Raw genomic sequence first — 127,472 nt, forward strand, 5'->3', positions numbered from 1 at the left:
AGTAACATGGAGACATTCAGAGACCTCCCTCCCTCCCTCCCTCCCTCCCTCCCTCCCTCCCTCCCTCCCTCCCTCCCTCCCTCCCTCCCTCCCTCCCTCCCTCCCTCCCTCCCTCCCTCCCTCCCTCCCTCCCTCCCTCCTCTCTCTCTCTCTCTCTCTCTCTCTCTCTCTCTCTCTCTCTCTCCCCTACCTCCCTCTCCCTCCTCCTCCCTCCTCCCTCTCCCTCCCTCCCTCCCTCCCTCCTCTTCTCCCTCCCTCCCTCTCCCTCCCTCCCCTCCCTCCCCCTCCCTCCCTCCCTCCCTCCCTCCCTCCCTCCCTCCCTCCCTCCTCCTCCCTCCCTCCCTCTCTCCTCTCTCTCCCTCCCCCTCCCTCCCTCCCTCCCTCCCTCCCTCCCTCCCTCCCTCCCTCCCCCTCTCCCTCCCTCCCTCCCTCCCTCCTCCCTCCCCTCCCTCCCTCCCTCTCCCTCCTCCCTCCCTCCCTCCCTCCCTCCCCCTCCCTCCCTCCCCTCCCTCCCTTCCTCCATCCCTCCCTCCCTCCCCTCTCCCTCCTCTCCCTCCCTCCCTCCCTCCCTCCCTCCCTCCCTCCCCCTCCCCTTCTCTCTCGCTCTTTCTCCATCCCTCCCTTCCTTCCTCTCCTCTCTTCCAGACATCTACAAGCCAGCCATATCTCACAGGGACCTAAACAGCAGGAATGTTCTAGTAAAGAAGGATGGGACATGTGTGATCAGTGACTTTGGTCTGTCCATGAAGCTGACAGGGAACCGCCTGGTCAGGCCTGGAGAGGAGGAGAACGCTGCCATCAGCGAGGTGAGTCCCTAACCTCTGACCTCTAACCCTAAGCCTGGAGAGGAGGAGAACGCTGCCATCAGCGAGGTGAGTCCCTAACCTCTGACCTCTAACCCTAAGCCTGGAGAGGAGGAGAACGCTGCCATCAGCGAGGTGAGTCCCTGACCTCTGACCTCTAACCCAGAGAGGTGGAGAATGCTGCCATCAGTGAGGTGAGTCCCTAACCTCTGACCTCTAACCCAGAGAGGAGGAGAACGCTGCCATCAGCGAGGTGAGTCCCTAACCTCTGACCTCTAACCCAGAGAGGTAGAGAATGCTGCCATCAGTGAGGTTAGTCAGAAGAGGTCCCAGCGGTTCTGGAGGGTTAGTGTAGTGTTATAACACTGGTTCTGTCTTTCTCCAGGTGGGTACAATCCGCTACATGGCCCCAGAGGTTCTGGAAGGGGCGGTGAACCTGAGGGACTGTGAGTCGGCTCTGAAGCAGGTGGACATGTACGCCCTGGGCCTCGTCTACTGGGAGACCTTCATGAGGTGTACTGACCTCTTCCCAGGTAATAACCCCTGACCTCTAACCCTGGGCCTCGTCTACTGGGAGACCTTTATGAGGTGTACTGACCTCTAACCCTGAGCCTCATCTACTGGGAGACCTTCATGAGGTGTACTGACCTCTAACCCTGAGCCTCATCTATTGGGAGACCTTCATGAGGTGTACTGACCTCTTCCCAGGTAATAACCCTGACCTCTAACCCTGAGCCTCATCTACTGGGAGACCTTCATGAGGTGTACTGACCTCTTCCCAGGTAATAACCCTGACCTCTAACCCTGGGCCTGGTCTACTGGGAGACCTTCATGAGGTGTTCTGACCTCTAACCCTGGGCCTGGTCTACTGGGAGACCTTCATTAGGTGTACTGACCTCTAACCCTGGGCCTGGTCTACTAGGAGACCTTCATGAGGTGTACTGACCTCTAACCCTGGGCCTGGTCTACTGGGAGACCTTCATGAGGTGTACTGACCTCTAACCCTGGGCCTGGTCTACTGGGAGACCTTCATGAGGTGTACTGACCTCTAACCCTGGGCCTGGTCTACTGGGAGACCTTCATGAGGTGTACTGACCTCTAACCCTGGGCCCTGTCTACTGGGAGACCTTCATGAGGTGTACTGACCTCTTCCCTGGTAATAACCCTGACCTCTAACCCTGAGCCTCGTCTACTGTGAGACCTTCATGAGGTGTATCAAAAAGGATCTATTATATTGACAAGATGGTCGACTGACTCCTCCTCTAACAATGGAAATACATGTCCGCAAAGGTGAAAGACTGGAACGAGGATATCAGGTGCGAACGTTCTAGAGAGGGCAGATACTCGTTTGAACAACAGGCACAACTCCGATATACGGTGCCTTCAGAAAGTATTCATACCCCTTGACTTATTCCACATTTTGTTGTTACAGCCTGAATTCAAAATGGATTAAATATATTTAACACAACAACATGTGGAACAAGTCAAGGGGTGTGAATACTTTCTGAAGGCTCTGTACGTACACAGTGAGTAAAGAATGTTCTAGAAACAGAATATGAGGTGATCAGCATTTCATGTCTGTTTCTCAATATGCACACTACCATGCTCTCCTGAGTCACTGTCTGTTTCTCAATATGCACACTACCATGCTCTCCTGAGTCACTGTCTGTTTCTCAATATGCACACTACCGTGCTCTCCTGAGTCACTGTCTGTTTCTCAATATGCACACTACCGTGCTCTCCTGAGTCACTGTCTGTTTCTCAATATGCACACTACTACCGTGCTCTCCTGAGTCACTGTCTGTTTCTCAATATGCACACTACCGTGCTCTCCTGAGTCACTGTCTGTTTCTCAATATGCACACTACCGTGCTCTCCTGAGTCACTGTCTGTTTCTCAATATGCACACTACCGTGCTCTCCTGAGTCTGTCATGTTTGTCATTTATTGTCATGTCTTGTCCCTGTGCTCCCCATGAGTCACTGTCTGTTTCTCAATATGCACACTACCGCTCTCTCTGCTCTCTGAGTCACTGTCTGTTTCTAATCAATATGCACACTACCGTGCTCTCCTGAGTCACTGTCGGTTCTTGTATTGTATTCAATGCTGTGATTGCGCCCTGTCCTGTCGTGTTTTTGCCTGATTGTGTATCACCCTGTCCTGTCGTGTTTTGTGCCTTCATCAGAATGAGCAGGTGTCTCACACTACGGCCTGCTCTCCTGAGTCACTGTTATTCGTTTCTCAATACCTGCATGACAGAGTCACTGTCTGTTTCTCAATATGCACACTACCGTGCTCTCCTGAGTCACTGTCTGTTTCTCAATATGCACACTACCGTGCTCTCCTGAGTCACTGTTTGTTTCTCAATATGCACACTACCGTGCTCTCCTGAGTCACTGTCTGTTTCTCAATATGCACACTACCGTGCTCTCCTGAGTCACTGTCTGTTTCTCAATATGCACACTACCGTGCTCTCCTGAGTCACTGTCTGTTTCTCAATATGCACACTACCGTGCTCTCCTGAGTCACTGTCTGTTTCTCAATATGCACACTACCATGCTCTCCTGAGTCACTGTCTGTTTCTCAATATGCACACTACCGTGCTCTCCTGGGACACTGGCTGGTTCTCAATGAAACTGTGTCCTCCAGGAGAGATGGTAATGATGATATTGTGTCCTCCAGGAGAGATGGTAATGATGATATTGTGTCCTCCAGGAGAGATGGTAATGATGATATTGTGTCCTCTAGGAGAGATGGTAATGATGATATTGTGTCCTCCAGGAGAGATGGTAATGATGATATTGTGTCCTCCAGGAGAGATGGTAATGATGATATTGTGTCCTCCAGGAGAGATGGTAATGATGATATTGTGTCCTCCAGGAGAGATGGTAATGATGATATTGTGTCCTCCAGGAGAGATGGTAATGATGATATTGTGTCCTCCAGGAGAGATGGTAATGATGATATTGTGTCCTCCAGGAGAGATGGTAATGATGATATTGTGTCCTCCAGGAGAGATGGTAATGATGATATTGTGTCCTCTAGGAGAGATGGTAATGATGATATTGTGTCCTCTAGGAGAGATGGTAATGATGATATTGTGTCCTCCAGGAGAGATGGTAATGATGATATTGTGTCCTCCAGGAGAGATGGTAATGATGATATTGTGTCCTCCAGGAGAGATGGTAATGATGATATTGTGTCCTCCAGGAGAGATGGTAATGATGATATTGTGTCCTCCAGGAGAGATGGTAATGATGATATTGTGTCCTCCAGGAGAGATGGTAATGATGATATTGTGTCCTCCAGGAGAGATGGTAATGATGATATTGTGTCCTCCAGGAGAGATGGTAATGATGATATTGTGTCCTCCAGGAGAGATGGTAATGATGATATTGTGTCCTCCAGGAGAGATGGTAATGATGATATTGTGTCCTCCAGGAGAGATGGTAATGATGATATTGTGTCCTCCAGGAGAGATGGTAATGATGATATTGTGTCCTCCAGGAGAGATGGTAATGATGATATTGTGTCCTCCAGGAGAGATGGTAATGATGATATTGTGTCCTCCAGGAGAGATGGTAATGATGATATTGTGTCCTCCAGGAGAGATGGTAATGATGATATTGTGTCCTCCAGGAGAGATGGTAATGATGATATTGTGTCCTCCAGGAGAGATGGTAATGATGATATTGTGTCCTCCAGGAGAGATGGTAATGATGATATTGTGTCCTCAGGAGAGATGGTAATGATGATATTGTGTCCTCCAGGAGAGATGGTAATGATGATGTGTCCTCCAGGAGAGATGGTAATGATGATATTGTGTCCTCCAGGAGAGATGGTAATGATGATATTGTGTCCTCCAGGAGAGATGGTAATGATGATATTGTGTCCTCCAGGAGAGATGGTAATGATGATATTGTGTCCTCCAGGAGAGATGGTAATGATGATATTGTGTCCTCCAGGAGAGATGGTAATGATGATATTGTGTCCTCCAGGAGAGATGGTAATGATGATATTGTGTCCTCCAGGAGAGATGGTAATGATGATATTGTGTCCTCCAGGAGAGATGGTAATGATGATAGGAGAGATGGTAATGATGATATTGTGTCCTCCAGGAGAGATGGTAATGATGATATTGTGTCCTCCAGGAGAGATGGTAATGATGATATTGTGTCCTCTAGGAGAGATGGTAATGATGATATTGTGTCCTCCAGGAGAGATGGTAATGATGATATTGTGTCCTCCAGGAGAGATGGTAATGATGATATTGTGTCCTCCAGGAGAGATGGTAATGATGATATTGTGTCCTCCAGGAGAGATGGTAATGATGATATTGTGTCCTCCAGGAGAGATGGTAATGATGATATTGTGTCCTCCAGGAGAGATGGTAATGATGATATTGTGTCCTCCAGGAGAGATGGTAATGATGATATTGTGTCCTCCAGGAGAGATGGTAATGATGATATTGTGTCCTCCAGGAGAGATGGTAATGATGATATTGTGTCCTCCAGGAGAGATGGTAATGATGATATTGTGTCCTCCAGGAGAGATGGTAATGATGATATTGTGTCCTCCAGGAGAGATGGTAATGATGATGATATTGTGTCCTCCAGGAGAGATGGTAATGATGATATTGTGTCCTCCAGGAGAGATGGTAATGATGATATTGTGTCCTCCAGGAGAGATGGCCTAATGATGATATTGTGTCCTCCAGGAGAGATGGTAATGATGATATTGTGTCCTCCAGGAGAGATGGTAATGATGATATTGTGTCCTCCAGGAGAGATGGTAATGATGATATTGTGTCCTCCAGGAGAGATGGTAATGATGATATTGTGTCCTCCAGGAGAGATGGTAATGATGATATTGTGTCCTCCAGGAGAGATGGTAATGATGATATTGTGTCCTCCAGGAGAGATGGTAATGATGATATTGTGTCCTCCAGGAGAGACGGTGCCCGACTACCAGATGGCGTTCCAGGCCGAGGCAGGGAACCACCCCTCCTTTGAGGACATGCAGGTCCTGGTCTCCAGAGAGAAAGAGAGACCCAAGTTCCCTGAGGCCTGGAAGGAGAACAGCCTGGTGAGCCTGAGTACTATTGTCCTGCCCTTACATGTGTGTTTGGCCTCGCTCCTAACCTCGCTCCGAGCCTCGCTACGAGCCTCTCTCCTAACCTCGCTCCTAACCTCGCTCCGAGCCTCGCTACGAGCCTTTCTCCTAACCTCGCTCCTAACCTCGCTCCTAACCTCGCTCCTAACCTCGCTCCGAGCCTCGCTACGAGCCTCTCTCCTAACCTCGCTCCTAACCTCGCTCCTAACCTCTCTCCTAACCTCGCTACGAGCCTCTCTCCTAACCTTGCTCCTAACCTTGCTCCTAACCTTGCTCCTAACCTCTCTCCTAACCTCGCTCCTAACCTCGCTCCTAACCTCGCTCCGAGCCTCGTTACGAGCCTCTCTCCTAACCTCGCTCCGAGCCTCGTTACGAGCCTCTCTCCTAACCTCGCTCCTAACCTCGCTCCGAGCCTCGCTCCTAGCCTCGTTCCTAACCTCTCTCCTAGCCTTGCTACGAGCCTCGCTCCTAACCTCGCTCCTTACCTCTCTCCTAACCTCGCTCCGAGCCTCGCTACGAGTCTCTCTCCTAACCTCGCTCCTAACCTCTCTCCTAACTTCGCTCCGGGCCTCGCTACGAGCCTCTCTCCTAACCTCGCTCCGAGCCTCGCTCCGAGCCTCGCTCCTTACCTCGCTCCTAACCTCGCTCCTAACCTCTCTCCTAATCTCTCTCCTAACCTCTCTCCTAACCTCGCTACGAGCCTCTCTCCTAACCTCACTCCGAGCCTCTCTCCTTACCTCTCTCCTAACCTCTCTCCTAACCTCTCTCCTAACCTCGCTCCTCTCCCTCATTGAACTCATCAGAAAGGGGAAGCTGAAGGTGAAACCTAATGCTGATCTTCCACCATTCTGGTCTCACCTAGCAAGACCCCTGTAAGGGGAGGAGAGCATTGAGATGTAGAGTAATTGAGAATAGAATTGAGATGTGTGACTACGGTCCTCCCCCCCAGGCGGTACGTTCCCTAAAGGAGACCATGGAGGACTGTTGGGACCAGGATGCTGAGGCCAGGCTGACCGCTCAATGTTCAGAGGAACGCATGGCTGAACTACTGCTGATCTGGGACAGGACCAAGTCTGTCAGCCCCACGGTTAACCCTATGACCACCACACTGCAGAACGAGAGGTGAACACACACACACACACACACACACACACACACACACACACACACACACACACACACACACACACACACACACACACACACACACACACACACACACACACACACACACACACAGGACCAAGTCTGTCAGCCCCACGGTTAACCCTATGACCACCACACTGCAGAACGAGAGGTCACACACACACACACACACACACACACACACACACACACACACACACACACACACACACACACACACACACACACACACACACACACACACACACACACACACACACACACACACACACACACAGGACCAAGTCTGTCAGCCCCATGGTTAACCCTATGACCACCACACTGCAGAACGAGAGGCACACACACACACACACACACACACACACACACACACACACACACACACACACACACACACACACACACACACACACACACACACACACACACACACACACACACACACACACAGGACCAAGTCTGTCAGCCCCACGGTTAACCCTATGACCACCACACTGCAGAACGAGAGGTCAACACACACACACACACACACACACACACACACACACACACACACACACACACACACACACACACACACACACACACACACACACACACACACACACACACACACACACACACACACACAGGACCAAGTCTGTCAGCCCCATGGTTAACCCTATGACCACCACACTGCAGAGAGGTCAACAGGTCACACACACACACACACACACACACACACACACACACACACACACACACACACACACACACACACACACACACACACACACACACACACACACACACACACAGGGCCAAGTCTGTCAGCCCCACGGTTAACCCTATGACCACCACACTGCAGAACGAGAGGTCAACACACACACACACACACACACACACACACACACACACACACACACACACACACACACACACACACACACACACACACACACACACACACACACACACACACACACACACACACACACACACACACACACACACAAGTCTGTCAGCCCCATGGTTAACCCTATGACCACCACACTGCAGAACGAGAGGTCAACACACACACACACACACACACACACACACACACACACACACACACACACACACACACACACACACACACACACACACACACACACACACACACACACACACACACAGGACCAAGTCTGTCAGTCCTACAGTTAACCCCATGAGCACCGTACTGCAGAACGAAAGGTGTGTCGCAGCATGTAGGGCCTTACTGTATAATCACATCTCTCAGCTAGTTGTCTCTACTCAGCATGTAGGGCCTTACTGTATAATCACATCTCATATAATCACATCTCTCAGCTAGTTGTCTCTACTCAGCATGTAGGGCCTTACTGTATAATCACATCTCATATAATCACATCTCTCAGCTAGTTGTCTCTACTCAGCATGTAGGGCCTTACTGTATAATCACATCTCTCAGCTAGTTGTCTCTACTCAGCATGTAGGGCCTTACTGTATAATCACATCTCTCAGCTAGTTAAAGGGATAGGTCGGGTTTTTGGGATATGCCCTTTATCTTCATACTGGACCCAGAGACATAAAACTGGTTTAAAACTTTGATTTGATTTGATCTGACTCTGGGGAAGCAGAAAAAGAAAGGGCTTTATTTCCAGAATCCCGAACTATCCCTTTAATACACTTCAACATAAAGCTGCTTATATGACTCTTCCATCTGCGTCAGGAACCTGTCCCACAGCCGCAGGGGTCCTAAAGTCAGTCCCTACCCCGACTACTCCTCGTCCTCCTACATCGAGGACCACAGGGTGAAGAACCTCCCCGGTGGAGACACCTCTATGTCGTGGACCTCCTCCATCGGCATCCTAGGGGGAACCAACAGTGCCCCCGCTGGCCCAGAGAAGAACCGGAACTCCATCAACGCGGAGCGTCAGCAGGCGCAGGCCCGTCTGCCCAGCCCGGAGAGCGCCAGCGTCTCCTCCACCACGGGGTTCACTCCTAACACCATCATGACCTCCATCTCTGAGTCAGGACACGTCTCCTCCAGCACACTAGGTAATATTATTACTAGATTATATGACTATTTTTTATATATTATATTGTTAATTATGTACTGGAAGTAGTGTTTCACATTTTAGTCCATTTGGCTGCCGATTAACCGACTCTCATTACTGGTCACGTTTTTTTTCCCAAATGGTAAAATGGCGCGACCGAAAGAAAACACAATGCATGAATACAAGGAACAGGATGTTTTTCATTAAGAGTTTAGTGGACAATACCAAACCTGTCATCTTCCTGTCAAAAGGCTATAACCTATTATTCAACATGGAACTCCTGAAGCTGCGAATAAAACCTTTCAAACATCTGGAGGGAAAACACAGTTCAAACCAGCACACATGATGCTAGCAGTTCTATATGATACAGAGATGATAACACAGTTCAAACTAGTCTCTGTCTGACAGGTGGTATTCCTCTAACTAGTCTCTGTCTGACAGGTGATATTCCTCTAACTAGTCTCTGTCTGACAGGTGGTATTCCTCTCCTCTAACTAGTCTCTGTCTGACAGGTGATATTCCTCTAACTAGTCTCTGTCTGACAGGTGATATTCCTCTAACTAGTCTCTGTCTGACAGGTGGTATTCCTCTCCTCTAACTAGTCTCTGTCTGACAGGTGGTATTCCTCTCCTCTAACTAGTCTCTGTCTGACAGGTGATATTCCTCTAACTAGTCTCTGTCTGACAGGTGGTATTCCTCTAACTAGTCTCTGTCTGACAGGTGGTATTCCTCTAACTAGTCTCTATCTGACAGGTGGTATTCCTCTAACTAGTCTCTGTCTGACAGGTGGTATTCCTCTAACTAGTCTCTGTCTGACAGGTGGTATTCCTCTAACTAGTCTCTGTCTGACAGGTGATATTCCTCTAACTAGTCTCTGTCTGACAGGTGGTATTCCTCTCCTCTAACTAGTCTCTGTCTGACAGGTGGTATTCCTCTAACTAGTCTCTGTCTGACAGGTGGTATTCCTCTAACTAGTCTCTGTCTGACAGGTGATATTCCTCTAACTAGTCTCTGTCTGACAGGTGATATTCCTCTAACTAGTCTCTGTCTGACAGGTGGTATTCCTCTCCTCTAACTAGTCTCTGTCTGACAGGTGGTATTCCTCTAACTAGTCTCTGTCTGACAGGCGGTATTCCTCTAACTAGTCTCTGTCTGACAGGTGATATTCCTCTAACTAGTCTCTGTCTGACAGGTGGTATTCTCTCCTCTAACTAGTCTCTGTCTGACAGGTGGTATTCCTCTAACTAGTCTCTGTCTGACAGGTGATATTCCTCTAACTAGTCTCTGTCTGACAGGTGGTATTCCTCTAACTAGTCTCTGTCTGACAGGTGATATTCCTCTAACTAGTCTCTGTCTGACAGGTGGTATTCCTCTCCTCTAACTAGTCTCTGTCTGACAGGTGGTATTCCTCTAACTAGTCTCTGTCTGACAGGTGATATTCCTCTAACTAGTCTCTGTCTGACAGGTGGTATTCCTCTCCACTAACTAGTCTCTGTCTGACAGGTGGTATTCCTCTAACTAGTCTCTGTCTGACAGGTGGTATTCCTCTCCTCTAACTAGTCTCTGTCTGACAGGTGGTATTCCTCTAACTAGTCTCTGTCTGACAGGCGGTATTCCTCTAACTAGTCTCTGTCTGACAGGTGATATTCCTCTAACTAGTCTCTGTCTGACAGGTGGTATTCCTCTCCTCTAACTAGTCTCTGTCTGACAGGTGGTATTCCTCTAACTAGTCTCTATCTGACAGGTGGTATTCCTCTAACTAGTCTCTGTCTGACAGGTGGTATTCCTCTAACTAGTCTCTGTCTGACAGGTGGTATTCCTCTAACTAGTCTCTGTCTGACAGGTGATATTCCTCTAACTAGTCTCTGTCTGACAGGTGGTATTCCTCTCCTCTAACTAGTCTCTGTCTGACAGGTGGTATTCCTCTAACTAGTCTCTGTCTGACAGGTGGTATTCCTCTAACTAGTCTCTGTCTGACAGGTGATATTCCTCTAACTAGTCTCTGTCTGACAGGTGATATTCCTCTAACTAGTCTCTGTCTGACAGGTGGTATTCCTCTCCTCTAACTAGTCTCTGTCTGACAGGTGGTATTCCTCTAACTAGTCTCTGTCTGACAGGCGGTATTCCTCTAACTAGTCTCTGTCTGACAGGTGATATTCCTCTAACTAGTCTCTGTCTGACAGGTGGTATTCCTCTCCTCTAACTAGTCTCTGTCTGACAGGTGGTATTCCTCTAACTAGTCTCTGTCTGACAGGTGATATTCCTCTAACTAGTCTCTGTCTGACAGGTGGTATTCCTCTAACTAGTCTCTGTCTGACAGGTGATATTCCTCTAACTAGTCTCTGTCTGACAGGTGGTATTCCTCTCCTCTAACTAGTCTCTGTCTGACAGGTGGTATTCCTCTAACTAGTCTCTGTCTGACAGGTGATATTCCTCTAACTAGTCTCTGTCTGACAGGTGGTATTCCTCTCCTCTAACTAGTCTCTGTCTGACAGGTGGTATTCCTCTAACTAGTCTCTGTCTGACAGGTGATATTCCTCTAACTAGTCTCTGTCTGACAGGTGGTATTCCTCTCCTCTAACTAGTCTCTGTCTGACAGGTGGTATTCCTCTAACTAGTCTCTGTCTGACAGGTGGTATTCCTCTAACTAGTCTCTGTCTGACAGGTGGTATTCCTCTAACTAGTCTCTGTCTGACAGGTGGTATTCCTCTAACTAGTCTCTATCTGACAGGTGGTATTCCTCTAACTAGTCTCTGTCTGACAGGTGGTATTCCTCTAACTAGTCTCTGTCTGACAGGTGGTATTCCTCTAGTCTCTGTCTGACAGGTGGTATTCCTCTAACTAGTCTCTGTCTGACAGGTGGTATTCCTCTAGTCTCTGTCTGACAGGTGGTATTCCTCTAGTCTCTGTCTGACAGGTGGTATTCCTCTAGTCTCTATCTGACAGGTGGTATTCCTCTAACTAGTCTCTGTCTGACAGGTGATATTCCTCTAACTAGTCTCTGTCTGACAGGTGGTATTCCTCTCCTCTAACTAGTCTCTGTCTGACAGGTGGTATTCCTCTAACTAGTCTCTGTCTGACAGGTGGTATTCCTCTAACTAGTCTCTGTCTGACAGGTGATATTCCTCTAACTAGTCTCTGTCTGACAGGTGATATTCCTCTAACTAGTCTCTGTCTGACAGGTGATATTCCTCTAACTAGTCTCTGTCTGACAGGTGGTATTCCTCTCCTCTAACTAGTCTCTGTCTGACAGGTGGTATTCCTCTAACTAGTCTCTGTCTGACAGGTGGTATTCCTCTAACTAGTCTCTGTCTGACAGGTGATATTCCTCTAACTAGTCTCTGTCTGACAGGTGATATTCCTCTAACTAGTCTCTGTCTGACAGGTGGTATTCCTCTCCTCTAACTAGTCTCTGTCTGACAGGTGGTATTCCTCTAACTAGTCTCTGTCTGACAGGTGGTATTCCTCTAACTAGTCTCTGTCTGACAGGTGATATTCCTCTAACTAGTCTCTGTCTGACAGGTGATATTCCTCTAACTAGTCTCTGTCTGACAGGTGGTATTCCTCTCCTCTAACTAGTCTCTGTATCCTGTCTGACAGGTGGTATTCCTCTCCTCTAACTAGTCTCTGTCTGACAGGTGGTATTCCTCTCCTCTAACTAGTCTCTGTCTGACAGGTGATATTCCTCTAACTAGTCTCTGTCTGACAGGTGGTATTCCTCTAACTAGTCTCTGTCTGACAGGTGGTATTCCTCTAACTAGTCTCTATCTGACAGGTGGTATTCCTCTAACTAGTCTCTGTCTGACAGGTGGTATTCCTCTAACTAGTCTCTGTCTGACAGGTGGTATTCCTCTAACTAGTCTCTGTCTGACAGGTGATATTCCTCTAACTAGTCTCTGTCTGACAGGTGGTATTCCTCTCCTCTAACTAGTCTCTGTCTGACAGGTGGTATTCCTCTAACTAGTCTCTGTCTGACAGGTGGTATTCCTCTAACTAGTCTCTGTCTGACAGGTGATATTCCTCTAACTAGTCTCTGTCTGACAGGTGATATTCCTCTAACTAGTCTCTGTCTGACAGGTGGTATTCCTCTCCTCTAACTAGTCTCTGTCTGACAGGTGGTATTCCTCTAACTAGTCTCTGTCTGACAGGCGGTATTCCTCTAACTAGTCTCTGTCTGACAGGTGATATTCCTCTAACTAGTCTCTGTCTGACAGGTGGTATTCCTCTCCTCTAACTAGTCTCTGTCTGACAGGTGGTATTCCTCTAACTAGTCTCTGTCTGACAGGTGATATTCCTCTAACTAGTCTCTGTCTGACAGGTGGTATTCCTCTAACTAGTCTCTGTCTGACAGGTGATATTCCTCTAACTAGTCTCTGTCTGACAGGTGGTATTCCTCTCCTCTAACTAGTCTCTGTCTGACAGGTGGTATTCCTCTAACTAGTCTCTGTCTGACAGGTGATATTCCTCTAACTAGTCTCTGTCTGACAGGTGGTATTCCTCTCCTCTAACTAGTCTCTGTCTGACAGGTGGTATTCCTCTAACTAGTCTCTGTCTGACAGGTGATATTCCTCTAACTAGTCTCTGTCTGACAGGTGGTATTCCTCTCCTCTAACTAGTCTCTGTCTGACAGGTGGTATTCCTCTAACTAGTCTCTGTCTGACAGGTGGTATTCCTCTAACTAGTCTCTGTCTGACAGGTGGTATTCCCCTCTAACTAGTCTCTGTCTGACAGGTGGTATTCCTCTAACTAGTCTCTATCTGACAGGTGGTATTCCTCTAACTAGTCTCTGTCTGACAGGTGGTATTCCTCTAACTAGTCTCTGTCTGACAGGTGGTATTCCTCTAGTCTCTGTCTGACAGGTGGTATTCCTCTAACTAGTCTCTGTCTGACAGGTGGTATTCCTCTAGTCTCTGTCTGACAGGTGGTATTCCTCTAGTCTCTGTCTGACAGGTGGTATTCCTCTAGTCTCTATCTGACAGGTGGTATTCCTCTAACTAGTCTCTGTCTGACAGGTGATATTCCTCTAACTAGTCTCTGTCTGACAGGTGGTATTCCTCTCCTCTAACTAGTCTCTGTCTGACAGGTGGTATTCCTCTAACTAGTCTCTGTCTGACAGGTGGTATTCCTCTAACTAGTCTCTGTCTGACAGGTGATATTCCTCTAACTAGTCTCTGTCTGACAGGTGATATTCCTCTAACTAGTCTCTGTCTGACAGGTGATATTCCTCTAACTAGTCTCTGTCTGACAGGTGGTATTCCTCTCCTCTAACTAGTCTCTGTCTGACAGGTGGTATTCCTCTAACTAGTCTCTGTCTGACAGGTGGTATTCCTCTAACTAGTCTCTGTCTGACAGGTGATATTCCTCTAACTAGTCTCTGTCTGACAGGTGATATTCCTCTAACTAGTCTCTGTCTGACAGGTGGTATTCCTCTCCTCTAACTAGTCTCTGTCTGACAGGTGGTATTCCTCTAACTAGTCTCTGTCTGACAGGTGGTATTCCTCTAACTAGTCTCTGTCTGACAGGTGATATTCCTCTAACTAGTCTCTGTCTGACAGGTGATATTCCTCTAACTAGTCTCTGTCTGACAGGTGGTATTCCTCTCCTCTAACTAGTCTCTGTCTGACAGGTGGTATTCCTCTAACTAGTCTCTGTCTGACAGGTGGTATTCCTCTAACTAGTCTCTGTCTGACAGGTGATATTCCTCTAACTAGTCTCTGTCTGACAGGTGGTATTCCTCTAACTAGTCTCTGTCTGACAGGTGATATTCCTCTAACTAGTCTCTGTCTGACAGGTGGTATTCCTCTCCTCTAACTAGTCTCTGTCTGACAGGTGGTATTCCTCTAACTAGTCTCTGTCTGACAGGTGATATTCCTCCCTCTAACTAGTCTCTGTCTGACAGGTGGTATTCCTCTCCTCTAACTAGTCTCTGTCTGACAGGTGGTATTCCTCTAACTAGTCTCTGTCTGACAGGTGATATTCCTCTAACTAGTCTCTGTCTGACAGGTGGTATTCCTCTCCTCTAACTAGTCTCTGTCTGACAGGTGGTATTCCTCTAACTAGTCTCTGTCTGACAGGTGGTATTCCTCTAACTAGTCTCTGTCTGACAGGTGGTATTCCTCTAACTAGTCTCTGTCTGACAGGTGGTATTCCTCTAACTAGTCTCTATCTGACAGGTGGTATTCCTCTAACTAGTCTCTGTCTGACAGGTGGTATTCCTCTAACTAGTCTCTGTCTGACAGGTGGTATTCCTCTAGTCTCTGTCTGACAGGTGGTATTCCTCTAACTAGTCTCTGTCTGACAGGTGGTATTCCTCTAGTCTCTGTCTGACAGGTGGTATTCCTCTAGTCTCTGTCTGACAGGTGGTATTCCTCTAGTCTCTATCTGACAGGTGGTATTCCTCTAACTAGTCTCTGTCTGACAGGTGATATTCCTCTAACTAGTCTCTGTCTGACAGGTGGTATTCCTCTCCTCTAACTAGTCTCTGTCTGACAGGTGGTATTCCTCTAACTAGTCTCTGTCTGACAGGTGGTATTCCTCTAACTAGTCTCTGTCTGACAGGTGATATTCCTCTAACTAGTCTCTGTCTGACAGGTGATATTCCTCTAACTAGTCTCTGTCTGACAGGTGGTATTCCTCTCCTCTAACTAGTCTCTGTCTGACAGGTGGTATTCCTCTAACTAGTCTCTGTCTGACAGGTGGTATTCCTCTAACTAGTCTCTGTCTGACAGGTGGTATTCCTCTAACTAGTCTCTGTCTGACAGGTGATATTCCTCTAACTAGTCTCTGTCTGACAGGTGGTATTCCTCTAACTAGTCTCTGTCTGACAGGTGGTATTCCTCTAACTAGTCTCTGTCTGACAGGTGATATTCCTCTAAGTCCCCTCAGTCTCCTCTAGTCTCTGTCTGACAGGTGGTATTCCTCTCCTCTAACTAGTCTCTGTCTGACAGGTGGTATTCCTCTAACTAGTCTCTGTCTGACAGGTGATATTCCTCTAACTAGTCTCTGTCTGACAGGTGGTATTCCTCTCCTCTAACTAGTCTCTGTCTGACAGGTGGTATTCCTCTAACTAGTCTCTGTCTGACAGGTGATATTCCTCTAACTAGTCTCTGTCTGACAGGTGGTATTCCTCTCCTCTAACTAGTCTCTGTCTGACAGGTGGTATTCCTCTAACTAGTCTCTGTCTGACAGGTGATATTCCTCTAACTAGTCTCTGTCTGACAGGTGGTATTCCTCTCCTCTAACTAGTCTCTGTCTGACAGGTGGTATTCCTCTAACTAGTCTCTGTCTGACAGGTGATATTCCTCTAACTAGTCTCTGTCTGACAGGTGGTATTCCTCTAGTCAGGGAATGAATTCCATGTCATCTGGTAACTGTACATCTAGCATGGTGATCATATACGTTGACTATAAGCATAATGACAGAAGTTTTATCATATGGAAATGTGAAGTGGTGTGTTTGGACTCACGGGTGTGTGGCTTGCTTGTATGACATCAAAGCGGTATTTATTATAATCCAATACGTCTCATCTTTCGAAATATGTTATAAATAAAATTTGTGGATTCGGCTATTTCAGCCACACCCGTTGCTGACAGGTGTATAGAATCGAGCACACAGTCATGCAATCTCCATAGACAAACATTGACAGTAGAATGGCCTTACTGAAGAGCTCAGTGACTTTCAACATGGCACAGTCAGAGGATGCCACCTTTCCAATCAGTCAGTTTGTCAAATTCCCCTCAGTCTCCTCACTCCCCTCAGTCCCCTGAGTCTCCTCACTCCCCTCACTCCCATCAGTCTCCTCAGTGTCCTCAGTCTCCTCAGTGTCCTCACTCCCCTCAGTCTCCTCACTCCCCTGTCTCCTCACTCCCCTCAATCCCCTCAGTCTCCTCAGTCTCCCCAGTCCCCTCAGTCCCCTCAGTCTCCTCACTCCCCTCAGTCTCCTCAGTCCCCTCACTCCCCTGTCTTCTCAGTCTCCTCACTCCCCTCAGTCTCCTCAGTCCCCTCAGTCTCCTCAGTCTCCTCAGTCCCCTCACTCCCCTGTCTCCTCACTCCCCTCAGTCTCCTCACTCCCCTCAGTCCCCTGTCTCCTCACTCCCCTCAGTCTCCTCAGTCCCCTCACTCCCCAGTCTCCTCAGTCTCCTCCTCCCCTCACTCCCTCAGTCTCCTCAGTCTCCTCACTCCCCTCAGTCTCCTCAGTCCCCTCACTCCCCTCAGTCTCCTCAGTCTCCTCAGTCCCCTCAGTCCCCTCACTCCCCTGTCTCCTCACTCCCCTCAGTCTCCTCAGTCCCCTCAATCCCCTGTCTCCTCAGTCTCCTCAGTCCCCTCAGTCCCCTCACTCCCCTGTCTCCTCAGTCTCCTCAGTCTCCTCAGTCTCCTCACTCCCCTCAGTCCCCTCAGTCCCCTCAGTCTCCTCACTCCCCTGTCTCCTCAGTCTCCTCAGTCTCCTCAGTCTCCTCAGTGTCCTCACTCCCCTCAGTCCCCTCAGTCTCCTCAGTCTCCTCAGTCCTCTCAGTCTCCTCAGTCTCAGTCCCCTCACTCCCCTCAGTCTCCTCAGTCTCCTCAGTCTCCTCAGTCTCCTCACTCCCCTCAGTCCCCTCAGTCCCCTCAGTCTCCTCACTCCCCTGTCTCCTCAGTCTCCTCAGTCTCCTCAGTCTCCTCAGTGTCCTCACTCCCCTCAGTCCCCTCAGTCTCCTCAGTCTCCTCAGTCCTCTCAGTCTCCTCAGTCTCAGTCCCCTCACTCCCCTCAGTCCCCTTAGTCTCCTCACTCCCCTCACCCCCTCAGTCCCCTCAGTCTCCTCACTCCCCTCACCCCCTCAGTCTCCTCACTCCCCTCAGTCTCCTCCTCCCCTCACTCCCCTCAGTCTCCTCAGTCCCCTCAGTCCCCTTAGTCTCCTCACTCCCCTCACCCCCTCACTCCCCCAGTCTCCTCACTCCCCTCAGTCCCCTCAGTCTCCTCAGTCCCCTCAGTCTCCTCACTCCCCTCACTCCCCTCAGTCCCCTCAGTCTCCTCACTCCCCTCAGTCTCCTCAGTCCCCTCAGTCTCCTCAGTCTCCTCAGTCCCCTCAGTCTCCTCAGTCCCCTCAGTCCCCTCAGTCTCCTCAGTCCCCTCAGTCTCCTCAGTCCCCTCAGTCTCCTCACTCCCCTCAGTCCCCTCAGTCTCCTCACTCCCCTCACCCCCTCACTCCCCTCAGTCTCCTCACTCCCCTCAGTCCCCTCAGTCTCCTCAGTCCCCTCAGTCTCCTCACTCCCCTCAGTCTCCTCAGTCCCCTCAGTCTCCTCAGTCCCCTCACTCCCCTCAGTCTCCTCACTCCCCTCAGTCTCCTCACTCCCCTCCTCCCCTCAGTCTCCTCAGTCCCCTTAGTCTCTCCTCACTCCCCTCACCCCCTCACTCCCCTCAGTCTCCTCACTCCCCTCAGTCTCCTCACTCCCCTCAGTCCCCTCAGTCTCCTCACTCCCCTCAGTCTCCTCACTCCCCTCTGTCCCCTCAGTCTCCTCACTCCCCTCAGTCCCCTCCTCCCCTCAGTCCCCTCACTCCCCTCAGTCTCCTCACTCCCCTCAGTCTCCTCACTCCCCTCTGTCTCCTCAGTCTCCTCAGTCCCCTCAGTCTCCTCAGTCCCCTCCCCTCACTCCCCTCACTCCCCTCAGTCCCCTCAGTCTCCTCACTCCCCTCAGTCTCCTCAGTCCCCTCAGTCTCCTCAGTCTCCTCAGTCCCCTCAGTCTCCTCAGTCCCCTCAGTCTCCTCAGTCTCCTCAGTCCCCTCAGTCTCCTCAGTCTCCTCAGTCCCCTCAGTCCCCTCAGTCTCCTCACTCCCCTCAGTCTCCTCACTCCCCTCAGTCTCCTCACTCCCCTCAGTCCCCTCACTCCCCTCAGTCCCCTCACTTCCCTCAGTCTCCTCACTCCCCTCAGTCTCCTCACTCCCCTCAGTCTCCTCACTCCCCTCAGTCTCCTCACTCCCTCTGTCTCCTCAGTCTCCTCAGTCCCCTCAGTCTCCTCACTCCCCTCACTCCCCCAGTCCCCTCAGTCTCCTCACTCCCCTCAGTCTCCTCAGTCCCCTCAGTCTCCTCAGTCTCCTCAGTCCCCTCAGTCTCCTCAGTCCCCTCAGTCTCCTCAGTCTCCTCAGTCCCCTCAGTCTCCTCACTCCCCTCAGTCCCCTCAGTCTCCTCACTCCCCTCAGTCTCCTCACTCCCCTCAGTCCCCTCACTCCCCTCAGTCCCCTCACTCCCCTCAGTCTCCTCAGTCTCCTCACTCCCCTCTGTCTCCTCAGTCTCCTCAGTCCCCTCAGTCTCCTCACTCCCCTCAGTCCCCTCAGTCTCCTCACTCCCCTCAGTCCCCTCAGTCTCCTCACTCCCCTCAGTCTCCTCAGTCTCCTCAGTCTCCTCAGTCCCCTCAGTCTCCTCAGTCTCCTCAGTCTCCTCAGTCCCCTCAGTCCCCTCAGTCTCCTCAGTCTCCTGTGCAGAAGTTGCCCCATTCGGGAGGGATGGGGGCATTTTCTTGTCACGCGTGGTGCTCAAGTTCAGTTCGGCTGTCAGTCAAAACCCATTCAGAGCTGTGAAGCACAGAACCAGACCTCTGATGTCATGTAAAGCATGTTACTGTACAGCCAGGGGTTTATTAGTTCCCAATTCTGAATGTTCAACCCATATACAGGTACTGTTCAACCCATATACAGGTATATACAGGTACTGTTCAACCCATATACAGGTACTGTTCAACCCATATACAGGTATATACAGGTACTGTTCAACACATATACAGGTATATACAGGTACTGTTCAACACATACAGGTATATACAGGTACTGTTCAACCCATATACAGGTATATACAGGTACTGTTCAACACATATACAGGTATATACAGGTACTGTTCAACACATACAGGTATATACAGGTACTGTTCAACCCATATACAGGTATATACAGGTACTGTTCAACCCATATACAGGTACTGTTCAACCCATATACATATACAGGTACTGTTCAACTGTTCAACCCATATACAGGTATATACAGGTACTGTTCAACCCATATGTTCAGGTATATACAGGTACTGTTCAACCCATATACAGGTACTGTTCAACCCATATACAGGTATATACAGGTACTGTTCAACCCATATACAGGTACTGTTCAACCCATATACAGGTATATACAGGTACTTGTAGGGCTACTAAAGTATTTATTTATCTTGTTTTTGTAATTAATACATTATTTATTTGTTATGTTGTTACAACTAGGTGGTGCTGTGTTGGTGCCGGTGTGTCTGCAGCTGACCCAGGAGGACTTGGAGAGCACCAAGCTGGACCCTAGAGAGGTTGACAAGAACCTGAAAGAATCTTCTGATGAGAACCTTATGGAGCACAGCCAGAAACAGTTCTCTGCTCCAGACCCGCTCAGCTCTGGGTCTTCCTCCCTGCTCTACCCCCTCATCAAGCTGGCTGCGGAGGTGACTGGGGCCGGGCCTGGGGCCCAGGGAGGGTCTGGGACCGGGGCCAGTGGGATGGGGGACCCACCAGCTACTATGTTTCCCCTGCCCAAACAGCAGAACCTCCCCAAGCGGCCTAGCAGTCTCAGCACCACTCAGGGCCCTGGTTCCTCCAGGCTGAAGCAGGGCCTGGTTCCTCCAGGCTGAAGCAGGGCTCTGGTTCCTCCAGGCTGAAGCAGGGCTCTGGTTCCTCCAGGCTGAAGCAGGTAGAAACGGGCATGGCCAAGATGAACACTGTCGCCCCGGAAGCAGAGTCACACCTGGTTACCTTCACCAACAATGGAACAACCGGGGTTGGGGTGGATGGGGTGTGGAGCGGGGTGGGTGTGTTGGTCGTCAATGGCTATCTGAACGGAGGTGTGGCCTCTTCATCTGGAGGCGGGGCTCCGTACGGGATGACAAATCTAGCGGGCTTCCAGAGTGAGGTGGGCGGAGTAGCCCCGCTGTTACAGACCCAACTCAGCGGAGAGGACAGTCGACTCAACATCAACTCCAGTCCTGATGAACATGAACCTCTGTTAAAGAGAGAGCAGCCCGCCCCATGTGACCAGAGACCAACCAATCACCTGGCGGGACGCACCAACACCAACAACAACAACAACAGTCTGGTGGTGAACCTGGCTAGCAGAGGGATCACATGTCCACCTGTAGAGGCACAGCCTGAGCCCTTTGCTTCTGCCCCCACCCCTAAACCTGTCTCTGTCCCTACCCCTAAACCTGTCTCTGTCCCTACCCCTAAACCTGTCTCTGTCCCTACCCCTAAACCTGTCTCTGTCCCTACCTGTCTCCCCACCCCTAAACCTGTCTCTGTCCCTACCCCTAAACCTGTCTCTGTCCCTACCTGTCTCTGTCCCTAAACCTGTCTCTGTCCCTACCTGTCCTGTCCCCCCTAAACCTGTCTCTGTCCCTACCCCTAAACCTGTCTCTGTCCCTACCCCTAAACCTGTCTCTGTCCCTACCCCCACCCCTAAACCTGTCTCTGTCCCTACCCCTAAACCTGTCCCTACCCCCACCCCTAAACCTGCCTCTGTACCCCCACCCCTAAACCTGTCTCTGTCCCTACCCCCACCCCCCCACCCCTAAACCTGTCTCTGTACCCCTAAACCCCCACCCCTAAACCTATCTCTGTCCCTGTCCCTACCCCTAAACCTGTCTCTGTCTCTACCCCCACCCCTGTCCCAGCCTCTGTCCCTACCCCCACCCCTGTCCCTGTCTCTGCCCCTACCCCCACCCCTAAATCTGTCTCTGTCACTCCCCCTGCCCCTGTCCCTGTCACTGCCATTCCCCCTGTCCCTGCCCCTGTCACTCCCCCTATCTCTGTCCATCTCCCTGTCTTTGCCTCTATACCAGCAACAACAGTCCCAGAGCCCCAGCAGGAGGCCCCTGTACACCAGGAGGCTGCCCAGCTCCGACAGCCCAAACCCAGACGACCTGAGAGACCCTGCTCCCTGGAGCTCTCTGCTTCTTTCTCTTCACACCACAGCTCCTCAGGTGAAAAGAGAACACACCACACATCTCTCACTGACCTGTTTCACCCTCTATAACCACTGTGATCATTATTATTTGACCCTGCTGGTCATCTATGAACATTTGAACACCTTGGTCATGTTCTGTTATAATCTCCACCCGGCACAGCCAGAAGAGGACTGCCCCCCCCCCCCAGAGCCTGGTTCCTCTCTAGGTTTCTTCCTAGGTTTTGGCCTTTCTAGAGAGTTTTTCCTAGCCTCCGTGCTTCTACACGGTGGCATCGCTTGCTGTTTGGGGTTTTAGGCTGGGTTTCTGTACAGCACTTTGAGATATCAGCTGATGTAAGAAGGGCTATATAAATGAATTTGATTGATTGATTGCACTACATAGGGAATAGGGTGCCATTTGCAACACAACCGAAGTGTTTCGATTGGATGTGGGAAGGGAAGGAAATTTCATAGAGTTGATAAGGATTCAGTAGGAGACGAACAACATGAGGGGAGATGAACGGGAGGAGATCCCAGCCAGATGTCTCTATAGCTGTGAGGAGGTTTTAGCCAGATGACTCTATAGTTGTGTCTCAGTAGGAGACCAACAGCCGCTGGGGAGCCAGGCCCAGCCGCTTTGGATACAGGCCCAGCCGCTTTGGAGCCAGGTCCCAGGTCCAGCCACTGGGGAGCCAGGTCTCAGGTCCAGCCGCTGGGGAGCCAGGTCCCAGGTCCCAGGTCCAGTCCAGCCGCTGGGGAGCCAGGTCCCAGGTCCCAGCCGCTGGGGAGCCAGGTCCCAGGTCCAGCCGCTGGGGGAGCCAGGTCCCAGGTCCAGCCGCTGGGGGCCAGGTCCCAGGTCCAGCCTCAGTCCCAGGTCCAGCCGCTGGGAGCCAGGTCCCAGGTCCAGGGGAGCCAGGTCCCAGGTCCAGCCGCTGGGGAGCCAGGTCCCAGGTCCAGCCTATCAGAATGATTTTTTCCCCACAAAAAGGGCTTTAATACTCAGCACTCCCCTCTTCAGACAATCCTACAGTCGAAGAAGCCGGATGTGAAGGTCCTGGGCTGGCATGGTAACTCGTAGTCTGCAGTTTTGAGGGCAGTTGGATGTACTGCCAAATTCTTGAAATCGACTTTGGTGGCGGCTTATGGTAGAGAAATTAACATTCAATCCTCTGGCAACAGCTCCGTTGGGCAGTCAGCATTCCAACTACACGCTCCCTCAATTTGAGACATCTGTGGCATTATGTTGTATGACAAAGCTGCACATTTTAGAGCGGCCTTCTATTGTCCCCAGCACAAGGTGCACCTGTGTGATTATCCTGCTGTTTAATCAGCTTCTTGATATGCCACACCTGTCAGGTGGATAGATTATCTTGGCAAAGGAGAAATGCTCACTAAGAGGGATGTAAACAAATTTGTGCAAAACATTTGAGACGAGTGATATGGAAAATTTCTGGGATCTTTTATTTCAGCTCATGAAACATGGGATTAATCATTTACATTTTTGTTCATTATAGGTCTCTACTTATGTCCAGGGTCCATAGAGCTGAGCTTTAGTCAAAAGTAGTGCACTCTGCTGCCTTGTATGGATGTCATTCTCCACTCTGCTGCCTTGTATGGACGTCATTCTCCACTCTGCTGCCTTGTATGGATGTCATTCTCCACTCTGCTGCCTTGTATGGATGTCATTCTCCACTCTGCTGCCTTGTATGGATGTCATTCTCCACTCTGCTGCCTTGTATGGATGTCATTCTCCACTCTGCTGCCTTGTATGGATGTCATTCTCCACTCTGCTGCCTTGTATGGATGTCATTCTCCACTCTGCTGCTTGTATGGATGCCTTGTATGGATGTCATTCTCCACTCTGCTGCCTTGTATGGATGTCATTCTCCACTCTGCTGCCTTGTATGGATGTCATTCTCCACTCTGCTGCCTTGTATGGATGTCATTCTCCACTCTGCTGCCTTGTATGGATGTCATTCTCCACTCTGCTGCCTTGTATGGATGTCATTCTCCACTCTGCTGCCTTGTATGGATGTCATTCTCCACTCTGCTGCCTTGTATGGATGTCATTCTCCACTCTGCTGCCTTGTATGGATGTCATTCTCCACTCTGCTGCCTTGTATGGATGTCATTCTCCACTCTGCTGCCTTGTATGGATGACTCTGCTGCCTTGTATGGATGTGCTGCCTTGTATGGATGTCTCTCTGCTGCCACTCTGCTGCCTTGTATGGATGTCATTCTCCACTCTGCTGCCTTGTATGGATGTTATTCTCCACTCTGCTGCCTTGTATGGATGTCATTCTCCACTCTGCTGCCTTGTATGGACGTCATTCTCCACTCTGCTGCCTTGTATGGACGTGTCATTCTCCACTCTGCTGCCTTGTATGGACGTGTCATTCTCCACTCTGCTGCCTTGTATGGACGTGTCATTCTCCACTCTGCTGCCTTGTATGGACGTCATTCTCCACTCTGCTGCCTTGTATGGACGTCATAGAGACTAAACATAAATTACATTCTCAGTGTACTACACGTCTCTATCCCTAGTAACACCTGTCTGTCTGTCTGTCTGTCTGTCTGTCTGTCTGTCTGTCTGTCTGTCTGTCTGTCTGTCTGTCTGTCTGTCTGTCTGTCTGTCTGTCTGTCTGTCTGTCTGTCTGTCTGTCTGTCTGTCTGTCTGTCTGTCTGTCTGTCTGTCTGTCTGTCTGTCTGTCTGTCTGTCTGTCTGTCTGTCTGTCTGTCTGTCTGTCTGTCTGTCTGTCTGTCTGTCTGTCTGTCCTCCCAGGTGATTGCTCGTCACTGGGTGACCGTGGAGGGTCAGGTGAGAAGATCAAGCGCCGCGTCAAAACACCGTACTCCCTGAAGGGGTGGTGTCCCACCACCTGGGTGGTCTCCACGGATACGCAGGTGGACGAGGTGATCAGCAACAACAACAAGGATGCTGCCAAGGCTCCTCGCTCCAAGTCCTCCACTGCTGTCTACTTGGTGGGGGGTGGGACTACCACCGCTACCATGTCTTCTGACCCCTGTGACCCTGGCATTACCTGCCTGTGAACCCTGACCCCTGGGTGTGCGGCTAGAGGGAGTGGCCAGATGATAGGAAAGTGTGTTCATAAGCGCCAGCTGATAGCCAAATAGCCGACAACTCAGTGACTTTCGTGCGGCCAGCTACTTCAGTGACTTTAACAAATTAGGGTGCATCAGATGCCCTTCCCCCGCACCCCCCTGGGTACTTTATTAATTATGCTGGCTACTTCCGATTTTAAGAAACCCACCGAGGAGGGTGTGGCCAGAGAAGGACTGTGCCTACAGAAGGCTACATTGAGGAGGGTGTGGCCAGAGAAGGACTGTGCCTACAGAAGGCTACATTGAGGAGGGTGTGGCCAGAGAAGGACTGTGCCTACAGAAGGCTACATTGAGGAGGGTGTGGCCAGAGAAGGACTGTGCCTACAGAAGGCTACATTGAGGAGGGTGTGGCCAGAGAAGGACTGTGCCTACAGAAGGCTACATTGAGGAGGGTGTGGCCAGAGAAGGACTGTGCCTACAGAAGGCTACATTGAGGAGGGTGTGGCCAGAGAAGGACTGTGCCTACAGAAGGCTACATTGAGGAGGGTGTGGTCAGAGAAGGACTGTGCCTACAGAAAGCTACATTGAGGTGGGTGTGGCCAGAGAAGGACTGTGCCTACAGAAGGCTACATTGAGGAGGGTGTGGCCAGAGAAGGACTGTGCCTACAGAAGGCTACATTGAGGAGGGTGTGGCCAGAGAAGGACTGTGCCTACAGAAGGCTACATTGAGGAGGGTGTGGCCAGAGAAGGACTGTGCCTATAGAAGGCTACATTGAGGAGGGTGTGGCCAGAGAAGGACTGTGCCTACAGAAGGCTACATTGAGGAGGGTGTGGCCAGAGAAGGACTGTGCCTTCAGAAGGCTACATTGAGGAGGGTGTGGCCAGAGAAGGACTGTGCCTATAGAAGACTACATTGAGGAGGGTGTGGCCAGAGAAGGACTGTGCCTACAGAAGGCTACATTGAGGAGGGTGTGGCCAGAGAAGGACTGTGCCTTCAGAAGGCTACAGCTGTGTCTCAAATGGACCCTATTCCCTATATAGTGCACTACCTTGGCCCAGAGCCCCATGGCAGCCTATTCCCTATATAGTGCACTACCTTGGCCCAGAGCCCCATGGCACCCTATTCCCTATATAGTGCACTACTTTGGCCCAGAGCCCCATGACAGCCTATTACCTATATAGTGCACTACCTTGGCCCAGAGCCCCATGGCAGCATGCTCTAGTAGTCTGAGTTTTCTGGTTAGCATTCTGTCAGGAGAAGAAATTATCGGAAATGAAACAAAGAAAGATAATCAATTAGCAAGAAAGAAGCATTTCTAAAACGTTTCTTTAAAGAACTTGCTTTAAACAGAACCTAGCTATTCTAGAGCAACATTGGCTGCAAGCTGCTTGCCTATTGTCCTGTAGCCCATCCCAGCCTTGTGCAGGTCTACAATTTTAGCCCTGATGTCCTTACACAGCTCTCTGGTCTTGGCCATTGTGGAGAAGTTGGAGTCTGTTTGATTGAGTGTGTGGACAGGTGTCTTTTATACAGGTAACGAGTTCAAACAGGTGCAGTCAATACAGGTAATGAGTGGAGAACAGGAGGGCTTCTTAAAGAAAAACTAACAGGTCTGTGAGAGCCGGAATTCTTACTGGTCGGTAGGTGATCAAATACTTATGTCATGCAATAAAATGCAAACTAATTACTTAAAAATCATACAGTGTGATGTTCTGGATTTTTGTTTAAGATTCCGTCTCTCACAGTTGAAGTGTACCTATGATCAAAATTACAGGCCTCTACATGCTTTGTAAGTAGGAAAACCTGCAAAATCGGCAGTGTATCAAATGTTCTCCCCACTGTATATGCTGTTCCATTATAAATGCTGTTCCATTATATATGCTGTTCCATTATAAATGCTGTTCCATTATAAATGCTGTTCCATTATAAATGCTGTTCCATTATATATGCTTATAAATGCTGTTCCATTATAAATGCTGTTCCATTATAAATGCTGTTCCATTATATATGCTGTTCCATTATCCAAATGCTGTTCCATTATAAATGCTGTTCCATTATATGCTGTTCCATTATATATGCTGTTCCATTATAAATGCTGTTCCATTATAAATGCTGTTCCATTATAAATGCTGTTCCATTATAATGCTGTTCCATTATAAATGCTGTTCCATTATAAATGCTGTTCCATTATAAATGCTGTTCCATTATAAATGCTGTTCCATTATAAATGCTGTTCCATTATAAATGCAGTTCCATTATAAATGCTGTTCCATATGCTGTTCCATTATATATGCTGTTCCATTATAAATGCTGTTCCATTATAAATGCTGTTCCATTATATATGCTGTTCCATTATAAATGCTGTTCCATTATAAATGCTGTTCCATTATAAATGCTGTTCCATTATAAATGCTGTTCCATTATAAATGCTGTTCCATTATAAATGCTGTTCCATTATAAATGCTGTTCCATTATAAATCTGTTCCATTATATATGCTGTTCCATTATAAATGCTGTTCCATTATAAATGCTGTTCCATTATAAATGCTGTTCCATTATAAATGCTGTTCCATTATAAATGCTGTTCCATTATATATGCTGTTCCATTATATATGCTGTTCCATTATAAATGCTGTTCCATTATATATGCTGTTCCATTATATATGCTGTTCCATTATAAATGCTGTTCCATTATAAATGCTGTTCCATTATAAATGCTGTTCCATTATAAATGCTGTTCCATTATTATGCTGTTCCATTATAAATGCTGTTCCATTATATATGCTGTTCCATTATGCTGTTCCATTATGCTGTTCCATTACATTATGTATATATATTTTACAGTGCCTTGCAAAAGTATTCACCCCCTTGGCATTTTTCCTATTTTGTTGCATTACAACCTGGAATTAAAATGTATTTTTATTTGGATTTCATGTAATGGACAGACACAAAATATCAGAAACTTTGAACATTCCACGGAGCACGATTAAATCCATTATTAAAAAAATTAAAGAATATAGCACCACAACAAACCTGCCAAGAGAGGGCCGCCCACCAAAACTCACCGACCAGGCAAGGAGGGCATTAATCAGAGAGGCAACAAAGAGACCAAAGCTAACGCTGAAGCCATTGCTTAAAGAAGAAAACAACAAACACATTTGGTTTTTGCCAAAAGGCATGTGGGAAACTCCCCAAACATATGGAAGAAGGTACTCTGGTTAGATGAGACTAAAATGTAGCTTTTTGGCCATCAAGGAAAACACTATGTCTGGTGCAAACCCAACACCTCTCATCACCCCGAGAATACCTTCCCCACAGTGAAGCAGTGAAGCATGGTGGTGGCCGCATCATGCTGTGGGTATGTTTTTCATCGGCAAGGACCGGGAAACTGGTCTGAATTGAAGGATGGCACTAAATACAGGGACATTGTTGAGGGAAACCTGTTTGTCTTCCAGAGATCTGAGACTGGGACGGAGGTTCACCTTCCAGCAGGACAATGACCCTATGCATACTGCTACATCAACACTCAACTGGTTTAAGGGGAAACATTTGAATGTCTTGGAATGGCCTTGTCAAAGCCCAGACGTCAATCCAATTGAGAATCTTTGTTATGACTTGCTGTACAGAAAGATTGCTGTACACCAGCGGGACTCATCCAACTTGAAGGAGCTGGAGCAGTTTTGTCTTGAAGAATGGGCAAAAATCCCAGTGGCTAGATGTGCCAAGCTTATAGAGACATCATACCCCAAGAGACTTGCAGCTGTAATTGCTGCAAAAGGTGGTTCTACAAAGTATTGACTTTGGAGGGTGAATAGTTATGAACGCTCAAGTTTTCAGTTTTTTTTGTCTGATTTTTTTGTGTGTTTCAAAATAAAAAATATTTTGCATCTTCAAAGTGGTAGGCACGTTGTGTAAATCAAATGATACAAACCCCCCCAAAAATCTAATTTAAAATTCCAGGTTGTAAGGCAAAAAAATAGGAAAAATGCCAAGGGGGTGAATACGTTCGTAAGCCACTGTTTGCTGTTCCATTATAGCGAGCATTCGGGAAAGTATTCAGACCCCTTCACTTTTTCCACATTTTGTAACCTTACAGCCTTGTTCTAAAATGTATTAAAATAAAACATTTTCCTCATCAATATACACACAGTACCCCATAATGACAAAGCAAAAACAGGTTTTTAGAAGTTTTTGCACATTTATTTCAAATATACCTTATTAGACCTTATTTACATAAGTATTCAGACCCTTTGCTTTGAGACTCGAAATTGAGCTCAGGCGCATCCTGTTTACATTGATCATCCTTTAAGATGTTTCTACTACTTGATTGGTCCTGTGGTAAATTCAATTGATTGACACCTGTTTATAGACAGGATTGTGTCAAGGCAAATGTCTGGGGAAGGGTTCTAAAAATGTCTGGAGAAGGGTTCTAAACACATGTCTGGGGAAGGCTTCTAAAAAATGTCTGGAGAAGGGTTCTAAAAAATGTCTGGGGAAGGGTTCTAAAAAATGTCTGGGGAAGGGTTCTAAAAAATGTCTGGAGAAGGGTTCTAAAATGTCATAAGGTGAATGCACCAATTTGTAAGTCGCTCTGGATAAGAGCGTCTGCTAAATGACTTAAATGTAAATGTAAAAAATGTCTGGGGAAGAGTTCTAAAAAATGTCTGGGGAAGGGTTCTAAAATATCTGCAGCATCGAAGGTTTCCATCATCATTGTTATTAATATTTTGCAAAGGTGCTTCAAAAAAGTACTGAGTAAAAGGTCTGAATATTTATGTAAATGGGATATTTCAGTTGTATTTATTTTTTGCAAACATTTCTGAAAAACCTTTTTTTGCTTTGTCATTATGGGATATTGTGTGTAGATTGATGAGGGGGAAAAAACGATTGAATTAATTTTAGCGTAAGACTGTAACGTAACAAAATGTGGAAGTGGTTTGGAAACGTTCAGAATGCACTGTATATGCTGGTCCGTTATATTTGTTGAGGCACTTTTTTACAAGGTTATACAATAATCACCTAGTGAAGTCGATGTGAGATCAGGTTAAAGAGAGGTCTTAAAACTGTAAGAGAAGAGAGAAGAAGAAAATGGATTGATCTAACGATCAGTAATAACATGCATCCAAAATGGAACCCTATTCCCTATATAGTGCCGTAAGGCTCTGGCCAAAAGTAGTGCACTATGTAGGGAATCGGATGCCATTTGGGAAGCATATATAGACTGCTCCTGTGGACTTCTATGGATACTGTATAAAACAGCAGATTGACAATAGAGAATGTCTTTGTCACTGGGTTGGTTGCACATTGTTTTTCAACACGTTTATAGTACATTTATAATGTTTATGTATTTGTTTCAACTAATCTGTATATTCTACATTTTTGTATTAAATAAAAACATGTGCAATAGGCTTTTTCAACTTCATTTTTATTGTGTTTTTTTTTTAAATTGCTGCGTTTTTTTGTTGTTATGATATTGTATTACTATGATATTGTTATTACTATCAGTAGGGGTCCTACTTCCTGTCACATGTCCTTGAATGAGACGTTTCATTGAACGACAATCCTTTACTTTCTCACCAACCCCATCAAACCTGAGAAGGAAAAGCAACCAATCAAATCAAGAAGAAGTGGGTGGACAGAAAGGACAGTGCTGTGTTAGTATGTCCAATCAGAGTAAAGCAGGAAGTGTTTTAGCAGGAAGTGGTGCCAACTAGTCAATATATCTAATCTAATGTTATTAGTCACATGCTTCATAAACGACAGCTGTATTCAAACAGTGAAATGGTTACTTACAGGTCCTTTTCCAACAATGCAGAGTTAAAAATAAAAAATACAATTGAAATAGTGACAATACAGTGAATAAGGAATAAAAAGAACATGAATACAGGGAGTACCAGTATCAAGTCAATGTGCAGAGGGGGTACTTCAGGAAGATAGATCATACAGTATACTGTAGGTAGAGGTAAAGGATAGATAATAGACAGCAGTATACTGTAGGTAGGGGTAAAGGATAGATAATAGACAGTAGTATACTGTAGGTAGAGGTAGAGGATAGTCATACTGTAGGTAGGGTAAAGGATAGTAGCAGTATACTGTAGGTAGAGGTAGAGGATAGATAATAGACAGTAACAGCAGTATACTGTAGGTAGGATAGATAATAGACAGTAACAGCAGTATACTGTAGGTAGGGATAAAGGATAGATAATAGACAGCAGTATACTGTAGGTAGAGGTAAAGGATAGATAATAGACAGCAGTATACTGTAGGTAGAGGTAAAGGATAGATAATAGACAGCAGTATACTGTAGGTAGGTAGAGGATAGATAATAGACAGATAGATAATAACAGCAGTATACTGTAGGTAGGGGTAAAGGATAGATAATAGACAGTAACAGCAGTATACTGTAGGTAGGGGTAAAGGATAGATAATAGACAGTAACAGCAGTATACTGTAGGTAGGGGTAAAGGATAGATAATAGTAACAGCAGTATACTGTAGGTAGGGGTAAAGGATAGATAATAGACAGTAACAGCAGTATACTGTAAAGGTAGACAGGTATACTGTAGGTAAGAGGATAGATAATAGATACTGTAGGTAGGGGTAAAGGATAGTGACTGACAGGGACTGAAGGGAAGTGACTGAAGGGGTAAAGGATAGATAATAGTAACAGCAGTATACTGTAGGTAGGGGTAAAGGATAGATAATAGACAGTAACAGCAGTATACTGTAGGTAGGGGTAAAGGATAGATAATAGACAGTGACTGAAGGGACTGAAGGGAAGTGACTGAATGGAAGTGACTAAAGGGACTGAAGGACGTGACTGAAGCGACGTGACTGACTAGCATCCCATTGACAGCCCGACCTAAACGTACCCTTTCCTTAAACATAACCTCATTTTAACCCATTTGGAAATTCAACACTGGTTTGCTGGTCAGCCACATCCCCTCGTTTTCCCCTTACATTCTCGGACATGTCTTTGGGTGAGTCTTCCTGTGCTGTGGGGACCTCAGCCAGCCCCAGTAGTTGTATGAGCTGAAAGTAAGAGTAGACCCAAGCTCGAGAGATGTCCTGAGTCTGTCCCAAAGCCCCGGCCTCCGTCAGCAGGCCTCGCCTGAACTGCAGCTGCTGCTCGAGTAAAGCCCTCTGCCTGTGGACGGGAGAGAGGGATGAAGAGATGGGACAAAAAATATATGCTTTTCTAGGGGACAATCTCCATTGCCTTGATTCATCACATCCTCTCGCCTCCTTCTCAAAACCCAATTTGGATGAGGTCAGAGGGGCGGGACCTCTGACCTTCTCATCCAATGGGTTTTGAGGAGAGAGGCGAGAGGATGTGATGAATCAAGGCAATGGAGATTGCACTTAATGCAACAGAATAGGCGTAATGAATACACTCCTGTCCACTTCCTCTTACTGACACACCTTCATGTTATGGACCTCTTAGCCAGGCCTACCACCCTGGACCCTGTTAGCCTAGCCAGGCCTACCACCCTGGACCCTGTTAGCCAGGCCTACCACCCTGGACCCTGTTAGCCAGGCCTACCACCCTGGACCCTGTTAGCCTAGCCAGGCCTACCACCCTGGACCCTGTTAGCCAGGCCTACCACCCTGGACCCTGTTAGCTTAGCCAGGCCTACCACCCTGGACCCTGTTAGCCAGGCCTACCACCCTGGACCGTGGTAGCCTAGCCAGGCCTACCACCCTGGACCCTGTTAGCCAGGCCTACCACCCTGGACCCTGTTAGCTTAGCCAGGCCTACCACCCTGGACCCTGTTAGCCTAGCCAAGCCTACCACCCTGGACCCTGTTAGCCAGGCCTACCACCCTGGTCCTGATGTAAATCCACCATTGTAGTTTTAAAAACCCAATAAAACAATTAAAACCCAAGGTATCATGTCATAGATGAAACCCACTTCTTTCTGAAGACATCTTTGAATCTTAGTTCGAAGCAGACATTTAAGAGTTTCTGGAAAATGTAAAATACTGAGGGAGATGTTATTGTAATTATTTTAACAAAGTTTACATCTGCACAGTTCTTTCAGTAAATGCGGTTTTGTGAAATGTTCTGTGTAAATTGTTCAAAGTAGTCCTTGTGTATAGAGTTGGTTTCTTAAAACTTTTAAGTTTTGTTTGGCATACATTTTAAAGTGAAAATCTGAGTCAAATAGTAATTCTGTTACAGTGGAACTGTCCATTTTGAAGATAGAAAATGGGTGACAATGTATCTATGCCTTCATTTCCCAAAAATGTTAGCTTTCATTTGACACCCAATTTGACATGCTCCTATGCACTTCACATGTTGATGCTCATGGGTCATGTTTTCAGGGAACTACTGGCACTACATGTCCCTTCTGCTTTAAAGGATTGGACAGCAACGAAGAAGAGATTGAGATACCTGGCAAACAGTTCAGCTTGTAGTCGTGCCTCTTCTTTTGCCCACTGCGCTGCCTCCTCCTCTCTGCTTTTTCTCTCCTCCACTGCCTTCCTCCTCTCCTCTTCCTCCTCCTTCTGTTTCTGCAGGTACTCCCTCTTCTCATGGTCCTCCATCGCTGCCAGCCTCCTCCTCTCCTCTTCCTTACTCATAGCCTCCTCTAGTCGCTGCAGCTCCAACTCAGCTGTAGTAGAGTGGAGGGGACACACTTGTTATATTCAGGTCTGTGTGTGTGTGTGTTTGCAGGGCTGGCCCTAGCCTTTTGGGGGCCCTAAGCGAGATTTGTTTGGGGGGCCCCGTACCTCGTGGCAAAATGTTTTAGTGGCCCCACTCTTGATGGCGGAGAGAACAATGATAGTTTTTATGTTCATTTCCTGCAACTCGACTCATTTTGCCATGGGTCTACAGGGACGTGACTGAAGGGGCGTGACTGAAGGGGCGTGACTGAAGGGGCGTGGCTGAAGGGGCGTGGCTGAAGGGGCGTGAATGAAGGGGCGTGACTGAAGGGGCGTCCCTTCCCTTAAGGTCTACAGCCACATACCTGCAATTCTACAAGACTTATGCTGTGTTACTATGATATCTGAGTTAATGGCTAAGAAAATCAATGGGGGGCCCCCTGGTGCCCCTGGGCACGTCCCCGGTCGGTATACGACCATGATTACTACAAGTTTAGATAGCTGGCTAGACTAACTACCAATCTAAAAATTGTTAGCTGACGTGGCTATTTGAGTGAGTGTCAGTGAGTGACATACCAAGAAAAAAACTGCAGATGCACAACCAGATTTAGCACCTGTTGTATTCTACTGTTCTTACTATCAGTAATAAGTTGAGACCCCAACTGAGTTCCTAAAAAAGCTTAGCAGCCGGGGGCCGTAAGCTACCGCCCTTTATACCTGGGACAGGTGTGTGTGGAGTCATTCACCTGCCCTGCGTTCCTCCTCCTCCTGTCTGATCTTCTGAATCATCTCCAACTGTCGTCTCTTCTGCTCCTTCTTCCTCCACTCCCTCTCTTTCTCCGCCTGCTCCCTTCTTCTCCTCTCAGTCTCCTTCTCCTCTAACCTTTGTCTCTCTTCCTCCTCAGCCAGTCTCCTCAGCCTGCAGGAAGAGATCATTACTATAGAAAAACATTTACATTTATATTTTAATAATTTAGCAGACGCTCTTATCCAGAGCGACTTACAGGAGCAACTAGAGTTAAGTGCCTTGCTCAAAGGCACATTGACAAATCTGTCAACAAGTTGGCTCGGGGATTCAAATCGGCAAACTTTCGGTTAGTGATCCAGTGCTCTTAATAACAGCTAGGCTACCTGCCCAGGCCCGGCGTCACAAGGAGGGACCCTTAGTTGGAATAGTGTCCTCCATCAGTTTTGTAACCCTATTCTGTCCGACAATCTACCTACTCCGTCATGCCCAGCCAATTTGTTGCTTCATTCATGAAACTCCCTTGCATGCATCATATGTACGTCATACACAATTTACCAGTTGAAAACAAAAAGTGGGTTAGTTTTAATAGTTACGTACTACCGGAAAATAAAATTACCGTGCAGCTGGATGGAATTTAGCTAATGTTAACAGTTAGGTAGGTAGCATGATGGATATTAGAAAGTGGCTTCGCCAGGGCACAATGGCAGCATCGGATCAAAGTGGCGGGGAGAAGTCTGCCACAGAGGCCAAAGCCGCTGAGCCGACCCTAATCACCTAGTCCAAGGCCGCTGAGACGACCCTAATCACCTAGTCCAAAGCCGCTGAGACGACCCTAATCACCTAGTCCAAAGCCGCTGAGCCCAGTAGCAGAGGCACCTGCACAACCGTCTTGCAGCCTGGTGGCCAACCCAATGAGGGGCCTGCAGCCTCCAAGATACCCAACCCGCCTGTACTGTGGGAGAAAACTGGTCTAAAGGCAGAGAGTGGCTGGAATATTCCTGGAAGGAAATACATGCACACGGACACCCCCGCTCCAAGCACAAGGCAAAGAGTAGTGAGTCGTAATCTGATAGAATATGTGGTGAAACAACAAGGGGTTAGCAAGAAGAGGATAATGAAAGGGATAAAACTGTTTTTCAGCACTCTGGATGCTGTACTGGGAGAAAGGTCAGCACGATTTAACCAACCAAACAGCCAACTTGTTGAGGCCCTGTGTGCCTTGCACCCAGAGAAGGAATCCTTAATGGAAAAGGTGAAACCACTGCTGGACTTAACCTCAGGAGACTTTGTGGAAGCTGAGTTTACTGTTGCACGCCAGTTTCTACAGACTGAAATGGCCCGATCTGGAGAAAAAAAATGGACTAAAGTTATGCAGAGCATTTTGGATAAATACTCCAGGCCTCTAACAGCTAAGCCTACTGTGAGCCTAACATTTTGGATCATCCAAGGCAACTTGCAAGAACTCTTTTTCAACATTGAAAATATGTGTTCAGTGAGCGTAGACGGAGCACAGGAGGAAAGCTGATTCAACTGGCATTTGCAGAGGGATCTTACAAGCAAGTTCCGTGAGGAAGGAGAGACGAGGAGGTTCAGCACAGCGTCAAGGAGGCTGCAAATCTTCTGAATCTGGGTACGAACAGGCAGCCTAACTTGCAATTTCTCCAGACGGTTATGAATTGTCCATGTTTGTAAAGCGGTGCAGTAGCCTGTATTCTTGTGGCAAGACAGCCGTGCTGCAAACACATTGTGTGTTATTGTACTATTATCCATCCTGTATGATCAGCAAGCCAATATAGTTGTACCCCCCCGTAGTCATTTCTAATGCCCCCTTGCATAGTTAATCCTGCCGCCTAGGTAGTCATTTTGTTACACTCTTTTACAAAAAGATTGGTAGGAACAGCCTTGATGACATTCTCTTTCTCTGTGTCTCATTAATAGTGCCAGAAGTTTTCCCCGACCAGGTGACCAGAAAAAGCTCTGCGTCCTAGACCAAGTGACCAGGAAAAGCTCTGCGTCCTAGACCAAGTGACCAGGAAAAGCTCTGGGTCCTCGACCAAGTGACCAGGAAAAGCCCTGAGTCCTCGACCGAGGACAAGTGACCAGGAAAAGCCCTGAGTCCTCGACCAAGTGACCAGGAAAAGCCCTGAGTCCTCGACCAAGTGACCAGGAAAAGCTCTGGGTCCTCGACCAAGTGACCAGGAAAAGCTCTGAGTCCTCGACCAAGTGACCAGGAAAAGCCCTGAGTCCTCGACCAAGTGACCAGGAAAAGCCCTGGGTCCTCGACCAAGTGACCAGGAAAAGCCCTGGGTCCTCGACCAAGTGACCAGGAAAAGCCCTGGGTCCTCGACCAAGTGACCAGGAAAAGCTCTGAGTCCTCGACCCAGTGACCAGGAAAAGCCCTGGGTCCTCGACCAAGTGACCAGGAAAAGCTCTGGGTCCCCGACCAAGTGACCAGGAAAAGCTCTGGGTCCTCGTCCAAGTGACCAGGAAAAGCTCTGAGAAATTCTTATCCTATCCACTAGAGGGCGGTGCTGAGCCCCACCACATATTTCAGAGGTAATTCATATCATATCCACTAGAGGGCGGTGCTGAGCCCCATCACATATTTCAGAGGTAATTTATATCATATCCACTAGAAGGCGGTGCTGAGGCCCCATCCCAGCCCATATCAGGGAGTTAGAATAGACAGTGTACCTGAGTTCCTCGGCTCTCTGATTCTGCTCCTCTTCCAGCTCCAGCCTCATGCACTCCTCTCTTTCCTCCCGCTCCTGCAGCCTTCTCCTCTCCTCCTCTCTCTCCTTCCTCTTCCTCTCCACCTCTAGTCGGCGACGCTCTGCCTTCTCAGCCAACACATTCTTCTGTTGCTCCATATGGGCTGCTGCCTCTCCTCTGTTCTTGTCCTTATTACCCACAGATCATGTATAATGTAGTGAATTCAAGGGTAGCACCGACCAGGACTCAAAACCGGGTCCCTGCACCCATCAGTCCAACAACTTAACCGTTACGCCCAGAGGTCTGAACCTCTGTACGAAGTCGCTAGGTGTTGTACTGAGGTCACTACTATATCAAAATAACATTGGGTATAAACAATGTTGAGAATGTGTTTGTCCGAAGTGATGTCATATTCCCTACATAGTGCACTACTTCTGACTAGAGTCATTTTACTAGGGGCCCTAGTCAATAGTGGTGCACTATATAGTGAATAAGGGGCCATTTCCAATGCAGACTATGTCCTCCATACTCACAGTACTGATGCTGGCGTCAGATATGACCAGATTTAAAGGTTGTGTTTCTGCTGTCATGACAACCGAGCAGGATGACAGTTGGTCATGAGAGGACCGTCGTTGTCCGCACGGTAAAACCTCGTCCGCACAGGAGTTAGATCTGTGTGAACTCTGACCTGACTGCCCATTGGATGAGGAGCTCCTGAAGACAAAAGGGAATTCAGCAACTCTTGGAAGACAGTGGAAGTGTTTACAGAGCTATGATTGGATAAAACCAACCCACCTGTTTACAGAGCTATGATTGGATAAAACCAACCCACCTGTTTACAGTGCTGTGATTGGATAAAACCAACCCATCTGTTTACAGTGCTGTGATTGGATAAAACCAACCCATCTGTTTATAGAGCTATGATTGGATAAAACCAACCCACCTGTTTACAGTGCTGTGATTGGATAAAACCAACCCATCTGTTTATAGAGCTATGATTGGATAAAACCAACCCACCTGTTTATAGAGCTGTGATTGGATAAAACCAACCCACCTGTTTATAGAGCTATGATTGGATAAAACCAACCCATCTGTTTATAGAGCTATGATTGGATAAAACCAACCCACCTGTTTACAGTGCTGTGATTGGATAAAACCAACCCACCTGTTTACAGTGCTGTGATTGGATAAAACCAACCCACCTGTTTATAGAGCTATGATTGGATAAAACCAACCCACCTGTTAATAGAGCTGTGATTGGATAAAACCAAACCATCTGTTTATAGAGCTGTGATTGGATAAAACCAACCCACCTGTTTACAGTGCTGTGATTGGATAAAACCAACCCATCTGTTTATAGAGCTGTGATTGGATAAAACCAACCCACCTGTTTATAGAGCTGTGATGGGATCTCGGGGATTGGACGAGGTCACTATGTTCCTCTTCATGTGTGTTTAGTGCAGCACTATCGTCTTCGGTGTCCTTCACATCTCCATCAGGACTCAGAGCAGATGTAGACGTCTCAGATAAGCCTTTAGTCTCTTTGGTCTTCTTCGTCCTCTCCACGTCCATGTGGCCTTTAGTCTCTTTGGTCTTCTTCGTCCTCTCCACGTCCACGTGGCCTTTAGGTTTTCCTATAAGACAGGGAGGGAATCAGTGGAGATGGGTCTCAAACACCATGGGTCCCAAATGGCTCCCTATTCCCTATTATAGTGCACTACACTAGACCAGGACCTATAGGGAATAGGGTGTTTGGGATGTAATTCATATCAGATATCAGCTCCATTCAACAGGTCATCCTGACAGAGACAGATACTCACCGACAACAAACTCAGCTTGATCTTTGACCCGGTCCTTTTTCTTCTTCCTCAAGACCTTCCCCGCCTCCTTGGAGAGGACTTCCTGCTCCTGCCCTTCATTCACTTTTCTCTTTTTCTGGAAAACAGGATTGACAGCAATGAAGCTGCACCTCGGGTTTTTAATAAACTACAGTATGTGTTGATACAGGGGGGGTTGTTAAACTACAGTATTATGTGTTGATGGGGGGGGTATTAAACTACAGTATTATGTGTTGATACAGGGGGGTATTAAACTACAGTATTATGTGTTGATACGGGGGGGGGTATTAAACTACAGTATTATGTGTTGATACAGGGGGTATTAAACTACAGTATTATGTGTTGATACATGGGGGGGGGGGGGTATTAAACTACAGTATTATGTGTTGATACAGGGGGTATTAAACTACAGTATTATGTGTTGATACATGGGGGGGGGGTATTAAACTACAGTATTATGTGTTGATACAGGGGGGGTATTAAACTACAGTATTATGTGTTGATACATGGGGGGGGGTATTAAACTACAGTATTATGTGTTGATACAGGGGGGGTATTAAACTACAGTATTATGTGTTGATACAGGGGGGGGGTATTAAACTACAGTATTATGTGTTGATACAGGGGTATTAAACTACAGTATTATGTGTTGATACAGGGGGGGGGGGTATTAAACTACAGTATTATGTGTTGATACAGGGGGGGTATTAAACTACAGTATTATGTGTTGATACAGGGGGGGGTATTAAACTACAGTATCATGTGTTGATACAGGGGGGGGGGGGGGTATTAAACTACAGTATTATGTGTTGATACAGGGGGGTATTAAACTACAGTATTATGTGTTGATACAGGGGGGGTATTAAACTACAGTATTATGTGTTGATACAGGGGGGGTATTAAACTACAGTATTATGTGTTGATACAGGGGGGGTATTAAACTACAGTATTATGTGTTGATACAGGGGGGGGTATTAAACTACAGTATTATGTGTTGATACAGGGGGGGGTATTAAACTACAGTATTATGTGTTGGATACAGGGGGGGGGTATTAAACTACAGTATTATGTGTTGATACAGGGGGGGGGGTATTAAACTACAGTATTATGTGTTGATACAGGGGGGGGTATTAAACTACAGTATTATGTGTTGATACAGGGGGGTATTAAACTACAGTATTATGTGTTGATACAGGGGGGGGGGTATTAAACTACAGTATTATGTGTTGATACAGGGGGGGGGGGTATTAAACTACAGTATTATGTGTTGGATACAGGGGGGTATTAAACTACAGTATTATGTGTTGATACAGGGGGGGGTATTAAACTACAGTATTATGTGTTGATACAGGGGGGTTGTTAAACTACAGTATTATGTGTTGATACAGGGGGGGGTATTAAACTACAGTATTATGTGTTGATACAGGGGGGTATTAAACTACAGTATTATGTGTTGATACAGGGGGGTATTAAACTACAGTATTATGTGTTTATACGGGGGGGGTATTAAACTACAGTATTATGTGTTGATACAGGGGGGTATTAAACTACAGTATTATGTGTTGATACAGGGGGGGTATTAAACTACAGTATTATGTGTTGATACAGGGGGGGGTATTAAACTACAGTATTATGTGTTGATACAGGGGGGGGTATTAAACTACAGTATTATGTGTTGATACAGGGGGTATTAAACTACAGTATTATGTGTTGATACAGGGGGGGGGGGTATTAAACTACAGTATTATGTGTTGATACAGGGAGGGGTTTTAAACTACAGTATTATGTGTTGATACAGGGGGGGGGTATTAAACTACAGTATTATGTGTTGATACAGGGGGGTATTAAACTACAGTATTATGTGTTGATACAGGGGGGGGGTATTAAACTACAGTATTATGTGTTGATACATGGGGGGGGGGGTATTAAACTACAGTATTATGTGTTTATACAGGGGGGTATTAAACTACAGTATTATGTGTTTATACAGGGGGGGTATTAAACTACAGTATTATGTGTTGATACATGGGGGTATTAAACTACAGTATTATGTGTTGATACAGGGGGGGGTGTTAAACTACAGTATTATGTGTTGATACAGGGGGGTATTAAACTACAGTATTATGTGTTGATACAGGGGGTGGGGGGGGTATTAAACTACAGTATTATGTGTTGATACAGGGGGGGGGGGGTATTAAACTACAGTATTATGTGTTGATACATGGGGGGGGGTATTAAACTACAGTATTATGTGTTGATACAGTATTATGTGTTGGGGGGGGGTATTAAACTACAGTATTATGTGTTGATAGGGGGGGGGGTATTAAACTACAGTATTATGTGTTGATACAGGGGGGTATTAAACTACAGTATTATGTGTTGATACAGGGGGGGGGTATTAAACTACAGTATTATGTGTTGATACAGGGGGGGTATTAAACTACAGTATTATGTGTTGATACAGGGGGGGGTATTAAACTACAGTATTATGTGTTGATACAGGGGGGGGTATTAAACTACAGTATTATGTGTTGATACAGGGGGGGTATTAAACTACAGTATTATGTGTTGATACAGGGGGGGGGGTATTAAACTACAGTATTATGTGTTGATACAGGGGGGGGGTATTAAACTACAGTATTATGTGTTGATACAGGGGGGGTATTAAACTACAGTATTATGTTACAACATCTACTGTATCTTAGTCTATGCATTACTCATCTCATATGTATATACTGTATTCTATACTATTCTACTGTATCTTAGTCTATACATTACTCATCTCATATGTATATACTCTATTCTATACTATCCTACTGTATCTTAGTCTATGCATTACTCATCTCATATGTATATACTGTATTCTATACTATCCTACTGTATCTTAGTCTATGCATTACTCATCTCATATGTATATACTGTATTCTATACTATTCTACTGTATCTTAGTCTATGCATTACTCATCTCATATGTATATACTGTATTCTATACTATTCTACTGTATCTTAGTCTATACATTACTCATCTCATATGTATATACTGTATTATATACTATTCTACTGTATCTTAGTCTATGCATTACTCATCTCATATGTATATACTGTATTCTATACTATCCTACTGTATCTTAGTCTATGCATTACTCATCTCATATGTATATACTGTATTCTATACTATCCTACTGTATCTTGGTCTATGCCGCTCTGTCATTGCTCGTCCATATATTTATATTTATATATTCTTATTCCATTCCTTTACTTAGATTTGTGTGTATTGGGTAGTTGTTGTGTAATTGTTAGATATTACTTGTTAGATATTATTGTGATATTATCGGAACTAGAAGCATTTCACTTGTATATAATCTTACTTAACTAGGCAAGTCAGTTCAAGAACAAATTCTTATTTGCGTGTATGTGACCAATGAAATTAGATTTGAACACCATGACGTACCATTTTCTGTACAGTAGGAGAGTCCTGGGATCCCACCTCTTTATTCAATGTGTCCTTCTCTCTGCTGGCTTGTTCCCCTGTTTCCTGTGTCTGTCCCTCTGCCTGCTGTGGATTCTGCTCATCTACTGTCACGTTTGTTTTCTTAGAATGGCCTCTTTTCCTGCTAAAAAAGAGAGATGAAGCAGGATAAAAGTTAATGATCGATAAAGATGGAGATACTCGAGGCAGGCACTGATGAGAAGGGAGAGGAGGGAGAGACAGAGGGAGAGAGAAGGAGAGACAGAGGGAGGGAGAGATGGGGTGGACAGGGGAGAGGGGCTGAGGGAGGGAGGGAGAGAGAAGGAGGGGAGAAGGAGAAGGAGAAGGAATGCAAACAGCAATTAGACAGGATATGAATGAGGACTAGAACTCTGTGGAGCTTTACACTGTGACCTATGACCTATAACTGCTATGCAGGACCCTGTCAACCTGCAGCCCAGATAGTAGATCTGAGATAGAATGGACAGGACCCGATTAAGGTCTGTCCCAAATGGGTCAACAGCAGTACACTATGTAGGGCGTAGGATGCTATGTGGGATACAGTCTCTTTCACTCACCCACTGGGTGTAAGGGGTCCCTCTGAGTGTTTGGGACTTCTGTTCTGAGAGAAGGCCCATTCTGTAGAGTGGCCTGTGGGGATGGGCTGTGAAGGTTTGTGGGGGTTGATGTTTTGGGTCTCTTCTTCTTCTGTGGTAGGTAAGGAGGATACCCCACTCCTCTGTGGACCTGGCTTTTCCCGATCCTGGCTCCTCTTCCTTGTTGTAGACTTCTCCTCAGCTTCCTCCCTCCTCACCTCCTTCCCTTCCTCCTGTCTTGGTATCTCCACTGGTGCAACAAGCAGAGTGTGTATAGTTGAGGTCCTTGCAGATCCAGATACTGACCTAGCAGAAGGTTAACAGCTGCTGGGGCTTTCTTTACCTGTCCTGCTGTTGTAGCTGACAGCAGCCATGTGTTTATCGCTTCCTCCAGGTCTCTGAGTGTCTGGGTGCAGCTGGCCAGGGGAGGGACACACCACAGGGTCAGATGAGACGACATCAGCCATTAGATCAGACTCAATTATCAGATCAGACTAAGTGCATTAGATCAGACTAAGTGTATTAGATCAGACTAAGTGCATTAGACCAGTGTATTAGATCAGACTAAGTGCATTAGACCAGTGTATTAGATCAGACTAAGTGTATTAGACCAGTGTATCAGATCAGACTAAGTGTATTAGACCAGACTCAGTGTATCAGATCAGACTAAGTGTATTAGACCAGTGTATTAGACCAGACTAAGTGTATTAGATCAGACTAAGTGTATTAGATCAGACTAAGTGTATTAGATCAGACTAAGTGCATTAGACCAGACTAAGTGTATTAGATCAGTGTATTAGATCAGACTAAGTGCATTAGATCAGACTAAGTGTATTAGATCAGACTAAGTGTATTAGATCAGTCTAAGTGTATTAGATCAGACTAAGTGTATTAGATCAGTGTATTAGATCAGACTAAGTGCATTAGATCAGACTAAGTGCATTAGATCAGACTAAGTGTATTAGATCAGTCTAAGTGTATTAGATCAGACTAAGTGTATTAGATCAGTGTATTAGATCAGACTAAGTGCATTAGATCAGACTAAGTGTATTAGATCAGACTAAGTGTATTAGATCAGACTAAGTATATTAGATCAGACTAAGTGTATTAGATCAGACTAAGTGTATTAGACCAGTGTATTAGATCAGACTAAGTGTATTAGATCAGACTAAGTGTATTAGATCAGACTAAGTGTATTAGACCAGTGTATTAGACCAGTGTATCAGATCAGACTAAGTGTATTAGATCAGACTAAGTGTATTAGACCAGTGTATTAGATCAGACTAAGTGCATTAGATCAGACTAAGTGTATTAGACCAGTGTATTAGATCAGACTAAGTGTATTAGATCAGTGTATTAGATCAGACTAAGTGCATTAGATCAGACTAAGTGTATTAGACCAGTGTATTAGACCAGTGTATTAGATCAGACTAAGTGCATCAGACTAAGTGTATTAGATCAGACTAAGTGCATTAGATCAGACTAAGTGCATTAGATCAGACTAAGTGCATTAGATCAGACTAAGTGCATTAGATCAGACTAAGTGTATTAGATCAGACTAAGTGCATTAGATCAGACTAAGTGTATTAGACCAGTGTATTAGATCAGACTAAGTGTATTAGATCAGTGTATTAGATCAGACTAAGTGCATTAGATCAGACTAAGTGTATTAGACCAGTGTATTAGATCAGACTAAGTGCATTAGACCAGACTAAGTGTATTAGATCAGTGTATTAGATCAGACTAAGTGCATTAGATCAGACTAAGTGTATTAGATCAGACTAAGTGTATTAGATCAGACTAAGTGCATTAGACCAGTGTATTAGATCAGACTAAGTGCATTAGACCAGTGTATTAGATCAGACTAAGTGCATTAGACCAGTGTATCAGATCAGTGTATTATATCAGACTAAGTGGATTAGATCAGTGTATTATATCAGACTAAGTGTATTAGATCAGTGTATTAGACCAGTGTATTATATCAGTGTATTATATCAGACTAAGTGGATTAGATCAGTGTATTATATCAGACTAAGTGTATTAGATCAGTGTATTAGACAAGACTAAGTGTATTAGATCAGACTAAGTGTATTAGATCAGACTAAGTGTATTAGATCAGACTAAGTGTATTAGATCAGACTAAGTGTATTAGACCAGTGTATTATATCAGTGTATTATATCAGACTAAGTGGATTAGATCAGTGTATTATATCAGACTAAGTGTATTCGATCAGTGTATTAGACCAGACTAAGTGTATTAGACCAGACTAAGTGTATTAGACCAGACTAAGTGTATTAGACCAGTGTATCAGATCAGACTAAGTGTATTAGACCAGTGTATTAGATCAGTGTATTATATCAGACTCAGTGTATCAGATCAGACTAAGTGTATTAGACCAGTGTATTAGACCAGACTAAGTGTATTAGACCAGTGTATTAGATCAGTGTATTATACCAGACTAAGTGTATTAGACCAGTGTATTATACCAGACGCAGTGTATTAGACCAGACTAAGTGTATTAGACCAGTGTATTAGACCAGACTAAGTGTATTAGACCAGTGTATTAGATCAGACTAAGTGTATTAGACCAGTGTATTATACCAGACTCAGTGTATTAGACCAGACTAAGTGTATTAGATCAGTGTATTAGACCAGTGTATTAGACCAGTGTATTAGATCAGTGTATTAGACCAGACTAAGTGTATTATATCAGACTCAGTGTATTAGACCAGACTAAGTGTATTAGACCAGTGTATTATACCAGACTAAGTGTATTATATCAGACTCAGTGTATTAGATCAGTGTATTACACCAGACTAAGTGTATTAGATCAGTGTATTAGATCATTGTAATAAATCAGTGTATTATATCAGTGTATTAGATCAAACTAAGTGTATTAGACCAGTGTATTATACCAGACTAAGTGTATTAGATCAGTGTATTAGATTAGTGTATTAAATCAGTGTATTATATCAGTGTATTATATCAGACTCAGTGTATTAGATCAGACTCAGTGTATTAGACCAGTGTATTATACCAGACTAAGTGTATTAGATCAGTGTATTAGATCAGTGTATTAAATCAGTGTATTATATCAGTGTATTATATCAGACTCAGTGTATTAGATCAGACTCAGTGTATTAGATCAGACTCAGTGTATTAGATCAGACTCAGTGTATTAGACCAGTGTATTATACCAGACTAAGTGTATTAGATCAGTGTATTAGATCAGTGTATTAAATCAGTGTATTATATCAGACTCAGTGTATTAGATCAGACTCAGTGTATTAGATCAGACTCAGTGTATTAGATCAGACTCAGTGTATTAGACCAGTGTATTATACCAGACTAAGTGTATTAGACCAGTGTATTAGATCAGACTCAGTGTATTAGATCAGACTCAGTGTATTAGATCAGACTCAGTGTATTAGACCAGTGTATTATACCAGACTAAGTGTATTAGATCAGTGTATTAGATCAGTGTATTAAATCAGTGTATTATATCAGACTCAGTGTATTAGATCAGACTCAGTGTATTAGATCAGACTCAGTGTATTAGATCAGACTCAGTGTATTAGACCAGTGTATTATACCAGACTAAGTGTATTAGACCAGTGTATTAGATCAGACTCAGTGTAGTGTATTAGATCAGACTAAGTGTATTAGACCAGTGTATTAGATCAGACTAAGTGCATTAGACCAGACTAAGTGTATTAGATCAGACTAAGTGTATTAGATCAGACTAAGTGTATTAGATCAGACTAAGTGTATTAGACCAGACTAAGTGTATTAGATCAGACTCAGTGTATTAGATCAGACTCAGTGTATTAGATCAGACTCAGTGTATTAGATCAGACTCAGTGTATTAGATCAGACTAAGTGTATTAGATCAGACTCAGTGTATTAGACCAGTGTATTAGACCAGACTAAGTGTATTAGATCAGTGTATTAGATCAGTGTATTATATCAGACTCAGTGTATTATACCAGACTCAGTGTATTAGACCAGTGTATTATACCAGACTAAGTGTATTAGATCAGACTCAGTGTATTAGACCAGTGTATTATACCAGACTAAGTGTATTAGATCAGTGTATTAGATCAGACTCAGTGTATTAGACCAGTGTATTATATCAGACTCAGTGTATTAGATCAGACTCAGTGTATTAGACCAGTGTATTATACCAGACTAAGTGTATTAGATCAGACTCAGTGTATTAGATCAGACTCAGTGTATTAGATCAGACTCAGTGTATTAGATCAGACTCAGTGTATTAGATCAGACTAAGTGTATTAGATCAGACTCAGTGTATTAGACCAGTGTATTAGACCAGACTAAGTGTATTAGATCAGTGTATTAGATCAGTGTATTATATCAGACTCAGTGTATTATACCAGACTCAGTGTATTAGACCAGTGTATTATACCAGACTAAGTGTATTAGATCAGACTCAGTGTATTAGACCAGTGTATTATACCAGACTAAGTGTATTAGATCAGTGTATTAGATCAGACTCAGTGTATTAGACCAGTGTATTATATCAGACTCAGTGTATTAGATCAGACTCAGTGTATTAGACCAGTGTATTATACCAGACTCAGTGTATTAGACCAGTGTATTAGATCAGACTCAGTGTATTATACCAGACTAAGTGTATTAGATCAGTGTATTATATCAGACTCAGTGTATTAGATCAGACTAAGTGTATTAGATCAGACTAAGTGTATTAGATCAGACTCAGTGTATTAGACCAGTGTATTATACCAGACTCAGTGTATTAGACCAGTGTATTAGATCAGACTGAGTGTATTATACCAGACTAAGTGTATTAGACCAGTGTATTATACCAGACTCAGTGTATTAGACCAGTGTATTAGATCAGTGTATTAGATCAGTGTATTATATCAGACTCAGTGTATTAGACCAGTGTATTAGATCAGACTCAGTGTATTAGACCAGTGTATTATACCAGACTAAGTGTATTAGATCAGTGTATTAGATCAGACTCAGTGTATTAGACCAGTGTATTATACCAGACTCAGTGTATTAGATCAGTGTATTAGATCAGACTCAGTGTATTAGACCAGTGTATTATACCAGAGTCAGTGTATTAGATCAGTGTATTAGATCAGACTCAGTGTATTAGACCAGTGTATTATACCAGACTCAGTGTATTAGACCAGTGTATTAGATCAGTGTATTAGATCAGTGTATTAGATCAGTGTATTAGATCAGTGTATTAGATCAGACTCAGTGTATTAGACCAGTGTATTATACCAGACTAAGTGTATTAGATCAGTGTATTAGATCAGTGTATTAAATCAGTGTATTATATCAGACTCAGTGTATTAGATCAGACTCAGTGTATTAGATCAGACTCAGTGTATTAGACCAGTGTATTATACCAGACTAAGTGTATTAGACCAGTGTATTAGATCAGACTCAGTGTATTAGATCAGACTCAGTGTATTAGATCAGACTCAGTGTATTAGATCAGACTCAGTGTATTAGACCAGTGTATTATACCAGACTAAGTGTATTAGATCAGTGTATTAGATCAGTGTATTAAATCAGTGTATTATATCAGTGTATTAGATCAGTGTATTAGATCAGACTCAGTGTATTAGACCAGTGTATTATACCAGACTAAGTGTATTAGACCAGTGTATTAGATCAGACTCAGTGTATTAGATCAGACTAAGTGTATTAGACCAGTGTATTAGATCAGACTAAGTGCATTAGACCAGACTAAGTGTATTAGATCAGACTAAGTGTATTAGATCAGACTAAGTGTATTAGATCAGACTAAGTGTATTATACCAGACTAAGTGTATTAGATCAGACTCAGTGTATTAGATCAGACTCAGTGTATTAGATCAGACTCAGTGTATTAGATCAGACTAAGTGTATTAGATCAGACTCAGTGTATTAGATCAGACTAAGTGTATTAGATCAGACTCAGTGTATTAGACCAGTGTATTAGACCAGACTAAGTGTATTAGACCAGTGTATTAGATCAGACTCAGTGTATTAGATCAGACTAAGTGTATTAGACCAGTGTATTAGATCAGACTAAGTGCATTAGACCAGACTAAGTGTATTAGATCAGACTAAGTGTATTAGATCAGACTAATTGTATTAGATCAGACTAAGTGTATTATACCAGACTAAGTGTATTAGATCAGACTCAGTGTATTAGATCAGACTCAGTGTATTAGATCAGACTCAGTGTATTAGATCAGACTCAGTGTATTAGATCAGACTAAGTGTATTAGATCAGACTCAGTGTATTAGACCAGTGTATTAGACCAGACTAAGTGTATTAGATCAGTGTATTAGATCAGTGTATTATATCAGACTCAGTGTATTATACCAGACTCAGTGTATTAGACCAGTGTATTATACCAGACTAAGTGTATTAGATCAGACTCAGTGTATTAGACCAGTGTATTATACCAGACTAAGTGTATTAGATCAGTGTATTAGATCAGACTCAGTGTATTAGACCAGTGTATTATATCAGACTCAGTGTATTAGATCAGACTCAGTGTATTAGACCAGTGTATTATACCAGACTCAGTGTATTAGACCAGTGTATTAGATCAGACTCAGTGTATTATACCAGACTAAGTGTATTAGATCAGTGTATTATATCAGACTCAGTGTATTAGATCAGACTAAGTGTATTAGATCAGACTAAGTGTATTAGATCAGACTCAGTGTATTAGACCAGTGTATTATACCAGACTCAGTGTATTAGACCAGTGTATTAGATCAGACTGAGTGTATTATACCAGACTAAGTGTATTAGACCAGTGTATTATACCAGACTCAGTGTATTAGACCAGTGTATTAGATCAGTGTATTAGATCAGTGTATTATATCAGACTCAGTGTATTAGATCAGACTCAGTGTATTAGACCAGTGTATTAGATCAGACTCAGTGTATTAGACCAGTGTATTATACCAGACTAAGTGTATTAGATCAGTGTATTAGATCAGACTCAGTGTATTAGACCAGTGTATTATACCAGACTAAGTGTATTAGATCAGTGTATTAGATCAGTGTATTAAATCAGTGTATTATATCAGACTCAGTGTATTAGATCAGACTCAGTGTATTAGATCAGACTCAGTGTATTAGACCAGTGTATTATACCAGACTAAGTGTATTAGACCAGTGTATTAGATCAGACTCAGTGTATTAGATCAGACTCAGTGTATTAGATCAGACTCAGTGTATTAGATCAGACTCAGTGTATTAGACCAGTGTATTATACCAGACTAAGTGTATTAGATCAGTGTATTAGATCAGTGTATTAGATCAGACTCAGTGTATTAGATCAGTGTATTAGATCAGTGTATTAGATCAGACTCAGTGTATTAGACCAGTGTATTATACCAGACTAAGTGTATTAGACCAGTGTATTAGATCAGACTCAGTGTATTAGATCAGACTAAGTGTATTAGACCAGTGTATTAGATCAGACTGTGCATTAGACCAGACTAAGTGTATTAGATCAGACTAAGTGTATTAGATCAGACTAATTGTATTAGATCAGACTAAGTGTATTATACCAGACTAAGTGTATTAGATCAGACTCAGTGTATTAGGTCAGACTCAGTGTATTAGATCAGACTCAGTGTATTAGATCAGACTAAGTGTATTAGATCAGACTCAGTGTATTAGACCAGTGTATTAGACCAGACTAAGTGTATTAGATCAGTGTATTAGATCAGTGTATTATATCAGACTCAGTGTATTATACCAGACTCAGTGTATTAGACCAGTGTATTATACCAGACTAAGTGTATTAGATCAGACTCAGTGTATTAGACCAGTGTATTATACCAGACTAAGTGTATTAGATCAGTGTATTAGATCAGACTCAGTGTATTAGACCAGTGTATTATATCAGACTCAGTGTATTAGATCAGACTCAGTGTATTAGACCAGTGTATTATACCAGACTCAGTGTATTAGACCAGTGTATTAGATCAGACTCAGTGTATTAGATCAGACTAAGTGTATTAGATCAGTGTATTATATCAGACTCAGTGTATTAGATCAGACTAAGTGTATTAGATCAGACTAAGTGTATTAGATCAGACTAAGTGTATTAGATCAGACTCAGTGTATTAGACCAGTGTATTATACCAGACTCAGTGTATTAGACCAGTGTATTAGATCAGACTGAGTGTATTATACCAGACTAAGTGTATTAGACCAGTGTATTATACCAGACTCAGTGTATTAGACCAGTGTATTAGATCAGTGTATTAGATCAGTGTATTATATCAGACTCAGTGTATTAGATCAGACTCAGTGTATTAGACCAGTGTATTAGATCAGACTCAGTGTATTAGACCAGTGTATTATACCAGACTAAGTGTATTAGATCAGTGTATTAGATCAGACTCAGTGTATTAGACCAGTGTATTATACCAGACTCAGTGTATTAGATCAGTGTATTAGATCAGACTCAGTGTATTAGACCAGTGTATTATACCAGAGTCAGTGTATTAGATCAGTGTATTAGATCAGACTCAGTGTATTAGACCAGTGTATTATACCAGACTCAGTGTATTAGACCAGTGTATTATACCAGACTCAGTGTATTAGACCAGTGTATTATACCAGACTCAGTGTATTATACCAGACTCAGTGTATTAGATCAGTGTATTAGATCAGTGTATTAGATCAGTGTATTAGATCAGTGTATTAGATCAGTGTATTAGATCAGACTCAGTGTATTAGACCAGTGTATTATACCAGACTCAGTGTATTAGACCAGTGTATTATACCAGACTCAGTGTATTAGACCAGTGTATTATACCAGACTCAGTGTATTATACCAGACTCAGTGTATTAGATCAGTGTATTAGATCAGTGTATTAGATCAGTGTATTAGATCAGTGTATTAGATCAGTGTATTAAATCAGTGTATTAAATCAGTGTATTATATCAGACTCAGTGTATTATATCAGACTCAGTGTATTAGATCAGACTCAGTGTATTAGATCAGACTCAGTGTATTAGATCAGACTCAGTGTATTAGATCAGACTCAGTGTATTAGACCAGTGTATTATACCAGACTAAGTGTATTAGACCAGTGTATTAGATCAGACTCAGTGTATTAGATCAGACTCAGTGTATTAGATCAGACTCAGTGTATTAGATCAGACTCAGTGTATTAGACCAGTGTATTATACCAGACTAAGTGTATTAGATCAGTGTATTAGATCAGTGTATTAAATCAGTGTATTATATCAGACTCAGTGTATTAGATCAGTGTATTAGACCAGACTAAGTGTATTAGACCAGTGTATTAGATCAGTGTATTATACCAGACTAAGTGTATTAGACCAGTGTATTATACCAGACACAGTGTATTAGACCAGACTAAGTGTATTAGACCAGTGTATTAGACCAGACTAAGTGTATTAGACCAGTGTATTAGATCAGACTAAGTGTATTAGACCAGTGTATTATACCAGACTCAGTGTATTAGACCAGACTAAGTGTATTAGATCAGTGTATTAGACCAGTGTATTAGACCAGTGTATTAGATCAGTGTATTAGACCAGACTAAGTGTATTATATCAGACTCAGTGTATTAGACCAGTGTAAGTGTATTAGACCAGACTCAGTGTATTAGACCAGACTAAGTGTATTAGACCAGTGTATTATACCAGACTAAGTGTATTATATCAGACTCAGTGTATTAGATCAGTGTATTACACCAGACTAAGTGTATTAGATCAGTGTATTAGATCATTGTATTAAATCAGTGTATTATATCAGTGTATTAGATCAAACTAAGTGTATTAGACCAGTGTATTATACCAGACTAAGTGTATTAGATCAGTGTATTAGATCAGTGTATTAAATCAGTGTATTATATCAGTGTATTATATCAGACTCAGTGTATTAGATCAGACTCAGTGTATTAGATCAGACTCAGTGTATTAGATCAGACTCAGTGTATTAGACCAGTGTATTATACCAGACTAAGTGTATTAGATCAGTGTATTAGATCAGTGTATTAAATCAGTGTATTATATCAGTGTATTATATCAGACTCAGTGTATTAGATCAGACTCAGTGTATTAGATCAGACTCAGTGTATTAGATCAGACTCAGTCAGTGTATTAGACCAGTGTATTATACCAGACTAAGTGTATTAGATCAGTGTATTAGATCAGTGTATTAAATCAGTGTATTATATCAGACTCAGTGTATTAGATCAGACTAAGTGTATTAGATCAGACTCAGTGTATTAGACCAGTGTATTAGACCAGACTAAGTGTATTAGATCAGTGTATTAGATCAGTGTATTATATCAGACTCAGTGTATTATACCAGACTCAGTGTATTAGACCAGTGTATTATACCAGACTAAGTGTATTAGATCAGACTCAGTGTATTAGACCAGTGTATTATACCAGACTAAGTGTATTAGATCAGTGTATTAGATCAGACTCAGTGTATTAGACCAGTGTATTATATCAGACTCAGTGTATTAGATCAGACTCAGTGTATTAGACCAGTGTATTATACCAGACTCAGTGTATTAGACCAGTGTATTAGATCAGACTCAGTGTATTAGACCAGACTAAGTGTATTAGATCAGTGTATTATATCAGACTCAGTGTATTAGATCAGACTAAGTGTATTAGATCAGACAGTGTATTAGATCAGACTCAGTGTATTAGACCAGTGTATTATACCAGACTCAGTGTATTAGACCAGTGTATTAGATCAGACTGAGTGTATTATACCAGACTAAGTGTATTAGACCAGTGTATTATACCAGACTCAGTGTATTAGACCAGTGTATTAGATCAGTGTATTAGATCAGTGTATTATATCAGACTCAGTGTATTAGACCAGTGTATTAGATCAGACTCAGTGTATTAGACCAGTGTATTATACCAGACTAAGTGTATTAGATCAGTGTATTAGATCAGACTCAGTGTATTAGACCAGTGTATTATACCAGACTCAGTGTATTAGATCAGTGTATTAGATCAGACTCAGTGTATTAGACCAGTGTATTATACCAGACTCAGTGTATTAGATCAGTGTATTAGATCAGACTCAGTGTATTAGACCAGTGTATTATACCAGACTCAGTGTATTAGACCAGTGTATTAGATCAGTGTATTAGATCAGTGTATTAGATCAGTGTATTAGATCAGTGTATTAGATCAGTGTATTAGATCAGACTCAGTGTATTAGACCAGTGTATTATACCAGACTAAGTGTATTAGATCAGTGTATTAGATCAGTGTATTAAATCAGTGTATTATATCAGACTCAGTGTATTAGATCAGACTCAGTGTATTAGATCAGACTCAGTGTATTAGACCAGTGTATTATACCAGACTAAGTGTATTAGACCAGTGTATTAGATCAGACTCAGTGTATTAGATCAGACTCAGTGTATTAGATCAGACTCAGTGTATTAGATCAGACTCAGTGTATTAGACCAGTGTATTATACCAGACTAAGTGTATTAGATCAGTGTATAGATAGATCAGTGTATTAAATCAGTGTATTATATAGTGTATTAGATCAGTGTATTAGATCAGACTCAGTGTATTAGACCAGTGTATTATACCAGACTAAGTGTATTAGACCAGTGTATTAGATCAGACTCAGTGTATTAGATCAGACTAAGTGTATTAGACCAGTGTATTAGATCAGACTAAGTGCATTAGACCAGACTAAGTGTATTAGATCAGACTAAGTGTATTAGATCAGACTAAGTGTATTAGATCAGACTAAGTGTATTAGACCAGACTAAGTGTATTAGATCAGACTCAGTGTATTAGATCAGACTCAGTGTATTAGATCAGACTCAGTGTATTAGATCAGACTAAGTGTATTAGATCAGACTCAGTGTATTAGATCAGACTAAGTGTATTAGATCAGACTCAGTGTATTAGACCAGTGTATTAGACCAGACTAAGTGTATTAGACCAGTGTATTAGATCAGACTCAGTGTATTAGATCAGACTAAGTGTATTAGACCAGTGTATTAGATCAGACTAAGTGTATTAGACCAGACTAAGTGTATTAGATCAGACTAAGTGTATTAGATCAGACTAATTGTATTAGATCAGACTAAGTGTATTATACCAGACTAAGTGTATTAGATCAGACTCAGTGTATTAGATCAGACTCAGTGTATTAGATCAGACTCAGTGTATTAGATCAGACTCAGTGTATTAGATCAGACTAAGTGTATTAGATCAGACTCAGTGTATTAGACCAGTGTATTAGACCAGACTAAGTGTATTAGATCAGTGTATTAGATCAGTGTATTAGATCAGACTCAGTGTATTATACCAGACTAAGTGTATTAGATCAGTGTATTATATCAGACTCAGTGTATTAGATCAGACTAAGTGTATTAGATCAGACTAAGTGTATTAGATCAGACTCAGTGTATTAGACCAGTGTATTATCAGACGGTGTATTAGACCAGTGTATTAGATCAGACAGTGTATTATACCAGACTAAGTGTATTAGACCAGTGTATTATACCAGACTCAGTGTATTAGACCAGTGTATTAGATCAGTGTATTAGATCAGTGTATTATATCAGACTCAGTGTATTAGATCAGACTCAGTGTATTAGACCAGTGTATTAGATCAGACTCAGTGTATTAGACCAGTGTATTATACCAGACTAAGTGTATTAGATCAGTGTATTAGATCAGACTCAGTGTATTAGACCAGTGTATTATACCAGACTAAGTGTATTAGATCAGTGTATTAGATCAGTGTATTAAATCAGTGTATTATATCAGACTCAGTGTATTAGATCAGACTCAGTGTATTAGATCAGACTCAGTGTATTAGACCAGTGTATTAGACCAGACTAAGTGTATTAGACCAGTGTATTAGATCAGACTCAGTGTATTAGATCAGACTCAGTGTATTAGATCAGACTCAGTGTATTAGATCAGACTCAGTGTATTAGACAGTGTATTAGATCAGACTAAGTGTATTAGATCAGTGTATAGATCAGTGTATTAGATCAGACTCAGTGTATTAGATCAGACTAGATCAGTGTATTAGATCAGACTCAGTGTATTAGACCAGTGTATTATACCAGACTAAGTGTATTAGACCAGTGTATTAGATCAGACTCAGTGTATTAGATCAGACTAAGTGTATTAGACCAGTGTATTAGATCAGACTAAGTGTATTAGACCAGACTAAGTGTATTAGATCAGACTAAGTGTATTAGATCAGACTAAGTGTATTAGATCAGACTAAGTGTATTAGATCAGACTAAGTGTATTAGATCAGACTCAGTGTATTAGATCAGACTCAGTGTATTAGATCAGACTCAGTGTATTAGATCAGACTAAGTGTATTAGATCAGACTCAGTGTATTAGACCAGTGTATTAGACCAGACTAAGTGTATTAGATCAGTGTATTAGATCAGTGTATTATATCAGACTCAGTGTATTATACCAGACTCAGTGTATTAGACCAGTGTATTATACCAGACTAAGTGTATTAGATCAGACTCAGTGTATTAGACCAGTGTATTATACCAGACTAAGTGTATTAGATCAGTGTATTAGATCAGACTCAGTGTATTAGACCAGTGTATTATATCAGACTCAGTGTATTAGATCAGACTCAGTGTATTAGACCAGTGTATTATACCAGACTCAGTGTATTAGACCAGTGTATTAGATCAGACTCAGTGTATTAGATCAGACTAAGTGTATTAGATCAGACTAAGTGTATTAGATCAGACTAAGTGTATTAGATCAGACTCAGTGTATTAGACCAGTGTATTAGATCAGACTCAGTGTATTAGACCAGTGTATTAGATCAGACTGAGTGTATTATACCAGACTAAGTGTATTAGACCAGTGTATTATACCAGACTCAGTGTATTCAGTGTATTAGATCAGACTCAGTGTATTATTAGATCAGTATTAGACCAGTGTATTAGATCAGACTCAGTGTATTAGACCAGTGTATTAGACCAGACTAAGTATTAGATCAGTGTATTAGATCAGACTCAGTGTATTAGACCAGTGTATTATACCAGACTCAGTGTATTAGATCAGTGTATTAGATCAGACTCAGTGTATTAGACCAGTGTATTATACCAGACTCAGTGTATTAGATCAGTGTATTAGATCAGACTCAGTGTATTAGACCAGTGTATTATACCAGACTCAGTGTATTAGACCAGTGTATCAGACTCAGTGTATTAGATCAGTGTATTAGATCAGTATTAGATCAGTGTATTAGATCAGTGTATTAGATCAGACTCAGTGTATTAGACCAGTGTATTATACCAGACTCAGTGTATTAGACCAGTGTATTATACCAGACTCAGTGTATTTAGACTCAGTGTATTAGATCAGTGTATTAGATCAGTGTATTAGATCAGTGTATTAGATCAGTGTATTAAATCAGTGTATTATATCAGACTCAGTGTATTAGATCAGACTCAGTGTATTAGATCAGACTCAGTGTATTAGATCAGACTCAGTGTATTAGACCAGTGTATTATACCAGACTAAGTGTATTAGACCAGTGTATTAGATCAGACTCAGTGTATTAGATCAGACTCAGTGTATTAGATCAGACTCAGTGTATTAGATCAGACTCAGTGTATTAGACCAGTGTATTATACCAGACTAAGTGTATTAGATCAGTGTATTAGATTCAGTGTATTAAATCAGTGTATTATATCAGACTCAGTGTATTAGATCAGACTCAGTGTATTTCAGACTCAGTGTATTAGATCAGACTCAGTGTATTAGACCAGTGTATTATACCAGACTCAGTGTATTAGACCAGTGTATTAGATCAGACTCAGTGTATTAGATCAGACTAAGTGTATTAGACCAGTGTATTAGATCAGACTAAGTGCATTAGACCAGACTAAGTGTATTAGATCAGACTAAGTGTATTAGATCAGACTAATTGTATTAGATCAGACTAAGTGTATTAGACCAGACTAAGTGTATTAGATCAGACTCAGTGTATTAGATCAGACTCAGTGTATTAGATCAGACTCAGTATTGTATTAGTGTATCAGACTCAGTGTATTAGATCAGACTAAGTGTATTAGATCAGACTCAGTGTATTAGACCAGTGTATTAGACCAGACTAAGTGTATTAGATCAGACTCAGTGTATTAGACCAGTGTATTATACCAGACTAAGTGTATTAGATCAGTGTATTAGATCAGACTCAGTGTATTAGACCAGTGTATTATATCAGACTCAGTGTATTAGATCAGACTCAGTGTATTAGACCAGTGTATTATACCAGACTCAGTGTATTAGACCAGTGTATTAGATCAGACTCAGTGTATTATACCAGACTAAGTGTATTAGATCAGTGTATTATATCAGACTCAGTGTATTAGATCAGACTAAGTGTATTAGATCAGACTAAGTGTATTAGATCAGACTCAGTGTATTAGACCAGTGTATTATACCAGACTCAGTGTATTAGACCAGTGTATTAGATCAGACTGAGTGTATTATACCAGACTAAGTGTATTAGACCAGTGTATTATACCAGACTCAGTGTATTAGACCAGTGTATTAGATCAGTGTATTAGATCAGTGTATTATATCAGACTCAGTGTATTAGATCAGACTCAGTGTATTAGACCAGTGTATTAGATCAGACTCAGTGTATTAGACCAGTGTATTATACCAGACTAAGTGTATTAGACTCAGTGTATTAGACCAGTGTATTATACCAGACTAAGTGTATTAGATCAGTGTATTAGATCAGACTCAGTGTATTAGACCAGTGTATTATATCAGACTCAGTGTATTAGATCAGACTCAGTGTATTAGACCAGTGTATTATACCAGACTCAGTGTATTAGACCAGTGTATTAGATCAGACTCAGTGTATTATACCAGACTAAGTGTATTAGATCAGTGTATTATATCAGACTCAGTGTATTAGATCAGACTAAGTGTATTAGATCAGACTAAGTGTATTAGATCAGACTCAGTGTATTAGACCAGTGTATTATACCAGACTCAGTGTATTAGACCAGTGTATTAGATCAGATCAGTGTATTATTACCAGACTAAGTGTATTAGACCAGTGTATTATACCAGACTCAGTGTATTAGACCAGTGTATTAGATCAGTGTATTAGATCAGTGTATTATATCAGACTCAGTGTATTAGATCAGACTCAGTGTATTAGACCAGTGTATTAGATCAGACTCAGTGTATTAGACCAGTGTATTATACCAGACTAAGTGTATTAGATCAGACTCAGTGTATTCAGACCAGTGTATTAGACCAGACTAAGTGTATTAGATCAGTGTATTAGATCAGACTCAGTGTATTCAGACCAGTGTATTATATCAGACTCAGTGTATTAGATCAGACTCAGTGTATTAGACCAGTGTATTATACCAGACTCAGTGTATTAGACCAGTGTATTAGATCAGACTCAGTGTATTATACCAGACTAAGTGTATTAGATCAGTGTATTATATCAGACTCAGTGTATTAGATCAGACTAAGTGTATTAGATCAGACTAAGTGTATTAGATCAGACTCAGTGTATTAGACCAGTGTATTATACCAGACTCAGTGTATTAGACCAGTGTATTAGATCAGACTGAGTGTATTATACCAGACTAAGTGTATTAGACCAGTGTATTATACCAGACTCAGTGTATTAGACCAGTGTATTAGATCAGTGTATTAGATCAGTGTATTATATCAGACTCAGTGTATTAGATCAGACTCAGTGTATTAGACCAGTGTATTAGATCAGACTCAGTGTATTAGACCAGTGTATTATACCAGACTAAGTGTATTAGATCAGTGTATTAGATCAGACTCAGTGTATTAGACCAGTGTATTATACCAGACTCAGTGTATTAGATCAGTGTATTAGATCAGACTCAGTGTATTAGACCAGTGTATTATACCAGACTCAGTGTATTAGATCAGTGTATTAGATCAGACTCAGTGTATTAGACCAGTGTATTATACCAGACTCAGTGTATTAGACCAGTGTATTATACCAGACTCAGTGTATTAGACCAGTGTATTATACCAGACTCAGTGTATTATATCAGACTCAGTGTATTAGATCAGTGTATTAGACAGTGTATTAGATCAGTGTATTAGATCAGTGTATTAGATCAGTGTATTAGATCAGACTCAGTGTATTAGACCAGTGTATTATACCAGACTCAGTGTATTAGACCAGTGTATTATACCAGACTCAGTGTATTAGACAGACAGTGTATTAGACTCAGTGTATTATACCAGACTCAGTGTATTAGATCAGTGTATTAGATCAGTGTATTAGATCAGTGAGATCAGTGTATTAGATCAGTGTATTAAATCAGTGTATTAAATCAGTGTATTATTCAGACTCAGTGTATTATTAGACTCAGTGTATTAGATCAGACTCAGTGTATTAGATCAGACTCAGTGTATTAGATCAGACTCAGTGTATTAGATCAGACTCAGTGTATTAGACCAGTGTATTAGACCAGACTAAGTGTATTAGACCAGTGTATTAGATCAGACTCAGTGTATTAGATCAGACTCAGTGTATTAGATCAGACTCAGTGTATTAGATCAGACTCAGTGTATTAGACCAGTGTATTATACCAGACTAAGTGTATTAGATCAGAGATCAGTGTATTATCAGTGTATTATATCAGACTCAGTGTATTAGATCAGTGTATTAGACCAGACTAAGTGTATTAGACCAGTGTATTAGATCAGTGTATTATACCAGACTAAGTGTATTAGACCAGTGTATTATACCAGACACAGTGTATTAGACCAGACTAAGTGTATTAGACCAGTGTATTAGACCAGACTAAGTGTATTAGACCAGTGTATTAGATCAGACTAAGTGTATTAGACCAGTGTATTATACCAGACTCAGTGTATTAGACCAGACTAAGTGTATTAGATCAGTGTATTAGACCAGTGTATTAGACCAGTGTATTAGATCAGTGTATTAGACCAGACTAAGTGTATTATATCAGACTCAGTGTATTAGACCAGACTAAGTGTATTAGACCAGTGTATTATACCAGACTAAGTGTATTATATCAGACTCAGTGTATTAGATCAGTGTATTACACCAGACTAAGTGTATTAGATCAGTGTATTAGATCATTGTAATAAATCAGTGTATTATATCAGTGTATTAGATCAAACTAAGTGTATTAGACCAGTGTATTATACCAGACTAAGTGTATTAGATCAGTGTATTAGATCAGTGTATTAAATCAGTGTATTATATCAGTGTATTATATCAGACTCAGTGTATTAGATCAGACTCAGTGTATTAGATCAGACTCAGTGTATTAGATCAGACTCAGTGTATTAGACCAGTGTATTATACCAGACTAAGTGTATTAGATCAGTGTATTAGATCAGTGTATTAAATCAGTGTATTATATCAGTGTATTATATCAGACTCAGTGTATTAGATCAGACTCAGTGTATTAGATCAGACTCAGTGTATTAGATCAGACTCTGTGTATTAGACCAGTGTATTATACCAGACTAAGTGTATTAGATCAGTGTATTAGATCAGTGTATTAAATCAGTGTATTATATCAGACTCAGTGTATTAGATCAGACTCAGTGTATTAGATCAGACTCAGTGTATTAGATCAGACTCAGTGTATTAGACCAGTGTATTATACCAGACTAAGTGTATTAGACCAGTGTATTAGATCAGACTCAGTGTATTAGATCAGACTCAGTGTATTAGATCAGACAGTGTATTAGACCAGTGTATTATACCAGACTAAGTGTATTAGATCAGATCAGTGTATTAAATCAGTGTATTATATCAGACTCAGTGTATTAGATCAGACTCAGTGTATTAGATCAGACTCAGTGTATTAGATCAGACTCAGTGTATTAGACCAGTGTATTATACCAGACTAAGTGTATTAGACCAGTGTATTAGATCAGACTCAGTGTATTAGATCAGACTAAGTGTATTAGACCAGTGTATTAGATCAGACTAAGTGCATTAGACCAGACTAAGTGTATTAGATCAGACTAAGTGTATTAGATCAGACTAAGTGTATTAGATCAGACTAAGTGTATTAGATCAGACTCAGTGTATTAGATCAGACTCAGTGTATTAGATCAGACTCAGTGTATTAGATCAGACTCAGTGTATTAGATCAGACTAAGTGTATTAGATCAGACTCAGTGTATTAGACCAGTGTATTAGACCAGACTAAGTGTATTAGATCAGTGTATTAGATCAGTGTATTATATCAGACTCAGTGTATTATACCAGACTCAGTGTATTAGACCAGTGTATTATACCAGACTAAGTGTATTAGATCAGACTCAGTGTATTAGACCAGTGTATTATACCAGACTAAGTGTATTAGATCAGTGTATTAGATCAGACTCAGTGTATTAGACCAGTGTATTATATCAGACTCAGTGTATTAGATCAGACTCAGTGTATTAGACCAGTGTATTATACCAGACTCAGTGTATTAGACCAGTGTATTAGATCAGACTCAGTGTATTATACCAGACTAAGTGTATTAGATCAGTGTATTATATCAGACTCAGTGTATTAGATCAGACTAAGTGTATTAGATCAGACTCAGTGTATTAGACCAGTGTATTATACCAGACTCAGTGTATTAGACCAGTGTATTAGATCAGAGACCAGACTAAAGTGTATTAGTGACCAGACTAAGTGTATTAGACCAGTGTATTATACCAGACTCAGTGTATTAGACCAGTGTATTAGATCAGTGTATTAGATCAGTGTATTATATCCGACTCAGTGTATTAGATCAGACTCAGTGTATTAGACCAGTGTATTAGATCAGACTCAGTGTATTAGACCAGTGTATTATACCAGACTAAGTGTATTAGATCAGTGTATTAGATCAGACTCAGTGTATTAGACCAGTGTATTATACCAGACTCAGTGTATTAGATCAGTGTATTAGATCAGACTCAGTGTATTAGACCAGTGTATTATACCAGACTCAGTGTATTAGATCAGTGTATTAGATCAGACTCAGTGTATTAGACCAGTGTATTATACCAGACTCAGTGTATTAGACCAGTGTATTAGATCAGTGTATTAGATCAGTGTATTAGATCAGTGTATTAGATCAGTGTATTAGATCAGTGTATTAGATCAGACTCAGTGTATTAGACCAGTGTATTATACCAGACTAAGTGTATTAGATCAGTGTATTAGATCAGTGTATTAAATCAGTGTATTATATCAGACTCAGTGTATTAGATCAGACTCAGTGTATTAGATCAGACTCAGTGTATTAGATCAGACTCAGTGTATTAGACCAGTGTATTATACCAGACTAAGTGTATTAGACCAGTGTATTAGATCAGACTCAGTGTATTAGATCAGACTCAGTGTATTAGATCAGACTCAGTGTATTAGATCAGACTCAGTGTATTAGACCAGTGTATTATACCAGACTAAGTGTATTAGATCAGTGTATTAGATCAGTGTATTAAATCAGTGTATTATATCAGACTCAGTGTATTAGATCAGACTCAGTGTATTAGATCAGACTCAGTGTATTAGACCAGTGTATTATACCAGACTAAGTGTATTAGACCAGTGTATTAGATCAGACTCAGTGTATTAGATCAGACTAAGTGTATTAGACCAGTGTATTAGATCAGACTCAGTGTATTAGACCAGACTAAGTGTATTAGATCAGACTAAGTGTATTAGATCAGACTAAGTGTATTAGATCAGACTAAGTGTATTATACCAGACTAAGTGTATTAGATCAGACTCAGTGTATTAGATCAGACTCAGTGTATTAGATCAGACTCAGTGTATTAGATCAGACTCAGTGTATTAGATCAGACTAAGTGTATTAGATCAGACTCAGTGTATTAGACCAGTGTATTAGACCAGACTAAGTGTATTAGATCAGTGTATTAGATCAGTGTATTATATCAGACTCAGTGTATTATACCAGACTCAGTGTATTAGACCAGTGTATTATACCAGACTAAGTGTATTAGATCAGACTCAGTGTATTAGACCAGTGTATTATCAGACTAAGTGTATTAGATCAGTGTATTAGATCAGACTCAGTGTATTAGACCAGTGTATTATATCAGACTCAGTGTATTAGATCAGACTCAGTGTATTAGACCAGTGTATTATACCAGACTCAGTGTATTAGACCAGTGTATTAGATCAGACTCAGTGTATTAGATCAGACTAAGTGTATTAGATCAGTGTATTATATCAGACTCAGTGTATTAGATCAGACTCAGTGTATTAGATCAGACTCAGTGTATTAGATCAGACTCAGTGTATTAGATCAGACTCAGTGTATTAGACCAGTGTATTAGACCAGACTAAGTGTATTAGATCAGTGTATTAGATCAGTGTATTATATCAGACTCAGTGTATTATACCAGACTCAGTGTATTAGACCAGTGTATTATACCAGACTAGTGTAAGTGTATTAGATCAGACTCAGTGTATTAGACCAGTGTATTATACCAGACTAAGTGTATTAGATCAGTGTATTAGATCAGACTCAGTGTATTAGACCAGTGTATTATATCAGACTCAGTGTATTAGATCAGACTCAGTGTATTAGACCAGTGTATTATACCAGACTCAGTGTATTAGACCAGTGTATTAGATCAGACTCAGTGTATTATACCAGACTAAGTGTATTAGATCAGTGTATTATATCAGACTCAGTGGATTAGATCAGACTAAGTGTATTAGATCAGACTCAGTGTATTAGACCAGTGTATTATACCAGACTCAGTGTATTAGACCAGTGTATTAGATCAGACTGAAGTGTGATTAAATGATGTAAAGTAAATGTATTATACCAGACTAGTGTATTAGACCAGACTAAGTTATACCAGACTCAGTGTATTAGACCAGTGTATTAGATCAGTGTATTAGATCAGTGTATTATATCCAGACTCAGTGTATTAGATCAGACTCAGTGTATTAGACCAGTGTATTAGATCAGACTCAGTGTATTAGACCAGTGTATTATACCAGACCAGTGTATTAGATCAGTGTATTAGATCAGACTCAGTGTATTAGACCAGTGTATTATACCAGACTCAGTGTATTAGATCAGTGTATTAGATCAGACTCATTAGACCAGTGTATTATACCAGACTCAGTGTATTAGATCAGTGTATTAGATCAGACTCAGTGTATTAGACCAGTGTATTATACCAGACTCAGTGTATTAGACCAGTGTATTAGATCAGTGTATTAGATCAGTGTATTAGATCAGTGTATTAGATCAGTGTATTAGATCAGTGTATTAGATCAGACTCAGTGTATTAGACCAGTGTATTATACCAGACTAAGTGTATTAGATCAGTGTATTAGATCAGTGTATTAAATCAGTGTATTATATCAGACTCAGTGTATTAGATCAGACTCAGTGTATTAGATCAGACTCAGTGTATTAGATCAGACTCAGTGTATTAGACCAGTGTATTATACCAGACAGTGTATTAGACCAGTGTATTAGATCAGACTCAGTGTATTAGATCAGACTCAGTGTATTAGATCAGACTCAGTGTATTAGATCAGACTCAGTGTATTAGACCAGTGTATTATACCAGACTAAGTGTATTAGATCAGTGTATTAGATCAGTGTATTAAATCAGTGTATTATATCAGACTCAGTGTATTAGATCAGACTCAGTGTATTAGATCAGACTCAGTGTATTAGACCAGTGTATTATACCAGACTAAGTGTATTAGACCAGTGTATTAGATCAGACTCAGTGTATTAGATCAGACTAAGTGTATTAGACCAGTGTATTAGATCAGACTAAGTGCATTAGACCAGACTAAGTGTATTAGATCAGACTAAGTGTATTAGATCAGACTAAGTGTATTAGATCAGACTAAGTGTATTATACCAGACTAAGTGTATTAGATCAGACTCAGTGTATTAGATCAGACTCAGTGTATTAGATCAGTGTATTAGATCAGACTCAGTGTATTAGATCAGACTCAGTGTATTAGATCAGACTAAGTGTATTAGATCAGACTCAGTGTATTAGACCAGTGTATTAGACCAGACTAAGTGTATTAGATCAGTGTATTAGATCAGTGTATTATATCAGACTCAGTGTATTATACCAGACTCAGTGTATTAGACCAGTGTATTATACCAGACTAAGTGTATTAGATCAGACTCAGTGTATTAGACCAGTGTATTATACCAGACTAAGTGTATTAGATCAGTGTATTAGATCAGACTCAGTGTATTAGACCAGTGTATTATATCAGACTCAGTGTATTAGATCAGACTCAGTGTATTAGACCAGTGTATTATACCAGACTCAGTGTATTAGACCAGTGTATTAGATCAGACTCAGTGTATTATACCAGACTAAGTGTATTAGATCAGTGTATTATATCAGACTCAGTGTATTAGATCAGACTAAGTGTATTAGATCAGACTAAGTGTATTAGATCAGACTCAGTGTATTAGACCAGTGTATTATACCAGACTAAGTGTATTAGATCAGTGTATTAGATCAGTGTATTAAATCAGTGTATTATATCAGACTCAGTGTATTAGATCAGACTCAGTGTATTAGATCAGACTCAGTGTATTAGATCAGACTCAGTGTATTAGACCAGTGTATTATACCAGACTAAGTGTATTAGACCAGTGTATTAGATCAGACTCAGTGTATTAGATCAGACTCAGTGTATTAGATCAGACTCAGTGTATTAGATCAGACTCAGTGTATTAGACCAGTGTATTATACCAGACTAAGTGTATTAGACCAGTGTATTAGATCAGACTCAGTGTATTAGATCAGACTAAGTGTATTAGACCAGTGTATTAGATCAGACTAAGTGCATTAGACCAGACTAAGTGTATTAGATCAGACTAAGTGTATTAGATCAGACTAAGTGTATTAGATCAGACTAAGTGTATTAGACCAGACTAAGTGTATTAGATCAGACTCAGTGTATTAGTGTATTAGATCAGACTCAGTGTATTAGATCAGACTCAGTGTATTAGATCAGACTCAGTGTATTAGATCAGACTAAGTGTATTAGATCAGACTCAGTGTATTAGACCAGTGTATTAGACCAGACTAAGTGTATTAGATCAGTGTATTAGATCAGTGTATTATATCAGACTCAGTGTATTATACCAGACTCAGTGTATTAGACCAGTGTATTATACCAGACTAAGTGTATTAGATCAGACTCAGTGTATTAGACCAGTGTATTATACCAGACTAAGTGTATTAGATCAGTGTATTAGATCAGACTCAGTGTATTAGACCAGTGTATTATATCAGACTCAGTGTATTAGATCAGACTCAGTGTATTAGACCAGTGTATTATACCAGACTCAGTGTATTAGACCAGTGTATTAGATCAGACTCAGTGTATTATACCAGACTAAGTGTATTAGATCAGTGTATTATATCAGACTCAGTGTATTAGATCAGACTAAGTGTATTAGATCAGACTAAGTGTATTAGATCAGACTCAGTGTATTAGACCAGTGTATTATACCAGACTCAGTGTATTAGACCAGTGTATTAGATCAGACTGAGTGTATTATACCAGACTAAGTGTATTAGACCAGTGTATTATACCAGACTCAGTGTATTAGATCAGACTCAGTGTATTAGATCAGTGTATTAGATCAGTGTATTTATCAGACTCAGTGTATTAGACAGACAGTGTATTATCAGACTCAGTGTATTATACCAGACTAGTGTATTAGATCAGTGTATTAGATCAGACTCAGTGTATTAGACCAGTGTATTATATCAGACTCAGTGTATTAGATCAGTGTATTAGATCAGACTCAGTGTATTAGACCAGTGTATTATACCAGACTCAGTGTATTAGATCAGTGTATTAGATCAGACTCAGTGTATTAGACCAGTGTATTATACCAGACTCAGTGTATTAGACCAGTGTATTAGATCAGTGTATTAGACAGTGTATTAGATCAGTGTATTAGATAGATCAGTGTATTAGATCAGACTCAGTGTATTAGACCAGTGTATTATACCAGACTAAGTGTATTAGATCAGTGTATTAGATCAGTGTATTAAATCAGTGTATTATATCAGTGTATTAGATCAGACTCAGTGTATTAGATCAGACTCAGTGTATTAGACCAGTGTATTATACCAGACTAAGTGTATTAGATCAGTGTATTAGATCAGACTCAGTGTATTAGATCAGACTCAGTGTATTAGATCAGACTCAGTGTATTAGATCAGACAGTGTATTAGACCAGACTAAGTGTATTAGATCAGTGTATTAGATCAGTGACAGTGTATTATATCAGTGTATTAGATCAGTGTATTAGATCAGACTCAGTGTATTAGACCAGTGTATTATACCAGACTAAGTGTATTAGACCAGTGTATTAGATCAGACTCAGTGTATTAGATCAGACTAAGTGTATTAGACCAGTGTATTAGATCAGACTAAGTGCATTAGACCAGACTAAGTGTATTAGATCAGACTAAGTGTATTAGATCAGACTAAGTGTATTAGATCAGACTAAGTGTATTAGATCAGACTCAGTGTATTAGATCAGACTCAGTGTATTAGATCAGACTCAGTGTATTAGATCAGACTCAGTGTATTAGATCAGACTAAGTGTATTAGATCAGACTCAGTGTATTAGACCAGTGTATTAGACCAGACTAAGTGTATTAGATCAGTGTATTAGATCAGTGTATTATATCAGACTCAGTGTATTATACCAGACTCAGTGTATTAGACCAGTGTATTATACCAGACTAAGTGTATTAGATCAGACTCAGTGTATTAGACCAGTGTATTATACCAGACTAAGTGTATTAGATCAGTGTATTAGATCAGACTCAGTGTATTAGACCAGTGTATTATATCAGACTCAGTGTATTAGATCAGACTCAGTGTATTAGACCAGTGTATTATACCAGACTCAGTGTATTAGACCAGTGTATTAGATCAGACTCAGTGTATTATACCAGACTAAGTGTATTAGATCAGTGTATTATATCAGACTCAGTGTATTAGATCAGACTAAGTGTATTAGATCAGACTAAGTGTATTAGATCAGACTCAGTGTATTAGACCAGTGTATTATACCAGACTCAGTGTATTAGACCAGTGTATTAGATCAGACTGAGTGTATTATACCAGACTAAGTGTATTAGACCAGTGTATTATACCAGACTCAGTGTATTAGACCAGTGTATTAGATCAGTGTATTAGATCAGTGTATTATATCAGACTCAGTGTATTCAGTGTATTAGATCAGACTCAGTGTATTAGACCAGTGTATTATACCAGACTAAGTGTATTAGATCAGTGTATTAGATCAGACTCAGTGTATTAGACCAGTGTATTATACCAGACTCAGTGTATTAGATCAGTGTATTAGATCAGACTCAGTGTATTAGACCAGTGTATTATACCAGACTCAGTGTATTAGATCAGTGTATTAGATCAGACTCAGTGTATTAGACCAGTGTATTATACCAGACTCAGTGTATTAGACCAGTGTATTAGATCAGTGTATTAGATCAGTGTATTAGATCAGTGTATTAGATCAGATTAGATCAGTGTATTAGATCAGTGTATTAGACCAGTGTATTATACCAGACTCAGTGTATTAGACCAGTGTATTATACCAGACTCAGTGTATTATACCAGACTCAGTGTATTAGATCAGTGTATTAGATCAGTGTATTAGATCAGTGTATTAAATCAGTGTATTAGATCAGACTCAGTGTATTAGATCAGACTCAGTGTATTAGATCAGACTCAGTGTATTAGATCAGACTCAGTGTATTAGACCAGTGTATTATACCAGACTAAGTGTATTAGACCAGTGTATTAGATCAGACTCAGTGTATTAGATCAGACTCAGTGTATTAGATCAGACTCAGTGTATTAGATCAGACTCAGTGTATTAGACCAGTGTATTATACCAGACTAAGTGTATTAGATCAGTGTATTAGATCAGTGTATTAAATCAGTGTATTATATCAGACTCAGTGTATTAGATCAGACTCAGTGTATTAGATCAGACTCAGTGTATTAGACCAGTGTATTATACCAGACTAAGTGTATTAGACCAGTGTATTAGATCAGACTCAGTGTATTAGATCAGACTAAGTGTATTAGACCAGTGTATTAGATCAGACTAAGTGCATTAGACCAGACTAAGTGTATTAGATCAGACTAAGTGTATTAGATCAGACTAAGTGTATTAGATCAGACTAAGTGTATTAGATCAGACTCAGTGTATTAGATCAGACTCAGTGTATTAGATCAGACTCAGTGTATTAGATCAGACTCAGTGTATTAGATCAGACTCAGTGTATTAGATCAGACTAAGTGTATTAGATCAGTGTATTAGACCAGTGTATTAGACCAGACTAAGTGTATTAGATCAGACTCAGTGTATTAGACCAGTGTATTATACCAGACTAAGTGTATTAGATCAGTGTATTAGATCAGACTCAGTGTATTAGACCAGTGTATTATATCAGACTCAGTGTATTAGATCAGACTCAGTGTATTAGACCAGTGTATTATACCAGACTCAGTGTATTAGACCAGTGTATTAGATCAGACAGTGTATTATACCAGACTAAGTGTATTAGATCAGTGTATTATATCAGACTAAGTGTATTATCAGACTCAGTGTATTAGATCAGACTAAGTGTATTAGATCAGACTAAGTGTATTAGATCAGACTCAGTGTATTAGACCAGTGTATTAGATCAGACTCAGTGTATTAGATCAGACTAAGTGTATTAGATCAGACTAAGTGTATTAGATCAGACTAAGTGTATTAGATCAGACTCAGTGTATTAGACCAGTGTATTATACCAGACTCAGTGTATTAGACCAGTGTATTAGATCAGACTAAGTGTATTAGATCAGACTCAGTGTATTAGACCAGTGTATTAGACCAGACTAAGTGTATTAGATCAGTGTATTAGATCAGTGTATTATATCAGACTCAGTGTATTATACCAGACTCAGTGTATTAGACCAGTGTATTATACCAGACTAAGTGTATTAGATCAGACTCAGTGTATTAGACCAGTGTATTATACCAGACTAAGTGTATTAGATCAGTGTATTAGATCAGACTCAGTGTATTAGACCAGTGTATTATATCAGACTCAGTGTATTAGATCAGACTCAGTGTATTAGACCAGTGTATTATACCAGACTCAGTGTATTAGACCAGTGTATTAGATCAGACTCAGTGTATTATACCAGACTAAGTGTATTAGATCAGTGTATTATATCAGACTCAGTGTATTAGATCAGACTAAGTGTATTAGATCAGACTAAGTGTATTAGATCAGACTCAGTGTATTAGACCAGTGTATTATACCAGACTCAGTGTATTAGACCAGTGTATTAGATCAGACTGAGTGTATTATACCAGACTAACTAAGTGTATTAGACCAGTGTATTATACCAGACTCAGTGTATTAGATCAGTGTATTAGATCAGTGTATTAGATCAGTGTATTATATCAGACTCAGTGTATTAGACCAGTGTATTAGATCAGACTCAGTGTATTAGACCAGTGTATTATACCAGACTAAGTGTATTAGATCAGTGTATTAGATCAGACTCAGTGTATTAGACCAGTGTATTATACCAGACTCAGTGTATTAGATCAGTGTATTAGATCAGACTCAGTGTATTAGACCAGTGTATTATACCAGACTCAGTGTATTAGATCAGTGTATTAGATCAGACTCAGTGTATTAGACCAGTGTATTATACCAGACTCAGTGTATTAGACCAGTGTATTAGATCAGTGTATTAGATCAGTGTATTAGATCAGTGTATTAGATCAGTGTATTAGATCAGTGTATTAGATCAGACTCAGTGTATTAGACCAGTGTATTATACCAGACTCAGTGTATTAGACCAGTGTATTATACCAGACTCAGTGTATTATACCAGACTCAGTGTATTAGATCAGTGTATTAGATCAGTGTATTAGATCAGTGTATTAAATCAGTGTATTAGATCAGACTCAGTGTATTAGATCAGACTCAGTGTATTAGATCAGACTCAGTGTATTAGATCAGACTCAGTGTATTAGACCAGTGTATATACCAGACTCAGTGTATTAGACCAGTGTATTAGATCAGACTCAGTGTATTAGATCAGACTCAGTGTATTAGATCAGACTCAGTGTATTAGATCAGACTCAGTGTATTAGACCAGTGTATTATACCAGACTAAGTGTATTAGATCAGTGTATTAGATCAGTGTATTTAAATCAGTGTATTATATCAGACTCAGTGTATTAGATCAGACTCAGTGTATTAGATCAGACTCAGTGTATTAGACCAGTGTATTATACCAGACTAAGTGTATTAGACCAGTGTATTAGATCAGACTCAGTGTATTAGATCAGACTAAGTGTATTAGACCAGTGTATTAGATCAGACTAAGTGCATTAGACCAGACTAAGTGTATTAGATCAGACTAAGTGTATTAGATCAGACTAAGTGTATTAGATCAGACTAAGTGTATTAGATCAGACTCAGTGTATTAGATCAGACTCAGTGTATTAGATCAGACTCAGTGTATTAGATCAGACTCAGTGTATTAGATCAGACTCAGTGTATTAGATCAGACTAAGTGTATTAGATCAGACTCAGTGTATTAGACCAGTGTATTAGACCAGACTAAGTGTATTAGATCAGACTCAGTGTATTAGACCAGTGTATTATACCAGACTAAGTGTATTAGATCAGTGTATTTCAGACTCAGTGTATTAGACCAGTGTATTATATCAGACTCAGTGTATTAGATCAGACTCAGTGTATTAGACCAGTGTATTATACCAGACTCAGTGTATTAGACCAGTGTATTAGATCAGACTCAGTGTATTATACCAGACTAAGTGTATTAGATCAGTGTATTATATCAGACTCAGTGTATTAGATCAGACTAAGTGTATTAGATCAGACTAAGTGTATTAGATCAGACTAAGTGTATTAGATCAGACTCAGTGTATTAGACCAGTGTATTAGATCAGACTCAGTGTATTAGATCAGACTAAGTGTATTAGATCAGACTAAGTGTATTAGATCAGACTAAGTGTATTAGATCAGACTCAGTGTATTAGACCAGTGTATTATACCAGACTCAGTGTATTAGACCAGTGTATTAGATCAGACTAAGTGTATTAGATCAGACTCAGTGTATTAGACCAGTGTATTAGACCAGACTAAGTGTATTAGATCAGTGTATTAGATCAGTGTATTATATCAGACTCAGTGTATTATACCAGACTCAGTGTATTAGACCAGTGTATTATACCAGACTAAGTGTATTAGATCAGACTCAGTGTATTAGACCAGTGTATTATACCAGACTAAGTGTATTAGATCAGTGTATTAGATCAGACTCAGTGTATTAGACCAGTGTATTATATCAGACTCAGTGTATTAGATCAGACTCAGTGTATTAGACCAGTGTATTATACCAGACTCAGTGTATTAGACCAGTGTATTTCAGTGTATTCAGTGTATTATACCAGACTAAGTGTATTAGACCAGTGTATTATACCAGACTCAGTGTATTAGATCAGACTCAGTGTATTAGATCAGACTAAGTGTATTAGATCAGACTCAGTGTATTAGACCAGTGTATTATACCAGACTAAGTGTATTAGACCAGTGTATTAGATCAGACTCAGTGTATTATACCAGACTAAGTGTATTAGACCAGTGTATTATACCAGACTCAGTGTATTAGACCAGTGTATTAGATCAGTGTATTAGATCAGTGTATTATATCAGACTCAGTGTATTAGATCAGACTCAGTGTATTAGACCAGTGTATTAGATCAGACTCAGTGTATTAGACCAGTGTATTATACCAGACTAAGTGTATTAGATCAGTGTATTAGATCAGACTCAGTGTATTAGACCAGTGTATTATACCAGACTAAGTGTATTAGATCAGTGTATTAGATCAGTGTATTAAATCAGTGTATTATATCAGACTCAGTGTATTAGATCAGACTCAGTGTATTAGATCAGACTCAGTGTATTAGACCAGTGTATTATACCAGACTAAGTGTATTAGACCAGTGTATTAGATCAGACTCAGTGTATTAGATCAGACTCAGTGTATTAGATCAGACTCAGTGTATTAGATCAGACTCAGTGTATTAGACCAGTGTATTATACCAGACTAAGTGTATTAGATCAGTGTATTAGATCAGTGTATTAAATCAGTGTATTATATCAGTGTATTAGATCAGTGTATTAGATCAGACTCAGTGTATTAGACCAGTGTATTATACCAGACTAAGTGTATTAGACCAGTGTATTAGATCAGACTCAGTGTATTAGATCAGACTAAGTGTATTAGACCAGTGTATTAGATCAGACTAAGTGCATTAGACCAGACTAAGTGTATTAGATCAGACTAAGTGTATTAGATCAGACTAAGTGTATTAGATCAGACTAAGTGTATTAGATCAGACTAAGTGTATTAGATCAGACTCAGTGTATTAGATCAGACTCAGTGTATTAGATCAGACTCAGTGTATTAGATCAGACTAAGTGTATTAGATCAGACTCAGTGTATTAGACCAGTGTATTAGACCAGACTAAGTGTATTAGATCAGTGTATTAGATCAGTGTATTATATCAGACTCAGTGTATTATACCAGACTCAGTGTATTAGACCAGTGTATTATACCAGACTAAGTGTATTAGATCAGACTCAGTGTATTAGACCAGTGTATTATACCAGACTAAGTGTATTAGATCAGTGTATTAGATCAGACTCAGTGTATTAGACCAGTGTATTATATCAGACTCAGTGTATTAGATCAGACTCAGTGTATTAGACCAGTGTATTATACCAGACTCAGTGTATTAGACCAGTGTATTAGATCAGACTCAGTGTATTAGATCAGACTAAGTGTATTAGATCAGACTAAGTGTATTAGATCAGACTCAGTGTATTAGACCAGTGTATTATACCAGACTCAGTGTATTAGACCAGTGTATTAGATCAGACTGAGTGTATTATACCAGACTAAGTGTATTAGACCAGTGTATTATACCAGACTCAGTGTATTAGACCAGTGTATTAGATCAGTGTATTAGATCAGTGTATTATATCAGACTCAGTGTATTAGACCAGTGTATTAGATCAGACTCAGTGTATTAGACCAGTGTATTATACCAGACTAAGTGTATTAGATCAGTGTATTAGATCAGACTCAGTGTATTAGACCAGTGTATTATACCAGACTCAGTGTATTAGATCAGTGTATTAGATCAGACTCAGTGTATTAGACCAGTGTATTATACCAGAGTCAGTGTATTAGATCAGTGTATTAGATCAGACTCAGTGTATTAGACCAGTGTATTATACCAGACTCAGTGTATTAGACCAGTGTATTAGACCAGTGTATTAGATCAGTGTATTAGATCAGTGTATTAGATCAGTGTATTAGATCAGTGTATTAGATCAGACTCAGTGTATTAGACCAGTGTATTATACCAGACTCAGTGTATTAGACCAGTGTATTATACCAGACTCAGTGTATTATACCAGACTCAGTGTATTAGATCAGTGTATTAGATCAGTGTATTAGATCAGTGTATTAGATCAGTGTATTAAATCAGTGTATTATATCAGACTCAGTGTATTAGATCAGACTCAGTGTATTAGATCAGACTCAGTGTATTAGATCAGACTCAGTGTATTAGATCAGACTCAGTGTATTAGACCAGTGTATTATACCAGACTAAGTGTATTAGACCAGTGTATTAGATCAGACTCAGTGTATTAGATCAGACTCAGTGTATTAGATCAGACTCAGTGTATTAGATCAGACTCAGTGTATTAGACCAGTGTATTATACCAGACTAAGTGTATTAGATCAGTGTATTAGTATTAGATCAGTGTATTAAATCAGTGTATTTATCAGACTCAGTGTATTAGATCAGACTCAGTGTATTAGATCAGACTCAGTGTATTAGACCAGTGTATTATACCAGACTAAGTGTATTAGACCAGTGTATTAGATCAGACTCAGTGTATTAGATCAGACTAAGTGTATTAGACCAGTGATTAGACCAGACTGTGCATTAGACCAGACTAAGTGTATTAGATCAGACTAAGTGTATTAGATCAGACTAGTGTATTAGATCAGACAGTGTATTATACCAGACTAAGTGTATTAGATCAGACTCAGTGTATTAGATCAGACTCAGTGTATTAGATCAGACTCAGTGTATTAGATCAGACTCAGTGTATTAGATCAGACTAAGTGTATTAGATCAGACTCAGTGTATTAGACCAGTGTATTAGACCAGACTAAGTGTATTAGATCAGACTCAGTGTATTAGACCAGTGTATTATACCAGACTAAGTGTATTAGATCAGTGTATTAGATCAGACTCAGTGTATTAGACCAGTGTATTATATCAGACTCAGTGTATTAGATCAGACTCAGTGTATTAGACCAGTGTATTATACCAGACTCAGTGTATTAGACCAGTGTATTAGATCAGACTCAGTGTATTATACCAGACTAAGTGTATTAGATCAGTGTATTATATCAGACTCAGTGTATTAGATCAGACTAAGTGTATTAGATCAGACTAAGTGTATTAGATCAGACTCAGTGTATTAGACCAGTGTATTATACCAGACTCAGTGTATTAGACCAGTGTATTAGATCAGACCAGTGTATTATACCAGACTAAGTGTATTAGACCAGTGTATTATACCAGACTCAGTGTATTAGACCAGTGTATTAGATCAGTGTATTAGATCAGTGTATTATATCAGACTCAGTGTATTAGATCAGACTCAGTGTATTAGACCAGTGTATTAGATCAGACTCAGTGTATTAGACCAGTGTATTATACCAGACTAAGTGTATTAGATCAGACTCAGTGTATTAGACCAGTGTATTATACCAGACTAAGTGTATTAGATCAGTGTATTAGATCAGACTCAGTGTATTAGACCAGTGTATTATATCAGACTCAGTGTATTAGATCAGACTCAGTGTATTAGACCAGTGTATTATACCAGACTCAGTGTATTAGACCAGTGTATTAGATCAGACTCAGTGTATTATACCAGACTAAGTGTATTAGATCAGTGTATTATATCAGACTCAGTGTATTAGATCAGACTAAGTGTATTAGATCAGACTAAGTGTATTAGATCAGACTCAGTGTATTAGACCAGTGTATTATACCAGACTCAGTGTATTAGACCAGTGTATTAGATCAGACTGAGTGTATTATACCAGACTAAGTGTATTAGACCAGTGTATTATACCAGACTCAGTGTATTAGACCAGTGTATTAGATCAGTGTATTAGATCAGTGTATTATATCAGACTCAGTGTATTAGATCAGACTCAGTGTATTAGACCAGTGTATTAGATCAGACTCAGTGTATTAGACCAGTGTATTATACCAGACTAAGTGTATTAGATCAGACTCAGTGTATTAGACCAGTGTATTATACCAGACTAAGTGTATTAGATCAGTGTATTAGATCAGACTCAGTGTATTAGACCAGTGTATTATATCAGACTCAGTGTATTAGATCAGACTCAGTGTATTAGACCAGTGTATTATACCAGACTCAGTGTATTAGACCAGTGTATTCAGACTCAGTGTATTATACCAGACTAAGTGTATTAGACCAGTGTATTATACCAGACTCAGTGTATTAGATCAGACTAAGTGTATTAGATCAGACTAAGTGTATTAGATCAGACTCAGTGTATTAGACCAGTGTATTATACCAGACTCAGTGTATTAGACCAGTGTATTAGATCAGACTCAGTGTATTAGACCAGTGTATTATACCAGACTAAGTGTATTAGACCAGTGTATTATACCAGACTCAGTGTATTAGACCAGTGTATTAGATCAGTGTATTAGATCAGTGTATTATATCAGACTCAGTGTATTAGATCAGACTCAGTGTATTAGACCAGTGTATTAGATCAGACTCAGTGTATTAGACCAGTGTATTATACCAGACTAAGTGTATTAGATCAGTGTATTAGATCAGACTCAGTGTATTAGACCAGTGTATTATACCAGACTCAGTGTATTAGATCAGTGTATTAGATCAGACTCAGTGTATTAGACCAGTGTATTATACCAGAGTCAGTGTATTAGATCAGTGTATTAGATCAGACTCAGTGTATTAGACCAGTGTATTATACCAGACTCAGTGTATTAGACCAGTGTATTATACCAGACTCAGTGTATTAGACCAGTGTATTATACCAGACTCAGTGTATTATACCAGACTCAGTGTATTAGATCAGTGTATTAGATCAGTGTATTAGATCAGTGTATTAGATCAGTGTATTAGATCAGTGTATTAGATCAGACTCAGTGTATTAGACCAGTGTATTATACCAGACTCAGTGTATTAGACCAGTGTATTATACCAGACTCAGTGTATTAGACCAGTGTATTATACCAGACTCAGTGTATTATACCAGACTCAGTGTATTAGATCAGTGTATTAGATCAGTGTATTAGATCAGTGTATTAGATCAGTGTATTAGATCAGTGTATTAAATCAGTGTATTATATCAGACTCAGTGTATTATATCAGACTCAGTGTATTATATCAGACTCAGTGTATTAGATCAGACTCAGTGTATTAGATCAGACTCAGTGTATTAGATCAGACTCAGTGTATTAGACCAGTGTATTATACCAGACTAAGTGTATTCAGTGTATTAGATCAGACTCAGTGTATTAGATCAGACTCAGTGTATTAGATCAGACTCAGTGTATTAGACCAGTGTATTATACCAGACTAAGTGTATTAGATCAGTGTATTAGATCAGTGTATTAAATCAGTGTATTATATCAGACTCAGTGTATTAGATCAGACTCAGTGTATTAGATCAGACTCAGTGTATTAGACCAGTGTATTATACCAGACTAAGTGTATTAGACCAGTGTATTAGATCAGACTCAGTGTATTAGATCAGACTAAGTGTATTAGATCAGTGTATTAGATCAGACTAAGTGCATTAGACCAGACTAAGTGTATTAGATCAGACTAAGTGTATTAGATCAGACTCAGTGTATTAGATCAGACTCAGTGTATTAGATCAGACTCAGTGTATTAGATCAGACTCAGTGTATTAGATCAGACTCAGTGTATTAGACCAGTGTATTATACCAGACTAAGTGTATTAGACCAGTGTATTAGATCAGACTCAGTGTATTAGATCAGACTAAGTGTATTAGACCAGTGTATTAGATCAGACTAAGTGCATTAGACCAGACTAAGTGTATTAGATCAGACTAAGTGTATTAGATCAGACTCAGTGTATTAGATCAGACTCAGTGTATTAGATCAGACTCAGTGTATTAGATCAGACTCAGTGTATTAGATCAGACTAAGTGTATTAGATCAGACTCAGTGTATTAGACCAGTGTATTAGACCAGACTAAGTGTATTAGATCAGTGTATTAGATCAGTGTATTATATCAGACTCAGTGTATTATACCAGACTCAGTGTATTAGACCAGTGTATTATACCAGACTAAGTGTATTAGATCAGACTCAGTGTATTAGACCAGTGTATTATACCAGACTAAGTGTATTAGATCAGTGTATTAGATCAGACTCAGTGTATTAGATCAGACTCAGTGTATTAGATCAGACTCAGTGTATTAGACCAGTGTATTATACCAGACTAAGTGTATTAGACCAGTGTATTAGATCAGACTCAGTGTATTAGATCAGACTCAGTGTATTAGATCAGACTCAGTGTATTAGACCAGTGTATTATACCAGACTAAGTGTATTAGATCAGTGTATTAGATCAGACTCAGTGTATTAGACCAGTGTATTATATCAGACTCAGTGTATTAGATCAGACTCAGTGTATTAGACCAGTGTATTATACCAGACTCAGTGTATTAGACCAGTGTATTAGATCAGACTCAGTGTATTATACCAGACTAAGTGTATTAGATCAGTGTATTATATCAGACTCAGTGTATTAGATCAGACTAAGTGTATTAGATCAGACTAAGTGTATTAGATCAGACTCAGTGTATTAGACCAGTGTATTATACCAGACTCAGTGTATTAGACCAGTGTATTAGATCAGACTCAGTGTATTAGACCAGTGTATTATACCAGACTAAGTGTATTAGACCAGTGTATTATACCAGACTCAGTGTATTAGACCAGTGTATTAGATCAGTGTATTAGATCAGTGTATTATATCAGACTCAGTGTATTAGATCAGACTCAGTGTATTAGACCAGTGTATTAGATCAGACTCAGTGTATTAGACCAGTGTATTATACCAGACTAAGTGTATTAGATCAGTGTATTAGATCAGACTCAGTGTATTAGACCAGTGTATTATACCAGACTCAGTGTATTAGATCAGTGTATTAGATCAGTGTATTAGATCAGACTCAGTGTATTAGACCAGTGTATTATACCAGAGTCAGTGTATTAGATCAGTGTATTAGATCAGACTCAGTGTATTAGACCAGTGTATTATACCAGACTCAGTGTATTAGACCAGTGTATTATACCAGACTCAGTGTATTAGACCAGTGTATTTACCAGACTCAGTGTATTATACCAGACTCAGTGTATTAGATCAGTGTATTAGATCAGTGTATTAGATCAGTGTATTAGATCAGTGTATTAGATCAGTGTATTAGATCAGACTCAGTGTATTAGACCAGTGTATTATACCAGACTCAGTGTATTAGACCAGTGTATTATACCAGACTCAGTGTATTAGACCAGTGTATTATACCAGACTCAGTGTATTATACCAGACTCAGTGTATTAGATCAGTGTATTAGATCAGTGTATTAGATCAGTGTATTAGATCAGTGTATTAGATCAGTGTATTAAATCAGTGTATTATATCAGACTCAGTGTATTATATCAGACTCAGTGTATTAGATCAGACTCAGTGTATTAGATCAGACTCAGTGTATTAGATCAGACTCAGTGTATTAGACCAGTGTATTATACCAGACTAAGTGTATTAGACCAGTGTATTAGATCAGACTCAGTGTATTAGATCAGACTCAGTGTATTAGATCAGACTCAGTGTATTAGACCAGTGTATTATACCAGACTAAGTGTATTAGATCAGTGTATTAGATCAGTGTATTAAATCAGTGTATTATATCAGACTCAGTGTATTAGATCAGACTCAGTGTATTAGATCAGACTCAGTGTATTAGACCAGTGTATTATACCAGACTAAGTGTATTAGACCAGTGTATTAGATCAGACTCAGTGTATTAGATCAGACTAAGTGTATTAGACCAGTGTATTAGATCAGACTAAGTGCATTAGACCAGACTAAGTGTATTAGATCAGACTAAGTGTATTAGATCAGACTCAGTGTATTAGATCAGACTCAGTGTATTAGATCAGACTCAGTGTATTAGATCAGACTCAGTGTATTAGATCAGACTCAGTGTATTAGACCAGTGTATTATACCAGACTAAGTGTATTAGACCAGTGTATTAGATCAGACTCAGTGTATTAGATCAGACTAAGTGTATTAGACCAGTGTATTAGATCAGACTAAGTGTATTAGATCAGACTAAGTGTATTAGATCAGACTAAGTGTATTAGATCAGACTCAGTGTATTAGATCAGACTCAGTGTATTAGATCAGACTCAGTGTATTAGATCAGACTCAGTGTATTAGATCAGACTAAGTGTATTAGATCAGACTCAGTGTATTAGACCAGTGTATTAGACCAGACTAAGTGTATTAGATCAGTGTATTAGATCAGTGTATTATATCAGACTCAGTGTATTATACCAGACTCAGTGTATTAGACCAGTGTATTATACCAGACTAAGTGTATTAGATCAGACTCAGTGTATTAGACCAGTGTATTATACCAGACTAAGTGTATTAGATCAGTGTATTAGATCAGACTCAGTGTATTAGATCAGACTCAGTGTATTAGATCAGACTCAGTGTATTAGACCAGTGTATTATACCAGACTAAGTGTATTAGACCAGTGTATTAGATCAGACTCAGTGTATTAGATCAGACTCAGTGTATTAGATCAGACTCAGTGTATTAGACCAGTGTATTATACCAGACTAAGTGTATTAGATCAGTGTATTAGATCAGTGTATTAAATCAGTGTATTATATCAGACTCAGTGTATTAGATCAGACTCAGTGTATTAGATCAGACTCAGTGTATTAGACCAGTGTATTATACCAGACTAAGTGTATTAGACCAGTGTATTAGATCAGACTCAGTGTATTAGATCAGACTAAGTGTATTAGACCAGTGCATTAGATCAGACTAAGTGTATTAGATCAGACTAAGTGTATTAGATCAGACTAAGTGTATTAGATCAGACTAAGTGTATTATACCAGACTAAGTGTATTAGATCAGACTCAGTGTATTAGATCAGACTCAGTGTATTAGATCAGACTCAGTGTATTAGATCAGACTCAGTGTATTAGATCAGACTAAGTGTATTAGATCAGACTCAGTGTATTAGACCAGTGTATTAGACCAGACTAAGTGTATTAGATCAGTGTATTAGATCAGTGTATTATATCAGACTCAGTGTATTATACCAGACTCAGTGTATTAGACCAGTGTATTATACCAGACTAAGTGTATTAGATCAGACTCAGTGTATTAGACCAGTGTATTATACCAGACTAAGTGTATTAGATCAGTGTATTAGATCAGACTCAGTGTATTAGACCAGTGTATTATATCAGACTCAGTGTATTAGATCAGACTCAGTGTATTAGACCAGTGTATTATACCAGACTCAGTGTATTAGACCAGTGTATTAGATCAGACTCAGTGTATTATACCAGACTCAGTGTATTAGACCAGTGTATTATACCAGACTCAGTGTATTAGATCAGTGTATTAGATCAGACTCAGTGTATTAGACCAGTGTATTATACCAGAGTCAGTGTATTAGATCAGTGTATTAGATCAGACTCAGTGTATTAGACCAGTGTATTATACCAGACTCAGTGTATTAGACCAGTGTATTATACCAGACTCAGTGTATTAGACCAGTGTATTATACCAGACTCAGTGTATTTAGACTCAGTGTATTAGATCAGTGTATTAGATCAGTGTATTAGATCAGTGTATTAGATCAGTGTATTAGATCAGTGTATTAGATCAGACTCAGTGTATTAGACCAGTGTATTATACCAGACTAAGTGTATTAGATCAGTGTATTAGATCAGTGTATTAAATCAGTGTATTATATCAGACTCAGTGTATTATATCAGACTCAGTGTATTAGATCAGACTCAGTGTATTAGATCAGACTCAGTGTATTAGATCAGACTCAGTGTATTAGACCAGTGTATTATACCAGACTAAGTGTATTAGACCAGTGTATTAGATCAGACTCAGTGTATTAGATCAGACTCAGTGTATTAGATCAGACTCAGTGTATTAGATCAGACTCAGTGTATTAGACCAGTGTATTATACCAGACTAAGTGTATTAGATCAGTGTATTAGATCAGTGTATTAAATCAGTGTATTATATCAGACTCAGTGTATTAGATCAGACTCAGTGTATTAGATCAGACTCAGTGTATTAGACCAGTGTATTATACCAGACTAAGTGTATTAGACCAGTGTATTAGATCAGACTCAGTGTATTAGATCAGACTAAGTGTATTAGACCAGTGTATTAGATCAGACTAAGTGCATTAGACCAGACTAAGTGTATTAGATCAGACTAAGTGTATTAGATCAGACTCAGTGTATTAGATCAGACTCAGTGTATTAGATCAGACTCAGTGTATTAGATCAGACTCAGTGTATTAGATCAGACTAAGTGTATTAGATCAGACTCAGTGTATTAGACCAGTGTATTAGACCAGACTAAGTGTATTAGATCAGTGTATTAGATCAGTGTATTATATCAGACTCAGTGTATTATACCAGACTCAGTGTATTAGACCAGTGTATTATACCAGACTAAGTGTATTAGATCAGACTCAGTGTATTAGACCAGTGTATTATACCAGACTAAGTGTATTAGATCAGTGTATTAGATCAGACTCAGTGTATTAGACCAGTGTATTATATCAGACTCAGTGTATTAGATCAGACTAAATGTATTAGACCAGTGTATTATACCAGACTCAGTGTATTAGACCAGTGTATTAGATCAGACTCAGTGTATTATCCCAGACTAAGTGTATTAGATCAGTGTATTATATCAGACTCAGTGTATTAGATCAGACTAAGTGTATTAGATCAGACTAAGTGTATTAGATCAGACTCAGTGTATTAGACCAGTGTATTATACCAGACTCAGTGTATTAGACCAGTGTATTAGATCAGACTGAGTGTATTATACCAGACTAAGTGTATTAGACCAGTGTATTATACCAGACTCAGTGTATTAGACCAGTGTATTAGATCAGTGTATTAGATCAGTGTATTATATCAGACTCAGTGTATTAGATCAGACTCAGTGTATTAGACCAGTGTATTAGATCAGACTCAGTGTATTAGACCAGTGTATTATACCAGACTAAGTGTATTAGATCAGTGTATTAGATCAGACTCAGTGTATTAGACCAGTGTATTATACCAGACTCAGTGTATTAGATCAGTGTATTAGATCAGACTCAGTGTATTAGACCAGTGTATTATACCAGACTCAGTGTATTAGATCAGTGTATTAGATCAGACTCAGTGTATTAGACCAGTGTATTATACCAGACTCAGTGTATTAGACCAGTGTATTATACCAGACTCAGTGTATTAGACCAGTGTATTATACCAGACTCAGTGTATTAGATCAGTGTATTAGATCAGTGTATTAGATCAGTGTATTAGATCAGTGTATTAGATCAGACTCAGTGTATTAGACCAGTGTATTATACCAGACTCAGTGTATTAGATCAGTGTATTAGATCAGACTCAGTGTATTAGACCAGTGTATTATACCAGACTCAGTGTATTAGACCAGTGTATTATACCAGACTCAGTGTATTAGATCAGTGTATTATACCAGACTCAGTGTATTAGATCAGTGTATTAGATCAGTGTATTAGACCAGTGTATTAGACCAGTGTATTAGATCAGTGTATTATACCAGACTCAGTGTATTAGATCAGTGTATTAGACCAGTGTATTAGATCAGTGTATTAGATCAGTGTATTATACCAGACTCAGTGTATTAGATCAGTGTATTAGATCAGTGTATTAGACCAGTGTACTAGATCCGTGTATCAGATCAGACTCAGTGTATTAGATCAGACTCAGTGTATTAGACCAGTGTATTATACCAGACTAAGTGTATTAGACCAGTGTATTAGACCAGACTCAGTGTATTAGACCAGTGTATTATACCAGACTCAGTGTATTAGATCAGTGTATTAGATCAGTGTATTAGATCAGTGTATTAGATCAGTGTATTAGATCAGTGTATTAGATCAGTGTATTATTTATATTCATCAGTTATTAAACCTTTACTTAACCAGGAAGGGCTCATTGAGATTTTAAATCTCTTTTTCAAGAGCGCCCTGGCCAAGATAGGCAGCACCAAGTCATTACAAAAAAATTACAGACAGACAACATGAAAAACTATAAGTATAACTATCTAGTAAGTAACTATAAGTATAACTATCTAGTATAACTATCTAGTAAGTAACTATAAGTATAACTATCTAGTATAACTATCTAGTATAACTATCTAGTATAACTATCTAGTATAACTATCTAGTAAAAACCATAGAATTCACAAAATCAAAAACAGCTCATTAAAAACATTGGATCACCTGTTTCCCTGTAGTTCTGTTCCTGGAAGGTTCAGGTCCCTGTCTGTGTCTCTGGCCACCAGACAGGACAGTTTGTCCATCAGATCCTACCGTTTGGACTAATTCACATTGTTCCATGTTGGTTGGGGGTCCTTCGGGATTACTGGCTTCCCCTGGAACAAGAAGGAAAAGCCATCAGATATATAATTGATCCACTTTTATATAAGCTGTGGGTACGTAATGAAACCTAATCAAAACACTCACTACATACCCAGCCATCACCTGCATATTGAGATATGATGATGGCTGGGTGTGTCAATTTCAAACTGTAACTAACCACTTCCATGTAGAGAGAGTATAGTGTAATCTGTCTTTAAATCTGCTCCATGAAGAAGTCCCAATCATATGTCTCTCTGAGACATTTGCATGCCGTGTTTCCTCTTGAGTAAGTCTCAACAGGTTCTAGTTAAACTCCTACATCTCCTTGTTATCTCGGTGAGTGTACCGGGCGCCGAAGAGGTTAGTTTGGCTTAGTCCTGTCAGCACCGGTCAAAAACAAAACCATCAGCTGGCTTCTCCTAAACGGTGTATCGTGATTGGGAGAGAGAATTCCTCTTTGAAATATATATCCCATGACACTCTGGCCCATTCACTTCCTTGACCTCCCTGTGACCCTAACTGATTCCTAACCCTTGACCCCTGACCCACAGAGCAGACCAATAACACACCACAACAACACCTACAGACAGTCAAACCATCAACCCACCACACTAAGGGCAGAGTCATTCTACCCACTACACTAAGGGCAGAGTCATTCAACCCACTACACTAAGGTTAGAGTCATTCAACCCACTACACTAAGGTTAGAGTCATTCTACCAAGGGCAGAGTCATTCAACCCACTACACTAAGGTTAGAGTCATTCAACCCACTACACTAAGGTTAGAGTCATTCAACCCACTACACTAAGGGCAGAGTCATTCTACCAAGGGCAGAGTCATTCAACCCACTACACTAAGGGCAGAGTCATTCAACCCAAGTGTTGGAAGACAACACTTAGACAGGAGGAGTGAAACTGTCCAATCGGGATGGAGAAGTGAGAAGTCCCACCAATGGGAGAGCCCGTCTGAATTGGGATCAGTCGCTCAATAGGAAGTCAACAGGTATCACAAGGTGTGTATCCAGTGGAGGCTGGTGAGGGGAGGACGGCTCATAATAATGGCTGGAACGAGTCAATGGAATGGTATCAACCACATCAAAGACGTGGTCTCCATGTGGTTGATATAATTCCACTCCATTCCCGCCATTATAATGAGCCGTACTCCCCTCACCAGCCTCCACTGGATGGATCCCAAACCACCCCCTCACCCCTACCAACTTGCTCGCAGGACCCTCCGTTGACCGGTGCTGCTGATGAAACTCAGAGGGTGACTTCCAGAGAGTGGTTAGGGGTTCATTAACCATATCATGTTTGGGACACACCCGTGACTAGAATATGATGCAATTAATTCATGTTACACTTTTAAATAATAAAATGAGAAATTAAAATGAACAAATCCACCCTGTCGTTTTGAAAGATACATACAGTGGCTTGCGAAAGTATTCACCCCCCTTTTCACATTTTTCCTATTTTGTAGCCTTACAACCCGGAATTAAAATGTATTTTTTGTGGGTTTGTATCATTTGATATACACTGAAAACTTGAGCGTGCATAATTATTAACCCCCCCCCAAAGTCAATACATTGTAGAACCACCTTTCAGAGCAATTACAGCTGCAAGTCTCTTGGGGTATGTCTCTATAAGCTTGGCTGGCGCATCTAGCCACTAGGATTTTTGCCCATTCTTCAAGGCAAAACTGCTCCAGCTCCTTCAAGTTGGATGGGTCCTGCTGGGTCCTGCTGGTGTACGGCAATCTTTAAGTCATACCACAGATTCTCAATTGGATTGAGGTCTGGACTTTGACAAGGTCATTCCAAGACATTTAAATGTTTCCCCTTAAACCAGTTGAGTGTTGCTTTAGCAGTATGCTTAGGGTCATTGTCCTGCTGGAGGGTGAAACGCCGTCCCAGTCTCAAATCTCTGGAAGACTGAAACAGGTTTTCCTCTATAATTTCCCTGTATTTAGCTCAATCCGACATTCCTTCAATTCTGACCAGTTTCCCAGTCCCTGTCGGTGAAAAACATCCCCACGGCATGATGCTGCCACCACCATGCTTCACTGTGGGGATGCTGTTCTCGGGGTGATGAGAGGTGTTGGGTTTGCGCCAGACATAGCGTTTTCCTTGATAGTCAAAAAAGCTAAATTTTAGTTTAATCTGACCAGAGTACCTTCTTTCATATGTTTTGGGAGTATCCCAAATGCCTTTTGGCGAACACCAAACATGTTTGCTTAATTTTTTCTTTAAGCTATTTTTTTCTTGCCACTCTTCTGTAAAGCCCAGCTCTGTGGAGTGTACAGTTTAGTGGTGCTATGGACAGATACTACCATCTCCACTGTGGAGCTTTGCAGCTCCTTCAGGAATATTGTTTTCAGGGTTAGGGGTTAGGGTTAGGTACTGGCATGTGGCTGTAGGCTCTGTTTGTACCAGTAGGACCCAGGGTTAGGGGTAGGGGTTAGGATTAGGGGTTAGGGTTAGGTACTGGTCTGTGGCTTTAAACTATGTTTGTATCAGTAGGACACAGGGTTAGGGTTAGGGTTAGGTTTAGGGTTAGGGTTAGGGGTTAGGATTAGGGATTAGGGTTAGGGGTTAGGTACTGACCTGTGGCTATAGGCTCTGTTTGTATCAGTAGGACCCAGGGTTAGGGTTAGGGTTAGGGTTAGGGGTTGGGGTTAGGTACTGGCCTGTGGCTCTAGGCTCTGTTTGCATCAGTAGGACCCAGGGTTAGGGTTAGGGTTAGGGGTTAGGGTTAGGTACTGGCCTGTAGCTCTAGGCTCTGTTTGCATCAGTAGGACCCAGGGTTTGGTACTGGCCTGTGGCTATAGACTCTGTTTGTATCAGTAGGACCCAGGGTAGCTCCCCCTCTGAGGTACTGACCTGTGGCTATAGACTGTGTTTGCATCAGTAGGACCCAGGGTAGCTCCCCCTCTGAGGTTAGGACCTGAAGAGCTGGTGACACAGTGTAGAGGGCAAAGTGAAGGTGTTGTACGTATGAGTGAGCTTACCTTGGCATTCAATCTGTTTAATTTGGAAGCAAACAAATATAATGATTTATTATGGAAATGTCTAAACATTAGCTGAGTCTAATTGGAATGTAAACCCCCCCCCCCCCCCCCCCACTGCTGTATGTTTCCAATCACCACCAACCTCCTTGTCATTGGCCCGATGACCTCGGTGTCCCTGAAATAGTTAATAACCCCCACATTACATACCATGGTCTCGTGTGACCTGGTCCAGAGCAGAGGTAAGGGCGGGCTGGTCCTCAGTGGCAGACATATTATTAGGGTCCCACGGGGACATCTGTATGACCTCACCATCAGGACCCAAGATCAAGGTGCCCTGGGATCTGCCTGTCTGCTGCTGCCACTCTGAGAACACACAGAGGCTGCATCTGAAATGGCACCCTATTTACTATATCAGTAATTTGGACCAGAATATGGTGCCAATGGGCCCTGGTCAAAAGCAGTGCACTATATAGGGAATAGTGTGCCTAACTGAGCATCTAGAAGGGCCTTATCAACATACCAGACATCTACTGAACACAGAGTCCTATGATGTGGGCCGCTTACCTCTGAGCTCCAGGGGTAGGCTGCCTCTGACCATGGCCCTCCCAGGATCGGAGGGGTCCCAGGGGGCATGGACATCAGATCTGTCTTTGTAGATGGCCATGGAGCTCTGTTTGCCTGGGCCTCTGAGCCGACCAGCCAGGGGACCAGCCAGCCAGGGGGACCAGCCAGGGGGACAGCAGCCTCTGGAGGAGGAATAGTAAGTATCAGAATAGTGAAAGAAAGATGAATACCTGGTATGGTGCCACAGAGCAGAGTCCTGTACTATGTATCTGGTGCCACAGAGCAGAGTCCTGTACTATGTATCTGGTGCCACAGAGCAGAGTCCTGTACTATGTATCTGGTGCCACAGAGCAGAGTCCTGTACTATGTATCTGGTGCCACAGAGTCCTGTACTATGTATCTGGTACCACAGAGTCCTGTACTATGTATCTGGTACCACAGAGTTCTGTTCTATGTATCTGGTACCACAGACTCCTGTGCTATGTATCTGGTACCACAGAGTCCTGTGCTATGTATCTGGTACCACAGAGTCCTGTGCTATGTATCTGGTACCACAGAGTCCTGTACTTTGTATCTGGTACCACAGAGTCCTGTACTATGTATCTGGTACCACAGAGTCCTGTACTATGTATCTGGTACCACAGAGTTCTGTTCTATGTATCTGGTACCACAGAGTCCTGTGCTATGTATCTGGTACCACAGAGTTCTGTTCTATGTATCTGGTACCACAGAGTTCTGTTCTATGTATCTGGTACCACAGAGTCCTGTACTATGTATCTGGTACCACAGAGTCCTGTACTATGTATCTGGTACCACAGAGTCCTGTACTTTGTATCTGGTACCACAGAGTCCTGTACTATGTATCTGGTACCACAGAGTCCTGTACTATGTATCTGGTACCACAGAGTCCTGTGCTATGTATCTGGTACCACAGAGTTCTGTTCTATGTATCTGGTACCACAGAGTTCTGTTCTATGTATCTGGTACCACAGAGTCCTGTGCTATGTATCTGGTACCACAGAGTCCTGTACTATGTATCTGGTACCACAGAGCCCTAAACTACGTAGCTGGTACCACAGAACAGAAACCCTATACTACGTAGCTGGTACCACAGAACAGAGCCCTAAACTACGTAGCTGGTACCACAGAACAGAGCCCTAAACTACGTAGCTGGTACCACAGAACAGAGCCCTAAACTACGTAGCTGGTACCACAGAACAGAGCCCTATACTACGTAGCTGGTACCACAGAACAGAGCCCTATACTACGTAGCTGGTACCACAGAACAGAGCCCTAAACTACGTAGCTGGTACCACAGAACAGAGCCCTATACTATGTAGCTGGTACCACAGAGCCCTAAACTACGTAGCTGGTACCACAGAACAGAGCCCTAAACTACATAGCTGGTACCACAGAACAGAGCCCTAAACTACGTAGCTGGTACCACAGAACAGAGCCCGACTCTCTTTATCATTTTCTCTCTTTACCATTTCATCACTTCACCACAAACAACTTTGTTACTTTTCCATTTAAAGCTTCTTAGTGATAGGGGGCAGTATTCGGAAGTTTGGATGAATGAGGTGCCCAAAGTTAACTGCCTGTTACTCAGGCCCAGAAGCTAGGATATGCATATAATAACGATTAAAAATTGACTGCTACTTATGTAGAATATTACTAGGTCTTTAAGAGTTTATTCGGAAGACAACAGCTCTATAAACACTCTTTCGTGGTGCCCCGACTTTCTAGTTAATTATTTACCTGATTAGCTTAATCAGGTAATATTAATTACAGAGAAATTATTTTATAGAATAGCATGTCATATCACTTAATCCGGCATAGCCAAAGACACAACATCACATTACAAGACAGTACCGTATCGAAGAGCCCTTACTACTGCTCGATCATCCTATTTTTCCAACTTAATTGAGGAAAGTAAGAACAATCCGAAATTCCTTTTTGATACTGTCTCAAAGCTAACTAAAAAGCAGCATTCCCCATGAGAGGATGGCTTTCACTTCAGCAGTAATAAATTCATGAACTTCTTTGCGGAAAAGATCATGATTATTAGAAAGCAAATTACGGACTCCTCTATAAGACTGTGTATTCCTCCAAACCTCAGTTGTCCTGAGTCTGCACAACTCTGCCAGGACCTAGGATCAAGAGAGACACTCAAGTGTTTTAGTACTGTATCTCTTGACACAATGATGAAAATAATCATGGCCTCTAAACCTTCAAGCTGCATACTGGACCCTATTCCAACTAAACTACTGAAAGAGCTGCTTCCTGTGCTTGGCCCTCCTATGTTGATCATAAAAACGGCTCTCTATCCACCGGATGTGTACCAAACTCACTAAAAGTGACAGTAATAAAGCTTCTTTTGAAAAAGCCAAACCATGACCCAGAAAAAATCAAAAACTATCAGCCTATATCGAATCTTCCATTCCTATCAATTTTTTTTTAGAAAAGGCTGTTGCGCAGCAACTCACTGCCTTCCTGAATACAAACAATGTATACGAAATGCTTCAGTCTGGTTTTAGACCCCATCATAGCACTGAGACTGCACTTGTGAAGGAGGTAAATTACCTTTTAACCTGTTGAAGCTATGGGGGCGCTATGTCATTATTGGATAAAAAAAACATGCCCGTTTTAAGCGCAATATTTTATCACAAAAAGATGCTCGACTATGCATATAATTGACAGCTTTGGAAAGAAAACACTCTGACGTTTCCAAAACTGCAAAGGTATTATCTGTGAGTGCTCCAGAACTGATGCTACAGGCGAAACCAAGATGAAACTTCAAACAGGAAATGAGCAGGATTTTTGAGGCTCTGTTTTCCAATGTGTCCTTATATGGCTGTGAATGAGCTAGGAATGAGCCTTCCCTTTCTATCGTTTCCCAAAGGAGTCTGCAGCGTTGTGACGTATTTGTAGGCATATCATTGGAAGATTGGCCATAAGAGACTACATTTACCAGGTGTCCGCCCGGTGTCCTTTGTTGAAATTGCTGCGTAACCTACAAGCTGCACGCATTCATCCATGTGATTCTGGGGAGAGAGGAGACTTCCAGGAACGATATATCATGAAGAGATATGTGAAAAACACCTTGAGGATTGATTCTAAACAACGTTTACCATGTTTCAGTCGATATTATGGAGTTAATTTGGAAAAAAGTTCTGCGTTTTGATGACTGATTTTTTATTTTTTTTGGTAGCGATTTCTCCTGCACAAATAATGTTTCAGGAAAAACTGAACATTTGCTATCTAACTGAGAGTCTCCTCATTGAAAACATCCGAAGTTCCTCAAAGGAAAATGATTTTATTTGAATGCTTTTCTGGTTTTTGTGGAAATGTTGCCTGCTGAATGCTAATGCTAAATGCTACGCTAGCTATCAATAGCTATCAATACTGTTATACAAATGCTTGTTTTGCTATGGTTGAGAAGCATATTTTTGAAAATCTGAGATGACAGTGTTGTTAACAAAAGGCTAAGCTTGAGAGCTAGCATATTGATTTAATTTAATTTGCGATTTTCATGAATAGTTAACGTTGTGTTATGCTAATGAGCTTGCAGATAGATTTACACAATCCTGGATACAGGTTTTTTTTCGTAGCTAAACGTGACGCACAAAATGGAGCGATTTCTCCTAAACAAATAATCTTTCAGGAAAAACTGAACATTTGCTGTCTAACTGAGAGTCTCCTCATTGAAAACATCGGAAGTTCTTCAAAGGAAAATTATTTTATTTGAATGCTTTTCTGTTTTTTGTGAAAATGTTGCCTGCTGAATGCTAACGCTAAATGCTATGCTAACTATCAATGCTGTTACACAAATGCTTGTTTTGCTATGGTTGAGAAGCATATTTTTGAAAATCTGAGATGACAGTGTTGTTAACAAAACGCTAAGCTTGAGAGCTAGCATATTGATTTAATTTCATTTGCGATTTTCATGAATAGTTAACGTTGCGTTATGGTAATGGACTTGAGGCTGTAGTCACGATCCCGGATCCGGGATGGCTCAACGCAAGAAGTTAATGGCATCAGACCGAGGCTGTGCATCTGTCCTCGTGCTCCTAGACCTTAGTGCTGCTTTTGATACCATCGATCACCACATTCTTTTGGAGAGATTGGAAACCCAAATTGGTCTACACGGACAAGTTCTGGCCTGGTTTAGATCCTATCTGTCGGAAACATATCAGTTTGTCTCTGTGAATGGTTTGTCCTCTGACAAATCAACTGTACATTTCGGTGTTCCTCAAGGTCCCGCTTTAGGACCACTATTGTTTTCACTATATATTTTACCTCTTGGGGATGTCATTCGAAAACATAATGTTAACTTTCACTGCTATGCGGATGACACACAGCTGTACATTTCAATGAAACATGGTGAAGCCCCAAAATTGCCCTCAATAGAAGCATGTGTTTCAGTCATAAAGTGGATGGCTGAAAACTTTCTACTTTTAAACTCGGACAAAACAGAGATGCTTTTTCTAGTTCCCAAAAAACAAAGAGATCTTCTGTTGAATCTGACAATTAATCTTCATGGTTGTACAGTCGTCACAAATAAAACTGTGAAGGACCTCGGCGTTACTCTGGACCCTGATCTCTTTTTTGAAGAACATATCAAGACTGTTTCAAGGACAGCTTTTTTCCATCTACATAACATTACAAAAATCAGAAACTTTCTGTCCAAAAATGATGTAGAAAAATGAATCCATGCTTTTGTTACTTCTAGGTGGCAGGGTAGCCTAGTGGTTAGAGCGTTGGACTAGTAAGTTGCGAGTTCAAACCCCCGAGCTGACAAGGTACAAATCTGTCGTTCTGCCCCTGAACAGGCAGTTAACCCACTGTTCCCAGGCCGTCATTGAAAATAAGAATTAACTGACTTGCCTGTTTTAAAAAAAAGATAAAAGAAAATAGGTTAGACTACTGCAATGCTCTACTTTCCGGCCTCCCGGATAAAGCACTAAATAAACTTCAGTTAGTGCTAAATACGGCTGCTAGAATCCTGACTAGAACCAAAAAATTGGATCATATTACTCCAGTGCTAGCCTCCCTACACTGGCTTCCTGTCAAGGCAAGGGCTGATTTCAAGGTTTTACTGCTAACCTACAAAGCATTACATGGGCTTGCTCCTACCTATCTCTCTGATTTCGTCCTGCCGTACATACCTACACGTACGCTACAGTCACAAGACGCAGGCCTCCTAATTGTCCCTAGAATTTCTAAGCAAACAGCTGGAAGCAGGGCTTTCTCCTAGAGCTCCAATGGTCTGCCTACCCATGTGAGAGACGCAAACTCGGTCTTTAAGTCTTTACTGAAGACTCATCTCTTCAGTGAGTCATATGATTGAGTGTAGTCTGGCCCAGGTGTGTGAAGGTGAACGGAAAGGCTCCGGAGCAACGAACCGCCCTTGCTGTCTCTGCCTGGCCGGTTCCCGTCTTTCCACTGGGATTCTCTGCCTCTAACCCTTACTAGGGCTCTTTCATACTGTCCTTAGGAGGGGTGCGTCACTTGAGTGGGTTGAGCCACTGATGTGATCTTCCTGTCTGGGTTGGCGCCCCCCCTTGGGTTGTGCCGTGGCGGAGATCTTTGTGGGCTATACTCGGCCTTGTCTTAGGATGGTAAGTTGGTGGTTGAAGTTTTCCCTCTAGTGGTGTGGGGGCTGTGCTTTGGCAAAGTGGGTTGGGTTATATCCTTCCTGTTTGGCCCTGTCCGGGGGTGTCTTTGGATGGGGCCACAGTGTCTCCTGACCCCTCCTGTCTCAGCCTCCAGTATTTATGCTGCAGTAGTTTATGTGTCGGGGCGCTAGGGTCAGTTTGTTATATCTGGAGTATTTCTCCTGTCCTATCCGGTGTCCTGTGTGAATTTAAGTGTGCTCTCTCTAATTCTCTCTTTCTCTCTTTCTTTCTCTCTCTTGGAGGACCTGAGCCCTAGGACCATGCCTCAGGACGACCTGGCATGATGACTCCTTGCTGTCCCCAGTCCACCTGGCCGTGCTGCTGCTCCGGTTTCAACTGTTCTGCCTGTGATTATTATTATTTGACCATGCTGGTCATTTATGAACATTTGAACATCTTGGCCATGTTCTGTTATAATCTCCACCCAGCACAGCCAGAAGAGGACTGGCCACCCCTCATAGCCTGGTTCCTCTCTAGGTTTCTTCCTAGGTTTTGGCCTTTCTAGGGAGTTTTTCCTAACCACCGTGCTTCTACACCTGCATTGCTTGCTGTTTGGGGTTTTAGGCTGGGTTTCTGTACAGCACTTTGAGATATCAGCTGATCTAAGAAGGGCTATATAAATCAATTTGATTTGATTTGATCGTTGCCCACTGCATTACCTTTTACACGGAAGGGAACTGACTTTCCCTAGCCTGGATTCCAGTCTGTGTCTTTGTAACTTACTTTCCCTAGCCTGGATTCCAGTCTGTGTCTTTGTAACTTACTTTCCCTAGCCTGGATTCCAGGCTGTGTCTTTGTAACTTACTTTCCCTAGCCTGGATTCCAGTCTGTGTCTTTGTAACTTACTTTCCCTAGCCTGGATTCCAGTGTGTGTCTTTGTAACTTACTTCCCTAGCCTGGATGCCAGTCTGTTTCTGGTTGACTAACATTCCCTAGCCTGGATGCCAGTCTGTTTCTGGTTGACTAAAATTCCCTAGCCTGGATGCCAGTCTGTTTCTGCTCTCTTACCTATTTCCCAAGAGCACAATCAGATCTGGGACCAGGCTATAGGAGGAGACAATCGATCTGGGACCAGGCTATAGGAGGAGACAACAGATCTGGGACCAGGCTATAGGAGGAGACTACAGATCTGGGACCAGGCTATAGGAGGAGACTACAGATCTGGGACCAGGCTATAGGAGGAGACTACAGATCTGGGACCAGGCTATAGGAGGAGACTACAGATCTGGGACCAGGCTATAGGAGGAGACTACAGATCTGGGACCAGGCTATAGGAGGAGACAACAGGTCTGGGACCAGGCTATAGGAGGAGACTACAGATCTGGGACCAGGCTATAGGAGGAGACAACAGGTCTGGGACCAGGCTATAAGAGGAGACTACAGATCTGGGACCAGGCTATAGGAGGAGACTACAGATCTGGGACCAGGCTATAGGAGGAGACTACAAATCTGGAACCAGGCTATAGGAGGAGACTACAGATCTGTGACCAGGCTATAGGAGGAGACAACCGATTTGGGACCAGGCTATAGGAGGAGACTACAGGTCTGGGACCAGGCTATAGGAGGAGACTACAGATCTGGGACCAGGCTATAGGAGGAGACCACAGATCTGGGACCAGGCTATAGGAGGAGACTACAGGTCTGCGACCAGGCTATAGGAGGAGACTACAGATCTGGGACCAGGCTATAGGAGGAGACTACAGATCTGGGACCAGTATAATCCCCTCAGCCCAGTGAATACCTTCCCCAGGCTGTAGTAGAGAGAGCCCGTTCTGCTCAGGCCAGGTGTGCTTAGAGCCTTTCATCTTAGTGATCAGAATACCTTCCCCAGGCTGTAGTAGGGAGAGACCGTTCTGCTCAGGCCAGGTGTGCTTAGAGCCTTTCATCTTAGTGATCAGAATACCTTCCCCAGGCTGTAGTAGGGAGAGACCGTTCTGCTCAGGCCAGGTGTGCTTAGAGCCTTTCATCTTAGTGATCAGAATACCTTCCCCAGGCTGTAGTAGGGAGAGACCGTTCTGCTCAGGCCAGGTCTGCTTAGAGCCTTTCTCAGGGAGACCCCTTCCTCCTCCTCCTACTCCTCCTCCTCCTCGTCCTTCTCCTTCCCCTCTTCTAGTGCTCTCTCTTTTGTGTCCCTTCTCTCCACAGTGAGGCTCCCCTCTCTCCTCCTCTGATGGCTTGTAGTGGACACCAGCTGAGAGACACAGAAGAGACCGACAAGACAACAGGATGAATATCGTTAGTGGAAAACAAAATGTGTGTTTTAATGACTTACCTGGTTAAATAATAAGAATGTCCTAGTAGGTCTTAGTCAGCATGTCAAATATTAAAATACACAGAGAAAACAAAGGGATCATGGGGGGGGGGGGGTAGCCTAGTGGTTAGAGCGTTGGACTTGTAGCCCGAAAGGTTGCAAGATCAAATCCCCGAGCTGACAAGGTAAAAACAAAAAAAAGTGTTGCTCTGCCTCTGAAAAAGGCAGTGTAACTGACTGTTACTGGGCCTTCATTGAAAATAAGAATTTGTTCTAGTTAAATAAAGGTCAAACATTTGTATTTAAATACCACACGGAGCCTGAACCCCCTCCTCTTCTGTATGTCCAAGAGGTAGTAGCACTGACAGCAACAGCCTCCTGGGCCCTGGCTTCTCCAGGTGGGCCCTCTCTGGATGGGCTTGGGGCTCTAGGATGGTGTGGGCTGGATGGACAGGATAGGTCTGGGTCAACCTCTCTGGCTGGGTCTGGGCTGGATCCTCAGAGCTGACATACGCCTCATGTATGAGTGGCAGGAACTTCCCCCCCAGCCCACCTGGACTCCTTGGTTTCTATCATATGACGATTTATAGTTATTATGTTGGAATTCTATGAAGCTCAAAGCTAGTGTCATTAGATTGCCTTACTTACCCTCCTACTACTGTCCTGGTCCAGACTGACCACTGAGCCAGAGAAAAGGGGAGGGAGATGCAATCTGGAGAAGCTGGGGTCCGAGGATGTGTTGTCCTTTTTTGTGTCTGTGCTGCCTTGTTTCACTGACCGAAGAAACAAAAACGTTTGACTCTGTGAAACACGTCAACACTCACAATCCTTCTTCATTCTTCACAACTGAACTGAAGGAAGGTCAACTCACGTGTCCGTCCCTGCTGGGCCCCACCCAGGTAACCACCATAGTAGTTGACATGTGATAGCTGGCTGCTTCTCCAGGAGGAATCTACTGAGGCCGTCTTCAGAGGGCAGGGTCTCTCTCCTCCCTGTAGAGGCCAGGGCCTCTCTGTTCCCTGTAGAGGCCAGGGGCTCTCTTCTCCAACCTCCTCACAGTCTTTCACACTAAATCATTATAATTTATTCAACTTCTATAGTGCTTTTCATAACATAAAGAAATCTCAAAGCAATATGCCATGCAAACATGCAAAATATCATGAGTAGCCAAGCTATAGCTAACTACGCTGAACAAAAATTGTAAAGTGTTGGTCCCATGTTTCATGAGCTGAAATAAAAGACACCAGAAATGTTCCATACACACAAAAAGCTTATTTCTCTCAAACTTTGTGCACAAATTTGTTTACATCCCTGTAAGTGAGCATTTCTCCATGGCCAAGATAATCAATCCATCTAACAGGTGTGGCATATCAAGAAGCTGATTAAACAGCATGACCATTACACAGGTGCACCTTGTGCTGGGGACAATAAAAGACCATGTCCAACAGACAGAGAATTGAATGTTCATTTCACGGGGCTCCACTACAGCCCCGTCCATGTTGGGCTCCTTTGTCTTGCTCACATTGAGAGAGATATATTAGGTTGTTGTCCTGGCACCACACTGCCAGGTTTCTGACCTCCTCCCTATAGGCTGTCTCATTGTTGAGGGAGAGGTTGTTACCACACTGCCAGGTCTCTGACCTCCTCCCTATAGGCTGTCTCATTGTTGAGGGAGAGGTTGTTACCACACTGCCAGGTCTCTGACATGAGTGCTATAGCCCTTCTTAGATCAGCTGATATCTCAAAGTGCTGTACAGAAACCCAGCCTAAAACCCCAAACAGCAAGCAATGCAGGTGTAGAAGCACGGTGGCTAGGAAAAACTCTCTAGAAAGGCCAAAACCTAGGAAGAAACCTAGAGAGGAACCAGGGTGTGAAGGGTGGAGATTATAACAGAACATGGCCAAGATGTTCAAATGTTTATAAATGACCAGCAGGGTCGAATAATAATAATCACAGTAGTTGTCGAGGGTGCAACAGGTCAGCACCTCAGGAGTAAATGTCAGTTGGGTTTCCATAGCCGATCATTGACAACTCAATGGTGGGGATTAACTGAGCTGAGCTTGGGTCATTGATAAGTCAGTCTCAACGCAGCCTTATAATACTGTGAAAGGACCCAGGAACCCAAGTGATTTGGGTGGATCCCATCCTCCTTGTAAAATGAGCTTTGCTTCCAGAAGGTATCAGAATTGTCAGTAAATGTTCCACCCACAGAGCTGAAATAGTCTGGTAGCCAGTTATGGAAGTCTGCTGAACCGTTCAATGCCACGATGTAGGGAGGGCAGAGGACAGATATTATGGGGCGTTTGATGGTGTCAATCAGTTCTTTAAAATCCATCTTCAGCTGTTCTGAGCTGCCCTTCATTATGTATTTGAGATCCCACATGAACTATGATAGACTCAATTTCCTGATATTGGTTTAAAATGTTTGGAAGCATCTTATTGATGTCCTGTACTCGTGCTCCTGGATAGCACAACGTTTTTGCTCCAGGGACTGAGACATTTCTCACCATTGAACTGAACAATACAATGGCCGGAGAAGGGAATTGATAAATCCGGGCATTTCTACCCCTCACACAATTCGGTGAACCACGGGAAGCAGGAAAGCATGCAACATTAGAGTCTAATGCATTTATTTCAATAGACTGATTTCTTTCTATAAACTATAAACTCAGTAAAATCTTTGAAATTGTTGCATGTTGCGTTTTGTTCAATGTAAGTCAACCAATAGAGGCCAAGTGTTTGAGTGCATGCATCAATCAAAGGTCTAGAGTACGTGTCGAACTCATTCCACGGAAGGCATTGTGTCTGCAGGCTTTCACTCCTCCCTTGTCCTTGATTGATGAAATAAGGTCACTAAATAGTAAGGAACTCACCTGGTTGTCTAGCGCTTAATTGAAAGGAAAAAAACAAAAACCCGCAGACCCTCCATGGAAGGAGTTTGACAGACCTGCTCTAGAGGGTCAGAGAGATAATGTACCTGTCGTCAGACCCTCCATGGAAGGAGTTTGACAAACCTGCTCTAGAGGGTCAGAGAGATAATGTACCTGTCGTCAGACCCTCCATGGAAGGAGTTTGACAGACCTGCTCTAGAGGGTCAGAGAGATAATGTACCTGTCGTCAGACCCTCCATGGAAGGAGTTTGACAGACCTGCTCTAGAGGGTCAGAGAGATAATGTACCTGTCGTCAGGGTATGTAAACACAGGCCTCCCAACCTCCTGATGTGCAGCCTGGAATATACAAAAAAAGATCATCAGTTATATTGAAATTGTTGAGTCTAGTCCAGGGGGTGTAATAGTACATCAAGCTGCCTCACACTACAGAAAGAGGAGATAGACCCCTGTCCTATGGGCCGTTCTGGTCCACACTACAGAAAGAGGAGATAGACCCCTGTCCTATGGGCCGTTCTGGTCCACACTACAGAAACAGGAGATAGACTCCTGTCCTATGGGTCGTTCTGACTGTCTAACACAACAGAAAGAGGAGATAGAGCCCTGTCTTATGGGTCGTTCTGACTGTCTAACACTACAGAAAGAGGAGATAGACCCCTGTCCTATGGGCCGTTCTGGTCCACACTACAGAAAGAGGAGATAGACCCCTGTCTTATGGGTCGTTCTGACTGTCTAACACTACAGAAAGAGGAGATAGACTCCTGTCCTATGGGCCGTTCTGGCTCGGGCATGGCTTACTTATAGTGAAACCAAAAGCGTATGACAAAATGGTATTTTGAAAAGTATTAGTTTCTGTTATCACCTGTCCGTGAAGTGGATCTCCAGGGAGTTGTCTTGTACTCTCTACCCGCCAAAGAGGCTCTGTCTCTGGGATGGGACTCCTCTGAACCCTGGGTGTCTCAACCATGACCTCAAACTTCACTCCCCTCAGTAGCCTAGCCTCCTGCTCCTCCGAACCTTTTAGAAAACAACAATAATAACAAGAACAACAAACAAACAACTAGATCATTTAAATGTTGACCTGTTGTTCTTGATTGATGACATTACACAACATAATGAATGAATGCTACCACTGATAGATACCAATTGAAATAGAAGAGCCTTGCTCCACACCACTCTGACATGCTGTGTACACAAACTGTGTCTCCTGTGGTTTAAACAACAACGGCTCAAAAGAAGGTCATGAGCATGGCGCATGGCCAAGGGTTGTGGGTTCAATTCCCGGAGGCACCCATATGGGGGTTGTGGGTTTGATTCCCGGAGTCACCCATATGGGGGTTGTGGGTTCGATTCCCGGAGTCACCCATATGGGGGTTGTGGAGTCACCCATATGGGGGTTGTGGAGTCACCCATATGGGGGTTGTGGAGTCACCCATATGGGGGTTGTGGAATCACCCATATGGGGGTTGTGGAATCACCCATATGGGGGTTGTGGAGTCACCCATATGGGGGTTGTGGAGTGACCCATATGGGGGTTGTGGAGTGACCCATATGGGGGTTGTGGAATCACCCATATGGGGGTTGTGGAGTCACCCATAGGAGGGTTGTGGAATCACCCATATGGGGGGTTGTGGAATCACCCATAGGAGGGTTGTGGAATCACCCATATGGGGGGTTGTGGAGTCACCCATATGGGGGTTGTGGAATCACCCATATGGGGGGTTGTGGAATCACCCATAGGAGGGTTGTGGAATCACCCATATGGGGGTTGTGGAGTCACCCATATGGGGGTTGTGGAGTCACCCATATGGGGGTTGTGGAGTCACCCATATGTAAAATGTATGAATAACTGTAAGTCTCTCTGGATAAAAGCGTCTGCTAAATGGTGTGAGTTGTTATAATAAGAAACTGTGGTGTTAAATAAAGGTTCCTAGTTAAATAAAGGTTCCTAGTTAAATAAAGGTTCCTAGTTAAACAAAGGTCCAATAACATTACAGGTTGGAAGACAAGGAAGGGGTAACTTGATTTTCATGCTTCCTGAAGAACACGTTTACACTATAGGTGCAGTAAATAACATTTATTCCGAGGTCGATGGTTGTATAAAGGAGGGATTTGATTAACCTCTCTAATTACAATGGGTAATACTGTTTTCTTCCCAAATCGCACCCTGTTCATTATGTAGAGCACAACCTTTTAGGGCCTGTACTGTGTAGAGTACATAGTCATACCATGTTTGGTGGGATCCCGTATCCTCATGACGTCTCGACCTCACACTAACACATCACAGGGAGTGTCTTCTAAAACCTAGCAGCATTTCCTTCTCTAAAATACCTCCCGTTAACTCACAGGGGAGTCCCAATAACATCTCGTTCCTCTCTCTCTGAAGTGTGTGTTATTAAAGTTCCGATTGTTGTCCCTGTCCTTCAGTCTAACCTTTTGGCTGTTGTCCCTGTCCTTCAGTACTAATCTCCCCACTGTTGTCCCTGTCCTTCAGTACTAACCTTCTGACTGTTGTCCCTGTCCTTCAGTCTAACCTTCCCACTGTTGTCCCTGTCCTTCAGTACTAACCTTCTGACTGTTGTCCCTGTCCTTCAGTCTAACCTTCCCACTGTTGTCCCTGTGCTTCAGTCTAACCTTCCGACTGTTGTCCCTGTCCTTCAGTACTAACCTTCTGGCTGTTGTCCCTGTCCTTCAGTACTAACCTTCCCACTGTTGTCCCTGTCCTTCAGTCTAACCTTCTGGCTGTTGTCCCTGTCCTTCAGTCTAACCTTCCCACTGTTGTCCCTGTCCTTCAGTCTAACCTATTGGCTGTTGTCCCTGTCCTTCAGTCTAACCTTCTGGCTGTTGTCCCTGTCCTTCAGTACTAACCTTCTGACTGTTGTCCCTGTCCTTCAGTACTAACCTTCTGACTGTTGTCCCTGTTCTTCAGTACTAACCTTCTGACTGTTGTCCCTGTTCTTCAGTACTAACCTTCTGACTGTTGTCCCTGTCCTTCAGTCTAACCTTCTGGCTGTTGTCCCTGTCCTTCAGTCTAACCTTCTGGCTGTTGTCCCTGTCCTTCAGTACTAACCTTCCCACTATTGTCCCTGTCCTTCAAAACTAACCTTAACCCTAACCTGGTGGGAGTTTCCACCATAAAGCATTGGATTAGTGGAGGCATGGGCTAGTGGAAGTTTCCACTATAAAGCATTGGATTAGTGGAGGCATGGGCTAGTGGAAGTTTCCACCATAAAGCATTGGATTAGTGGAGGCATGGGGTAGTGGGAGTTTCCACCATAAACCATTGGATTAGTGGAGGCATGGGGTAGTGGGAGTTTCCACCAAAAACCATTGGATTAGTGGAGGCATGGGCTAGTGGGAGTTTCCACCATAAACCATTGGATTAGTGGAGGCATGGCTAGTGGAAGTTTCCACCATGCTTGTTCCCTTCATTCACCTCAATTCCCTTTAAAATCAGTGAAGGGAAGTGACCAAGTATGCACTTTTGGACGAAGGAAAGATAATTGGGACAGTATGTTGGTCAACATGCTGAGTTTACCTGATGCTGGATGAGATATGTCTCTTGCGTAGCAGTTCACCTCTGGTATAGGAACTTGAGGTTGACTGTAGGGATTGTGGGAGACTGCCTGGCCAGGCCTGGGGAGGTAAAGGCCACCTGTAGCTGGAGTGGGGCGTGGGGTCTTGACATAGCCCCTACACAGCTCTGGATCATCTGGGTGAATAGAGGCAAGCGATGGGCAATAAAAGTCTTATTTTTCAGTGAACTACTCATAGACATGCTGAGCCCGTCTATATTCAGACTTTCATCCCAACTGCCATTATTGACAGAAGGTGGACATACAGACACGTTTCATGTTCCCCTATTATGCCTGTTACCTTTGACCTTTGGCCTGTCCTGTGTGTTACCTGTAAGCTTCTCCAGGTGGGTGGGAGCTGCCTGGCGGTTCCAGGTAGATCTGAAGGGAGTCCAACCCTTGGTGGGGTGTCTTGGGTAGGAGGGCTTGATGGGAGGATAGTAGGTCTCATGACTGGAGGGGAGGGGGAGGACAGGCTGGTTGGTGTCTTTGCCTTCTCCTTCCTCACGAAGCTGAGGGACAAAGACAAACCATTATTAATGAGAATCATAACAGATGCATTATAACAAATACTACAACACCTTAGATAATTCCCAGTGCAGGAAAAGGGCTTTAGCAATATGTTTAGCCTGTCAGAGGTAAAAAAATTAACTACAGACAGAAAGCTGCTATATATGGCTGTGTCCTGCCATAGTTCAAATCTAGCTTGTTTCTGAATGGGTGTGTTTTTAAAAATTTGATTTCACCTTTATTTAACCAGGTAGGCCAGTTGAGAACAAGTTCTCATTTACAACTGTGACCTGGCCAAGATAAAGCAAAGCAGTGCGACACAAACAACAACACAGAGTTACACATAAACATACAGTCAATAACACAATAGGAAAGTCTATATACAGTGTGTGCAAATTAAGTAAGATAAGGGAGGTAAGGCAATAAATAGGCCATAGAGGCGAAGTAATTACAATTTAGCAAGTAAACACTGGAGTGATAGTTGAGCAGAAGATGAATGTGCAAGTAGAGATACTGGGGTGGCAAAGGAGCAAAATAATAAATACAATATGGGGATGAGGTAGTTGGATGGGCTATTTACAGATGAGCTATGTACAGGTGCAATGATCTGTAAGCTGCTCTGACTGCTGGTTAGTGAGGGAGAAATGAGTCTCCAGCTTCAGTGATTTTTGCAATTGGTTCCAATCATTGGCAGTAGAGAACTGGAAGGAAAGGCGGCCAAAGGAAGAGTTGGTTTTGGGGGTGACCAGTGAAATATACCTGCAAGAGCGTGCCACGGGTGGATGCTGCTATGGCGACCAGTGAGCTGAGATAAGGCGGGGCTTTACCTAGCAAAGACTTATAGATGACCTGGAGCCAGTGGGTTTGGGGATGAATATGAAGCAATGACCAGCCAACGAGAGCGTACAGGTCGCAGTGGTAGGTAGTATATGGGGCTTTGGTGACAAAACGGATGGCACTGTGATAGACTGCATTCAATTTGCTGAGTAGAGTGTTGGAGGCTATTTTTTAAGTGACATCGCCGATGTCGAGGATCGGTAGGATGGTCAGTTTTACAAGGGTATGTTTGGCAGCATGAGTGAAGGATACTTTGTTGCGAAATACAAAGCCGATTCTAGATTTGATTTTGGATTCGAGATGCTTGATGTGAGTCTGGAAGGAGAGTTTACAGTCTTGCCAGACACTTAGGTATTTATAGTTAGTCCACATATTCTAAGTCTTTATTCTTTAGTTTTACTAGTGTTTAAGAGCAGTTGGAGGCCACGGAAAGAGTGTTTTATGGCATTGAAGCTCGTTTGGAGGTTTGTTAACACAGTGTCCAAAGAATGGCCAGAAGTATACAGAATGGTGGCGTCTGCGTAGAGGTGGATCAGAGAATCACCCACAGCAAGAGCGAAATCATTGATATATACAGAGAAAAGCCCGACAATTGAACCCTGTGGCACCCCCATAGAGACTGCCATAAGTCCGGACAACAGGCCCTCCGATTTGACACACTGAACTCTATCAGAGAAGTAGTTAGTGAACCAGGCGAGGCAGTCATTTGAGAACCCAAGGCTGTTGAGTCTGCCGATAAGAATACGGTGATTGACGAAATCGAAAGCCTTGGCCAGGTCGATGAAGACGGCTGCACAGTACTGTTTTTCATCGATGGCGGTTATGATATCGTTTAGGACCTTGAGCGTGGCTGGGTTGCACCCGTGACCTGCAAGGAAACCGGATTGCATAGCGGAGAAGGTTTGGTGGTAAATGGTGGTATTCGAAAAGGTTGGTGATCTGTTTGTTCACTTGGCTTTCGAAGACTTTAGAAAGGCAGGGCAGGATGGATATAGGTCTGTAACAGTTTGGGTCTAGAGTGTCTCCCCCTTTGAGGAGGGGGATGACCGTGGCAGCTTTCCAATCTTTAGGACTCTCGGACGATATGAAAGAGAGGTTTAACAGACTAATAATAGGGGTTGCGACAATGGCGGAAGATCATTTTAGGAAGAGAGGGTCCAGATGTCTAGCCCAGCTGATTTGTAGGGGTCCAGACTGTCTAGCCCAGCTGATTTGTAGGGGTCCAGATGTCTAGCCCAGCTGATTTGTAGGGGTCCAGATTTTGCAGTTCTTTCAGGACATCAGTTGTCTGGATTTGGGTGAAGGAAAAGCGGGGGAGGGGGGGCTTGGGCCAGTTGCTGCGGGAGGTCCAGAGCTGTTGGCTGGGGTTGGTGTAGCCAGGTGGAAATGACTGACTTCCCTGAAAGGTTGCTTATCGCGGAGACTATTCGAAGCTAATGCAGAACTCCACAGGATGTTTTTGTGCTGGTCAAGGGCAGACAGGTCTGGAGTGAACCAAGGGCTATAGCTGTTCTTAGTTCTTAATTTTTTGAAGGGGGCATGCTTATTTAAGATGGAGAGGAAGGCACTTTTGAAGAACAACCAGTCATCCTCTACAGACGGGATGAGGTCGATATCCTTCCAGGGCAAGGCCGATTAGAAAGGCCTGCTCGCAGAAGTGTTTTGGGGAGCGTTTGACAGTGATGAGGGGTGGTTATTTGACCGCGTCCCATAACGGATGCAGGCAATGAGGCAGTGATCGCTGAGATCCTGGTTGAAAAAACAGCAGAGGTGTATTTAGAGGTCAAGTCGGCCAGCATGATATCTATGAGGGTGCGCATGTTTAAGGATTGGGGTTGTACCTGGTAGGTTCCTTGATAATTTGTGTGAGATTGAGGGCATCAAGTTTAGATTGTAGGACTGCCGAGGTGTTGAGCATGTCCAAGTTTAGGTCACTGAACAGTACGAACTCTGAAGATACGTGGGGGGCAATCAATTCACATGTGGTGTTCAAGGCACAGCTGGGAGCTGAGACGGGTCTATAACAAAATACAACAGTGAGAGACTTTTTTCTGGAGAGATGGATTTTCAAAATTAGTAGCTCAAACTGTTTGGATATAGACCTGGATAGTAGGACAGAACTCTGCAGGCTATCTCTACAGTAGATTGTAACTCCGCCCCCTTTAGCAGTTCTATCTTGATGGAAAATGTTGTAATTGGGGATGTAAATTTCAGAATTTTTGGTGGTCTTCCTAAGCCAGGATTCAGACACAGCAAGGACATCAGTGTGCTAAAGCAGTGAATAAAGTAAACTTAGGGAGGAGGCTTCTGATGTTAACATGCATGAAACCAAGGATTTTCCGGTTACAGAAGTCAACACTAAAATCCGTCACTTGGCAACTAGAACTGTCAATCAAATTAAATTCGAGCTGCCTGCGCACAAACAACTCCCTCCTAAGAAAAGCACTTTGAAGTTCATTAAATACAATGACTTACGAAAACATTTAGTAGAAAACATATCTATCTACCCTACCATTAAAAAAAGACACACAAAAAAACATCACATCACAATCAGAACGTTTATTGTAGTCTTGGAAACAATACCGAACATTCTATACCGGAGCAGGATTGACTGAAAAGGTCCAGATTCTTCTGATGCGGCACTTTAAAAAAAATTGGTTTAGAAGGTTATCAATTGTAGCTATCGACAAAACGGCGTGCTATGTATGGAAATTGGTCGGTTTCTTCCTGGGTCTCCAGGCTTCTCTCCTTGCGACCTCAATATATCTAGACCAGTATAGCCTAACCTTTAATCATAGGCTGTTGTTACTTTGTGTCTTTAAAATCACAATGTTGTTGTTTTTTATTTATTGAAATGTCCTTCTTTAATAAGATCCAATTTGGTCTGCTATAAAACCTATATGACATTCTGCCCAAATGAACACATTTATTTTAGGCCATATAAAGAACAGCATGACACAACAGTGTTTCACATTCTTCAATAAAATACTCTTAAGCAGAAAAAGACAGCAGGCTTCACAGTTTCCTTGGCGAAATAGGCCTACAAGGAAACTCTACATCTCTCTATGACGTTGAGTGGGGGAAGGGGTCTGTGTGCGGAGCAGTACCTCACGCAAAAGGATTAGCTCTACAAAAACACACCTAATTGTCTGATTTAACCCTCATGGGGCAGATATAAACCCAAAGATTAGCTCTACAAAAACACACCTAATTGTCTGATTTAACCCTAATGGGGCAGATATAAACCCAAGGATTAGCTCTACAAAAACACACCTAATTGTCTGATTTAACCCTCATGGGGCAGATATAAACCCAAAGATTAGCTCTACAAAAACACACCTAATTGTCTGATTTAACCCTAATGGGGCAGATATAAACCCAAGGATTAGCTCTACAAAAACACACCTAATTGTCTGATTTAACCCTCATGGGGCAGATATAAACCCAAGGATTAGCTCTACAAAAACACACCTAATTGTCTGATTTAACCCTCATGGGGCAGATATAAACCCAAGGATTAGCTCTACAAAAACACACCTAATTGTCTGATTTAACCCTCATGGGGCAGATATAAACCCAAGGATTAGCTCTACAAAAACACACCTAATTGTCTGATTTAACCCTCATGGGGCAGATATAAACCCAAGGATTAGCTCTACAAAAACACACCTAATTGTCTGATTTAACCCTCATGGGGCAAACCCAAGGATTTGAGTAGAATCCTCAGCATGTATAATCTCATCAGTTTTTTCATGTGGGTGTCTTCTCTTTTCTTAGTCTCTAGCCATTCCACGTCAGCTATATACATACAGATATCTCTAAACCTGTCTCACTACTACCGTCAGCTATATACATACAGATATCTCTAAACCTGTCTCACTACTACCGTCAGCTACATACACACAGATATCTCTAAACCTGTCCCACTACTACCGTCAGCTACATACACACATATATCTCTAAACCTGTCCCACTACTACCGTCAGCTACATACACACAGAGAGACAGAGAGAGAGAGAGAGAGAGAGACAGAGAGAGAGACAGAGATAGAGAGTGAGAGAGAGTGAGAGAGAGAGAGAGAGAGAGAGACAGAGAGAGACAGAGAGAGAGACAGAGAGAGAGACAGAGAGAGAGACAGAGCGAGACAGAGAGAGACAGAGAGAGACAGAGAGAGAGACAGAGAGAGAGAGAGAGAGAGAGAGAGAGACCGAGAGAGAGACCGAGAGAGAGACCGAGAGAGAGACCGAGAGAGAGAGAGAGAGAGACCGAGAGAGAGAGAGAGAGAGAGAGAGAGAGAGACAGAGACAGAGACAGAGACAGAGACAGAGACAGAGACAGAGATAATTATTTTACCAGGCCCAGGTACTGTACCATAGTGCACTATGTAAAGAATAGTGAGCCATTTGGGATTGTAAGACATGAATGAGAAATACAACTCCACTCTCCATTTCTCCCTGTGGGCTAAACACTGGTCAGTATGACAATGGGGCTATGGTTGAACTCTATCTGGCTCCTTATGAGAAGAGCTCAGTGGAAATGAGTAGAGAGATGAGAACCTCTTTGTGTGTGAGTTCCAAAACAAAAATGATTCAGTTTGAATTGATGGACAATGTGAAACTAAATGATCCATGCCAGCACAGAACGTTTCAGGTTGGCCCGACAGTGTGAATCAGGGACCAGACGTCTCCTATTGGCTTATCTCTACCCGCTTGTTGCCCCAAACTCTTCCTATTGGCTGAGCTCTACCTGCTTTTTCCCATAAGCCAGTATGGCTCCCGTCAGGTCCCGCAGAGTGTTCAGCTGGAGCTCCACTTCCTGTCTGGAATGTTGGGAGGCCTGCCTCTTTCTGATGTCCTCTGACACTGAGGGGCATGATGACAGAAACGGTGACGTCATGGCCATTTCCTGGTAGTATAGGAAGAGGGGTCCCTGTCTTGTGCTGTAGGTTTTAGGGAGCGCTGGCTCCTCCCCGCCCAGCAGACGGCCACTCTTAGATAAGCGGAGCAGGGAGGGCTGAGACTTCCAATGATAGTAGTCCTATGTAGAAATAAAACATTTGTATTGTCATAGTTATTTGAGTTTCAATAAATTCATCAACTCACTTTAAAGGGTAACACTTTAATTAAAGCCTGCAGATATAATGCTTTATAATGTGCTTTAACTTGCTTTCTGACTGAATGAAGTGCAAAAGGACCTGGAATTTACCTTAGGTTCGAAGTAGACTTCCAGGCGTCCATCTTGACTGCCCAGATGTGACTGGACAACATGACCACAGCCTCGACTGAGTAGCGATAGAGCAATATCTTTCATGACTAAAACCCTGCTGCTTCTTAAAACACTAAGGAATAACAGTTAGCTACGGTCCTCTCAGACATATCCTGCTCCAGATACGGTCCTCTCAGACAAATCCTGCTCCAGATACGGTCCTCTCAGACAAATCCTGCTCCAGATACGGTCCTCTCAGACAAATCCTGTTCTAGAGACTGTCCTCTCAGACAAGTCCTGCTCTTTCGAGGAAGAAAGATCCTCAGGGGAGCAGTTTCACTCCCCTGTCTCTACAAAACAAACAAAAACAAGTATGTCATTTGACTAAAAATAACATTAAATCACACATTTCAAAGCATAAAAACTTAATGGAAAAGGCTCTCTTCTAGGAGCTTTCTACCATTCTGCTGTGGCATTAAAATAGAACTGACTGAATTTGTTAACTGGTGAATGTGAGTCGTCAAAAGCGAATAGCCTCTGTGCCCCTCTGTGTCTGTCTGTCCTTAATGCTTGTGTTTGCCGAGTTGCTGTTGCTAAGTGTTGCTAGGTTCTCTAGAGTTTATCTCTATACAGGCAGAGCTCAACCACTGAGTTTCTGTTGCCGTGGTTGCAACTCAGATATTACCCCTCCCTTCCAGTCTGACCAACAGCCCTAACCACCTTCACCCATCCTGAAACAGTAACACAACAAAGGAGAGACCCAGGCATCTGAAATGGCACCCTATTCCCTAGATAGTTCACTACTTGGAGCTCTGGTCATAAGTAGTGCACTATAGAGGAAAGGGGGCCATTTTGGGATCTAGTTTCAAGACAGGCAGATTACGCTGACCCTCAACACGGGGGCCCCACAGGAATGTGTATTTAGTCCCATTTAACCAATGACTGAGGCCGAGCATGACTCCAACACCATGATCCAAGTTTGCTGACAACACTACGGTGCAGTGGAACGGGTCGAGAGCTTCAAGTTCCTCGGTGTGTATCAAATACTGGTTCTTGTAGCTACTGACCCTGGAACTGACCCTGTACAGTGGGGAGAACAAGTATTTAATACACTGCCAATTTTGCAGGTTTTCCTACTTACAAAGCATGTAGAGGCCTGTAATTTTTTAACATAGGTACACTTCAACTGTGAGAGACGGAATCTAAAACAAAAATCCAGAAAATCACATTGTATGATTTTTAAGTAATTAATTTGCATTTTATTGCATGACATAAGTATTTGATCACCTACCAACCAATAAGCATTCTGGATCTCACAGACCTGTTAGTTTTTCTTTAAGAAGCCCTCCTGTTCTCCACGTGGATTAACTGCACCTGTTTGAACTCGTTACCTGTATAAAAGACACCTGTCCACACACTCAAACAGACTCCAACCTCTCCATAATGGCCAAGACCAGAGAGCTGTGTAAGGACATCAGGGATAAAATTGTAGACCTGCACAAGGCTGGGATGGGCTACAGAACAATAGGCAAGCAGCTTGGTGAGAAGGCAACAACTGTTGGCGCAATTATTAGAAAATGGAAGAAATTCAAGATGACGGTCAATCACCCTCGGTCTGGGGCTCCATGCAAGATCTCACCTCGTGGGGCATCAATGATCATGAGGAAGGTGAGGGATCAGCCCAGAACTACATGGCAGGACCTGGTCAATGACCTGAAGAGAGCTGGGACCACATTCTCAAAGAAAATCATTAGTAACACACTATGCTGTCATGGATTAAAATCCTGCAGTGCACGCAAGGTCCCCCTGCTCAAGCCAGTGCATGTCCAAGCCCGTCTGAAGTTTGCCACTGACCATCTGGATGATCCAGAGGAGGAATGGGAGAAGGTCATGTGGTCTGATGAGACAAAAATAGAGCTTTTTGGTCTAAACTCCACTCACCGTGTTTGGAGGAAGAAGGATGAGTCTTCCAGCATGACAACGACCCGAAACACACAGCCTGGGCAACTAAGGAGTGGCTCCGTAAGAAGCATCTCAAGGTCCTGGAGTGGCCTAGCCAGTTTTCCAGACCTGAACCCAATAGAAAATCTTTTGAGGAAGCTGAAAGTCTGTATTGCCCAACGACAGCCACGAAACCTGAAGGATCTGGAGAAGGTCTGCATGGAGGAGTGGGCCAAAATCCCTGCTGCAGTGTGTGCAAACCTGGTCAAGAATTACAGGAAACGTATGATCTCTGTAATTGCAAACGAAGGTTTCTGTATCAAATATTAAATTCTGCTTTTCTGATGTATCAAATAATTTAATTAATTACTTAAAAATCATACAATGTGATTTTATGGATTTTTGTTTTAGATTCCGTCTCTCACAGTTGAAGTGTACATATGATAAAAATTACAGACCTCTACATGCTTTGTAAGTAGGAAAACCTGCAAAATCAGCAGTGCATCAAATACTTGTTCTCCCCATCGCTTACCTACTTTCTTGTGTTCTTCTTTCTATTTCTCCTGTAACTCCTGTCAGTCCAGCCAGAGGCATTTCAGTTATTTATCCCTTTTGCACGTGTCACTTAACATGTTAACATGTTTGTTTCTACCTTTTTCCCCAAATAATAAATAAAGAACAAAAGGATCATGTGTCTGTGTTAATAAAACCCCCACTGTGGTGTCTTAGCTCTTATTACTTATGTATAACATCAGTAATTAACAGAACATAACACCCACTATGTGGATTCCTGCTTCATCTCATTATTTATAACATCAGTAATTAACAGAACATAACACCCACTATGTGGATTCCTGCTTCATCTCATTATTTATAACATCAGTAATTAACAGAACATAACACCCACTATGTGGATTCCTGCTTCATCTCATTATGTATAACATCAGTAATTAACAGAACATAACACCCACTATGTGGATTCCTGCTTCATCTCATTATTTATAACATCAGTAATTAACAGAACATAACACCCACTATGTGGATTCCTGCTTCATCTCATTATTTATAACATCAGTAATTAACAGAACATAACACCCACTATGTGGATTCCTGCTTCATCTCATTATTTATAACATCAGTAATTAACAGAACATAACACCCACTATGTGGATTCCTGCTTCATCTCATTATGTATAACATCAGTAATTAACAGAACATAACACCCACTATGTGGATTCCTGCTTCATCTCATTATTTATAACATCAGTAATTAACAGAACATAACACCCACTATGTGGATTCCTGCTTCATTCATTATGTATAACATCAGTAATTAACAGAACATAACACCCACATCTCATCTCATTATTTATAACATCAGTAATTAACAGAACATAACACCCACTATGTGGATTCCTGCTTCATCTCATTATTTATAACATCAGTAATTAACAGAACATAACACCCACTATGTGGATTCCTGCTTCATCTCATTATTTATAACATCAGTAATAACACCCACTATGTGGATTCCTGCTTCATCTCATTATTTATACAGTAATTAGCAGAACATAACACCCACTATGTGGATTCCTGCTTCATCTCATTATTTATAACATCAGTAATTAACAGAACATAACACCCACTATGTGGATTCCTGCTTCATCTCATTATTTATAACATCAGTAATTAACAGAACATAACACCCACTATGTGGATTCCTGCTTCATCTCATTATTTATAACATCAGTAATTAACAGAACATAACACCCACTATGTGGATTCCTGCTTCATCTCATTATTTATAACATCAGTAATTAACAGAACATAACACCCACTATGTGGATTCCTGCTTCATCTCATTATTTATAACATCAGTAATTAACAGAACATAACACCCACTATGTGGATTCCTGCTTCATCTCATTATTTATAACATCAGTAATTAACAGAACATAACACCCACTATGTGGATTCCTGCTTCATCTCATTATTTATAACATCAGTAATTAACAGAACATAACACCCACTATGTGGATTCCTGCTTCATCTCATTATTTATAACATCAGTAATTAACAGAACATAACACCCACTATGTGGATTCCTGCTTCATCTCATTATTTATAACATCAGTAATTAACAGAACATAACACCCACTATGTGGATTCCTGCTTCATCTCATTATTTATAACATCAGTAATTAACAGAACATAACACCCACTATGTGGATTCCTGCTTCATCTCATTATTTATAACATCAGTAATTAACAGAACATAACACCCACTATGTGGATTCCTGCTTCATCTCATTATTTATAACATCAGTAATTAACAGAACATAACACCCACTATGTGGATTCCTGCTTCATCTCATTATTATAACATCAGTAATTAACAGAACATAACACCCACTATGTGGATTCCTGCTTCATCTCATTATGTATAACATCAGTAATTAACAGAACATAACACCCACTATGTGGATTCCTGCTTCATCTCATTATTTATAACATCAGTAATTAACAGAACATAACACCCACTATGTGGATTCCTGCTTCATCTCATTATTTATAACATCAGTAATTAACAGAACATAACACCCACTATGTGGATTCCTGCTTCATCTCATTATTTATAACATCAGTAATTAACAGAACATAACACCCACTATGTGGATTCCTGCTTCATCTCATTATTTATAACATCAGTAATTAACAGAACATAACACCCACTATGTGGATTCCTGCTTCATCTCATTATTTATAACATCAGTAATTAACAGAACATAACACCCACTATGTGGATTCCTGCTTCATCTCATTATTTATAACATCAGTAATTAACAGAACATAACACCCACTATGTGGATTCCTGCTTCATCTCATTATTTATAACATCAGTAATTAACAGAACATAACACCCACTATGTGGATTCCTGCTTCATCTCATTATTTATAACATCAGTAATTAACAGGATTCCTGCTTCATCTCATTATTTATAACATCAGTAATTAACAGAACATAACACCCACTATGTGGATTCCGCTTCATCTCATTATTTATAACATCAGTAATTAACAGAACATAACACCCACTATGTGGATTCCTGCTTCATCTCATTATTTATAACATCAGTAATTAACAGAACATAACACCCACTATGTGGATTCCTGCTTCATCTCATTATTTATAACATCAGTAATTAACAGAACATAACACCCACTATGTGGATTCCTGCTTCATCTCATTATTTATAACATCAGTAATTAACAGAACATAACACCCACTATGTGGATTCCTGCTTCATCTCATTATTTATAACATCAGTAATTAACAGAACATAACACCCACTATGTGGATTCCTGCTTCATCTCATTATTTATAACATCAGTAATTAACAGAACATAACACCCACTATGTGGATTCCTGCTTCATCTCATTATTTATAACATCAGTAATTAACAGAACATAACACCCACTATGTGGATTCCTGCTTCATCTCATTATTTATAACATCAGTAATTAACAGAACATAACACCCACTATGTGGATTCCTGCTTCATCTCATTATTTATAACATCAGTAATTAACAGAACATAACACCCACTATGTGGATTCCTGCTTCATCTCATTATTTATAACATCAGTAATTAACAGAACATAACACCCACTATGTGGATTCCTGCTTCATCTCATTATTTATAACATCAGTAATTAACAGAACATAACACCCACTATGTGGATTCCTGCTTCATCTCATTGCATCTGCATTCTTATCGATGCGTCATCGGTGGCACTTTGAACTCTGAACCAGTCAAACCCTCCTTAAACAGTCCAGTGAAAGGCCTTAAACAGTCCGCCGTTTCTATAACAACTGCATTGTTGGGAAAACGTGTTTAAAGAAAGGCCTGTCACTGTGACGATGTGTCATTTCCAGCCTCCTGTCACTGTGAACTAACAATAGGTACAGGGTTTAGTAAAGCACATGCCTCTAAGGCTGCTTTCCAAAACGACGCCCTATTCCCTGTATAGTGCATGTCTTTTCACCAGGGGCCATAGGGAATAGGGTGCCATTTGGGAGGCAGACAAAGAGTCTGTTATTAACCCTTAGAGGTGTAGGAACAGGAGGGAGCATGCGATGCCCATCTACTGGTTTGGAAACAAATCTAGCCTACGTATTTCTTTCCCCCACACTGGAGTAAAGGCCATTTCATACGTCAACCTTTTACTTTAAGGTTTGTTGAACTATAAGCAAATGTGTTACCAAGACGACCTGTCGGACCACATCAGGGAAAACATACAAATATGGAGTATTTGGGTTAAAGGTCAAAAGACTCAGCCCATCTATAGAGTCCCACAGTGGAGGTGTCATAATACCCATAAAACCTAGCACTCAAACAGGTAAATGATTCCAATTGTTTTTCCACCATACATTTTTCATATAGGTGATTTTAGAAACACTTAAAATTAGGGCTATGTTTCATGTAGAGGCTTACCCTGGCGTGAATCTTAATAACCATCTAAATCCCTCTGGACAAGGTGACTTTAATCAATATATTTGTCTCTATTTACTCTGATTTGAAAATGCTAATTAGTATCAAAGTAGACATCGTGCAAAACTACAAATCCCAGCATGCTCCTGCACGCCATCTCTAGCTGACACCTTAGCTAACAGGTATTGTGTCCATTTAAAACTTGCACAAGACATTTTACAGAATTGTCAATTTAAGGAAATGTAGTCAATTTATTCATTAGAAAATGTAGCAAACATTAGCGAACATTAGATAGGTAAATCCAGAGATTCTTACCTTTGCCTCGATTCGTCAGTCTCATCCAGATCATCGTGGCATTTGTAGTTCTTAGCAGCTAATTAGCATTTAATTTTGGGGGGGTGAATACAGGTGAATAAATTGATAAAAGTCACCTTATCCAAGAGAGATTTACATGGTTATAAAAATGTCAGGTCCGCTCAGTTGGTAGAGCAAACCTCCCGGGACCACCCATACGTAGAATGTAAACTCAGCCCTTATTTTAATGTGTTTCTGAAACTCAGCCCTTATTTTAAGTGTTTCTGGTGTGCAAATCGCATCAAATGTTTTATCTCTGTAGCTGATAAAGGGCCTGGAGAATAACGTAACTGGGACCATAACAAACCTTTTATTTTATACCTGACCTGTCAGGTTGAACCTGTTTTTATTATTACTCTATTAGCTATTGGTCCATTTATAACCAAGGTCAGGTCTCACGGTCAATGCGCCAAAATACCGATAGGGGGCGCCAAAGGATCAGCCGACAGATATGGAGCCGAGATGAATAATATCAGAAGACAGATATTGATCGAGGTGAGAAGTATCAGAAGACAGATATTGATCGAGGTGAGAAGTATCAGAAGACAGATATTGATCGAGGTGAGAAGTATCAGAAGACAGATATTGATCGAGGTGAGAAGTATCAGAAGACAGATATTGATCGAGGTGAGAAGTATCAGAAGACATATTGATCGAGGTGAGAAGTATCAGAAGACAGTTATTGATCGAGGTGGGAAGTATCAGAAGACAGATATTGATCGAGGTGGGAAGTATCAGAAGACAGATATTGATCGAGGTGAGAAGTATCAGAAGACAGATATTGATCGAGGTGAGAAGTATCAGAAGACAGATATTGATCGAGGTGAGAAGTATCAGAAGACAGATGTTGATCGAGGTGAGAAGTATCAGAAGACAGATATTGATCGAGGTGAGAAGTATCAGAAGACAGATATTGATCGAGGTGAGAAGTATCAGAAGACAGATATTGATCGAGGTGGGAAGTATCAGAAGACAGATATTGATTGAGGTGAGAAATCAATGTTGATTAAAACCAAATGGAAGTCAGAGAAAATAAGACGGCATTGGAAAGGTCAAACACACCCCAGATGAAAGGTCAAGCACACCCCAGATGAATGGTCAAGCACACCCCAGATGAAAGGTCAAACACCCCAGATGAAAGGTCAAGCACACCCCAGATGAATGGTCAAGCACACCCCAGATGAAAGGTCAAGCACACCCCAGATGAAAGGTCAAGCACACCCCAGATGAAAGGTCAAACACACCCCAGATAAAAGGTCAAACACACCCCAGATGAAAGGTCAAACACACCCCAGATGAAAGGTCAAGCACACCCCAGATGAAAGGTCAAGCACACCCCAGATGAAAGGTCAAACACACCCCAGATGAAAGGTCAAGCACACCCCAAAAAATGCAGAACCAAGAACAGATACAGCCCTTGGTTCACTCCAGACCTGACTGCCCTCGACCAGCACAAAAACATCCTGTGGCGGACTGCAATAGCATCGAATAGCCCCCGTGATATGCAACTGTTCAGGGAAGTCAGGAACCAATACACGCAGTCAGTCAGGAAAGCTAAGGCCAGCTTCTTCAGGCAGAAGTTTGCATCCTGTAGCTCCAACTCCAAAAAGTTCTGGGACACTGTGAAGTCCATGGAGAACAAGAGCACCTCCTCCCAGCTGCCCACTGCACTGAGGCCAGGTAACACGGTCTCCACCGATAAATCCATGATTATCGAAAACTTCAATAAGCACTTCTCAACGGCTGGCCATGCCTTCCGCCTGGCTACTCCAACCTCGGCCAACAGCTCTGCCCCCCCGCAGCTCCTTGCCCAAGCCTCTCCAGGTTCTCCTTTACCCAAATCCAGATAGCAGATGTTCTGAAAGAGCTGCAAAACCTGGACTCGTACAAATCAGCTGGGCTTGACAATCTGGACCCTGTATTTCTGAAACTATCTGCCGCCATTGTCGCAACCCCTATTACCAGCCTGTTCAACCTCTCTTTCATATCGTCTGAGATCCCCAAGGATTGGAAAGCTGCCGCAGTCATCCCCCTCTTCAAAGGGGGAGACACCCTGGACCCAAACTGTTATAGACCTATATCCATCCTGCTCTGCCTATCTAAGGTCTTCGAAAGCCAAGTCAACAAACAGGTCACTGACCATCTCGAATCCCACCGTACCTTCTCCGCTGTGCAATCTGGTTTCCGAGCCGGTCACGGGTGCACCTCAGCTACACTCAAGGTACTAAACGATATCATAACCGCCATCGATAAAAGACAGTACTGTGCAGCCATCTTCATCGACCTCGCCAAGGCTTTCGACTCTGTCAATCACCATATTCTTATCGGCAGACTCAATAGCCTCGGTTTTTCGGATGACTGCCCTGCCTGGTTCACCAATTACTTTGCAGACAGAGTTCAGTGTGTCAAATCGGAGGCCATGCTGTCCGGTCCTCTGGCAGTCTCTATGGGGGTGCCACAGGGTTCAATTCTCGGGCCGACTCTTTTCTCTGTATATATCAATGATGTTGCTCTTGCTGCGGGCGATTCCCTGATCCACCTCTACGCAGATGACACCATTCTATATACTTTTGGCCCGGCATTGGACACTGTGCTATCTAACCTCCAAACGAGCATCAATGCCATACAGCACTCCTTCCGTGGCCTCCAACTCGCACCCGCATGCCCGACTAGCATCACCACCCTGGATGGTTCCGACCTTGAATATGTGGACACCTATAAGTACCTAGGTGTCTGGGTAGACTGCAAACTCTCCTTCCAGACTCACATCAAACATCTCCAATCGAAAATCAAATCAAGAGTCGGCTTTCTATTCCGCAACAAAGCCTCCTTCACTTACGCCGCCAAGCTTACCCTAGTAAAACTGACTATCCTACCGATCCTCGATTTCAGCGATGTCATCTACAAAATGGCTTCCAACACTCTACTCAGCAAACTGGATGCAGTCTATTACAGTGCCATCCGTTTTGTCACTAAAGCACCTTATACCACCCACCACTGCGACTTGTATGCTCTAGTCGGCTGGCCCTCACTACATATTCGTCGCCAGACCCACTGGCTCCAGGTCATCTACAAGTCCATGCTAGGTAAAGCTCCACCTTATCTCAGTTCCCTGGTCACGATGGCAACACCCATCCGTAGCACGCGCTCCAGCAGGTGTATCTCACTGATCATCCCTAAAGCCAACACCTCATTTGGCCGCCTTTCGTTCCAGTACTCTGCTGCCTGTGACTGGAACGAACTGCAAAAATCGCTGAAGTTGGAGACTTTTATCTCCCTCACCAACTTCAAACATCATCTATCCGAGTAGCTAACCGATCGCTGCAGCTGTACATAGTCTATTGGTAAATAGCCCACCCATTTTCACCTACCTCATCCCCATACTGTTTTTATACTGCTTTTTTATTTATTTACTTTTCTGCTCTTTTGCACACCAATATCTCTACCTGTACATGACCATCTGATCATTTATCACTCCAGTGTTAATCTGCAAAATTGTATTATTCGCCTACCTCCTCATGCCTTTTGCACACATTGTATATAGACTCCCCTTTTTTCTCTGTGTTATTGACTTGTTAATTGTTTACTCCATGTGTAACTATGTGTTGTCTGTTCACACTGCTATGCTTTATTTTGGCCAGGTCGCAGTTGCAAATGAGAACTTGTTCTCAACTAGCTTACCTAGCTCAGCCCAGTCAAAACTGTTCGCTGCTCTGGCCCCCCAATGGTGGAACAAACTCCCTCACGACGCCAGGACAGCGGAGTCAATCACCACCTTCCGGAGACACCTGAAGCCCCACCTCTTTAAGGAATACCTAGGATACGATAAAGTAATCCTTCTACCCCCCCCCCTTAAAAGATTTAGATGCACTATTGTAAAGTGGCTGTTCCACTGGATGTCATAAGGTGAATGCACCAATTTGTAAGTCGCTCTGGATAAGAGCGTCTGCTAAATGACTTAAATGTAATGTAATGTAACGCACACACATATTCATCACTCCTCCCTGCACCATTATAAGATAAGTTAACAATGTGGGTCGACACACAAATTAACTTCTGTCTTGGTGCATGCATTTCACACTTGTCAATGTTCATATTTGAGAGATACAATAATTATTATACTTATCGGTGTTGTGGATGGGCGCATTGTTTGTTTGTTCTGTTCCTCTCTCTCCATCTCTGTAGCTTCCGGGTATGCTGGAAAAGGACCCGAGCTAAGGGAATTGGGTTGGCTTTATAGTGCCTGTCCCAAATGGCTCATTAATGCATATGGGCATATTGAAAGATATTGTCAGTAGTGATGTAATGTTGTAAATGTTATGTTGTGATATTGTTTAAAACCGTGTTGCAATGTATATCCTTTAGTATGTTTAGTTCATGGAAAATGTAGGTTTGTATTGTTAATTGATTAATTAATTAGGGTTAATTGTTCTGAGGGGAGGGGCTAGCCCTACAAAAGGAGCCTCTCTTTCAGTCATGGGGAGGCATTTTTGGGATTGAGCTGTGGATGGGGCAGCATTGTTTTTAAGCTGTCCCATAAGGTAGACGTTGATGGCAGTACTGTTGTTTTTTGTTCCGGAATCACTTGTAAATAAACACCTTTGCACAGAATAACTTTTGCGGCTCTGCCATCTTTTTATTTTGATAGAGGTTAGGTTATCCAGTTTAGCCTTCTGGCCTACTCTACGTGACATATGGTGGCAGTGGTGGGATGGCGTACCGCAAATCAGTGAATTCCAACAGGAGAGGTAAAGGAATGCGTACAGGATTGCGTTCTCAGCAACAGCATCAACTGTAAGAAAAGGTACCTGAAGTTGAACTGGGGTGGAATACCATGGAATCGTTTGGTGAAGAAGAGGTCAAGTATGAGAAACTAGGAGCCCGACCGCGTGGCCAAAGACAACCAGAACTGGGTGAGCTGCTGACTGAAGGAGCAGTTGGGGGACCAGAACCACACCCAACCATGGTAACCCTTTTTCAGCAACTTTTCACCTGCCTTGAGAGGAGGGACAAAGACCTCAAGCAGGAGTTACGTGGCCTACGCCAATCTATCCTCACAGCTCCCCACCAGGCGGAACTCGTCAGTGAGAGCCCAAGATTGGGTCTTCCAACACCAGGATGACAAAGGCTCGATGCAGCAGGGACTTCAACTCCACAGCAGGCACCCCAAGCAGTAATGAGGCCAGCACCAGGAGACCAGTCCAGCAGTGTTAACGTCCATCTTCCAGCATTCCTGAGGAAGGAGCCAAAGATGCCCTCATACCAGCAGGGGGAGGACATTGAAAACTACCTGCTGAGGTTTGAGCGCATGGCTAAGACGTGGCAGTGGCCTGAGGTAGAGTGGGCCTGCAGGCTTGTCCCATTGCTCACGGGCAAGGCCTTAGAGGCTTACACAGCAATGGATGAGGGGCTGTCCAATGTCTACAAGGGCTTGAAGGAAGCGCTGCTGGTGAAGTTTGACATCTCACCGGAAACCTACCGTCAACGCTTCAGAGCTGCATCAACGCCATCGGGTGAGTCGCCGACAGAGACGTACCACCGCCTCAAGGGTCTCTACCGACGATGGGTTCGACCGGGGAGAAGACACAGGACGAAATCGGGAGGTCATCATCCTCGAGCAACTTCTACAAGTTCTACCACACGACATTCGAACCTGGGTCCGAGAGCACGAGCCCAAGGACGGGCTTATGGCGGCCAAGCTTGCACTGCAGTATCTTAATGCACGTACAGGGGGCCCACCACAACCTGCAGCACCCGCTCCAAGGAGTCTCAGAGACACAAGGGACATCAGAAACGCCAGAGATGGTGGAGGTAACTCTGGGGGTTATGTGTCTGGGAGGGAGGTAAGGGATCATGCAGTTCGCTCTGATGGGAGGGGTCTGACCTGTTTTTACTGCCGGCAGCAGGGGCACAAAGCTTCAATGTGTCCGCTACGTAAATCCAAGCTCTCAGGTTACTGTTATGTACCCAGAGAGGAGGATGGTGTTCAGAATAGACAGACTCGGGAAGGGTCATGCTTGGTACCTGTAAAAGTGAATGGTAAAAGTCTTACTGCAATGATTGACACCAGCAGTTCCCTGTCATTGATCAGAAAAGGTAATGTACCTGTTAATGACATTGATTATGGTCATCAGACACTGATCCAATGTGTCCATGGTGACCAGTCACAGCAGCCCACAGCTGAGCTCACAGTTGAGATTCAGGGTCAGAAATACCTCCTCAAAGTTGGGGTAATGGAGAAGCTACCTTTTGAGATGATTTTGGGGAGGGATGTGCCTGTACTCTCTGATCTGTTGGGAAGTGTGGGGGGTCAGCTATATGAGCAGTCAGTTTGCCAGTCTGATGTTCAGATGGCATGTTCAGTTGTCACTCGTGCCCAGGCCAAAGCTGGTTTACAACCTCTGCCTGACTTGTGTGATAGTCTGTGCGAGGGGGGAACCAAAGGGCCCAGAAAGTCACGCCGCCAGCGGCGTCTTGAGAAGTATGTGGGAACCCCTGTACCTGTTGCTGATGTGTCTGGGTTAGAGGTGCAATGGGATGTTCCACAAAATTTTGCTACACTGCAGAAGTCGGACGCAACCTTGAAATGTTTGTTTGACAAGGCCTTAGCTGGGGACAGTCAATCTTCATGTGGGGGGATTTGCACAGTAGACAACCACATACTCTACCTTGGGTCAGAGGCAGATAGCAGGAAGTTGGTGGTGCCATCTACCTGTAGACCACTTGTTCTCAACCTTGCACATACAGTTCCATGGGCAGGCCATCTAGGGCAACATAAGACCTATCTTAGGCTAGGCTCCCGTTTCTTTTGGCCCTCCATGTATACTGATGTACAAAAATACTGCAAATCATGCCCCACGTGCCAGAAAACCAGTGCTGTCCGTAGGTCTGAACGGGCTCCTCTATGTTCACTGCCAGTTATCTCTACCCCATTCAAGAGAATTGCAATGGACATTGTTGGACCCTTGGAGAAGAGTAGTGCAGGTTACAAGTATATATTGGTGATCTGTGACTATGCCACCCGGTTCCCAGAAGCCTTCCCACTCCGTTCCATAACCACTCCAAAAATAATCAGTGCTCTTGTTCAGCTCTTCTCTCATGTAGGAATCCCAGATGAAATCCTGACGGACCAAGGGACAAACTTCACCTCGCGACTGATGGTTCAACTCCACCGACAGCTGGGCATTAAAGGCTTGAGGACTACTCCCTACCATCCCCAAACGGATGGGCTCGTAGAGAGATTCAATCAAACGCTCAAGAACATGCTGAGGAAGTTTGTGGCTGACACTGGCAAAGACTGGGATAAGTGGTTACCCTTTCTGCTTTTTGCTTACAGGGAGGTGCCTCAGGCATCGACAGGTTTCTTGCCATTCGATCTCCTCTATGGATGGCCAGTGCAAGGACCACTGGACCTGCTGAAGAAGTGCTGGGAAGGTTCCCCAGTAGCTACCTCAGGACAGGGGATTGTCCAGTATGTCCTCCAGATGCGAGACAGGTTGGAACAGTACCGAGAGGAAGCTAGAGCAAACCTTCAGCAAGCCCAGAAGGCCCAAAAGAGAGGCTAGGGCCAGCACGCTCGCCACAGAGAGTTTGAGCCAGGACAGAAAGTCCTGCTCCTCCTTCCCTCGTCTACCAGCAAGCTCCTTGCGCAATGGTAAGGACCGTACCTAATCGGGAGGAAGATGGGCCCAGTGACCTACGAGGTGCTGCACCCGGACAATGGTAAGAAGAAGCAAACCTACCATGTGAACCTTCTCAAGGCCTGGGAGGAGAGAGAGGAACTCTCCAAAGGAAAGTCCTTTCTGGTCCGCCGAGTAGAAGAGGATGAGTCGGATGGGGTCACAGAGGCATGGAAAGAACGAGCAGAAGTCATACTGGCTCACCTGGAAGAAGACAAGCAAGATGAGCTGAAGCAGCTGTTTGGCAAGTATCCGGCCCTCTTCAGTCAGAGACCAGGAAGAACCAAAGTCCTAGAACACGTCATTCGTTTGAAACCTGGCCAGAACCCGGTCCGCCAGCATCCTTACCGTGTGCCTGAGAGGCTGGTGGTAGCCCTCAATGAAGAGGTCCACACCATGATAGAGATGGATGTTGTCGAGCCATCTTCAAGTGAATGGAGCAGCCCTATTGTCATTGTCCCAAAGAAGGATGGCTCTTTGCGCGTCTGCATGGACTTCCGTAAGGTGAATGCCATCTCCCAGTTTGATGCCTATCCCATGCCCCGCATTGATGACTTACTGGAGAGAATAGGTAGAGCTCATTACATCACCACATTGGATCTCTGCAAAGGGTACTGGCAGGTGCCCCTGGATGAACAATCCAAGGCCTACACTGCATTCCGGACGCCAATGGGCCTGTTCCAGTTCAAGGTCATGCCGTTTGGCCTTCATGGGGCCACTGCGACTTTCCAGAGGCTGATGGACAAGGTCCTCCAGGACTGTGACGATTACTGTGCTGCTTACTTGGACGACGTGGTGATCTACAGACACTCCTGGGAGGAGCAGTATACAGTATACAATACAGTATCTTAGCAGAGTCCTGGGGAAGATCCATGAAGCAGGCCTCACACTTAACCTCCTGAAGTGTGAGTGGGCAAAACAGGAGACAAAGTACCTGGGTTACCAGCTGGGTAAAGGTGAAGTTCGGCCTCAGGTGGAGAAAGTGGAGTCCATCAGGAATAGCCCTCAACCCAGAACCAAGACACAGGTGAAGTCCTTCCCAGGTCTGGTAGGGTGGTACCGGAGATTCATTCCACAGTTTTCGACCATCGCTGTCCCTCTGACCAACCTCACTTCGAAGGGGGCCAGCAACCCTGTGAAGTGGACTGAGGAGTGTGAGGAAGCCTTCATGACACTGAAAAACCGACTGTGCTCATTCCCTGTTCTCCAGACCCCTGATTTTCAGAAGAGATTTCTCGTGCAGGTGGACGCTTCGGCTGTAGGAATTGGAGCTGTACTGGCCCAAGGGGAGCCAAGAAAAGAGCTTCCTGTGCTGTACCTGAGTCGGAAGCTGTTGCCCAGGGAAACCAGGTATTCTACAATCGAAAAGGAGTGCCTGGCTATAAAGTGGGCCCTGGATAGCCTCCGCTACTACCTTCTTGGGAGGGAATTTGACCTGCACACGGACAACAGAGCACTGACCTGGATCCAGACCATGAAGGACCGGAATTCTCGTGTGACCAGGTGGTATCTGGAGCTCCAGCCCTTCAGGTTCTGTGTCCGTCACAGGGCAGGAAAAGAGAACGTTACTGCGGACTACCTATCAAGGCTCCCGAACATGGTCGCTTCAGGAGAGGAGGAAGGTAATGTGACGTAGAAGTCCGTCACTGGCCGCGGGCAGCATTTGGTTCTTTAACGCACACACATATTCATCACTCCTCCCTGCGCCATTATAAGATAAGTTAACAATGTGGGTCAACACACAAATTAACTTCTGTCTTGGTGCATGCATTTCACACTTGTCAATGTTCATATTTGAGAGATACAATAATTATTATACTTATCGGTGTTGTGGATGGGCGCATTGTTTTTTTGTTCTGTTCCTCTCTCTCCATCTCTGTGGCTTCCGGGTATGCTGGAAAAGGACCCGAGCTAAGGGATTGGGTTGGCTTTATAGTGCCTGTCCCAAATGGCTCATTTATGCATATGGGCATATTGAAAGATATTGTCAGTAGTGATGTAATGTTGTAAATGTTATGTTGTGATATTGTTTAAAACCGTGTTGCAATGTATATCCTTTAGTATGTTTAGTTCATGGAAAATGTAGGTTTGTATTGTTAATTGATTAATTAATTAGGGTTAATTGTTCTGAGGGGAGGGGCTAGCCCTACAAAAGGAGCCTCTCTTTCAGTCATGGGGAGGCATTTTTTGGATTGAGCTGTGGATGGAGCAGCATTGTTTTTAAGCTGTCCCATAAGGTAGACGTTGATGGCAGTACTGTTGTTTTTTGTTCCGGAATCACTTGTAAATAAACACCTTTGCACAGAAGAACTTTTGCGGCTCCGCCATCTTTTATTTTGATAGAGGTTAGGTTATCCAGTTTAGCCTTCTGGCCTACT

At 42.3% G+C, this 127,472-nt stretch overlaps 2 protein-coding genes across 4 annotated transcripts in view; one reads left to right on the forward strand and one right to left on the reverse strand.

Moving 5' to 3' along the window:
• The window catches only part of LOC124044489 (bone morphogenetic protein receptor type-2-like), a 94,709-nt gene extending 68,103 nt beyond the window's left edge, over positions 1-26,606 (forward strand). The window contains exons 8-16 of the mRNA XM_046364118.1: positions 646-806; positions 1,189-1,336; positions 5,751-5,887; positions 6,864-7,036; positions 8,772-9,100; positions 20,335-20,689; positions 20,731-21,352; positions 21,827-22,073; positions 24,819-26,606. Coding sequence (XP_046220074.1) covers positions 646-806; positions 1,189-1,336; positions 5,751-5,887; positions 6,864-7,036; positions 8,772-9,100; positions 20,335-20,689; positions 20,731-21,352; positions 21,827-22,073; positions 24,819-25,087 — 2,441 coding nt within the window. The 3' untranslated portion in view covers positions 25,088-26,606. The remainder of the gene's footprint in view (positions 1-645; positions 807-1,188; positions 1,337-5,750; positions 5,888-6,863; positions 7,037-8,771; positions 9,101-20,334; positions 20,690-20,730; positions 21,353-21,826; positions 22,074-24,818) is intronic.
• A 3,907-nt stretch (positions 26,607-30,513) lies between these two features.
• Positions 30,514-111,207, reverse strand: LOC124044309 (trichohyalin). Of its 3 annotated transcripts, XM_046363963.1 has the most exons (16): positions 97,343-97,481; positions 89,681-89,862; positions 89,324-89,479; positions 88,989-89,060; positions 85,975-86,126; positions 43,412-43,484; positions 43,051-43,318; positions 42,455-42,617; positions 38,986-39,100; positions 38,553-38,799; positions 37,699-37,879; positions 37,148-37,353; positions 34,452-34,624; positions 33,494-33,713; positions 32,060-32,246; positions 30,514-30,691 (listed from the first exon to the last, which is right to left on the reverse strand). In XM_046363963.1, exons 2-16 carry the CDS (start codon positions 89,778-89,780, stop codon positions 30,686-30,688), a joined length of 2,319 nt encoding a protein of 772 aa, XP_046219919.1. In that variant the 5' UTR covers positions 89,781-89,862; positions 97,343-97,481; the 3' UTR covers positions 30,514-30,685. The 3 variants fall into 3 exon arrangements, 2 of the variants coding, with proteins under 2 accessions (XP_046219919.1, XP_046219918.1); XM_046363962.1 differs by lacking the exon at positions 30,514-30,691 and having other exon boundaries at positions 31,809-32,246; XR_006840470.1 differs by lacking the exons at positions 30,514-30,691; positions 32,060-32,246; positions 33,494-33,713; ... (7 more) ...; positions 43,412-43,484; positions 85,975-86,126 and adding exons at positions 97,920-98,178; positions 98,258-98,382; positions 98,481-98,677; ... (5 more) ...; positions 110,627-110,976; positions 111,118-111,207 and having other exon boundaries at positions 88,990-89,060; positions 97,343-97,549.
• Between the last annotated feature and the right edge of the window lie 16,265 nt (positions 111,208-127,472).

Source organism: Oncorhynchus gorbuscha, linkage group LG09, assembly GCF_021184085.1.
Source record: "Oncorhynchus gorbuscha isolate QuinsamMale2020 ecotype Even-year linkage group LG09, OgorEven_v1.0, whole genome shotgun sequence".
NCBI classification, from domain to species: Eukaryota; Metazoa; Chordata; class Actinopteri; order Salmoniformes; family Salmonidae; genus Oncorhynchus; species Oncorhynchus gorbuscha.

What these genes read in the sequence shown, in the direction of transcription:
- LOC124044309 (XM_046363962.1), bottom strand. Translation starts at nt 89,780, where the DNA reads ATGGCCATCTACAAAGACAGATCTGATGTCCATGCCCCCTGGGACCCC. An exon ending in AACACAGTCTATAGCCACAG is followed by an intron (nt 86,127 to 88,988) that starts GTCAGTACCTCA and finishes TTCTTGTTCCAG; the next exon opens with GGGAAGCCAGTAATCCCGAA. An exon ending in CAAGCTGAACTGTTTGCCAG is followed by an intron (nt 32,247 to 33,493) that starts GTATCTCAATCT and finishes TCCCGTCCACAG; the next exon opens with GCAGAGGGCTTTACTCGAGC.